At 45.0% G+C, this 144,179-nt stretch overlaps 1 protein-coding gene and 1 pseudogene across 4 annotated transcripts; one reads left to right on the top strand and one right to left on the bottom strand.

Moving 5' to 3' along the window:
- Positions 1–45,979: 45,979 nt before the first annotated feature.
- Positions 45,980–46,148, bottom strand: LOC130292150 (U2 spliceosomal RNA; annotated as a pseudogene).
- Positions 46,149–50,958: 4,810 nt separating this feature from the next.
- On the top strand, positions 50,959–142,785 carry OCRL (OCRL inositol polyphosphate-5-phosphatase). 4 transcript variants are annotated; one of them, XM_056538221.1, is made up of 23 exons: positions 50,959–51,119; positions 55,711–55,790; positions 63,114–63,152; positions 78,075–78,188; positions 81,365–81,478; positions 83,118–83,244; positions 84,117–84,278; positions 85,416–85,517; positions 92,694–92,808; positions 94,102–94,218; positions 94,415–94,602; positions 97,663–97,774; positions 97,939–98,048; positions 106,097–106,232; positions 111,865–111,975; positions 112,127–112,292; positions 113,315–113,550; positions 115,229–115,252; positions 117,745–117,861; positions 119,883–119,967; positions 126,423–126,550; positions 126,634–126,745; positions 138,507–142,785. In XM_056538221.1, the coding sequence occupies exons 4-23, from the start codon at positions 78,170–78,172 to the stop codon at positions 138,629–138,631; spliced, it is 2,406 nt and encodes an 801-aa protein (XP_056394196.1). In that variant the 5' UTR covers positions 50,959–51,119; positions 55,711–55,790; positions 63,114–63,152; positions 78,075–78,169; the 3' UTR covers positions 138,632–142,785. The 4 variants fall into 4 exon arrangements, with proteins under 4 accessions (XP_056394196.1, XP_056394193.1, XP_056394195.1 ...); XM_056538218.1 differs by lacking the exon at positions 50,959–51,119 and adding an exon at positions 53,808–53,942; XM_056538220.1 differs by lacking the exons at positions 50,959–51,119; positions 63,114–63,152 and adding an exon at positions 53,808–53,942.
- Positions 142,786–144,179: the final 1,394 nt, after the last annotated feature.

The following is a 144,179-nucleotide window of genomic DNA, read 5'->3' as shown; positions in this document are numbered from 1 at the left end:
CTATATCTTTGTGCTGGCAGTGTGCTGTTGTATTCTCCTGTTGCTGTATATTTAGCCCAGCAGCTTGCACCTGCAGGCCAGGTTTTTACAATAGTTTGGATCAATAGTGCTGGCCAATTTATCCTTTGGTTGTATTACACATACGGGGGAGTGGCTACCTCCATGTTGGCTCCTGCACCCCACCCACCTCCATTAGGTGTATATAAGGTGCCTTGGATGTTTCAGACCTTGCATGCCTGCTGTACTGTTCACACAGAGGCATATTCACAGTGTAGGGTCCGTCCCAGAATGAGGTCACCTTACCGTGGTGGGACGGTCCACGCTATTTGGCCGCCAAATTTGCAAGCTAAGTATTCTCATAGTTTCATATTTTCATTTATTGCATTACAGCTGTATAGCTGTTCATGTTCTATCTATATACTCATGTTTTACCTATATACTCATGTTTCATCTATATATTTGTGCTAGCAGTGTGCTGCTGTATTCTCCTGTTGCTAGATAGATAGATAGATAGATTAGACATACAAGATGTGAGGCTGATAAATTACGGAGATAAAGAGCTGCACACATGATCCAGCCTTCAGTTTTGCCTTTACAATAAGTGAGCTGTGTCTGGTTGTATCTATTGTGATTTTTCACCATTTATTAATTGGTGAAAAATAGCAGAAATAGCAAAATAGCAGAAAACCCACAGTGTGCACGCAGGCTTATATGCTCTTTATAGGAGCGTTGATCTATTAGGGGTAATTGGGCCGTTAGATCCTGACCGGTGGCCCCAGAGGTGTAGCAGTGCTACCTCGGTGATGTGGAGACTCCTCCGTCAGACGGACGCACAGCGCAGAGACATTACTACACCGGGCACGCAGACAGGAACTATTTTAGGAATCACGATCATTTCTAATTTGGTTATAAAAAAAATTTCTTGATTAGATTTCCGGATACTTCACCAAAATGGTCGTCGCTCCAGGAACAATTAATTCCCTCTACATTTGTATAGTAATAAAGGAAATTAATAGCCGCTAGGAAATGTTGTTGTGTCAGCAGGAGCCCAATTTATAACCTCCAACCATGATGTCACTCTTCTGGTACCAAAGAAAGAACCGGAACAAGAACCAATGCATGGACCAATATAAGGACCAACTCCAGGACCAACAGGAGAAGCACCATATCAACTCAAGATCTAGAGTAAGAACCGCAACAAGAACCATTGCATGGACCAATATAAGGACCAACTCCAGGACCAACAGGAGAAGCACCATGCACCATACCAACTTAAGAACTAGAGTAAGAACCGTAACAAGAACCAAGGCATGGACCAATATAAGGACCAACTCCAGGACCAAAAGGAGAAGCACCATATCAACTCAAGAACTAGAGTAAGAACCGCAACAAGAACCAAAGCATGGACCAATATAAGGACCAACTTCAGGACCAACAGGAGAAACACCATATCAACTTAAGAACTAGAGTAAGAACCGGAACAAGAACCATTGCATGGACCAATATAAGGACCAACTTCAGGACCAACAGGAGAAGCACCATATCAACTCAAGAACTAGAGTAAGAACCGGAACAAGAACCAACCCATGGACCAATATAAGGACCAACTCCAGGACCAACAGGAGAAACACCATATCAACTTAAGAACTAGAGTAAGAACCGGAACAAGAACCAAGGCATGGACCAATATAAGAACCAACTCCAGGACCAACAGGAGAAACACCATATCAACTCAAGAACTAGAGTAAGAACCGGAACAAGAACCAAGGCTTGGACCAATATAAGGACCAACTCCAGGACCAACAGGAGAAGCACCATATCAACTTAAGAACTAGAGTAAGAACCGGAACAAGAACCAAGGCCTGGACCAATATAAGGACTAAATCCACGACCAACAGGAGAAACACCATATCAACTCAAGAACTAGAGTAAGAACCGGAACAAGAACCAAGGCATGGACCAATATAAGGACCAACTCCAGGACCAACAGGAGAAGCACCATATCAACTTAAGAACTAGAGTAAGAACCGGAACAAGAACCAACACATGGACCAATATAAGGACCAACTTCAGGACCAACAGGAGAAGCACCATATCAACTCAAGAACTAGAGTAAGAACCGGAACAAGAACCAACACATGGACCAATATAAGGACCAACTCCAGGACCAACAGGAGAAACACCATATCAACTTAAGAACTAGAGTAAGAACCGGAACAAGAACCAAGGCATGGACCAATATAAGAACCAACTCCAGGACCAACAGGAGAAACACCATATCAACTCAAGAACTAGAGTAAGAACCGGAACAAGAACCAAGGCTTGGACCAATATAAGGACCAACTCCAGGACCAACAGGAGACGCACCATATCAACTTAAGAACTAGAGTAAGAACCGGAACAAGAACCAATGCATGGACCAATATAATGACTAACTCCAGGACCAACAGGAGAAGCACCATATCAACTTAAAGGAGTACTCTGGTGCAGACTACTCCTGCTCCGTCCTGCCGGGGCTGCAAAATATGAAAATAAACCATCCCTCACCTTCCTGGGTTCCCGCAGAGCGCCACTACAGCTGATCGGTCCTCCGGTCCATATTCTTCATACTTCCGTGTGAACAAAGCGTCACATGGCGCCCAGCCTATCACCGGCCGCTGCGATGTTCTGCCTCAGCCCATAATAGGCTGAGCACCATGTGACGCTTCGTTACACACGGAGGTAGGAAGAAGATGGACCTGAGGACCGATCAGCTGTAGTGGCACTCTGCGGGAACCCAGGAAGGTGAGGGATGGTTTATTTTCATTTTTTTTTTTGCAGCCCAGGCCGGACGGAGCAGGAGTAGTCTGCACCAGAGTACTCCTTTAAGAACTAGAGTAAGAACCGGAACAAGAACCAAGGCTTGGACCAATATAAGGACCAACTCCAGGACCAACAGGAGAAGCACCATATCAACTTAAGAACTAGAGTAAGAACCGGAACAAGAACCAAGGCCTGGACCAATATAAGGACTAACTCCACGACCAACAGGAGAAACACCATATCAACTCAAGAACTAGAGTAAGAACCGGAACAAGAACCAAGGCATGGACCAATATAAGGACCAACTCCAGGACCAACAGGAGAAGCACCATATCAACTTAAGAACTAGAGTAAGAACCGGAACAAGAACCAACACATGGACCAATATAAGGACCAACTTCAGGACCAACAGGAGAAGCACCATATCAACTCAAGAACTAGAGTAAGAACCGGAACAAGAACCAACACATGGACCAATATAAGGACCAACTCCAGGACCAACAGGAGAAACACCATATCAACTTAAGAACTAGAGTAAGAACCGGAACAAGAACCAAGGCATGGACCAATATAAGAACCAACTCCAGGACCAACAGGAGAAACACCATATCAACTCAAGAACTAGAGTAAGAACCGGAACAAGAACCAAGGCTTGGACCAATATAAGGACCAACTCCAGGACCAACAGGAGACGCACCATATCAACTTAAGAACTAGAGTAAGAACCGGAACAAGAACCAATGCATGGACCAATATAATGACTAACTCCAGGACCAACAGGAGAAGCACCATATCAACTTAAAGGAGTACTCTGGTGCAGACTACTCCTGCTCCGTCCTGCCGGGGCTGCAAAATATGAACATAAACCATCCCTCACCTTCCTGGGTTCCCGCAGAGCGCCACTACAGCTGATCGGTCCTCCGGTCCATATTCTTCATACTTCCGTGTGAACAAAGCGTCACATGGCGCCCAGCCTATCACCGGCCGCTGCGATGTTCTGCCTCAGCCCATAATAGGCTGAGCACCATGTGACGCTTCGTTACACACGGAGGTAGGAAGAAGATGGACCTGAGGACCGATCAGCTGTAGTGGCGCTCTGCGGGAACCCAGGAAGGTGAGGGATGGTTTATTTTCTTTTTTTTTTTTTGCAGCCCAGCCTGGACGGAGCAGGAGTAGTCTGCACCAGAGTACTCCTTTAAGAACTAGAGTAAGAACCGGAACAAGAACCAATGCATGGGCCAATATAAGGACTAACTCTAGGACCAACAGGAGAAGCACCATATCAACTTAAGAACTAGAGTAATAACCGGAACAAGAACCAAAGCATGGACCAATATAAGGACCAACTCCAGGACCAACAGGAGAAGCACCATATCAACCAAAGAACTAGAGTAAAAACCGGAACAAGAACCAATATAAGGATGAAGTCCAGGACCAAAAGTGGAGAAGCACCATATCAACTTAGGGACTAGATTAGTAATCGGAACAAGAACCAACTTAAATACCATAATGACAAATGCAAGGACCAACAGGATAAGCAAAACATTATCAAATTAAGAACTAGAGAGTTTAAGGACAAACACAAGGACCAACAGGAAAAGCACCACATGCATCAACTGAAGAACGAGATAAGAACTAAATCATGGACCATTATATGGAGAAACTCCAGGACTAAGGCGAAGCACCATATTTATTATCTTACAGTGTCTGAGTGTTTAGACCCCAACAATTGGTAGAGAGAGAAGAGAAGAATGCGCTAAGCTCTGTGCAGGTAACCGGAAGACTAAGGGACCATCTTAAAGCTGCAGGAACACTTTAGGAACTAGAGATGGAACCAGTACAAGAAGTAACTCAATAACCATAATAAGGACAAAGTGAGGACCAACACCAAGGACACCACAAGGAGCATCGTAAGTAACAACAGAACTAGAGTAAGAACCAACACATGAACTATACAAGAATCATAGCAAAGACAAGCGCCAAGATGTGATGCGCTGAATGTTTACAATGTAAGAACCTCAATTACAGTGGTCTTCAACCTGCGGACCTCCAGATGTTGCAAAACTACAATTCCCAGCATGCCCGGACAGCCAACGGCTGTCCGGGCATGCTGGGGGTTGTAGTTTTGCAACATCTGGAGGTCTGCAGGTTGGAGACCACTGCTCTATAAGATCCAATCTAAGAACCAGCACGAGGACCAAAATGATGAGACCTCATATGTAACAAGAACCAGATCACAAAACAATGACTAGACCTGAATGATAGACGCTAGAGATGAGCGAACTTACAGTAAATTTGATTTGTCACGAACTTCTCGGCTCGGCAGTTGATGACTTTTCCTGCATAAATTAGTTCAGCTTTCCGGTGCTCCTGTGTGCTGGAAAAGGTGGATACAGTCCTAGGAGACTCTTTCCTAGGACTACAACCGCCGAGCTGAGAAGTTCGTGACGAATCGAATTTACTGTAAGTTCGCTCATCTCTAATAGACGCCATATATAACAAGAACCAATACACAAGGCCGTAACTAGGGTCATGGGCCTAAGGCAAATTCTGGACCCCCTTCTACAATTAGTGGTTCTGTTAAAAAATACTATACATACATATATATATATATATATATATATATATATATAGACAAAGAATAGAGATCCTGCCATGCTTACTGAACTGTTCACACAGAGGCATATACACAGTGTAGGGTCCGTCCCAGGAGGCCACCTTATCGCGGTGGGACGGTCCAAGCTATTTGACCGCCGGCGGAGACAAATTTGCGAGCTAAGTGCCTCACTATTTCATAGTTTCACATTTGCATCTATTACACCATAGCTGTATAGTCTCCATGTTTTATCTGCATGTTCATGTTTCACCTATATCCTTGTGCTGGCAGTGTGCTGCTGCTGCATTCTTCTGTTGCTATATATATATATATATATATATATATATATATATATATATATATTATTATATATATTATTATTATTATTATTATTATTATTATTATTATTATTATTGTATTTTTTTTATATATCCACTAATTGTAGAAGAGGGTCCAGAATTTATAGTACTAAAAATACAATATATATATATATATATATATATATATATATATATATATATAAATACATGTATCTGTGTGGTATGTATCCACTAGTTATCACTCCGAGCCGAATTCACCTGGTTCTTTTAGTCTATCACATAAAGAGCCGTGCTTCATCTTATTCAGTGGTCTCAAACTGTGGCCCTCCAGATGTTGCAAAACTTCAACTCCCAGCATGCCCGGACAGCCAAAAGCCTGTCTGCCTTCTCCAAAGGATCCACACTGTCCCTGAAAGGTATATCAAAGCTTCCTTCTCATGTCATCCCTTTTTGCAGTAGCCTCAAACTGTGGCCCTCCAGATGTTGCAAAACTTCAACTCCCAGGATGCAAGTGATTACCAGCTCACTGCGGCCTCTAGACCTTTACCAGCGGAGTCCAAACTGAGTTGCTACAATGTAACTAGAAAAGTTCTGTAAATTCTGACAGATATCTCTGGTTGCTCTGTGTGCGGCTCGGACGCCGTTAGCACCGACATGATTACAGTGGTCTGAAGAACTGAAGGAGTGCGCCCAGTGTATGAAACAGCTGTAGCCAAATCTGTGTCAATGGCGTCCAGACTCCCCCATTATAATGTATTTGTTACTCATAGGAACAGGAATCATTTTGTATCATGATATAGTGAGTGTGATCCTTGTATTTTCTATATATGGGGTTTTTATAAGTCCAGTGTTTTTAATGTCAGTCTTCGACCACATTCACACACTGTAAGATCATCAGTTTTTTCTGATGATGCTGTATAAATGCGATTTTAGCAAATCCCCCCATTGTCTTCCCTTATACCAGTGGTCTCAAACTGTGCCCCCCCCCCCAGCTGTTGCAAAACTTCAACTCCCAGCATACCCGAACAGCCAAAAGCCTGTCTGCCTTCTCCAAAGGATCCACACTGTCCCTGAAAGGTAAATCAAAGCTTTCCTCTTATGTCATCCCTTTTTCCCGTGGCCTCAAACTGTGACCCTCCAGATGCTGCAAAACTTAAACTCCCAGCATGCCCGGACAGCCAAAAGCCTATCTGCCTTCTCTAAAGGATCTACACTGTCCCTGAAAGGTAAATCAAGGCTTCCTTCTCATGTCATCCCTTTTTACAGTGGTCTCAAACTGTGGCCCTCCAGATGCTGCAAAACTTCAACTCCCAGCATGCTCGAACAGCCGTATGCTGTGAGTTGAAGTTTTGCAACATCTGGAGGTCCGCAGTTTGAGACCACTGACTACTGTATCAGACGAAATTCATTATTATGTGGTTCATATTATGTATAACGTTTCAATGTAACATGTTTACATCTGTTTTTTTAGACTTCATTCACTGTTCCTACATGAACACTAAATAATTCGTAATTGTACAACATTCATCGCGGTTCAGTACGTTCTGTCCCTTAGGTAGAGGTGTCAGGTGGATGCCACAAAAGCCACGTTCTTAGTAGGTTATTTAGTTGCCAAAAAGTCCCTTAGTAACAATGGTGAATCCACTAGTTGCTCATTCACAGTCATTTCATGTTAGTTCCAATGTAAAGAACCATATTAGTGGTGGAGTAAAAAATAAATAAATAAATTACTAAATAAATAAAAATAAAAAAAGGTTTAAAAAAGTGTCAAGTCTCCACCCTTGGGCGATTACACAAATAAAGACGAATTTGTTTAAGAGGTGGCGAAAACGCTTACATCCCTGGAAGAAAGCAGACTTAGGCTATGTTCACACCACAGAATGTCCGCGCGGACATTCCACAGGCACAATATGCCGGCACTAGGACCGCATGGGAATGCACGGATGGAATGGACATGTTCATTCTATCCGCAGACACGGAAATCGGAATTTCCGTGCCAGAAAAAATGTGCGCCGTGTGCACAGAGCAGGAGAATCGCGCTGAATTCAACGGGACTCTGCTGCAGCGGAATCTCCATGCAGAATTCTAATGTGGAATTTCTCATGGAAATTCCGAGGTGTGAACATAGCATTAGATATCAAAACCTTAAAGGGGTACTCAACTGGTGACAGAAAGTTATACGGATTAGTAAATTATTTCTATATAAAAATCTTAATCCATCCAGTACTTATCAGCTGCTGTAGGCTCCACAGGAAGATGTGTAGTTCTTTCCAGTCTGACCACAGTGCTCTCTGCTGACACCTGTCCAGAGCAGGAGAGGTTTGCTATGTAGATTTGTTCCTACTCTGGACAGTTCCTGACATGGACAGAGGTGTCAGCAGAGAGCACTGTGGACAGACTGGAAAGAACTACACAACTTCCTGTGGAGCATACAGCAGCTGATAAGTACAATGTATTTATCTGTATTTGTAACTTTATATCAAAAGAAAAGAACCAGATGAATTCAGCCCAGAATGTGAAAAAAAAACACATAATAGAAGATTATCCTGCCACACCATGACCACTACTATTACTACTGACTAAAGACCAATATCCCCCCATACAGTAACCACATAGTGGGAGATACCATCTGTACACGAGCGCTCTGCAGACTGTATAAGTGATTGCAGTTACATCCAGTGACTCACAGGGGGCGTCTTCTCTGATCAGAGTCATATATGGCTTAGGTCATCAAGAAGACTTCTAAGACTCTGCAGAATATGCCAAACAAATATTTTAGGTCCACTCCAGCACAATCCTCATCTCTATACAAATTCCCCATCTGTTTTGTCCCACACAGTAATAGTGCCCACTTTTTGCTCCATTATATTAGTTAGGCTTCTATCTTATGTGCCCCATATAGTAAATAGGCCCCTTTTGTGTCCCATATAATATCATAAACCTTCTGAGCCCCATATAGTAATTGGACCCCACTTTTGCTCCCATTTAGTAGTAGGCCCCCTCTGTGCCCCTATATAGTAGTATGACCCTTTTGTGCCCCCATATAGTAGTTAGGCCCCTCTGTGTCCCCATATAGTAGAAGGCCCCTTCCCTCATATAGTAGTAGGACTCTTAAGTGTCCCCATATAGTAGTAGGCCCCTCTGTGTCCCCATATAGTAGAAGGCCCCCTCCCCCATTTAGTAGTAGGCCTCTTATGTGTCCCCATATAGTAGTAGGCCCCTTCTGTGCCCTCATATAGTAGAAGGCCCCCTCCCCCATTTAGTAGTAGGCCTCTTATGTGTCCCCATATAGTAGTAGGCACCTTCTGTGCCCTCATATAGTAGAATGCCCCCTCCCCCATTTAGTAGTAGGCCTCTTATGTGTCCCCATATAGTAGTAGGCCCCTTATGTGCCCTCATATAGTAGAAGGCCCCCTCCCCATATAGTAGTAAGCCTCTTATGTGTACCCATATAGTAGTAGGCCCCTTATGTACCCTCATATAGTAGAAGGTCCCCTCCCCCATTTAGTAGTAGGCCTCTTATGTGTACCCATATAGTAGTAGGCCCCTTATGTGCCCTCATATAGTAGAAGGCCCCCTCCCCCATTTAGTAGTAGGCCTCTTATGTGTCCCCATATAGTAGTAGGCCCCTTATGTGTCCCCATATAGTAGTAGGCCTCTTATGTGTCCCCATATAGTAGTAGGCCCCTTATGTACCCTCATATAGTAGAAGGTCCCCTCCCCCATTTAGTAGTAGGCCTCTTATGTGTACCCATATAGTAGTAGGCCCCTTATGTGCCCTCATATAGTAGAAGGCCCCCTCCCCCATTTAGTAGTAGGCCTCTTATGTGTCCCCCATATAGTAGTAGGCCCCTTATGTGTCCCCATATAGTAGTAGGCCTCTTATGTGTCCCCATATAGTAGTATGCCCCTTATGTACCCTCATATAGTAGAAGGTCCCCTCCCCCATTTAGTAGTAGGCCTCTTATGTGTACCCATATAGTAGTAGGCCCCTTATGTGCCCTCATATCGTAGAAGGCTCCCTCCCCCATTTAGTAGTAGGCCCCTTCTGTGCCCCCTCCATTCTGTGCCTCCCTGGGCACCTCCCCTATGGGCCCGGTCTTCCTCGCACCAGATGATAAATGCCCAGTAATAATGTAAGTACAAGAACCATTGGAAAAAAAAAAATGAGAAATGCCAAATATATGTCTGTGAGACCCAGAACAAGAAACAATTCTGAGACTAATGTGAAATATTTCATCAGTAACAATGTAAGAACCAGTTTAGGAACCAGTGTCAGGAACAAGGGGACAAGAACCATATATAACAATGTAAGGACCACTACAGGGACCATATGTGATGTGTGCGATGACCTTGATAATATCTCTAGAGCACCATATTAAATAATTAAATAAAAATATTAATAAAAATAATAATAAAATACATAAAATAAATAAATAAAATACACAGATAAAGGGTTAAAATTAAGAAAATGCAGGAACCAGCAGAATCAATGTAAGAAACAACATAATAGCCCAAAAATACCTAATACCAAGGTGTCTGATGATGTCATCACACTCGGCGCGACGTAACTTCACCTCTGGCCAAAAACTGCTTAAAAGTGCAACCCAGAACAATGACCTCTCCCCCGCGCCCCCCACATAACAAACATTTTCACAGAATCTGACTCCACATTAGATTGGGGATGATCTGTTCACGGGTGATTAATGTGCAGGGAGCAGCGTCCGCCAATGCGCCAGATTCCCAGCTGAATGTTGCATTTTTTCGGAGGGGTAAAGGTGAGAGCAGTAATGATAAGTAATAGATTCAGAATATGGCCTTGCTGTTTCCAAATCAATTTACATATGGTTGAATATATCAAAAAATATTTACACCGTATATTGTATGATAAGTAAAAAAAATAAAAATCTGATGACGTTAAAATCCTGGAGCAACAGTGACATCTAGTGGCCATTCTAGAGAACTGAAAAATAAAATCTGATAGAAATGACAAGACAAAGAAAGGCTGAGCTGGTGGAGATGAACTATTAATACAGACCCGTCCATATGATGAATGAACCTATAGATATCACAGAGGAGCTGTCCTATTACTACAGACCCGTCCATATGATGAATGAACCTATAGATATCACAGAGGAGCTGTCCTATTACTACAGACCCGTCCATTTGATGAATGAACCTATAGATATCACAGAGGAGATGTCCTATTACTATAGACCCGTCCATTTGATGAATGAACCTATAGATATCACAGAGGAGCTGTCATATTACTATAGACCCGTCCATATGATGAATGAACCTAAAGATATCACAGAGGAGCTGTCCTATTACTATAGACGCATCCATATGATGAATGAACCTATAGATATCACAGAGGAGATGTCCTATTACTACAGACCCGTCCATATGATGAATGAACCTATAGATATCACAGAGGAGCTGTCCTATTACTACAGACCCGTCCATTTGATGAATGAACCTATAGATATCACAGAGGAGATGTCCTATTACTATAGACCCGTCCATATGATGAATGAACCTAAAGATATCACAGAGAAGCTGTCCTATTACTATAGACGCATCCATATGATGAATGAACCTATAGATATCACAGAGGAGATGTCCTATTACTACAGACCCATCCATATGATGAAGGGAACCTATAGATATCACAGAGGAGCTGTCCTATTACTATAGACCAATCCATATGATGAATGAACCTATAGATATCACAGAGGAGATGTCCTATTACTACAGACCCATCCATATGATGAAGGGAACCTATAGATATCACAGAGGAGCTGTCCTATTACTATAGACCCATCCATATGATGAAGGGAACCTATAGATATCACAGAGGAGCTTTCCTATTACTATAGACCCATCCATATGATGAATGAACCTATAGATATCACAGAGGAGATGTCCTATTACTACAGACCCGTCCATATGATGAATGAACCTATAGATATCACAGAGGAGCTGTCCTATTACTATAGACCAATCCATATGATGAATGAACCTATAGATATCACAGAGGAGATGTCCTATTACTACAGACCCATCCATATGATGAAGGGAACCTATAGATATCACAGAGGAGCTGTCCTATTACTATAGACCAATCCATATGATGAATGAACCTATAGATATCACAGAGGAGATGTCCTATTACTACAGACCCATCCATATGATGAAGGGAACCTATAGATATCACAGAGGAGATGTCCTATTACTACAGACCCCTCCATATGATGAAGGGAACCTATAGATATCACAGAGGAGCTTTCCTATTACTATAGACCCATCCATATGATGAATGAACCTATAGATATCACAGAGGAGATGTCCTATTACTATAGACCCGTCCATATGATGAAGGGAACCTATAGATATCACAGAGGAGATGTCCTATTACTACAGACCCATCCATATGATGAAGGGAACCTATAGATATCACAGAGGAGATGTCCTATTACTATAGACCCGTCCATATGATGAATGAACCTATAGATATCACAGAGGAGATGTCCTATTACTACAGACCCGTCCATATGATGAATGAACCTATAGATATCACAGAGGAGCTGTCCTATTACTATAGACCAATCCATATGATGAATGAACCTATAGATATCACAGAGGAGATGTCCTATTACTACAGACCCATCCATATGATGAAGGGAACCTATAGATATCACAGAGGAGCTGTCCTATTACTATAGACCAATCCATATGATGAATGAACCTATAGATATCACAGAGGAGATGTCCTATTACTACAGACCCATCCATATGATGAAGGGAACCTATAGATATCACAGAGGAGATGTCCTATTACTACAGACCCATTCATATGATGAAGGGAACCTATAGATATCACAGAGGAGCTTTCCTATTACTATAGACCCATCCATATGATGAATGAACCTATAGATATCACAGAGGAGATGTCCTATTACTATAGACCCGTCCATATGATGAAGGGAACCTATAGATATCACAGAGGAGATGTCCTATTACTACAGACCCATCCATATGATGAAGGGAACCTATAGATATCACAGAGGAGATGTCCTATTACTATAGACCCGTCCATATGATGAATGAACATATAGATATCACAGAGGAGCTGTCCAATTACTACAGACCCGTCCATATGATGAATGAACCTATAGATATCACAGAGGAGCTGTCCTATTACTATAGACCCGACCATATGATGAAGGGAACCTATATATATCACAGAGGTGATGTCCTATTACTATAGACCCGTCCATATGATGAAGGGAACCTATAGATATCACAGAGGAGCTGTCCTATTACTACAGACCCGTCCATATGATGAAGGGAACCTATAGATATCACAGAGGAGCTGTCCTATTACTACAGACCCATCCATATGATGAAGGGAACCTATAGATATCACAGAGGAGATGTCCTATTACTACAGACCCATCCATATGATGAAGGGAACCTATAGATATCACAGAGGAGATGTCCTATTACTACAGACCCATCCATATGATGAAGGGAACCTATAGATATCACAGAGGAGCTTTCCTATTACTATAGACCCATCCATATGATGAAGGGAACCTATAGATATCACAGAGGAGATGTCCTATTACTATAGACCCGTCCATATGATGAATGAACATATAGATATCACAGAGGAGCTGTCCAATTACTACAGACCCGTCCATATGATGAATGAACCTATAGATATCACAGAGGAGCTGTCCTATTACTATAGACCCGACCATATGATGCAGGGAACCTATAGATATCACAGAGGTGATGTCCTATTACTATAGACCCGTCCATATGATGAAGGGAACCTATAGATATCACAGAGGAGCTGTCCTATTACTACAGACCCGTCCATATGATGAATGAACCTATAGATATCACAGAGGAGATGTCCTATTACTACAGACCCATCCATATGATGAAGGGAACCTATAGATATCACAGAGGAGATGTCCTATTACTACAGACCCATCCATATGATGAAGGGAACCTATAGATATTACAGAGGAGATGTCCTATTACTACAGACCCATCCATATGATGAAGGGAACCTATAGATATCACAGAGGAGATGTCCTATTACTATAGACCCGTCCATATGATGAAGGGAACCTATAGATATCACAGAGGAGATGTCCTATTACTACAGACCCATCCATATGATGAAGGGAACCTATAGATATCACAGAGGAGATGTCCTATTACTATAGACCCGTCCATATGATGAATGAACATATAGATATCACAGAGGAGCTGTCCTATTACTATAGACCCGTCCATATGATGAATGAACCTATAGATATCACAGAGGAGCTGTCCTATTACTATAGACCCGACCATATGATGAAGGGAACCTATAGATATCACAGAGGTGATGTCCTATTACTATAGACCCGTCCATATGATGAAGGGAACCTATAGATATCACAGAGGAGCTGTCCTATTACTACAGACCCGTCCATATGATGAAGGGAACCTATAGATATCACAGAGGAGCTGTCCTATTACTACAGACCCATCCATATGATGAAGGGAACCTATAGATATGACAGAGGAGATGTCCTATTACTACAGACCCATCCATATGATGAAGGGAACCTATAGATATCACAGAGGAGATGTCCTATTACTACAGACCCATCCATATGATGAATGAACCCATAGATATCACAGAGGAGATGTCCTATTACTATAGACCCGTCCATATGATGAATGAACCTATAGATATCACAGAGGAGCTGTCCTATTACTATAGACCCGTCCATATGAGGAATGAACCTATAGATATCACAGAGGAGCTGTCCTATTACTATAGACCCGTCCATATGATGAATGAACATATAGATATCACAGAGGAGCTGTCCAATTACTACAGACCCGTCCATATGATGAATGAACCTATAGATATCACAGAGGAGCTGTCCTATTACTATAGACCCGACCATATGATGAAGGGAACCTATAGATATCACAGAGGTGATGTCCTATTACTATAGACCCGTCCATATGATGAAGGGAACCTATAGATATCACAGAGGAGCTGTCCTATTACTACAGACCCGTCCATATGATGAAGGGAACCTATAGATATCACAGAGGAGCTGTCCTATTACTACAGACCCATCCATATGATGAATGAACCCATAGATATCACAGAGGAGATGTCCTATTACTATAGACCCGTCCATATGATGAATGAACCTATAGATATCACAGAGGAGCTGTCCTATTACTATAGACCCGTCCATATGAGGAATGAACCTATAGATATCACAGAGGAGCTGTCCTATTACTATAGACCCATCCATATGATGAAGGGAACCTATAGATATCACATAGGAGCTGTCCTATTACTATAGACCAATCCATATGATGAAGGGAACCTATAAATATAACAGAGGAGCTGTCCTATTACTACAGACCCATCCATATGATGAAGGGGACCTATAGACATCACAGAGGAGCTGTCCTATTACTACAGACCCATCCATATGATGAATGAACCTATAGATATCACAGAGGAGCTGTCCTATTACTACAGACCCATCCATATGATGAATGAACCTATATATATCACAGAGGAGCTGTCCTATTACTATAGACCCATCCATATGATGAAGGGAACCTATAGATATCACAGAGGAGCTGTCCTATTACTATAGACCCGTCCATATGATGAATGAACTTATAGATATCACAGAGGAGCTGTCCTATTACTATAGACCCATCCATATGATGAATGAACCTATAGATATCACAGAGGAGCTGTCCTATTACTACAGACCCATCCATATGATGAATGAACCTATAGATATCACAGAGGAGCTGTCCTATTACTATAGACCCATCCATATGATGAAGGGAACCTATAGATATCACAGAGGAGCTGTCCTATTACTATAGACCCGTCCATATGATGAATGAACCTATAGATATCACAGAGGAGCTGTCCTATTACTATAGACCCGTCCATATGATGAATGAACCTATAGATATCACAGAGGAGCTGTCCTATTACTATAGACCCGTCCATATGATGAATGAACCTAAAGATATCACAGGGGAGCTGTCCTATTACTATAGACCCGTCCATATGATGAATGAACCTAAAGATATCACAGAGGAGCTGTCCTATTACTATAGACCCGTCCATATGATGAAGGGAACCTATAGATATCACAGAGGAGCTGTCCTATTACTATAGACCCGTCCATATGATGAATGAACCTATAGATATCACAGAGGAGCTGTCCTATTACTATAGACCCGTCCATATGATGAATGAACCTATAGATATCACAGAGGAGCTGTCCTATTACTATAGACCAATCCATATGATGAATGAACCTATAGATATCACAGAGGAGCTGTCCTATTACTATAGACCTGTCCATATGATGAAGGGAACCTATAAATATAACAGAGGAGCTGTCCTATTACTATAGACCGTCCATATGATGAATGAACCTATAGATATCACAGAGGAGCTGTCCTATTACTATAGATCCCTCCATATGATGAATGAACCTTTAGATATCACAGAGGAGCTGTCCTATTACTATAGACCCCTCCATATGATGAGGTGAACCTATAGATATCACAGAAGAGCTGTCCTATTACTATAAATCCATCCATATGATGAATGAACCCATAGATATCACAGAGGAGCTGTCCTATTACTATAGACCCGTCCATATGATGAATGAACCTATAGATATCACAGAGGAGCTGTCCTATTACTATAGACCCCTCCATATGATGAATGAACCTGTAGATATCACAGAGGAGCTGTCCTATTACTATAAACCCCTCCATATGATGAATGAACCTATAGATATCACAGAGGAGCTGTCCTATTACTATAGACGCATCCATATGATGAATGAACCTATAGATATCACAGAGGAGCTGTCCTATTACTATAGACCCCTCCATATGATGAAGGGAACCTATAGATATCACAGAGGATCTGTCCTATTACTATAGACCCCTCCATATGATGAATAAACCTATAGATGTCACAGAGGAGCTGTCCTATTACTATAGACCCGTCCATATGATAAAGGGAACCTATAGATATCACAGAGGAGCTGTCCTATTACTGTAGACCCGTCCATATGATGAAGGGATCCTATAGATACCACAGAGGGGCTGTCCTATTACTATAGACCCGACCATATGATGAAGGGATCCTATAGATATCACAGAGGAGCTGTCCTATTACTATAGACCCGACCATATGATGAAGGGAACCTATAGATATCACAGAGGAGCTGACCTATTACTATAGACCCGGCTATATGATGAAGGGAACCTATAGATATCACAGAGGAGCTGTCCTATTACTATAGACCCAACCATATGATGAAGGGAACCTATAGATATCACAGAGGAGCTGTCCTATTACTATAGACCCATCCATATGATGAATGAACCTATAGATATCACAGAGGAGCTGTCCTATTACTATAGACGAGTCCATATGATGAATGAACCTATAGATATCACAGAGGAGCTGTCCTATTACTATAGACCCGTCCATATGATGAATGAACCTATAGATATCACAGAGGAGCTGTCCTATTACTATAGACCCGTCCATATGATGAATGAACCTATAGATATCACAGAGAAGCTGTCCTATTACTATAGACCGTCCATATGATGAATGAACCTATAGAGATCACAGAGGAGGGGTCCTATTACTATAGACCCCTCCATATGATGAATGAACCTATAGATATCACAGAGGAGCTGTCCTATTACTATAGACCCGTCCATATGATGAATGAACCTATAGAGATCACAGAGGAGGGGTCCTATTACTATAGACCCCTCCATATGATGAATGAACCTATAGATATCACAGAGGAGCTGTCCTATTACTATAGACCCATCCATATGATGAATGAACCTATAGAGATCACAGAGGAGTTGTCCTATTACTATAGACCCGTCCATATGATGAATGAACCTATAGAGATCACAGAGGAGGGGTCCTATTACTATAGACCCCTCCATATGATGAATGAACCTATAGATATCACAGAGGAGCTGTCCTATTACTATAGACCCATCCATATGATGAATGAACCTATAGAGATCACAGAGGAGGGGTCCTATTACTATAGACCCCTCCATATGATGAATGAACCTATAGATATCACAGAGGAGCTGTCCTATTACTATAGACCCGTCTATATGATGAATGAACCTATAGATATCACAGAGGAGCTGTCCTATTACTATAGACCCGTCCATATGATGAAGGGAACCTATAGATATCACAGAGGAGCTGTCCTATTACTATAGACCCGTCCATATAATGAATGAACCCATAGAGATCACAGAGGAGCTGTCCTATTACTATAGACCCATCCATATAATGAATGAACCCATAGAGATCACAGAGGAGCTGTCCTATTTCTATAGACCCCTCCATTTGATGAATGAACCTATAGATATCCCAGAGGAGCTGTCCTATTACTATAGACCCCTCCATATGATGAAGGGAACCTATAGATATCACAGAGGAGCTGTCCTATTACTATAGACCTGTCCATATAATGAAGGGAACCTATAGACATCACAGATGAGCTGTCCTATTACTATAGACCTGTCCATATAATGAAGGGAACCTATAGACATCACAGAGGAGCTGTCCTATTACTATAGACCCGACCATATGATGAAGGGAACCTATAGATATCACAGAGGAGCTGTCCTATTACTATAGACCTGTCCATATAATGAAGGGAACCTATAGACATCACAGAGGAGCTGTCCTATTACTACAGACCCTTTCCATATAATGAATGAACCTATAGAGATCACAGAGGAGCTGTCCTATTACTATAGACCCGTCCATATGATGAATGAACCTATAGATATCACAGAGGAGTTATCCTATTACTATAGACCCGACCATATGATGAATGAACCTATAGACATCACAGAGGAGCTGTCCTATTACTATAGACCCGTCAATATGATGAATGAACCTATAGATATCACAGAGGAGCTGTCCTATTACTATAGACCCGTCTATATGATGAATGAACCTATAGATATCACATAGGAGCTGTCCTATTACTATAGACCCGTCCATATGATGAATGAACCTATAGATATCCCAGAGGAGTTGTCCTATTACTATAGACCCGTCCATATGATGAATGAACCTATAGATATCACAGAGGAGCTGTCCTATTACTATAGACCCGTCCATATGATGAATGAACCTATAGATATCACAGAGGAGCTGTCCTATTACTATAGACCCATCCATATGATGAAGGGAACCTATAGACATCACAGAGGAGCTGTCCTATTACTATAGACCTGTCCATATAATGAAGGGAACCTATAGACATCACAGATGAGCTGTCCTATTACTATAGACCCGTCCATATAATGAATGAAACTATAGAGATCACAGAGGAGCTGTCCTATTACTACAGACCCTTTCCATATAATGAATGAACCTATAGAGATCACAGAGGAGCTGTCCTATTACTATAGACCTGTCTTTATGATGATGGGAACCTATAGATATCACAGAGGAGCTGTCCTATTACTATAGACCCCTCCATATGATGAAGGGAACCTATAGATATCACAGAGGAGCTGTCCTATTACTATAGACCCGTCCATATGATGAATGAACCTATAGATATCACAGAGGAGCTGTCCTATTACTATAGATCCGTCCATATGATGAATGAACCTATAGATATCACAGAGGAGCTGTCCTATTACTATAGACCCGTCCATATGATGAATGAACCTATAGATATCACAGAGGAGCTGTCCTATTACTACAGACCCGTCCATATGATGAAGGGAACCTATAGATATCACAGAGGAGCTGTCCTATTACTATAGACCCATCCATATGATGAAGGGAACCTATAGATATCACAGAGGAGGGGTCCGCTGCTCATGAACCCCACCGTTACACACAGCTGAGGGTCTCAGTAGATCAGTAGGATGATGTTCAGTCCTATGTGAATTGACAGAGAACATCCCATTGTCATACAATGAAGTGATTTATCTCTAAGGCTCCTTTCACACTATAAGTTGCTCCGTTTTAAAGACCCTTTACAATGTCCCATTAAGAAAACCCTTAAAACCGTCCATTACAAAATCCCATTCATGTCTATGGGATTTTTTTGATTATCCTTTATCACCCGTTGTAGCTCGTTATGAATAATATACGTTATTTGTGACGGGAGATAAAACGTTACATGCTCTAATTTTTCTCCCGTCACAAATAACGTCCGGGTGATAACGGATAAACAAAAAATCCCATAGACATGAATGAGATTTTGTAATGGACGGTTTTAAGGGTTTTCTTAATGGGACATTGTAACTGGTCTTTAAAACGGAGCAACATATAGTGTGAAAGGAGTTTATAGAGACGGAAAAGAGGAATAGAGTGTAAATAACTGCAAATCATAGCAATACACATATAAGTTACAACAACAGCCCTGCAGAAGGACAGCCACACAGTGCCCCATAATAGTGACAGCCACAGTGCCCACATAATAGTGACAGCAACACAGTGCCCCCATAATAGTGACATCCACAGTGCCCCATAATAGTTACAGCCATACAGTGCCCCATAATAGTGACAGCCACAGTGCCCCATAATAGTGACAGCCACAGTGCCCCATAATAGTGACAGCCACAGTGCCCTCATAATAGTGACAGCCACAGTGCCCCCATAATAGTGACAGCCACACAGTGCCCCTATAATAGTGACAGCCACAGTTCCCCATAATAGTGACAGCCACATAATAGTGACAGCCACAGTGCCCCATAATAGTGACAGCCACACAGTGCCCCCATAATAGTGACAGCCACAGTGCCCCATAATAGTGACAGCCACACAGTGCCCCATAATAGTGACAGCCACATTGCCCCATAATAGTGACAGCCACAGTGCCCCCATAATAGTGACAGCCACAGTGTCCATATAATAGTGACAGCCACACAGTGCCCCATAATAGTGACAGCCACATTGCCCCCATAATAGTGACAGCCACAATGCCCCCATAATAGTGACAGCCACAGTGCCCACATAATAGTGACAGCCACAGTGCCCCCATAATAGTGACAGCCACAGCGCCCCCATAATAATTACAGCCACAGTGCCCCCATAATAGTGACAGCCACAGTGCCCACATAATAGTGACAGCCACAGTGCCCCATAATAGTGACAGCCACACAGTGCCCCATAATAGTGACAGCCACATTGCCCCCATAATAGTGACAGCCACAGTGCCCCATAATAGTGACAGCCACAGTGCCCATATAATAGTGACAGCCACACAGTGCCCCATAATAGTGACAGCCACAGTGCCCACATCATAGTGACAGCCACAGTGCCCCCCTAATAGTGACAGCCACAGTGCCCCCATAATAATGACAGCCACAGTGCCCCCATAATAGTGACAACCACAGTGCCCACATAATAGTGACAGCCACAGTGCCCCCATAATAGTGACAGCCACAGTGCCCCCATAATAATGACAGCCACAGTGCCCCCATAATAGTGACAGCCACAGTGCCCACATAATAGTGACAGCCACAGTGCCCCATAATAGTGACAGCCACAGTGCCCCCATAATAGTGACAGCCACAGTACCCCCATAATAATGACAGCCACAGTGCCCCCATAAAAGTGACAGCCACATTGCCCCCATAATAGTGACAGCTACATTTCCACCATAATAGTGACAGCCACAGTGCCCCCATAATAGTGACATCCACACAGTTCCCCCATAATAGTGACAGCCACAGTGCCCCCATAATAGTGACAACCACACAGTGCCCCCATAATAGTGACAGCCACAGTGCCCCCACAGCGCTCCAACAATTGGACCCGATAATAATTACAACCCCAGTGACCTATAGCAATGACAACCTCTATAACAGAAATAGCCACAGTGCCCCCCTCCAATAACAACCACAGTAAGTCACATTAATGGCAACCCACAACCCAATGACAAAGCCACAGTGCCTCCACAACACTCTTACTGGGCCCCATAACAGTGACAACCACAGGGACCTATGGCAGTGACAACCTCTATAACAGAAACAGCCACAGTATCCCCACATTAGGGACAGCCACAGTGCCCCCCCCCCCCCCCAATAGTGACAGCCACAGTGCCCCACAATAGTGATAGCCACAGTGCCCCCCAATAGTGATAGCCACAGTGCCCCCACGATAGTGATAGGAACAGTGCCCCCACAATAGTGACAGCCACAGTGCCCCCACAATAGTGACAGCCACTCTTCCTGCTTTATAGGACATTTTGGCTAGAGATACGGTTCATCACCTTCTGCAGTCCCCCACACCCCTGAGACTTCTGGTCCCACAAGGGACCTCAAAGGACCACCCAGTCCTGAACCTTTACTATATTAGCTCCCCCTCTCAATTGGCAGGAAAGCTATATGGAGGTCACGGCTCTGCACGTGCTCAGTCACCCTCTGGTCTCACCACAGTCTGTTGTTAATCCCCCTCAACAGCTGCCTGAGTCTTATCATCACACCGTCACTCCTGCACTCGCCTCACACACTCACCAGGCGCTCACTTCTTTTACTTGATTCATCTTCCTGAGGCCCACAGTCTCCTGACAGAGCAACACAGATTCCCCAGGCAATCCCTGTGGTCTCAGCCACACCTAGACTCACTTCCTGAATTTACTGTACATTGCCTGTGGTGCCATAGTGACATCTAGTGGTTATAATTGACATTGCAGGCAAACATTTATTGCTTTGGATTACACACAGCCAGTGAAGAACACAACACAGCAATAAGCAAAACATAACAAAATAACTTTCTAGGGGGCACTGTGGACCCCCTGTATCTCACCCCTCTTTTATCTCCATACTTACCTTCCAGTGCTTCTCCGCTGAATAATGGAAAACTGGGAAACAAGAGCTGAAGTAGCAGCTTCATGAGTTATCGCCCACCTTTACCTCAGAATCTCTGATGAGACGTAGACCCTTCATATTTATAGCATTCGAGCCCCTGTCATGGCGGACCCCCCCCCCCCTACATTATGTATGATGAACAGGAGGTAAAGGTTTGCACTTGCGAATGTTAAAGCGTCCTCTCCGCTTCCCTTCTGGGAGCAGCCATCCCTGCCTTGTCTTTTGCAAAACAAAAAGCTGCATTATTTTATGGCCCCCCGAGTGCTGTACAGCAGCCGCCCGCCGCCTGTCAGCGCATTCAGCACTTTTAAAGTTACAGCCGCTCTGATGACTATGGGAAAAAACAATGAAGTTTGAAGACACCGATCACAATAACATTACTCGTCACTGGCACCGAGCCTAAAAACTGCAGAGAGAGAAAAACTGTATCACAGATAGGAGACATCGGAAAAAGCAGCCGAACAGCAGAGACAACAAGTCTTAAAGGGGTACCCCGGCTAGAAAACTAATTTGGTGGTGCCAGAAAGTTAAACAGATGTGTAAATTACTTCCATTTAAAAAACGTAATCCTTCCCGTATTTATCAGCTGCTGTATGCTCCACAGGAAGTTGTTTAGTTCTTTCCAGTCTGACCACAGTGCTCTCTGCTGACACCTCTGTCCATGTCAAGAACTGTCCAGAGCAGGAGAGGTTTGCTTTTGGGATATGCTTCTACTCTGGACACTTCCTGACATGGACAGAGGTGTCAGCAGAGAGCACTGTGGTCAGACTGGAAAGAACTAAACAACTTTCTGTGGAGCATACAGCAGCTGATAAGTACTGGAAGGATTAAGATTTTTAAATGGAAGTAATTTACAAATCTGTAGAACTTTTAGGCAACGGTTGATCTGTTGGTCTGTTCACACTGATTTTCTGCAGGGGATTTTGTTACTTATTGAAGTCAATAGGTAGCAAAATCAACTGCAGAAAATCAGCAGCAAAATGTGCCTTAGTGAACAGACCCTTAAAGCAATGTTTCCCAACCAGTGTGCCTTCAAATGTTGCAAAACTACAACTCCCATCATCCCCTGAGAGACTGTTGTGGTCACTGTTCCCAAAGTGCGTCCCCCCATACGGTTGTAAAACTACAAGTTCAAACACGCTGGGTGTTGTAGTTTTTTAACAGCTGGAGGCACACTTGACCACTCGCATTATGCCCTAACAGCCTATGATGTTTATTGTTTCCAAAACTGCGTCTCTCCAGCTGTTGCAAAACTACAACTCCCAGCATGCCTGGACAGCCTTTGGCCTTTGGCTGTCCGAGCATGATGGGAGTTGTAGTTTTGTAACAGCTGGAGGAACACTGGTGCAACTTCCATTATTGTACAACTCCCATTATGCCCTGATAACCTATGGTGTTCAGTGTTCCCTAAACCGCATCTCTCGCTGCTTTTGCATAGCTACAACTTCGAGCATGCTGAGAATTGTAGTTTTGTAACAGCTGGAGGCACATTGTTTATGCTTACGTATGTTACTAACTAGGTCAGGCAGGTTCCTTTAATGTCTAGCTTCTGTATTTTGCTCAAAAATCCCTCTGCTCTGCTGTTCAATCATTCTGACATTCACTGCTCAGGAAGCGGTATATCCGAGGCAATTAATGAGCCCGCCCTCACTCACCATGTATTCACTTCCTCCCTGAATCTGCTGTGCTGTGCTGTGTCTCTTCATCCAATCACTGCAGGCTGCTCTGTAACCCCCTCCTTTGATAGGACAGGAGTGAGTACAGAAGAGTGCTAGTTCGCGCAGGTACGGCAGCTGGGACCCCCGCCATCTCCGGTGGGGCTCCCCAGGCATCTGGTGCACGGAGCAATCTCTGCTCCATGCCGGATGACAGGTGACCACAGCCGCCACGCCTCCTACATTCATGTCTATGAGAGAAGGCGTGACAGTTATGGATTAGCCATTACACCACCTCCCATAGACATGAATGGAGGAGGAGTGACGTGACGTCATAAACGCAGAAGCTCCAGGCTTCCGTGTTCAGAATGCTGCGGTGCTGGGCTGGAGATTGCGCGGGTCCCAGCGGCCTGAAACCCCGCAATCAAACATTTTATTCCGCTATCCTTTAAATGTGGATAGGGGATAAGTAGCTGACTACAGGGGGTCTGACTGCTGGGACCCCTACGATCTCCGGAATGGTGAGGAGCACATGCGGTAGACGGCACGCGCTCCGAAGTGACCCGAGACCAGCACTCACTCGTCACTGAGCGAGACAGGGTCCTGTCCTGGAGATCGTGCGGGGTCCCAGCTGTCGGTCCCACAAGAAGTAGTAACACAACTAAACCAGTGTGTACATTTTTGCCTCAAAGGGGCAAAACCAAGGTAAAAAAGCGTGCACTGTACTGCAATTAACATCATTAGGATAATCGCGGTAAAATGTGGTATTTTTACTGTGATTTCCGTCACTTGCGTAAAAAAAAACTTACACATAATTAGTGTGCAAAATACTGCATGCCTATTTTGCTACAAATCACCAAAGTTTGTATAATAAGCATAATTGCTGTAAAATGCAACTATTGAAAACTTAGAATATGTGTCACTTCACAATGTAAAAATATTGAAACATATTTAAAATAGCGCCACCAGGAGGGCATTGTGGATTGTGCTCTGATGTGTGGATCCAACAAATTTCCAATATTTTTCATGTGTGTGTATATATACATATATATATATATATATATATATATATATATATATATATATATATATAAACTTTATTATACATCAAGAGACTTTGAGGTCCCCGTGTAAACTTTGTCGGACCCTCAACAACAGTGTTTCCCAACCAGGGTGCCTCCAGCTGTTGCAAAACTACAACTCCCAGCATGCCCGGACAGCCAAAGGCTGTCCGGGCATGCTGGGAGTTGTAGTTTTGCAACAGCTGGAGGCACCCTGGTTGGGAAACACTGCTCTACAACCCTCCTCACTATCAGACAGAACGTTCCTGCAGAAACCTCAAAGCATTTTGCATAAATTTTCTCTAACCAAATCTGTCTCCCCAGCTGGCCCTCGCAGGTCTGGCGCCAAAGACGTGTTCATCAGATCATCTCCAATCAGGTCCTTTGTCTGCGCCGTACGCTGCGCTGGTGCCGAGCCCAACACTATAATGTAATTATTATCTTATGCGAGGACGGAACCATCTGCCGGATCCAGTCCCCAATGGGTTACTCCCTGCAACTTCCTGCACCTCAGGATCAGATCTATAGCGTCCATCACAATCCGCCGCCGCTCTCCAGAAGGGATTGATAAAATATAGGATTAAAGGGGTACTCCACTGGAAATAAAAAATATATATATATATATAATTTGTGGTGTCCCGGTACCGGATTGTATCCGTTACCTTGTGGTGAGGTCCCCAAAGTCAGAGTCCCTAGGTACCGGTGGGGTCCTCACCCCTTTAATAGTTAAAGTTATTCAAATTAAATGTGTAAATATGTAAATAAAGTGTATTTACCTTGTTGTAGTGTCGCAGGACCTGCGGGTCACTTGATGCGTTCCAAAACTCTATGGTTTCTGGTTCAAGGACCTTTGGAGGAAGTCAGGTGATCGCCCACCATGCATTGCAACGGTGAGTGACAGCTGACTCGGACCAATCCAAAACGGCCCTGCCCATATAAGGGAGCGGCGGCCATTAATCGCGCTCTTGTTCCTGTGCTGTGGATGAGGACGGATCTGCGCAGCTGTCATCAGCAGTGACTAGGCCCAAGCCTTGCGGCAACGGCCATCTTACAAAACTGTGAGTTATCTCAATCCCTGTTAACTCCGCAAGATCACCGGACCTAAACAGACCCCTAAATCCGGACAGATCTCTGCATCAATCCTAATTCTAATAATTTCTGGATAAGCTAATGGTCCTCAGCATCTGCCAATCACTGCCGTGCCGTATAGAGACTGTATTACTGAGACTGTTACTGTTAATTGGATGTACCGCAAGTACCTCAGTAAAGTTTATACAAGTTCAAGTTCATCTCTATTGTGGACCTTCATTCATTTAAGCACGCACCTATCCTTTCTGGGAAGGGTGGTGATAGGCCGAAGATTTACCTCAGCGTATTAACCCTCACCCTGGCGTCACGAGTGACAGGGGTCAAGTTAACCCCTCATATACCGAAACAACACCCCAACTACACTACACCCCCAAGGCCTTACCACAAATTTCAATCAACTGGTGCCAGAAAGTTAAACAGATTTGCAAATTACTTCTATAAAAAAATTGTAATCCTTCCAGTACTTATCAGCTGCTGTATGCTCACAAGGAAGTTTTTTTTCTTTTTGAATTTCCTTTCTGTCTGACCACAGTGCTCTCTGCTGACACCTCTGTCCATGTAAGGAACTGTCCAGAGCAGGAGAGGTTTGCTATGGGGATTTGCTCCTGCTCTGGACTTTAATAGAAGTAATATACAAATCTGTTTAACTTTCTGGCACCAGTTGATTTAAAGGGGTAGTCTATATATATATATATATATATATATGCTTTCCCAGGTGCTGAGGTTTATATATCTCATGTTCTTGGCAAGATACAAATGGCTTCTCATTTGATTAAGACCTAATTTCATGATGTGGATTAAATCATATAATTTAATTTTGGTTAGTGGTCTTTTATTAATGATTAAAGGGGTATTCCAGGAAAAACCTTTTATATATATATAAATATAAATATATATATATATATATATATATATATATATATATATATATATATTTTTTTTTTTTTTTTTTTTTTTTTATATATTTTTTTTTTTTTTTACTGGCTCCAGAAAGTTAAACAGATTTGTTAATTACTTCTATTAAAAAAAAATCTAAATCCTTCCAATAATTATCAGCTGCTGAAGTTAAGTTTTTATTTTCTGTCTGGCAACAGTGCTCTCTGCTGACATCTCTGCTTGTCTTGGGAACTGCACAGAGTAGAAGAGGTTTGCTATGGGGATTTGCTTCTACTCTGGACAGTTCCCGAGACAGGAGTCATCAGCGAGCACTTAGACAGAAAAGAACAACTCAACTTCAGCAGCTGATAAATACTGAAAGGATTAAGATTTTTAATAGAAGCAATTTACATATCTGTTTAACTCTCTGGAGCCAGTTGATATATAAACAAAAAGTTTTTTCCTGGATAACCCCCTTAGGGAAAAAAATAATAATGTTTTCCAGCGGAGTACCACTTTAAAAGGTGGAAACGAAAAGGAGAATTACTGGTCCATAAGAAAAAAACAAATACATTTAGGGGGGGGGGGGGGCATTTACTAAGATGTGTGTAATTTAGTTCATTTTTTTTTTTTTTTTATTGTGGAGGATACGCATCTTCTGAAATTTCATTTACACCAAAAAGCTACGCTAGATCTGGGCTGGTGTAGAATTGTGCCTTAATGGTGGGTGGATTAATATATAAATACCGGCCAGGTGGCAACACTACATGCAGCTTTAAGAAAATGTAATATTAAAACAGTCCCACTCCAAACTCCACTATGGCCAAGACCAAAGAGCTGTCGAAGGACACCAGAAACAAATTTGTAGACCTGCACCAGGCTGGGAAGACTGAATCTGCAATAGGCAAGCAGCTTGATGTGAAGAAATCAACTGTGGGAGCAATTATTAGAAAATGGAAGACATACAAGATCACTGATAATCTCCCTCCATCTGGGGCTCCACACAGGATCTCACCCCGTGGTGTCAAAATGATTGTCACGATGCCGGCTGGCAGGTAGTGGATCCTCTGTGCCAGAGAGGGATTGGCGTGGACCGTGCTAGTGGACCGGTTCTAAGCCACTACTGGTTTTCACCAGAGCCCGCCGCAAAGCGGGATGGTCTTGCTGCGGCGGTAGTGACCAGGTCGTATCCACTAGCAACGGCTCACCTCTCTGGCTGCTGAAGATAGGCGCGGTACAAGGGAGTAGGCAGAAGCAAGGTCGGACGTAGCAGAAGGTCGGGGCAGGCAGCAAGGATCGTAGTCAGGGGCAACGGCAGAAGGTCTGGAACACAGGCTAGGAACACACAAGGAACGCTTTCACTGGCACAATGGCAACAAGATCCGGCAAGGGAGTGCAGGGGAAGTGAGGTGATATAGGGAAGTGCACAGGTGAACACACTAATTGGAACCACTGCGCCAATCAGCGGCGCAGTGGCCCTTTAAATCGCAGAGACCCGGCGCGCGCGCGCCCTAGGGAGCGGGGCCGCGCGCGCCGGGACAGGACAGACGGAGAGCGAGTCAGGTACGGGAGCCGGGGTGCGCATCGCGAGCGGGCGCTACCCGCATCGCGAATCGCATCCCGGCTGGCAGCGGAATCGCAGCGCCCCGGGTCAGAGGATGTGACCGGAGCGCTGCAGCGGGGAGAGTGAAGCGAGCGCTCCGGGGAGGAGCGGGGACCCGGAGCGCTCGGCGTAACAGTACCCCCCCCCTTGGGTCTCCCCCTCTTCTTAGAGCCTGAGAACCTGAGGAGCAGACTTTTGTCTAGGATGTTGTCCTCAGGTTCCCAGGATCTCTCTTCAGGACCACAACCCTCCCAGTCCACTAAAAAAAAAGTTTTCCCTCTGACCTTTTTGGAAGCTAAGATTTCTTTGACAGAGAAGATGTCCGAGGAGCCGGAAACAGGAGTGGGAGGAACAGATTTGGGAGAAAAACGGTTGAGGATGAGTGGTTTGAGAAGAGAGACGTGAAAGGCATTAGGGATACGAAGAGAAGGAGGAAGAAGAAGTTTATAAGAGACAGGATTAATTTGACACAAAATTTTGAAAGGACCAAGATAGCGTGGTCCCAACTTGTAGCTAGGGACACGGAAGCGGACATATTTAGCGGAGAGCCATACCTTGTCTCCAGGGGAAAAAACGGGAGGAGCTCTTCTTTTCTTATCCGCGAACTTCTTCATGCGTGATGAAGCCTGTAAGAGAGAATTTTGGGTCTCTCTCCATATGATGGAAAGGTCACGAGAAATTTCATCCACAGCGGGCAGACCAGAGGGCAAGGGAGTAGGGAGGGGGGGAAGAGGGTGACGGCCGTACACCACGAAAAATGGGGATTTGGAGGAAGATTCAGAGACCCTAAAGTTATACGAGAATTCGGCCCATGGGAGGAGATCTGCCCAGTCATCCTGGCGGGAGGAAACAAAATGTCGCAAATAATCACCCAAAATCTGGTTAATTCTTTCTACTTGTCCATTGGACTGGGGATGATATGCAGAAGAAAAATTTAATTTAATCTTGAGTTGTTTACAGAGAGCCCTCCAGAATTTAGACACGAATTGGACGCCTCTATCCGAGACAATCTGCGTAGGCAACCCGTGAAGACGAAAAATGTGTACAAAAAATTGTTTAGCCAACTGAGGCGCAGAAGGAAGACCAGGAAGAGGGATGAAATGTGCCATTTTGGAGAATCGATCAACGACCACCCAAATAACAGTGTTGCCACGGGAAGGGGGTAAATCAGTAATAAAATCCATACCAATCAGAGACCAAGGCTGTTCGGGGACAGGCAGAGGATGAAGAAAACCAGCGGGCTTCTGGCGAGGAGTCTTATCCCGGGCACAGATAGTGCAGGCTCGCACAAAGTCCACAACATCCGTCTCCAGAGTCGGCCACCAATAGAAGCGGGAGATGAGTTGCACAGATTTCTTGATGCCCGCATGACCTGCGAGATGGGAGGAGTGACCCCATTTGAGGATTCCGAGGCGTTGGCGTGGAGAAACAAAGGTCTTTCCTGGAGGAGTCTGCCTGATGGAGGCAGGAGAAGTGGAGATCAGGCAGTCCGGTGGAATGATGTGTTGCGGAGAGAGTTCAACTTCTGAGGCATCCGAGGAACGAGAGAGAGCATCGGCCCTAATGTTCTTATCGGCAGGACGAAAGTGAATCTCAAAATTAAATCGGGCAAAGAACAGAGACCACCGGGCCTGGCGAGGATTCAGCCGTTGGGCAGACTGGAGGTAGGAGAGGTTCTTGTGGTCGGTGTAGATAATAACAGGAAAACTTGATCCCTCCAGCAGATGCCTCCATTCCTCAAGTGCTAATTTAATGGCTAGAAGCTCTCGATCCCCGATGGAGTAGTTCCTCTCCGCTGGAGAGAAGGTCCTAGAGAAAAAACCACAAGTGACAGCATGCCCGGAAGAATTTTTTTGTAGAAGAACAGCTCCAGCTCCCACTGAGGAGGCATCAACCTCCAATAGGAAGGGTTTGGAAGGGTCAGGTCTGGAGAGGACGGGAGCCGAAGAAAAGGCAGACTTGAGTCGTTTAAAGGCGTCTTCTGCTTGAGGAGGCCAGGACTTGGGATCAGCATTTTTTTTGGTTAAAGCCACGATAGGAGCCACAATGGTAGAAAAATGTGGAATAAATTGCCTGTAATAATTGGCGAACCCCAAAAAGCGTTGGATAGCACGGAGTCCGGAGGGGCGTGGCCAATCTAAGACGGCAGAGAGTTTGTCTGGATCCATCTGTAGTCCCTGGCCAGAGACCAAATATCCTAGAAAAGGAAGAGATTGGCATTCAAACAGACATTTCTCAATTTTGGCATAGAGTTGATTGTCACGAAGTCTCTGAAGAACCATACGGACATGCTGGCGGTGTTCTTCTAGATTGGCAGAAAAAATTAGGATATCGTCCAGATATACAACAACACAGGAGTATAACAGATCACGAAAAATTTCATTGACAAAGTCTTGGAAGACGGCAGGGGCGTTGCACAGGCCAAAGGGCATGACCAGATACTCAAAGTGTCCATCTCTGGTGTTAAATGCCGTTTTCCACTCATCCCCCTCTCTGATGCGGATGAGGTTATAGGCGCCTCTTAAGTCCAATTTAGTAAAGATGTGGGCACCTTGGAGGCGATCAAAGAGTTCAGAGATGAGGGGTAAGGGGTAGCGGTTCTTAACCGTGATTTTATTAAGACCGCGGTAGTCAATGCAAGGACGTAGGGAGCCATCTTTTTTGGACACAAAGAAAAATCCGGCTCCGGCAGGAGAGGAGGATTTACGGATAAAGCCCTTTTTTAGATTCTCCTGGACGTATTCAGACATGGCAAGAGTCTCTGGGGCAGAGAGAGGATAAATTCTGCCCCGGGGTGGAGTAGTGCCCGGGAGGAGGTCGATAGGACAATCATAAGGCCTGTGAGGAGGTAGAGTCTCAGCTTGTTTTTTGCAGAAAACATCCGCGAAGTCCATATAGGCCTTAGGAAGACCGGTTACTGGAGGAACCACAGAGTTACGGCAAGGGTTACTGGGAACCGGTTTTAGACAGTTCTTGGAACAAGAGGACCCCCAACTCTTGATCTCCCCAGTGGACCAATCCAGGGTTGGGGAATGAAGTTGAAGCCAGGGAAGTCCAAGGAGAATTTCCGAGGTGCAATTGGGGAGGACCAAAAGTTCAATCCTCTCGTGATGAGATCCGATGCTCATAAGAAGGGGCTCCGTGCGGAAACGTATGGTACAGTCCAATCTTTCATTATTTACACAATTGATGTAGAGGGGTCTGGCGAGACTGGTCACCGGGATGTTGAACCTGTTGACGAGAGAGGCCAAAATAAAATTTCCTGCAGATCCAGAGTCCAAGAAGGCCACAGTAGAGAAGGAGAAGGCAGAGGCAGACATCCGCACAGGCACAGTAAGACGTGGAGAAGCAGAGTAGACATCAAGGACTGTCTCACTTTTGTGCGGAGTCAGCGTACGTCTTTCCAGGCGGGGAGGACGGATAGGACAATCCCTCAGGAAGTGTTCGGTACTAGCACAGTACAGGCAGAGGTTCTCCATACGGCGTCGTGTCCTCTCTTGAGGTGTCAGGCGAGACCGGTCGACCTGCATAGCCTCCACGGCGGGAGGCACAGGAACAGATTGCAGGGGACCAGAGGAGAGAGGAGCCGAGGAGAAGAAACGCCTCGTGCGAACAGAGTCCATATCTTGGCGGAGTTCCTGACGCCTTTCGGAAAAACGCATGTCAATGCGAGTGGCTAGGTGAATAAGTTCATGTAGATTAGCAGGAATTTCTCGTGCGGCCAGAACATCTTTAATGTTGCTGGATAGGCCTTTTTTGAAGGTCGCGCAGAGGGCCTCATTATTCCAGGACAATTCTGAAGCAAGAGTACGGAATTGTACGGCATACTCGCCAACGGAAGAATTACCCTGGACCAGGTTCAACAGGGCAGTCTCAGCAGAAGAGGCTCGGGCAGGTTCCTCAAAGACACTTCGGATTTCCGAGAAGAAGGAGTGTACAGAGGCAGTGACGGGGTCGTTGCGGTCCCAGAGCGGTGTGGCCCATGACAGGGCTTTTCCGGACAGAAGGCTGACTACGAAAGCCACCTTAGACCTTTCAGTGGGAAACAGGTCCGACATCATCTCCAGATGCAGGGAACATTGGGAAAGAAAGCCACGGCAAAACTTAGAGTCCCCATCAAATTTATCCGGCAAGGATAGGCGTAGCCCAGGAGCGGCCACTCGCTGCGGAGGAGGTGCAGGAGCTGGCGGAGGAGATGACTGCTGAAGCTGTGGTAGTAACTGTTGTAGCATAACGGTCAGTTGAGACAGCTGTTGGCCTTGTTGCGCTATCTGTTGTGACTGCTGGGCGACCACCGTGGTGAGGTCAGCGACAACTGGCAGAGGAACTTCAGCGGGATCCATGGCCGGATCTACTGTCACGATGCCGGCTGGCAGGTAGTGGATCCTCTGTGCCAGAGAGGGATTGGCGTGGACCGTGCTAGTGGACCGGTTCTAAGCCACTACTGGTTTTCACCAGAGCCCGCCGCAAAGCGGGATGGTCTTGCTGCGGCGGTAGTGACCAGGTCGTATCCACTAGCAACGGCTCAACCTCTCTGGCTGCTGAAGATAGGCGCGGTACAAGGGAGTAGGCAGAAGCAAGGTCGGACGTAGCAGAAGGTCGGGGCAGGCAGCAAGGATCGTAGTCAGGGGCAACGGCAGAAGGTCTGGAACACAGGCTAGGAACACACAAGGAACGCTTTCACTGGCACAATGGCAACAAGATCCGGCAAGGGAGTGCAGGGGAAGTGAGGTGATATAGGGAAGTGCACAGGTGAACACACTAATTGGAACCACTGCGCCAATCAGCGGCGCAGTGGCCCTTTAAATCGCAGAGACCCGGCGCGCGCGCGCCCTAGGGAGCGGGGCCGCGCGCGCCGGGACAGGACAGACGGAGAGCGAGTCAGGTACGGGAGCCGGGGTGCGCATCGCGAGCGGGCGCTACCCGCATCGCGAATCGCATCCCGGCTGGCAGCGGAATCGCAGCGCCCCGGGTCAGAGGATGTGACCGGAGCGCTGCAGCGGGGAGAGTGAAGCGAGCGCTCCGGGGAGGAGCGGGGACCCGGAGCGCTCGGCGTAACAATGATCACATGGATGGTGAGCAAAAATCCCAGAACCACATGTGGGACATGTAACAAAGGCTACCATCAGTAACACACTATGCCGCCAAGGAATCAAATCATGCAGTGCCAGACATGTCCCCCTACTTAACCCAGTACATGTCCGGGCCCGTCTGAAGTTTGCTAGAGAGCATTTGGATGATCCAGAATAGTATTGGGAGAATGTCATATGGTCAGATGAAACCAAAGTAGAACTTTTTGATAAAAACTCAACTTGTGTTTGGAGGAGAAAGGATGCTGAGTTACATCCAAAGAACACCATACCTACTATGAAGCATGGGGTTGGAAACATCTTGCTTTGAGGCTGTTATTCTGCTAAGGGACCAGGACGACTGATCAGTGTAAAGGAAAGAATGAATGGGGCCATGTATCGTGATATTTTGAGTGAAAACCTCCTTCCATCAGCAAGGGCATTGAAGATGAAATGTGGCTGGGTCTTTCAGCATGACAATGATTCCAAACACAAACCCCGGGCAATGAAGGAGTGGCTTTGTAAGAAGTATTTCAAGGTCCTGGAGTAGCCTAGCCAGTCTCCAGATCTCAACCCCATAGAAACAATTTGGAGGGAGTTAAAAGTCTGTGTTGCCCAGCGATAGCCCCAAAACATCACTGCTCTAGAGGAGATCTGCATGGAGGAATGGGCCAAAATACCAGCAACAGTGTGTGAGAACCTTGTGAAGACAGAAAACATTTGACCTCTGTCATTACCAACAAAGGGATATAACAAAGTATTGGGATGAACTTTTGTTATTGATCAAATACTTATTTTCCACCATAATTTGCAAAAAAAATCTTTAAAAATCAGACAATGTGATTTTATGGATTATTACAGATTACAGATTATGTCTGTAAGGAACCAAAGGATTAACTTGCACTGAGAGCTTTTGTATTGTTTTGTTGCTTTGGTTACGCCTGTCTGCTGAGAATGGTCAGCTGACCTTGATTGAGGGTCTGGACCTATTTAAGCTGGCAGTCTACTCCCAATTTGCCTGCTAAAGAGCTCAGTTTTGTACTCCTAACTAGCTTTCTACTGTATCTGTTGTATTTGGCATTTTGACCCTTTGGCTCCGCTCTCTGACTCTTCTCTCTGGTATTAGTGATTTTTTTTACTCTGACAAACTCCTGGCTTTTGACACGGATAGTGGACTTATCGTGTGGTAAGTTTTGCTTTGTTAGTCTGTCTGTACCCTACTGTTCCTTGACCTGAGTCTGTATTAATGTATTTTATTAATTTGACAATTAGGTCCCTCACTTGTCTAGGGAGGGACGGTCACCGTGGTTATGGATCTGTTGCCTAGGGCAGGTACGTAAGTTGGCAGGGATAGGGGAGTGGGTGAGAATAGTGTGCACTCCTTCCCTGCCCATATGTGACAATGTCTCTAATAGTTGAGCTTATAACCTATGATGAAAATGATAGCCTCTCATCGTTTTAAGTGGGAGAACTTGCACAATTGGTGGCTGACTAAATACTTTTTTGCCCCGCTGTATGTGTATGTATGTTTTGGGGGGCTGTAGGCTGCGCTCCGCTGCGCTGTAGACAGATCTTCTAAATAAAGGCTGAGCAGAGTAAATATAATAATTCCCTAGAACGCTCCCCGGAGACCCCATCACCGCGCTGTCAGGTATTGCTGCTAATGTTTTTTAATGCCCCAGGGACATAGAAATAATCTCACGATACGTGGAGTGTAGGAGTCTGCAGGAATCTATCCAGGAGGAGCTGATGGATCTCCATATGAGCACAAGCTGCCGGCGATAAGGAATTCTTTAATCCTGCACAAGATGTTTATTTGTCCCAGACTGGAGACTCTACATATAGAAATAAGAGCATCAGCATCTCCCTGTACCTTCTCCATACATCACCTCCACAATGCATCTTCTCCACGCACCTCCTCCACGCACCTCCTCCACGCACCTCCACCACGCATCTCCACCACGCACCTCCACCACGCATCTCCACCATGCACCACGCACCTCCACCACGCACCTCCACCACGCATCTCCACCACGCACCTCCACCACGCATCTCCACCATGCACCACGCACCTCCACCACGCACCTCCACCACGCATCTCCACCACGCACCTCCACCACGCACCTCCTCCACGCACCTCCTCCACGCACCTCCACCACGCATCTCCACCACGCACTTCCACCACGCATCTCCTCCACGCACCTCCTCCACACATCTCCACCATGCACCTCCACAACGCACCACGCACCTCCACCACGCATCTCCTCCACGCATCTCCTCCACGCATCTCCTCCACCCACCTCCACCACGCATCTCCTCCACGCATCTCCACCACGCACCTCCACCAAGCATCTCCTCCACCCACCTCCACCACGCACCTCCACCACGCATCTCCTCCACGCATCTCCTCTACGCATCACTTCCACGCATCTCCTCCCTACATCTCCTCCACGCATCTCCTCCACGCATCTCCTCCACACATCTCCTCCCTACATCTCCTTGTTACGCCTAGCGCTCCGGGTCCCCGCTCCTCCCCGGAGCGCTCACGGCGTCTTTCTCCCTGCAGCTCCCCGGTCAGCGCTGACCGGGAGCGCTGCTCTGCCATGGCCGTTGGGGATGCGATTCGCACAGCGGGACGCGCCCGCTCGCGAATCGCATCCCAGGTCACTTACCCGTTCCCGTCTCCTGCGGTCATGTGCTGGCGCGCGCGGCTCCGCTCTCTAGGGCGCGCGCGCGCCAGCTCCCTGAGACTTAAAGGGCCAGTGCACCAATGATTGGTGCCTGGCCCAATTAGCTTAATTGGTTCCCACCTGTTCCCTGGCTATATCTAGTCTCCTCCCTTGCACTCCCTTGCCGGATCTTGTTGCCTTAGTGCCAGTGAAAGCGTTCTTTGCGTGTTTATACCCTGTGTACCAGAACTTCTGCTATCTCCCCTGACTACGAACCTTGCCGCCTGCCCCCGACCTTCTGCTACGTCCGACTTTGCTTCTGCCTACTCCCTTGTACCTCGCCTATCTTCAGCAGCCAGAGAGGTGAGCCGTTGCTAGTGGATACGACCTGGTCACTACCGCCGCAGCAAGACCATCCCGCTTTGCGGCGGGCTCTGGTGAAAACCTGTAGTGTCTTAGAACCGGTCCACTAGCACGGTCCTCGCTATCCCTCTCTGGCACAGAGGATCCACCTCCTGCCAGCCGGCATCGTGACAGTAGATCCGGCCATGGATCCCGCTGAGGTTCCCCTGCCAGTTGCCTCTGATATCACCACGGTGGTCGCCCAGCAAGCCCGACAGATCGCCCATCTAACCCACCAGATGTCGGAAATGTCCACCATTGTGCACCAACTTCAGTCGCAACTTCATCAGCAATCATCTCCTCCGCCAGCTCCTGCACCTCCTCCGCAGCGAGTGGCCACTCCTAGCCTCCGCCTGTCCTTGCCGGACAAATTTAATGGGGACTCTAAGTTTTGCCGTGGCTTTCTTTCGCAATGTTCCCTGCACTTGGAGATGATGTCGGACCAGTTTCCTACTGAAAGGTCTAAGGTGGCTTTCGTAGTCAGCCTTCTGTCTGGAAAAGCCCTGTCATGGGCCACACCGCTCTGGGACCGCAATGACCCCGTCACTGCCTCTGTACACTCCTTCTTCTCGGAAATTCGAAGTGTCTTTGAGGAACCTGCCCGAGCCTCTTCTGCTGAGACTGCCCTGCTGAACCTGGTCCAGGGTAATTCCTCCGTTGGCGAGTACGCCATACAATTCCGTACTCTTGCTTCTGAACTATCCTGGAATAATGAGGCTCTCTGCGCGACCTTTAAAAAAGGCCTATCCAGCAACATTAAAGATGTTCTGGCCGCACGAGAGACTCCTGCTAACCTGCATGAACTCATTCATCTAGCCACTCGCATTGACATGCGTTTTTCTGAGAGGCATCAAGAGCTCCGCCAGGAAAAAGACTTAGATCTCTGGACACCTCTCCCACAGTCTCCACTGCAATCTGCGCCTAGGCCTCCCGCCGAGGAGGCCATGCAAGTGGATCGGTCTCGCCTGACCCTGGAAGAGAGGAATCGCCGTAAGGAAGAGAATCTTTGTCTGTACTGTGCCAGTACTGAACATTTTTTGGTGGATTGCCCAATCCGTCCTCCACGTCTGGGAAACGCACGCTCGCACTCAGCTCTCGTGGGTGTGGCGTCTCTTGATGCCAAGTCGGCTTCTCCACGTCTCACGGTACCTGTTCGGATTTCCACTTCTGCCAGCTCTCCCCTCTCAGCCGTGGCCTGCCTGGACTCTGGAGCTTCTGGCAATTTTATTCGGGAGTCCTTTGCGAATAAATTCCGCATTCCGGTGACCCGTCTTGTCAAGCCTCTCCACATTTCCGCGGTCAACGGAGCCAGGTTGGATTGCACCGTGCGTTACCGCACGGAGCCCCTCCTAATGTGCATCAGACCTCATCACGAGGAGATTATATTTTTTGTCCTTCCTAATTGCTCTTCTGAAGTTCTCCTTGGACTACCCTGGCTTCAACACCATTCCCCAACCCTGGATTGGTCCACTGGGGAGATCAAGAGTTGGGGCCCCTCTTGTTCCAAGGACTGCCTTCAACCGGTTCCCAGTACTCCCTGCCGTGACCCTGTGGTTCCTCCTGTATCCGGTCCCCCTAAGGTCATTAAGGACTCTGCCTGCCACAGGAAATGCCCCTCCCCCCCTCCCAGTTCCATCAGGCAAGCTTCTGTGTCCCCTCATGGCCCTCGTCCTGGTGTCACACTGCCCCGTGCCAGGTCTCGCCCTCTGCCCTCTCTCCCCATTCCTACTCCTGCGGTTCTGCCTGCCGTTGAGGAATCCCTCCATCCTTTCCCGGTGTCCTCATCCCAGGGGAGGCAGTTACCCGATAAAGAGAAGGGGAGACCTAAGGGGGGGGGTACTGTTACGCCTAGCGCTCCGGGTCCCCGCTCCTCCCCGGAGCGCTCACGGCGTCTTTCTCCCTGCAGCTCCCCGGTCAGCGCTGACCGGGAGCGCTGCTCTGCCATCGCCGTTGGGGATGCGATTCGCACAGCGGGACGCGCCCGCTCGCGAATCGCATCCCAGGTCACTTACCCGTTCCCGTCTCCTGCGGTCATGTGCTGGCGCGCGCGGCTCTGCTCTCTAGGGCGCGCGCGCGCCAGCTCCCTGAGACTTAAAGGGCCAGTGCACCAATGATTGGTGCCTGGCCCAATTAGCTTAATTGGTTCCCACCTGTTCCCTGGCTATATCTAGTCTCCTCCCTTGCACTCCCTTGCCGGATCTTGTTGCCTTAGTGCCAGTGAAAGCGTTCTTTGCGTGTTTATACCCTGTGTACCAGAACTTCTGCTATCTCCCCTGACTACGAACCTTGCCGCCTGCCCCCGACCTTCTGCTACGTCCGACTTTGCTTCTGCCTACTCCCTTGTACCTCGCCTATCTTCAGCAGCCAGAGAGGTGAGCCGTTGCTAGTGGATACGACCTGGTCACTACCGCCGCAGCAAGACCATCCCGCTTTGCGGCGGGCTCTGGTGAAAACCTGTAGTGTCTTAGAACCGGTCCACTAGCACGGTCCTCGCTATCCCTCTCTGGCACAGAGGATCCACCTCCTGCCAGCCGGCATCGTGACACTCCTCCACACATTTGCTCCCTACATCTCCTCCACACATCTCGTCCACACATCTCCCCCACCCATCTCCCCCACCCATCTCCTCCACCCATCTCCTCCACCCATCTCCCCCACACATCTCCTCTCTACATCTCCTCCCTACATCTCCTCCACGCATCTCCTCCCTACATCTCCTCCACGCATCTCCTCCCTACATCTCCTCCACGCATCTCCTCCCTGCATCTCCTCCCTACATCTCCTCCCTACATCTCCTCCACACATCTCCTCCCTACATCTCCTCCCTACATCTCCTCCACACATCTCCTCCCTACATCTCCTCCACACATCTCCTCCCTACATCTCCTCCCTACATCTCCTCCACACATCTCCTCCCTACATCTCCTCCCTACATCTCCTCCCTACATCTCCTCCACACATCTCCTCCCTGCATCTCCTCCCTACATCTCCTCCCTACATCTCCTCCACACATCTCCTCCCTACATCTCCTCCCTACATCTCCTCCCTACATCTCCTCCACACATCTCCTCCACACATCTCCTCCACACATCTCCTCCATACATCTCCTCCACACATCTCCTCCACACATCTCCTCCCTACATCTCCTACACACATCTCCTCCACACATCTCCTCCACACATCTCCTCCACACATCTCCTCCATACATCTCCTCCACACATCTCCTCCACACATCTCCTCCATACATCTCCTCCACACATCTTCTCCCTACATCTCCTCCACACATCTCCTCCCTACATCTCCTCCACACATCTCCTCCCTACATCTCCTCCGCACATCTCTTCCACACATCTCCTCCACACATCTCCTCCATACATCTCCTCCACACATCTCCTCCACACATCTCCTCCACTCATCTCCTCCATACATCTCCTCCCTACATCTCCTCCACACATCTCCTCTATACATCTCCTCCACACATCTGCTCCCTAAATTTCCTGGATTAACCCCTTGCTTTCTGATTTGGAATATCTCTAATTCTCTTGGTTCTGTCTTGCTGATTGATCTGTTGGTTTGTTTGCCTCTCTGTATTGTTAGTGAGCATTTATTTTTTGTATTACTGACAAATTCCCTGACCTGTGACAGAGTATTTTCATAGTTTGTTATTTTGAAGTCCCATCACGTAGATAGGCAGGGACTGTCTTGGTGGTTGTGGATCCGCCAGTTAGGGAGGATAGCCAATAGAAAGGGGACAGGGGTTGTGGGTGAGTGCAGGACTTCACCTTTTCCCTGCCCATTCATGACAGTAGGTATATTACTCTGTATATTAATACATACATAAAAATAGAAGTGATAAGTAAACACTCCGCCCACATCTAACTACAACACATAACTCTGGTAAATATTTCTTTTTTTTAATTAGCTTAGGCGAAGCAATAAAAGTCTATAAATCTATAAGCAGAAATAGGAATGGTGAAGAAAAACTTGCTTCCCTAGATGAAGGTGCTTGCTCCAGAAGATGTATTGAACAGTTTTATTATGTTGGCAACATGTTTCAATTCTGAACTAGGATCATACAAACCACAATAAAATATATACATGTCGTAGTAAACACTTCCAGGTGACAGGTAAAAACGTGTGCAAAAACATCAAATGAATGAGAAAGTGCTGTGTGCAAACCACATGTAAACATATTGAACTTAAATGCAAGGTAATTAATAAAATCAGAGAATAAATATCACTATATCACCATCTATTGGCCACTTTGTAAAGTTTCCCTGCAAATGCAACAGGGATCTTCACTGCCATCTACTGACCATTCTTATAATAGCTGTAATTTTTCTATGCCAAATTTTAGCGATATATATACTGTATCTAGTAATTGCCATATTATTTATTTGTGCCTTTTATATTTTATTAATTACCTTGGATTTGAGTGCAATACGTTTTCATGTGGTTTGCACACAGCACTTTCTCATGCATTGGATTTTTTTGCACATGTTTTTACCTGTCACCCGGAAGTGTTTACTACAACATGAATATATTTTTATTGTGGTTTGTAAGTTATGTATGCCTGACGGAGATCCTAGATCAGGATTGAAACGTGTTGCCAATGTGGTATAGCGGGGTTCAATGCAGGGCAGATGCTATTAACCCCTTCTTGTCGTGACACCAGGCCATGGTTTAGCCTTAACCACCCAAAGGTAATACCACTGGATCCTGGGCTAGGCATGGGGGCAATGAAAACAGCGATGCCAAGTTACTGACAATGGTAGCTTTACTGAGGGTAGACAGGTGATACAGTCTATACAGGAAAGCCAATATCCCAAGGATCTGACCAGTGACACATGGACAGGCTTTCTGGGACTTGCAGTATGTAGAGACGCTTTAGTGCAGGCCACGGTGACTAGATAGAAGACTTGACTTGACAATTGACTTGAGCTGACTTTGTGGCTGACTTTAGGCATGAGGCCTCCAATGCTCCTGACGACTGCACTGGATCTCAGGAACAAGAGCTAAGAGCTCCAAGAGAGAGATTGAAGCGCCCCCCCTGGTTTTATAGAGGAGCTAAGCAAGGATCCCATGGGTCACTTGGGGGGGGGGGTCACCTGGTCACTAGTGCCTCCTGGGTAACAAGCACATGGAATAATATTTAAAGCAGCAGTACACTAGTAATACAAACATATATACAATAGGGGGTCACACTGTAAGGGGGGGCCTAGGGACATGGAGGGACTCTGCCTGACAGAGCAGAAGAAATGTACAGGGACACACCATCCCGTACTGGGTCACCACACCAACATAATTAAACGGTCCAATACATCTTTGGAAGCAAGCACCTTGATCTAGGGAAGCAGGTTTTTCTGCACCTGTCCTATTACCATTTACATACTGGACTGATGGTCGTCATCTCCGGCACTTTCCTGTGGCGGCTTCCCTGGACTTTGACCTTCCCAACACTACTGTAGGTGCTCTGAGCGCAACACCTAAGGGTAAGGAGCCTAATTTGATCACTGCCTCATTATACCCTAGCGGTCCTCACGAGGGGCGCTCCCTGCTGTCTTTTTTCTCTTTTCATTTTAGCTTTAATAAATCTATAAATGACATTTTGTTGTTTTAGGGTGCGTTCCCACCTGGCGTATACGCAGCATATTTCACACTGCACAAAATTACAGCAGCAGCTGGATATACGCTGCGTATTCCTCGCTCACTATACACACAGGGCATTCCGACTGCAGCCTTATGTGTGTAGTGAGTTTTGAAGGAGGAGCCGCGCATCACAGTCACGTCGGCACATGGCCCCGCCTCCAAAACTCACAACACACATAGGGCTGCCGCCAGAAAGCCCTGTGTGTATAGTGAGCGAGGGATATGCAGCGTATTTCCCGCTGCTGCCGTAAATTTTGCGCAGCGTGAAATATGCTGCGTATACGCCAGGTGGGAACACACGCTTAATATGGATCCAAATCACAGATTCTTCTGAGGGTAGAATGTGGGATTCAAAGCATCCTAAGACTACAATCTCCATATAGAAATTAAAGGGATTATCCAGGAAAAAAAAACTTTTTTATATATTTAGATAGATAGATATTTACTGGCTCCAGAAAGTTAAACAGATTTGTAAATTACTTCTATTAAAACATCTTAATCCCTTCAGTACTTATGAGCTGCTGAAGTTGAGTTGTTCTCTTCTGTCTAAGCGCTCTCTGATGACGCTTGTCTCTGGAACTGTTCAGAGTAGAAGCAAATCCCTATAGCAAACCTCTTCTACTCTGTGCAGTTCTCGAGACAAGCAGAGATGTCAGCAGAGAGCACTGTTGCCAGACAGAAAATAAAAACTTAACTTCAGCAGCTGATAATTATTGGAAGGATTTAGATTTTTTTTAATAGAAGTAATTTACAAATCTGTTTAACTTTCTGGAGCCAGTAAAAAAAAAAAAAAATATTTGAAGTAGGAGGACCGACCAAGCATCTTTTTCCCTCTCCTGGTTCCTAAAATCGATGCCATATACATGTCCCACAGATGCCCATGTTCTCTCCCTCTGAGGGCAGTCCTTGCAGCTGTGGGCCGCAGTCTGCAGAGGTTGCAGGTCTTGCTCTTCCTTACAGTCCTTGCCCTCGTGGCCCATCTTGCCACATCTCCTGCAGGTCTGCGGCATGTCTGGGTAGAAGATAAGTCCTGTGGAGTTGCCCAAGGGGAATGTTGGTGGCAGGTGCTGTAGTCCATCTGGAGAGGCAGGGTTCTTGTTAAGGCAGGGTCCAGTATCCAAGAGAGTTCAGGATGTGTGTGGGTTCCCTCACCACAGTGCAGAAGTGCTTCAGGAATGTCGAGATGTCCTTGCCTGGGGTGTGTGGGTTCTGCATTGAGACCGTCACCCACCTCTCCTTTCTTTGAATAGGGCAGATAAAGGGGATACGGGACTCGCCGCTTTTACCACCTCCCAGTATCTTCTACAGGTGCTGATGGTAGCGAAGGTAATGTACAAAATCCCGGACATGAAGGTCTGAATGCCGACGGTGTCCACAGAGGAGAAGCCTTGATCCACCAGCATCTTCTTGCAGAACAAGTCATGGGACATGTCCGGCACCCTTCCATACACTGGCTTCAGCTTCAAGGCAACAGTCTGCCTCATCCAGGGCTCCAGGGTTGGAGCTTCTTGGTTGGGGGTTCTGCTGCCCTTCTGCCTTGCTGTGGTTGGACCTCCAGGCCTTGCCCTGAGCTTCCTGGGTTGACTTGCTGGTTGAGGCCATGGCTTCTTCCAGCAAGCTCTTTCCTCTTCCTTTCCTGCTTATGGAGAGTCTTCACAAAGTCTTATTTTCTGGGTGGGAGGAGCTATGCAAATCCGCAGATGCAGTCTATCGCTAAGCCCTTCTCCAACAGGAGAGAGGCCCCCCAACAAACCTACCCTTCACATCCGGGCCAAAGGGCACCTGCAAGGATCCAGGTTCGATGCCCCTTTTTGCCTAAGCTACTAAGGGGCCGAAAATGCTCCTGGCTTCAACCCAGGCGTTAACCAAGGTATCAGCCATGGAGCCGTATACTGATGGCATCTTGACCGAAGCCAGGATGCCCAGGGGTTGAAGGGAGGTGAGGAACCTAATGGACACACACATTTCCCCTAGACCGCCAGGAGGGACACCCAGAAGGGCTACTGCATCCTGTCAATCCTGTGTACAAAGAAAAACACAAAACCTGGCACAGAGACATACAAAAAAATAAAATAAGTGAATGAAGTGCAGATATACTGCCCGGTCATCCAGCCGGATCTATAAAAATTTCCCCAATCTTAGCTAGAAGGCCGGGATACCAAGGGTGAGTGCCAAAGGTGAAGAGTAAGGGTGCAGAGCTTTCTTTTTATTGAAAGCCTAGGTATGTGCTCTCAAATCACCCAAGTGCAAGTAAAAAGTACAAGTGTTCACACAAAAAAACGTGCACGAGGATGCGGTCTATCGCAAACCCTTCTCTGAAAGGAGAGAGGCCCCCCAACAAACCAAAACCTTCGCCTTCGGGCCAAAAGGCACCTGCGAGGTTCCAGGTACGATGTCCCCTTTCGCCGAAGCTACTCAGGGACCGAAAGTGTTCCCAGCAAACAACTAGGCGTTAACCAGGTTGTCACCAAGGAACCAGTAAAACCGGTTTGGCATCCTGCCAAAACAGGATGCCACGGGGTATAACAGGGAGGTGAGGAACCTAATGGCCACACACACCTCCCCTAGACCGGCAGGAGGGACACCCAGAAGGGCTACCGCACCCTACCAAATCCTAGTGAACAAACAAACACAAAAAGTGGACACAGTGACAAAAAATAAATAAATAAATAAGTGGATGTGCGCAGTGTGCAATACTGCCCGGATATCCGACCGGATCTATAAAAATTCCCCGATCCTAGCCGGAAGGCCGGGATACTAAGGGTGAGTGCCCAAAAGAGTTAGAGAAAAAGTGCGTGCTATGTGCTTTCATTCAAGTGGGGTTGCCAATCCCAAGTGAATTCTGGCACCCTGGGGTCACCACTCCCAGGGCACTTGTGCACCTCGGCCTTCACTCTACCCAGACCTTAAGACCAGATCCAGCAGGGAACAGGTCTCATCGGGGATGACTGCTGTGCTATACAGCCATCCCTGGTACACCCGTCCTACTGTGTGGTTCCCCATCCTGCCTTGGTGGTCTTCCACACCGCCAACTAACAGGAAAGGTACTACACTTGATCTTAGCCAAAAGGCCGAGAAGCGGCCTTTCACTCAGGCCGCTTTCACTCATTGAGTTATAACACCCAGTGAGTTTTGGCACCTCAGGATCACCACTCACCGAGGCACAGACGTAGCTCGGCTCCACACCACCCAACCTCATACGAGACCCGGAGGAAACAGGTCACATCAGGACAGCTGTTGAGCTGGTTATGTGGCACCAGCCCCGGAACGCCCCAGTACACCTGCTCCTCCATGCAGCATCCATCCTACATCAATGGCAAAGACTAAACCACTGATAAGAACAGATACTACACTTGATCTTAGCCAAAAGGCCGAGAAGACTCTGCATCAACTATGTCATTTTCCATGGGAGTTTTGCCATGGATCCCCCTCCAGCACGCCACAGTCCAGGTGTTAGTCCCCTTGAAACAACTTTTCCATCACTTTTGTGGCCAGAAAGAGTCCCTGTGGGTTTTAAAATTGAAGTCTATGTCGGTTCGCACGATCGTGAACATTTGCGGAAATACGCGTTCGTCGTTCGCAAATGGAAAATTTTATGTTCGCGACATCACTACTGAAGATAACCGATAGCCCCTGAAGATAGCCGATTGCTCATAAAGACAGCCGTTAGACCCTGAAGATAACCGATAGTTCCTGAAGATAGCCGATAGCCCCTGTAGATAGCCGATAGCCCCTGAAGATAGCCGATAGCCCCTTTAGATAGCCGATAGCTCCTGAAGATAGCCGATAGCCCCTGTAGATAGCCGATAGCCCCTGTAGATAGCCGATAGTGCCTGTAGATAGCTGCTAGCTGCTGTACATAGCCCCTGAAGATACCTCATAGCTCCTGTAGATAGTGCCTGTAGATAGCTTATAGCTCCGATAGATAGCCAATAGCCCCTGAAAATATCCAATAGCTCCGGTACATAGCCGATAGCCCCTGAAGACAATTGATAGCTCCTGAAGATAGCCGATAGCAACTGAAGATGATAGCTCCTGAATATAGATGATAGCTCCTGAAGATAGCCGATAGCAACTGAAGATAGCTGATAGCTCCTGAAGATAACCAATAGACCCTGAAGATAGCCGATAGCTCCTGAATATAACTGATAGCTCCTAAAGATAGCCAATAGCTCCTGAAGATAGCCGATAGCCCCTGAAGATAGCTGATAGCCCCTGAAGATAGCTGATAGCTCCGGAAGATAACTCATAGCTCCTAAAGATAGCCCCTGAAGATAGCCGATAGCCCCTGAAGATAGCTGATAGCCCCTGAAGATAGCTGATATCCCCTGAAGATAGCTCATAGCTCCTGTTGATAGCCCCTGAAGATAGCCGGTAGCTCCTGAAGATAGCCGATAGCCCCTGAAGATAGCCGATAGCCCCTGAAGATAGCCGATAGCCCCTGAAGATAGCCGATAGCCCCTGAAGATAGCCGATAGCCCCTGAAGATAGTCGATAGCCCCTGAAGATAGTCGATAGCCCCTGAAGATAGCCGATAGCCCCTGAAGAGAGCCGATAGCCCCTGAAGATAGCTGATAGCCCCTGAAGATAGCTTATAGCTCTTGTTGTTAGCTGATAGCCCCTGAAGATAGCTGATAGACCCTGAAGATAGGGAATAGCCCCTAAAAATAGCCGATAGCCCCTGAAGATAGCCTATATCCCCTGAAGATAGCCGAAAGCCCCTGAAGATAGCCGATAGCTTCTGAAGATAGCCGATAGCCCCTGAAGATAACCGATAGCTCATGAAGATAGCCGATAGCCCCTGAAGATAACCGATAGCTCATGAAGATAGACGATAGCCCCTGAAGATAACCGATAGCTCATGAAGATAACCGATAGCTCCTGAAGATAGACGATAGCCCCTGAAGATAGCCCATGAAGATAGCTGATAGCCCCTGAAGATAGCTTATAGCTCTTGTTGTTAGCTGATAGACCCTGAAGATAGCTGATAGACCCTGAAGATAGGGAATAGCCCCTAAAAATAGCCGATAGCCCCTGAAGATAACTGATAACTCCAGAAGATAGCCTATAGCCCCTGAAGATAGCCGAAAGCCCCTGAAGATAGCCGATAGCTCCTGAAGATAGCTGATAGCCCCTGAAGATAACCGATAGCTCATGAAGATAGCCGATAGCCCCTGAAGATAACCGATAGCTCATGAAGATAACCGATAGCCCCTGAAGATAACCGATAGCTCATGAAGATAACCGATAGCCCCTGAAGATAATCGATAGCTCATGAAGATAACCGATAGCTCCTGAAGATAATCGATAGCTCATGAAGATAACCGATAGCTCCTGAAGATAGCCGATAGCTCATGAAGATAACCGATAGCTCATGAAGATAGCCGATAGCCCCTGAAGATAGCCGATAGCCCCTGAAGATAACCGATAGCTCATGAAGATAGCCTATAGCCCCTGAAGATAGCCGATAGCTCCTGAAGATAGCTGATAGCCCCTGAAGATAACCGATAGCTCATGAAGATAGCCGATAGCCCCTGAAGATAACCGATAGCTCATGAAGATAGCTGATAGCCCCTGAAGATAACCGATAGCTCATGAAGATAGCCGATAGCCCCTGAAGATAACCGATAGCTCATGAAGATAACCGATAGCCCCTGAAGATAATCGATAGCTCATGAAGATAACCGATAGCTCATGAAGATAACCGATAGCTCATGAAGATAACCGATAGCTCCTGAAGATAACCGATAGCTCATGAAGATAACCGATAGCTCCTGAAGATAACCGATAGCTCATGAAGATAACCGATAGCCCCTGAAGATAACCGATAGCTCATGAAGATAATCGATAGCCCCTGAAGATAACCGATAGCTCATGAAGATAATCGATAGCTCATGAAGATAGCCGATAGCTCATGAAGATAGCCGATAGCTCCTGAAGATAGCCGATAGCTCCTGAAGATAACCGATAGCTCATGAAGATAACCGATAGCCCCTGAAGATAATCGATAGCTCATGAAGATAATCGATAGCCCCTGAAGATAACCGATAGCTCATGAAGATAATCGATAGCTCATGAAGATAGCCGATAGCTCCTGAAGATAGCCGATAGCTCCTGAAGATAACCGATAGCTCATGAAGATAACCGATAGCCCCTGAAGATAACCGATAGCTCATGAAGATAATCGATAGCCCCTGAAGATAATCGATAGCTCATGAAGATAACCGATAGCTCATGAAGATAGCCGATAGCTCCTGAAGATAGCCGATAGCTCCTGAAGATAACCGATAGCTCATGAAGATAACCGATAGCCCCTGAAGATAATCGATAGCTCCTGAAGATAACCAATAGCTCCTGAAGATAATCGATAGCTCCTGAAGATAACCGATAGCTCCTGAAGATAACCGATAGCTCCTGAAGATAACCGATAGCTCCTGAAGATAACCGATAGCTCATGAAGATAACCGATAGCCCCTGAAGATAACCGATAGCTCATGAAGATAATCGATAGCCCCTGAAGATAACCGATAGCTCATGAAGATAATCGATAGCTCATGAAGATAGCCGATAGCTCCTGAAGATAGCCGATAGCTCCTGAAGATAACCGATAGCTCATGAAGATAACCGATAGCCCCTGAAGATAACCGATAGCTCATGAAGATAACCGATAGCTCATGAAGATAGCCGATAGCTCCTGAAGATAGCCGATAGCTCCTGAAGATAACCGATAGCTCATGAAGATAACCGATAGCCCCTGAAGATAATCGATAGCTCCTGAAGATAACCGATAGCTCCTGAAGATAATCGATAGCTCCTGAAGATAACCGATAGCTCCTGAAGATAACCGATAGCTCATGAAGATAACCGATAGCTCCTGAAGATAACCGATAGCTCATGAAGATAACCGATAGCTCATGAAGATAACCGATAGCTCATGAAGATAGCCGATAGCCCCTGAAGATAACCGATAGCTCATGAAGATAGCCGATAGCTCCTGAAGATAATCGATAGCTCATGAAGATAATCGATAGCCCCTGAAGATAGCCGATAGCTCCTGAAGATAATCGATAGCTCATGAAGATAGCCGATAGCCCCTGAAGAGAGCCGATAGCCCCTGAAGATAGCCGATAGCTCCTGAAGATAGCCGATAGCTCCTGAAGATTGATGATAGCCCCTGAAGATTAATGATAGCTCTTGAAGATAGATGATAGCATGCTGGGTGTTGTAGCATGAGCATGCTGGGAGTTGTAGTATGAGCATGCTGGGAGTTGTAGTATGAGCATGCTGGGAGTTGTAGTATGAGCATGCTGGGAGTTGTAGTATGAGCATGCTGGGAGTTGTAGTATGAGCATGCTGGGAGTTGTAGTATGATTATGCTGGGAGTTGTAGTATTAGTATGCTGGGAGTTGTAGTATGAGCATGCTGGGAGTTGTAGTATGAGCATGCTGGGAGTTGTAGTATGATTATGCTGGGAGTTGTAGTATTAGTATTCTGGGAGTTGTAGTATGAGCATGCTGGGAGTTGTAGTATGATTATGCTGGGAGTTGTAGTATGGGCATGCTGGGAGTTGTAGTATGATTATGCTGGGAGTTGTAGTATGGGCATGCTGGGAGTTGTAGTTTGATTATGCTGGTAGTTGTAGTATGAGCATGCTGGTAGTTGTAGTATGATTATGCTGGGAGTTGTAGTATTAGTATGCTGGTAGTTGTAGTATGAGCATGCTGGGAGTTGTAGTATTAGTATGCTGGGAGTTGTAGTATGAGCATGCTGGGAGTTGTAGTATAAAAAAGCTGGGAGTTGTAGAATGAGCATGCTGGGAGTCGTAGTATGATTATGCTGGGAGTTGTAGTATTAGTATGCTGGTAGTTGTAGTATGAGCATGCTGGGAGTTGTAGTATTAGTATGCTGGGAGTTGTAGTATGAGCATGCTGGGAGTTGTAGTATAAAAAAGCTGGGAGTTGTAGAATGAGCATGCTGGGAGTTGTAGTATGAGCATGCTGGGAGTTGTAGTATGAGAATGCTGGGAGTTGTAGTTTGCCAGCAGTTGCCGCCAGCAGTTTCAGGATAAGAGGCTTAATGGACCACGTGACAAATGTTCCTGGAGTTGCGCGATTATTAGAAGGTGATCATGTGATAAGAGTCAGGTCACATGACAGCTTGACGCCAGGTAAGGAGGCTGCAGTAAGCGCCTGTCACCACACGGTGGAAGCACCAGTAGCTTCAGCAGACAGGCGCACGTAATGACGTCACGGGTAAGAGGCGGGGCTGGCAGGCCGGGAGCGGAGACCTGACGGGAGCGGTGGAGCCGCCGGATTGAGGCCTGTGTGACCGGAGACATGGAGCGGGGAGAACCGGTATCCTTTATCATAACGGACATGACACCGGACCGGAGCTCAGCCTCATACATGTACAGGACAGGATCTATAGATCATATACAGGACAGGATCTATAGATCATATACAGGACAGGATCTATAGATCATATACAGGACAGGATCTATAGATCATACATATATACAGGACAGGATCTATAGATCATACATGTACAGGACAGGATCTATAGATCATACATATATACAGGACAGGATCTATAGATCATACATATATACAGGACAGGATCTATAGATCATACATATATACAGGACAGGATCTATAGATCATATACAGGACAGGATCTATAGATCATATACAGGACAGGATCTATAGATCATATACAGGACAGGATCTATAGATCATATACAGGACAGGATCTATAGATCATACATATATACAGGACAGAATCTATAGATCATACATATATACAGGACAGGATCTATAGATCATACATATATACAGGACAGGATCTATAGATCATACATATATACAGGACAGGATCTATAGATCATACATGTACAGGACAGGATCTATAGATCATACATGTACAGGACAGGATCTATAGATCATACATATATACAGGACAGGATCTATAGATCATATACAGGACATGATCTATAGATCATATACAGGACAGGATCTATAGATCATATACAGGACAGGATCTATAGATCATATACAGGACTGGACAGGATCTATAGATCATATACAGGACAGGATCTATAGATCATATACAGAACATGACAGGATCTATAGATCATACATATATACAGGACAGGATCTATAGATCATACATATATACAGGACAGGATCTATAGATCATACATATATACAGGACAGGATCTATAGATCATACATGTACAGGACAGGATCTATAGATCATACATATATACAGGACAGGATCTATAGATCATATACAGGACATGATCTATAGATCATATACAGGACAGGATCTATAGATCATATACAGGACAGGATCTATAGATCATATACAGGACTGGACAGGATCTATAGATCATATACAGGACAGGATCTATAGATCATATACAGAACATGACAGGATCTATAGATCATACATATATACAGGACAGGATCTATAGATCATACATATATACAGGACAGGATCTATAGATCATACATATATACAGGACAGGATCTATAGATCATACATATATACAGGACAGGATCTATAGATCATACATATATACAGGACAGGATCTATAGATCATACATATATACAGGACAGGATCTATAGATCATACATATATACAGGACAGGATCTATAGATCATACATATATACAGGACAGGATCTATAGATCATACATATATACAGGACAGGATCTATAGATCATACATATATACAGGACAGGATCTATAGATCATACATATATACAGGACAGGATCTATAGATCATATACAGGACAGGATCTATAGATCATACATGTACACGGGACAGGATCTATAGATCATACATGTACACGGGACAGGATCTATAGATCATACATGTACACGGGACAGGATCTATAGATCATACATGTACACGGGACAGGATCTATAGATCATACATGTATACGGGACAGGATCTATAGATCATGCATATATACAGCACAGGTTCTATAGATCATGCATATATACAGGACAGGATCTATAGATCATACATGTACACGGGACAGGATCTATAGATCATACATATATACGGGACAGGATCTATAGATCATGCATATATACGGCACAGGTTCTATAGATCATACATATATACAGGACAGGATCTATGAATCATACATATATACAGCACAGGATCTATACATATACAGGACAGGATCTATAGATCATATATATATATATATATACAGCACAGGTTCTATAGATCATACATATATACAGGACAGGATCTATAGATCATACATATATACGGGACAGGATCTATAGATCATACATATATACGGGACAGGATCTATAGATCATATACAGGACAGGATCTATAGATCATATACAGGACAGGATCTATAGATCATATACAGGACAGGATCTGTAGATCATACATATATACAGGACAGGATCTATAGATCATACATGTACACGGGACAGGATCTATAGATCATACATATATACAGGACAGGATCTATAGATCATACATATATACAGGACAGGATCTATAGATCATACATATATACAGGACAGGATCTATAGATCATATACAGGACAGGATCTATAGATCATATACAGGACAGGATCTATAGATCATATACAGGACAGGATCTATAGATCATATACAGGACAGGATCTATAGATCATATACAGGACAGGATCTATAGATCATATACAGGACAGGATCTATAGATCATATACAGGACAGGATCTATAGATTATATACGGGACAGGATCTATAGATCATATACGGGACAGGATCTATAGATCATATACGGGACAGGATCTATAGATCATATACGGGACAGGATCTATAGATCATATACGGGATAGGATCTATAGATCATACACGGGACAGGATCTATAGATCATACACGGGACAGGATCTATAGATCATACATGTACACGGGACAGGATCTATAGATCATACATGTACACGGGACAGGATCTATAGATCATACATGTACGCGGGACCCTCACTAATAGGACCCTGATATTGATCCTGTAGTACTGCCCCTTTAAGAATCCTCTGGCAGATGTTACATGTGAAGATCATTTCCTTGACTGATTGCACATATGGTGGAGGGAACGGAGGTCACCCAGGGGAAGAGGGTGCCGTGTATACTGATCCTGAACCAGCACGACGGACAGTATGTGTGAGTACATCTGCTATATATCATGCCAGCAGAATAGTGAGTGCAGCTCTGGAGTATAATACAGGATATAACTCAGGGTCAGTACAGGATAAGTAATGTAATGTATGTACACAGTGACCTCACCAGCAGAATAGTGAGTGCAGCTCTGGGGTATAATACAGGATATAACTCAGGGTCAGTACAGGATAAGTAATGTAATGTATGTACATAGTGACCTCACCAGCATAATAGTGAGTGCAACTCTGGAGTATAATACAGGATATAACTCAGGATCAGTACAGGATAAGTAATGTAATGTATGTACACAGTGACCTCACCAGCAGAATAGTGAGTACAGCTCTGGAGTATAATACAGGATATAACTCAGGATCAGTACAGGATAAGTAATGTAATGTATGTACACAGTGACCTCACCAGCAGAATAGTGAGTACAGCTCTGGAGTATAATACAGGATATAACTCAGGATCAGTACAGGATAAGTAATGTAATGTATGTACACAGTGACCTCACCAGCAGAATAGTGAGTACAGCTCTGGAGTATAATACAGGATATAACTCAGGATCAGTACAGGATAAGTAATGTAATGTATGTACACAGTGACCTCACCAGCAGAATAGTGAGTACAGCTCTGGAGTATAATACAGGATATAACTCAGGATCAGTACAGGATAAGTAATGTAATATATGTACACAGTGACCTCACCAGCAGAATAGTGAGTACAGCTCTGGAGTATAATACAGGATATAACTCTTGATCAGTACAGGATAAGTAATGTAATGTATGTACACAGTGACCTCAACAGCAGAATAGTGAGTACAGCTCTGGAGTATAATACAGGATATAACTCAGGATCAGTACAGGATAAGTAATGTAATGTATGTACACAGTGACCTCACCAGCAGAATAGTGAGTACAGCTCTGGAGTATAATCCCGGATATAACTCAGGATCAGTACAGGATCAGTAATGTATGTACACAGTGATCTCACCAGCAGAATAGTGTGTACAGCTCTGGAGTATTACACAGGATATAACTCAGGATCAGTACAGGATAAGTAATGTATGTACACAGTGATCTCACCAGCAGAATAGTGTGTACAGCTCTGGAGTATTACACAGGATATAACTCAGGATCAGTACAGGATCAGTAATGTATGTACACAGTGACCTCACCAGCAGAATAGTGAGTACAGCTCTGGGGTATAATACAGAATATAACTCAGGATCAGTACAGGATAAGTAATGTAATGTATGTACACAGTGATCTCACCAGCAGAATAGTGAGTACAGCTCTGGGGTATAATACAGGATATAACTCAGGATCAGTAATGTAAGCACTGTTCAGGACGTCCAGTGCTCTGTACACTGAGGCTCTATAACACGTCCCCGGCTCTCACAGCAGGCTGCCCCCTCTTTCTTTACTTAGTCCCTGCACACACAGGCAATAGCCTTTTTTTTAACCCAAAATCAATTATACATTAGAAATATAGAAATATACATATAATGTTAATATCAACGTATAAAACGTTTTTGGAAATGACAGTTTCACTTTAAGGATTCTGGATAGATCTATAGATACAGATAGAAAGTAACACACGACAGGTCAGATCAGACAGTTTGTAGTCTGTTACCATGGAGACGCATCGTCCTTTTCAGGAGCTGTATACACAGAATAGAAGTAGGGGGAGTAGGTTGTATTTTCCTGCTGTGACACTATATGACGGCTGTATTTATCTCATGGTGTCGGTGTTTTTCTCTCCGCTCAGGCTGACCGTCCGCACGGCCCGTAAAGCAGCAGCCAATGAAGAGACCTTCCCCATAACCAGCAGCTTCAAATGTGTCCAAGGTAACGACCGTCATCCTCATTCATCCGCTCGCGTCCGATCACACGATGCCGCAGATTTTATTACCATTTAATGGGGTTTTCCTGGCTCCAATAAGTTTTAACAGATTTGTAAATTACTTCTATTAAAAAAAAAATTATCCTTCCAATAGTTATCAGCTGCTGAAGTTGAGTTGTTCTTTTCTGTCTGCTGGCAGTGCTCTCTGCTGACATCTCTGCTTGTCTCGGGAACTGCACAGAGTAGAAGAGGTTTGCTATGGGCATTTGCTTCTTCTCTGGACAGTTCCCGAGACAGGTGTCATCAGAGAGCACTTAGACAGGAAAGAACAACTCAACTTCAGCCGCTTATAACTACTGAAAGGATTAAGATTTTTTAATAGAAGTAATTTACAAATCTCTGTAACTTTCTGGAGCCAGTTAAGATATATATAAAAAAAGTTTTTTTTCCTGGATAAACAGCAGAAAGTGATGTGTGAATGGAAGCTAAGTCTGTTGAGTTCTTAAAGGGGTACTCCGCCCCTAGACATTTTATCCCCTATCCAAAGGATGGTCCCCATCTCCCCACTGCACTTTGCGTTTGTTTTGAGCAGTGGTCTTCAACCTCTGGACCTCCAGATGTTGCAAAACTACAACTCCCAGCATGCCCGGACAGCCAACAGCTGTCTGGGCATGCTGGGAGTTGTAGTTTGCAACATCTGGAGAACCACAGGTTGAAGACCACTGGTTTAGAGCATCAGGTGCAGAGCCGGAGGCTTGTGATGCCACGCCCCCTCCCATAGACTTGCATTGAAGGGGCGTTGCCGTGACGTCACAAGCGGGGTGTGGCTGTGATGTCACGAGCCTCCGCCCCCCGCATCGGCAGTCATCCGTCATGGAGTGAAGTTCGCTCCATGCACTGGATATCTGGGGTGCCGCCGCCGCTGGGGACCCCCGCGATCCGACATCTTATCCCCCATCCTCTGCATAAGAGATAAGATGTCTAGGGGCGAAAAAAAAGAAAAAAAGGCCCCAAACAAAAGTTATTTGGGCCAAAATTGTGATGTTTTTTTTTCCGCTCTTTAGTTTCGTTTTTAGGCTTAGCAGCAATATTTTAAAGGGGTACTCCAGTGGAAAACTTAAAAAAAAAAAAAAAAAATTTAATCAACTGGTGCCAGAAAGTTAAACAGATTTGTAAATTACTTCTATAAAAAATTCTTAATCCTTCCAGTACTTATTAGCTGCTGAACACTACAGAGGAAATAATTTTCTTTTTGAATTTCTTTTGTCACAACCACAGTGCTCTCTGCTGACATCTCTGTCCATTTTAGAAACTGTCCAGAGCAGCATAGGTTTGCTATGGGGAATTTCTCCTGCTCTGGACAGTTCCTGATATGGACAGCAGAGAGCACTGTGGTTGTGACAAAAAAAAAAAATCCAAAAAGAAAAGAATTTCCTCTGTAGTATACAGCCGCTAATAAGTACTGGAAGGATTAAGATAAATCTGTTTTAATCTGTTGTGGCACCAGTTGATTTCTGGCACTGGAGTACCCCTTTAAAGTGGCCCTATGCTTTGGGTATGGCTTTTATTTTTTTCTCTTAGGGGAGGTTCACACTACGGAATTTCCAAGTGAAGTTCCGATGCAGCAGAATCTCCGGATGTGGCAATGGGTTTCCGCTGCTGAGATTCCACCGCCAAAATGAGGAGCGAGCGGATTCCTTGCAGACGTTGCAGCTAGAGATGAGCGAACTTACAGTAAATTTGGTTCGTCACGAACCTCTCGGCTCGGCAGTTGATGACTTATCCTGCGTAAATTAGTTCAGCTTTCCGGTGCGCCGGTGGGCTGGAAAAGGTGGATACAGTCCTAGGAAAGAGTCTACTAGGAATGTATCCACTTTTTCCAACCACCGGAGCACCTGAAAGCTGAACTAATTTACGCAGGATAAGTCATCAACTGCCGAGCAGAGAAGTTCGTGACGAATTGAATTTACTGTAAGTTCGCTCATCTCTAATTGCAGCCTGTGGGGAGGGAAATGTCCGCATCGTCCCGGCTCTGACTCCAGGGATGTGGAATTCCTATCGCCCGACGCCCAGGACATGCAGTTCTGGGCAGGTGAATTTTTTCGGCCCTTAGCCCGCATGACCAGACCTGACAAGCACGGCGGCGCTCAGGAGTCTGTATGGAGCGAGCTCCCCACTCGTGCCCGCTCCAGCCTGTTCTCAGTAGTCGGGGGGGCCGCTGTGAGGTGGAAATTCGCAACCCTTGCAGACTTGCGACAGCTCCCCCCCCCAAATTTCCACCTCACACCGCCGCTAATAGCCGGAATGCAGCGATCGCCGCGGCTGGCTATTATCCCTTTAGGTCGCCGCTGACAGCGGCATCTAAAGGGACATGTGAATGCTCCCTGGTGGGCTAGTGTGGTGGATCGCCCCCCTGCAGCGAGATCGCAGGAGGGATAGATCCACTATAGAGGTGGCCGGAGGACTTACCTCTGCTTCCTGCTGTCCCGGCTCTGTCATTGATGGGTCACTGGCTGGACCAGGCTTTATCAATGGATCGCAGAGCACACAGATCAATGGAGTTCAATAAAACTCTATTGATCTGTCTGAGGAATCTAATGATTCCTCCTAAATGTCTAATAAAGTGTAAAAAAAAATAAATAAAAATAAATAAATAAATAAATTACTTTTTAGAAAAGTTTAAAAGACACACAGTAACCCCTTCCATGTGAAAAGTTCAAATCCCCCTTTTCCTATATAAAAACATAATAATAAACATATTTAGTATTGCTGCGTGTGTAATTGTACAAACTATTAAAATATAAAATTATGTATCCCGTACAGTAAATGTAAAAAAAAAAAAAAAAAACACAGAATTGCAATTTTTATAATATCCCAGAAAAAAAATTCTTTAAAAAGCTTTAAAAAAAAGTCAGAATAATACCAAAATGGCACCGATACAGAAAACAGATTATGGCACAAAACAACACAGCCTCATGCAATTTTACAGGGGTCAAAAAAATGGCTATTAAAAAAATTCTAAAAAGTTCAGAATTATTATTTTTTTTTTTAAATTAGTAAAACATGATAGAAACTACACAAATCTGATATACCGTATTTTTCGCCCTATAGGACTCATCGGCGTATAAGACGCACCCAATTTATAGGTGCAAAATCTAAAAAAAATTAAGATTTTGAACCCAATTGTGGTCTTCAACCTGCGGACTTCCAGATGTTGCAAAACTACAACTCCCAGCATGCCCGGACAGCCGTTGGCTGTCCGGGCATGCTGGGAGTTGTAGTTTTGCAACATCTGGAGGTCCGCAGATTGAAGACCACTGCACAGGAGGTAATACTCACGCTGCCCTGGATGTCGCTCCATCGCTGTCGCCGCGTCCCCGTCGCTCCGGAACGTTTCTGCTGCCGGCCGGGTATCCTCGCTCTCCGTCGCCGCCATCACGTCGTTACGCACGCCGACGCACGTACTTATTTATTTATTTTTTTTGTTCGGAGATTATATTATTGAAAAATCTAAAGGTCTCATTATAGTAGGTAATTATGGTTATTATAGGGCGCGGAGGAAAAAACGAGAGCGTAGAAGCGGGACATGAGGGACAAGTAGATCTCGCTCCGTTTTAAGTCGTTTTTAATTACATTTCCGCCCCCCTGGACTCATTGACTCCTGTTTGGATTTTCTCCGTATTGTGAATCCGGCCTTAAAGACAAGAAATGGCGCCAAAGAAAAGATGTGTCCGTAACCATAGAAGCGAGAGGCTGCCGCACAGATCGCAGCGACCGTCTCACCCTTATAATATTTGGGATTTTTATCCTTTTTCGGCTCATCTCTTTCATCTTCCGGCCCCCAATAATCTGATACATAAATCCCCTCGAATACAACAATGATATCGGGATTTAATGATTTTTTTAGCCTTTTATAAAGGTTTTGACAATCTGATAATCCGGATTAAAGGCCTTGAACTGTATGTGATATTTGGCGCGGGCCGCACTGCGCTCTGAGTTCACCCATAATCTTGTTTTGCTCTTGATGAAGACGAAAACTTTTATATGGTCACTGTTGGTAGAGACAGATTCTTCTGTACGCCATGCCACCACACCCCGCCATACAGTGCACCCCGCCATACAGTGCACCCCGCCATACAGTGCACCCCGCCATACAGTGCACCCCGCCATACAGTGCACCCCGCCATACAGTGCACCCCGCCATACAGTGCACCCCGCCATACAGTGCACCCCGCCATACAGTGCACCCCGCCATAAAGTGCACCCCGCCATGCCACCACACCCCGCCATACAGTGCACCCCGCCATACAGTGCACCCCGCCATGCCACCACACCCCGCCATACAGTGCACCCCGCCATACAGTGCACCCCGCCATGCCACCACACCCCGCCATACAGTGCACCCCGCCATGCCACCACACCCCGCCATGCCACCACACCCCGCCATACAGTGCACCCCGCCATACAGTGCACCCCGCCATACAGTGCACCCCGCCATGCCACCACACCCCGCCATACAGTGCACCCCGCCATACAGTTCACCTCACCATACAGTGCACCCGCCATGCCACCACACCCCGCCATACAGTGCACCCCGCCATACAGTGCACCCCGCCATGCCACCACACCCCGCCATACAGTGCACCCCGCCATGCCACCACACCCCGCCATACAGTGCACCCCGCCATACAGTGCACCCTGCTATGCCACCACACCCCGCCATACAGTGCACCCCGCCATGCCACCACACCCCGCCATACAGTGCACCCCGCCATGCCACCACACCCCGCCATACAGTGCACCCCGCCATACAGTGCACCCCGCCATGCCACCACACCTCGCCATACAGTGCACCCCGCCATGCCACCACACCCCGCCATACAGTGCACCCCGCCATACAGTGCACCCCGCCATGCCACCACACCCCGCCATACAGTGCACCCCGCCATGCCACCACACCCCGCCATACAGTGCACCCCGCCATGCCACCACACCCCGCCATACAGTGCACCCCGCCATACAGTGCACCCCGCCATGCCACCACACCTCGCCATACAGTGCACCCCGCCATGCCACCACACCCCACCATACAGCGCACCCCGCCATGCCACCACACCCCACCATACACAGTGCACCCCGCCATACGCAGCACCCAGCCATACCATACACTGGGCACCCAGCCATACCATACACTGGGCACCCAGCCATACCATACACTGGGCACCCCGCCATACCATACACTGGGCACCCCGCCATACCATACACTGGGCACCCCGCCATACCATACACTGGGCACCCCGCCATACCATACACTGGGCACCCAGCCATACCATACACTGGGCACCCAGCCATACCATACACTGGGCACCCAGCCATACCATACACTGGGCACCCAGCCATACCATACACTGGGCACCCAGCCATACCATACACTGGGCACCCAGCCATACCATACACTGGGCACCCAGCCATACCATACACTGGGCACCCCGCCATACCATACACTGGGCACCCCGCCATACCATACACTGGGCACCCCGCCATACCATACACTGGGCACCCAGCCATACCATACACTGGGAACCCCGCCATACCATACACTGGGCACCCCGCCATACCATACACTGGGCACCCCGCCATACCATACACTGGGCACCCCGCCATACCATACACTGGGAACCCCGCCATACCATACACTGGGCACCCCGCCATACCATACACTGGGCACCCCGCCATACCATACACTGGGCACCCCGCCATACCATACACTGGGCACCCCGCCATACCATACACTGGGCACCCCGCCATACCATACACTGGGCACCCAGCCATACCATACACTGGGCACCCAGCCATACCATACACTGGGCACCCAGCCATACCATACACTGGGCACCCAGCCATACCATACACTGGGCACCCAGCCATACCATACACTGGGCACCCAGCCATACCATACACTGGGCACCCAGCCATACCATACACTGGATACCCAGCCATACCATACACTGGGCACCCAGCCATACCATACACTGGGCACCCAGCCATACCATACACTGGGCACCCAGCCATACCATACACTGGGCACCCAGCCATACCATACACTGGGCACCCAGCCATACCATACACTGGGCACCCAGCCATACCATACACTGGGCACCCAGCCATACCATACACTGGGCACCCAGCCATACCATACACTGGGCACCCAGCCATACCATACACTGGGCACCCAGCCATACCATACACTGGGCACCCAGCCATACCATACACTGGGCACCCAGCCATACCATACACTGGGCACCCAGCCATACCATACACTGGGCACCCAGCCATACCATACACTGGGCACCCCGCCATACCATACACTGGGCACCCCGCCATACCATACACTGGGAACCCCGCCATACCATACACTGGGCACCCCGCCATACCATACACTGGGCACCCCGCCATACCATACACTGGGAACCCCGCCATACCATACACTGGGCACCCAGCCATACCATACACTGGGAACCCCGCCATACCATACACTGGGCACCCCGCCATACCATACACTGGGCACCCCGCCATACCATACACTGGGCACCCCGCCATACCATACACTGGGCACCCCGCCATACCATACACTGGGCACCCAGCCATACCATACACTGGGCACCCAGCCATACCATACACTGGGCACCCAGCCATACCATACACTGGGCACCCAGCCATACCATACACTGGGCACCCAGCCATACCATACACTGGGCACCCAGCCATACCATACACTGGGCACCCAGCCATACCATACACTGGGCACCCAGCCATACCATACACTGGGCACCCAGCCATACCATACACTGGGCACCCAGCCATACCATACACTGGGCACCCAGCCATACCATACACTGGGCACCCAGCCATACCATACACTGGGCACCCAGCCATACCATACACAGCCCACCCCGCCATACCATACACTGGGCACCCCGCCATACCATACACAGCCCACCCCGCCATACCATACACAGCCCACCCCGCCATATACAGACACAATGCGCAGTGTGAACCAAGCCTGATGTATATGAGGGTGCACAGGGCGCCCGGTCTCTTTGAGTCAGTGTGTCCCAACCAGGGGGCCTCCAGCTGTCGCAAAATTACAACTCCCAGCCAAAGGCTGTCTGGTCATGCTAGGAGCTGTAGTTTTGTAACAGCTGGAGGCACCCTGGTTGGGAAACATTTCTGACCTAATGATAAATCTTCCATCACACTCGCCGGCTCTGCCTTTTCCCTCTGATCTCCTCATCACATAACCCGTTCTTCTCTCTTGTGTCTTCCAGAAGCGGAGGAGACTCTTCTCATTGACATTCCTACTAACAGTACGTACCGTCTGATTGTTACCTTATTACCGCCTCTATTTACCTGGGGGGGGGGGGGGGTCTGAAGGGGCCGCTGGTGGACAGATCTGCAGTATGGGTCCCTGGCAGTCCAGGCGCATCTTGCTATTTACTGATTTCTTTCAAAAACAGCGCCACACCTGTCCTCAGGTTGTGTGCGGTATTGCAACTCCGTTTCATTGAAGTGAATGGAGCCCAGTTGTAATACCACACACGACCTGAGCACAGGGATGGCGCTGTTTTTGGAAGTAATTCATTCCGTTTTTCTAATCTCTGTATGCTGCCTGGTTTTATAGCAGTGTTTCCCGACCAGGCTGTTGCAAAACTACAACTCCCAGCATGCCTGGATAGCCGTTGGCTGTCCAGGCATTCTGGAAGTTGTAGTTTTGCAACAGCTGAAGGCACCCTGGTTTGTTAACACTGCCCTACGGTGTACTTCTACTTTGTTCCAGTTCCTCGTTGCTTTCAAGATCACTGCTTGCAGTCAGTAAACGGAATCTTTCCTGTTTATACGCAGAGGCTGAAGACTCGTCCTGTTCAGGTGCCGGGTTCGTCGCAGTGTTTTTGCCTATCCCGGCCTGGTCCTGCTCACACAGCTGCACAACCGGGCGCCTATGGATGAGATCGGGACAGGTCCTCGGTCTCTGGATGGGCATAAAGGTTTCCATTCACTGACAGGAAGGCGGTGAAGGAATTTTAATGGAAAGTATTTAAAGGGGTACTCCACTGGAAAACATTTATTTATTTATTTATATTTTTTTTTTTCAACTGTCCAGAGCAGGAGAGGTTTGCTATGGGGATTTGCTCCTACTCTGGACTTTTCCTAAAATGCACAGAGGTGTCAGCAGAGAGCACTGTGGTCAGACAGAAAGGAAATTCTAAAAGAAAAGAACCTTCCTGTGGATCATAACAGCAGCTGATAAGTACTGGAAGGATTAAGATTTTTTTAATAGAAGTAATTTGCAAATCTGTTTAACTTTCTGGCACCAGTTGATTTAAATTTTTTTTTCTTTCCAGTGGAGTACCCCTTTAAGAAACTAAAGAACTCTTTACTATAAAATGGTTAAAGGGGTTATCCAGGAATAAAAAAAAAACAAGCCTAATTTCTTTCAAAGACCACTCCCAGTCTGTCTCCAGATTGGGTGCGGTATAACAACTTGGCTCCATTCATTTCAATGGGATTGAGCTGCAGAACCGCACCCAACCTGGAGACAGAAGGGGAACAGTCTGAAAGAAATTATCTCTGTTTTTTGATTCCTGGATAAAGGGGTACTCCAGGGAACACAACTTATCTCCAATCCACAGGATAAGTGTCCCAGCAGTCGGACCCCCCACAATTTCCTGGACACTTGCACTGAATTTACCAAACCCCCGATGTGCAGTAGTGATGGCCGGGCCGGGACCCCGGGGTTGGATATGGGATACGTTGTGTCTTTGGGTGTTCTGGCCCCCGTATGACCATTGGTTCTCCAGGGCGCCTCCTAGTGTTTTCCGGCCTCGTCATGGTTTTGGTCTCCTCCATTAATTCCCCCCCCCCCCCCGCTCCCTCCATTGTTGTCTTGATCCTTTGTCATTGTTCATTCCTGTTCTTACACGTCTCTGCCTCTCTACAAATGGTGGAATATGAGGAATGTGAAGATGATTTGTTTCTTTATAATCCAGTATCATGTGTGGATAGAGATTATTTAGTAATACATCATTACATACCCAGCCCCCCCCTCCAGCAGTCTGTGGCCCCCCCATCCTCTGCTCTGGGCCTACAGACCTGCTCAGTCCACAAAAAAACCATCTTGAGTAATACAGTAAGTAGCCGGGGAGAAGGGGTGCAGCTGCAAATTCTTTATTTTTCTCATGCTGTGAGATGGGAAGAGGGAGGTGCAGCTAGAGTTGTTCTTTCATGCTGTGAGAGGGGAGGAGGGGGGGTGCAGCTGCAGTTGTTCTCTTTCATGCTGTGAGATGGGAAGAGGGAGGTGCAGCTGCATTTTCTCTCTTATGCTGTGAGAGGGGAGGAGGAGGGTGCAGCTACAGTTTATCTCTCATGCTGTGAAAGGGGCGGAATCAGGTACAGCTGCAGTTTCTATCATGCTGTGAGTGGGGAGGAGGGGGTGCAGCTGCAGTTCTCTTTTATGCTGTCAGAGGGGAGGAGGGGGTGCAGCTGCAGTTGTTCTCTTTCATGCCGTGAGAGGGGAGGAAGAGAGGCAGCTGCAGTTGTTCTCTTTCATGCTGTGAGTGGGGAGGAGGGTGGTGCAGCTGAAGTTTCTTTCTCTGTTATGCTGAGAGAGGCGAGGAGGGGGGGTGCAGCTGCAGTTGTTCTCTTTCATGCTGTGAGTGGGGGGGAGGAGGGGGTGCAGCTGCAGTTGTTCTCTTTCATGCTGTGAGTGAGGAGGAGGGGGTGCAGTTGCAGTTGTTTCTATTTCATGCTGTGAGTGGGGAGGAGGGGGTGCAGCTGCAGTTGTTCTCTTTCATGCTGTGAGTGGGGAGGAGGGGGTGCAGCTGCAGTTGTTCTCTTTCATGCTGTGAGTGGGGAGGAGGGGGTGCAGCTGCAGTTGTTCTCTTTCATGCTGTGAGTGGGGAGGAGGGGGTGCAGCTGCAGTTGTTTCTATTTCATGCTGTGAGTGGGGAGGAGGGGGTGCAGCTGCAGTTGTTCTCTTTCATGCTGTGAGTGGGGAGGAGGGGGTGCAGCTGCAGTTGTTCTCTTTCATGCTGTGAGTGGGGAGGAGGGGGTGCAGCTGCAGTTGTTCTCTTTCATGCTGTGAGTGGGGAGGAGGGGGTGCAGCTGCAGTTGTTCTCTTTCATGCTGTGAGTGGGGAGGAGGGGGTGCAGCTGCAGTTGTTCTCTTTCATGCTGTGAGTGGGGAGGAGGGGGTGCAGCTGCAGTTGTTCTCTTTCATGCTGTGAGTGAGGAGGAGGGGGTGCAGCTGCAGTTGTTCTTTCATGCTGTGAGTGAGGAGGAGGGGATGCAGCTGCAGTTGTTCTTTCATGCTGTGAGTGGGGAGGAGGGGGTGCAGCTGCAGTTGTTCTCTTTCATGCTGTGAGTGGGGAGGAGGGTGGTGCAGCTGAAGTTTCTTTCTCTGTTATGCTGAGAGAGGGGAGGAGGGGGGTGCAGCTGCAGTTGTTCTCTTTCATGCTGTGAGTGAGGAGGAGGGGGTGCAGTTGCAGTTGTTTCTCTTTCATGCTGTGAGTGGGGAGGAGGGGGTGCAGCTGCAGTTGTTCTCTTTCATGCTGTGAGTGGGGAGGAGGGGGTGCAGCTGCAGTTGTTCTCTTTCATGCTGTGAGTGGGGAGGAGGGGGTGCAGCTGCAGTTGTTCTCTTTCATGCTGTGAGTGGGGAGGAGGGGGTGCAGCTGCAGTTGTTCTCTTTCATGCTGTGAGTGGGGAGGAGGGGGTGCAGCTGCAGTTGTTCTCTTTCATGCTGTGAGTGAGGAGGAGGGGGTGCAGCTGCAGTTGTTCTTTCTTGCTGTGAGAGGGGAGGAGGGGGTGCAGCTGCAGTTGTTCTTTCATGCTGTGAGAGGGGAGGAGGGGGTGCAGCTGCAGTTGTTCTTTCATGCTGTGAGAGGGGAGGAGGGGGGTGCAATCCTTAGTTGGGGAGACTGTATATTAGGTCACAGTTGATTAGGTGAGAGACCCCACAGGAGAGGATCCCTGCTCCGTTGCCTTTGAGTCTTGATCCCTTGCTGCTCCTCCTGGAGATCTGCCGCCCGCGCCGCTTATCTTCTTCTACCAGTTTCCTAGATGTTTTGCGGTTTTCCTCAGGACTATTATTACACCGCGCTGTAGATTGTGACACACGACGACTGTTTCGCTTTTTCTCTATGTGGTTTTTGGATTTTCACGGTTCAGTGTAGAAGGATTCCTTCAGTTCTTACAGTGGATTCGGGTTCACTCCGGGGTTTTGTTTTTTATACTCGAAAAGGATAAAAACTTGTTTGGAAACAGAGTCTGGGGGGGTAGTTTGGAAAACATTGTAACAAACCCTCAGCTGTCAGCGAGGAGGCTCTTCCCTCGCGCTGTAGTTGCGGTGAGTGATTTGTCATCTGGGGACGTTCGGCTTCTGTCGTCTGAACCTCATGTTAAGGAAATTCATTGTTCTATGGAAATCTGAGTCATATTCTTCTGTATTCAGTGACTGTTCCTGATCTGACCTCATGGTCCCTACAGGACTGATCAGGGGTCCTAGTCCATTAATGTAAACTGTAGATGTAGAAGTAGCCGGGTGCCACGTCTATGTCCAGCCCCCGGTGCACAGTGACAGGAATGTGATCCAGCTGGGGGGAGGAGTGTCGGCTGCTGCGGGGAGGAGTGTCGGCTGTTGCGGGGAGGAGTGTCGGCTGCAGGGATGACTCCCGCTCTCCAGGCTGCAACTCCCGGGTTATCTCCTCCGATATCCATCTTTAGGATTAATCTATGGCATTTTACCTGCTTAGGGCTTTGCATAATTAGTGGTCCCTATCTGATCACATGGGGTCATGTGACACACCTACTATAGATGTGAGGAATACACCTACAGCATGTATAGAGTTCCCTTTTAAAGGGGTACTCCGGCGCTAAGACATCTTTTCCCTTATCCAAAGCATAGGGGATAAGATGCATGATCAAGGGGGTCCCACCGCTGGGGACCCCCATGATTTTGCACGCACCACCCCCTTACAATCAGTCCCCGGAGCACATTCGCTCCGGATCTGATTACTGGCGATCACGGGGGCCGGAGCATTGTGACGACACGGCCCCGCCCCCGCGTGCCAACACACTCCGCCCCCTCAATGCAAGCCTATGGGAGGGGGCGTGGCAGCGTGCTCCGGGGACTGATTCTAACAGGATGCTGCGTGCAAGATCACAGGGGTCTCCAGCGGCGGGACCCCCGTGATCAGGTATCTTATACCCTAGGGGATAAGATGTCTTAGCGCCGGAGTAGCCCCCCCCCCCCCCACCTACGGGAATACATTTTTGCCAATGTAGCCTCTTATTGCATAGATATACACCAAAAAGAACTGGAGCTACTCAAGAAAATATACAAAATGAGAATCTTTATTGAAAATACAAAATATATATAAAATCACATTAAAAAAAGGAGGAAATAGACACCAACAGAATAGCGGGATACACGGGACTATAATGTGATACAAAGCAACAGAGATAATATGTAATCCACACTGTATAGATCTGATACATTCTAATAGCAGGCAATACATTCTAATAGCAGGCAATACATTCTAATAGCAGGCAACATACAGAGACCCCCGGACGAAGGTCGTAAGACCAAAACACGTGTTGGGGTGGCGGCATCCCGGGAATCTTGATTCTCCATTTCTGCTACTGTGGTCTGTATTTGCTGCTACAATCTGGTATCACGCACTGTAAAATCCAGACCCTGCACTCAATCTTCTTTACTGGTTCTGATTTTCAGTTAACTGATCAGTGACTGCATATTGCCTGCTAGTAGAATGTATTGCCTGCTAGTAGAATGTATTGCCTGCTAGTAGAATGTATTGCCTGCTAGTAGAATGTATTGCCTGCTAGTAGAATGTATTGCCTGCTAGTAGAATGTATTGCCTGCTAGTAGAATGTATTGCCTGCTAGTAGAATGTATTGCCTGCTAGTAGAATGTATTGCCTGCTAGTAGAATGTATTGCCTGCTAGTAGAATGTATTGCCTGCTAGTAGAATGTATTGCTTGCTATTAGAATGTATTGCCTGCTAGTAGAATGTATCAGATCTATACAGTGTGGATTACATATTATCTCTGTTGCTTAGTATCACATTATAGTCCCGTGTATCCCGCTATTCTGTTGGTGTCTATTTCCTCCTTTTTTTAATGTGATTTTATATATATTATGTATTTTCAATAAAGATTCTCATTTTGAATATTTTCTTGAGTGGCTCCAGTTCTTTTTGGTGAATATCTATAGATGTGAGGAATAGATACAATGTTGCTGTTTCTTCTGTGCTGTAGAGAAAGAATTAAGGGAAACCGGCTCCATTATCCAGGGGGTCTCAGCGCCATCTATGATTGTGACCCGCCCGGCTCCAGTATCCAGGGGATCTCGGCGCCATCTATGATTGTGACCCGCCCGGCTCCATTATCCAGGGGGTCTCGGCGCCATCTATGATTGTGACCCGCCCGGCTCCATTATCCAGGGGGTCTCAGCGCCATCCATGATTGTGACCCGCCCGACTCCATTATCCAGGGGATCTCGGCGCCATCTATGATTGTGACCCGCCCGGCTCCATTATCCAGGGGGTCTCGGCGCCATCTATGATTGTGACCCGCCCGGCTCCATTATCCAGGGGGTCTCAGCCCCATCTATGATTGTGACCCGCCCGGCTCCAGTATCCAGGGGGTCTCAGCACCATCTATGATTGTGACTCGCCCGGCTCCAGTATCCAGGGGGTCTCAGCACCATCTATGATTGTGACCTGCCCGGCTCCATTATCCAGGGGGTCTCAGCGCCATCTATGATTGTGACCCGCCCGGCTCCAGTATCCAGGGGATCTCGGCGCCATCTATGATTGTGACCCGCCCGGCTCCAGTATCCAGGGGGTCTCAGTGCCATTTATGATTGTGACCCGCCCGGCTCCACTATCCAGGGGGTCTCGGCGCCATCTATGATTGTGACCCGCCCGGCTCCAGTATCCAGGGGATCTCGGCGCCATCTATGATTGTGACCCGCCCGGCTCCATTATCCAGGGGGTCTCGGCGCCATCTATGATTGTGACCCGCCCGGCTCCATTATCCAGGGGGTCTCAGCGCCATCCATGATTGTGACCCGCCCGACTCCATTATCCAGGGGATCTCGGCGCCATCTATGATTGTGACCCGCCCGGCTCCATTATCCAGAGGGTCTCGGCGCCATCTATGATTGTGACCCGCCCGGCTCCATTATCCAGGGGGTCTCAGCCCCATCTATGATTGTGACCCGCCCGGCTCCAGTATCCAGGGGGTCTCAGCACCATCTATGATTGTGACTCGCCCGGCTCCAGTATCCAGGGGGTCTCAGCACCATCTATGATTGTGACCCGCCCGGCTCCATTATCCAGGGGGTCTCAGCGCCATCTATGATTGTGACCCGCCCGGCTCCAGTATCCAGGGGATCTCGGCGCCATCTATGATTGTGACCCGCCCGGCTCCAGTATCCAGGGGGTCTCAGTGCCATTTATGATTGTGACCCGCCCGGCTCCACTATCCAGGGGGTCTCGGCGCCATCTATGATTGTGACCCGCCCGGCTCCAGTATCCAGGGGATCTCGGCGCCATCTATGATTGTGACCCGCCCGGCTCCATTATCCAGGGGGTCTCGGCGCCATCTATGATTGTGACCCGCCCGGCTCCATTATCCAGGGGGTCTCGGCGCCATCTATGATTGTGACCCACCCGGCTCCATTATCCAGGGGGTCTCAGCGCCATCTATGATTGTGACCCGCCCGACTCCATTATCCAGGGGATCTCGGCGCCATCTATGATTGTGACCCGCCCGGCTCCATTATCCAGGGGGTCTCAGCGCCATCTATGATTGTGACCTGCCCGACTCCATTATCCAGGGGATCTTGGCGCCATCTATGATTGTGACCCGCCCGGCTCCATTATCCAGAGGGTCTCAGCCCCATCTATGATTGTGACCCGCCCGGCTCCAGTATCCAGGGGATCTCGGCGCCATCTATGATTGTGACCCGCCCGGCTCCATTATCCAGGGGGTCTCAGCGCCATCTATGATTGTGACCCGCCCGACTCCATTATCCAGGGGGTCTCAGCGCCATCTATGATTGTGACCCGCCCGACTCCATTATCCAGGGGATCTCGGCGCCATCTATGATTGTGACCCGCCCGGCTCCATTATCCAGGGGGTCTCAGCGCCATCTATGATTGTGACCCGCCCGACTCCATTATCCAGGGGATCTCGGCGCCATCTATGATTGTGACCCGCCCGGCGCCATTATCCAGAGGGTCTCAGCGCCATCTATGATTGTGACCCGCCCTGCTCCATTATCCAGGGGGTCTCGGCGCCATCTATGATTGTGACCCGCCCGGCTCCATTATTCAGGGGGTCTCGGTGCCATCTATGATTGTGACCCGCCCGGCTCCATTATCCAGAGGGTCTCAGCGCCATCTATGATTGTGACCCGCCCGACTCCATTATCCAGGGGATCTCGGCGCCATCTATGATTGTGACCCGCCCGGCGCCATTATCCAGAGGGTCTCAGCGCCATCTATGATTGTGACCCGCCCGGCTCCATTATCCAGGGGGTCTCTCCCCGGGGGGCTGCGCGTCATGATCTATGAGAAGTTTTTCACTAGTTGTTTGACATGCTAGAAGCTCGACCCTTGGGGTCTTCCTGGGTGGGCAGCCCCTCTAAATGTCCTGATTGTAGTCTGGACCGGCTGACATACAGGGTGCCCTTTCTATTGGCCGCGCTGAACTTTGATCCCTGGGCACAGCGTCTCTTATCTTCACCTGTTGTGATAAAACATTATCACCCGGCGTATCCTGATCACTCTATAATGGTGTTTTCCAAACAGTGTGTCTCCAGCTGTTGCAAAACTACAACTCCCAGCATGCCTGGACAGCCAAAGGCTGTCCAGGCTTGCTGGGAGTTGTAGTTTTGCAACAGCTGGAGGCACGCTGTTTGGGAAACACTGCTCTATAAGATCACACAGACGTCCGTCAGGTATAGGATGAGCAATCTGGTGAGTGTTACATTCAGTGACATGAAGCAGAGATCTTGGATAAGTTCATGGATTAGGATACAGAGTATTAAATGGAAAAACCCTGTAACCAGCAGCGAACGGCATCAACCTGAGGAATGTGAATCCAGCTCCGTCCTTCCTGTGTCCTTCACCGGAACGTTCAGCTCCCGACCCGCTGTGTAATCCGTCCCCGGGGGCCGCACCGCCGTATCCTCCCCCATAATGTGCTGGGATTTTCCTTCAAAATAATTCACTTATATTCATTGCTTCAGTAAACGGAGGATCCACAGCAGCACAGAGGATTTATCAGTCCCTACTGTTCTCTCCCATCTACGTGTGATGACTTAATAGTCCCATAGAATTATAGAAATCATATGAACACAGTGACCCCATCTGCAGAATAGTGAGTGCAGGATATAACTCAGGATCAGTACAGGATCAGTAATGTAATGTATGTACACAGTGACCTCACCAGCAGAATAGTGAGTGCAGGATATAAATCAGGATCAGTACAGGATAAGTAATGTAATGTATGTACACAGTGACCTCACCAGCAGAATAGTGAGTACAGCTCTGGAGTATAATACAGGATATAACTCATGATCAGTACAGGATAAGTAATGTAATGTATGTACACAGTGACCTCACCAGCAGAATAGTGAGTACAGCTCTGGGGTATAATACAGGATATAACTCAGGATCAGTACAGGATAAGTAATGTAATGTGTGTACACAGTGACCTCACCAGCAGAATAGTGAGTACAGCTCTGAGGTATAATACAGGATATAACTCAGGATCAGTACAGGATAAGTAATGTAATGTATGTACACAGTGACCTCACCAGCAGAATAGTGAGTACAGCTCTGGAGTATAATACAGGATATAACTCAGGATCAGTACAGGATAAGTAATGTAATGTATGTACACAGTGACCTCACCAGCAGAATAGTGAGTGCAGCTCTGGAGTATAATACAGGATATAACTCAGGATCAGTACAGGATAAGTAATGTAATGTATGTACACAGTGACCTCACCAGCAGAATAGTGAATACAGCTCGGGTATAATACAGGATATAACTCAGGATCAGTACAGGATAAGTAATGTAATGTATGTACACAGTGACCTCACCAGCAGAATAGTGAGTACAGCTCTGGGGTATAATACAGGATATAACTCAGGATCAGTACAGGATAAGTAATGTAATGTATGTACACAGTGACCTCATCAGCAGAATAGTGAGTACAGCTCTGGAGTATAATACAGGATATAACTCAGGATCAGTACAGGATAAGTAATGTAATGTATGTACACAGTGATCTCACCAGCAGAATAGTGAGTACAGCTCTGGAGTATAATACAGGATATAACTCAGGATCAGTACAGGATAAGTAATGTAATGTATGTACACAGTGACCTCACCAGCAGAATAGTGAGTACAGCTCTGGAGTATAATACAGGATATAACTCAGGATCAGTACAGGATAAGTAATGTATGTACACAGTGATCTCACCAGCAGAATAGTGAGTACAGCTCTGGAGTATAATACAGGATATAACTCAGGATCAGTACAGGATAAGTAATGTAATGTATATACACAGTGATCTCACCAGCAGAATAGTGAGTACAGCTCTGGAGTATAATACAGGATATAACTCAGGATCAGTACAGGATAAGTAATGTAATGTATATACACAGTGACCTCACCAGCAGAATAGTGAGTACAGCTCTGGAGTATAATACAGGATATAACTCGGGATCAGTACAGGATAAGTAATGTAATGTATGTACACAGTGACCTCACCAGCAGAATAGTGAGTGCAGCTCTGGAGTATAATACAGGATATAACTCAGGATCAGTACAGGATAAGTAATGTAATGTACACAGTGACCTCACCAGCAGAATAGTGAGTACAGCTCTGTAGTATAATACAGGATATAACTCAGGATCAGTACAGGATAAGTAATGTAATGTATGTACACAGTGACCTCACCAGCAGAATAGTGAGTACAGCTCTGGAGTATAATACAGGATATAACTCAGGATCAGTACAGGATAAGTAATGTAATGTATGTACACAGTGACCTCACCAGCAGAATAGTGAGTACAGCTCTGGGGTATAATACAGGATATAACTCAGGATCAGTACAGGATAAGTAATGTAATGTATGTACACAGTGACCTCACCAGCAGAATAGTGAGTACAGCTCTGGAGTATAATACAGGATATAACTCAGGATCAGTACAGGATAAGTAATGTATTGTATGTACACAGTGACCTCACCAGCAGAATAGCGAGTACAGGATATAACTCAGGATCAGTACAGGATAAGTAATGTAATGTATATACACAGTGACCTCACCAGCAGAATAGCGAGTACAGCTCTGGAGTATAATACAGGATATAACACAGGATCAGTACAGGATAAGTAATGTAATGTATGTACACAGTGACGTCACCAGCAGAATAGTGAGTGCAGGAAAATGAATGTACATGCTGGAATTGACCCTATTGCAGTCGCTCCATCTTCCTACATTCGGCCTTTGTCCCTCCATACAGGTATGTGATTATGACAGGTTAGTTTTGTGCACACATATGGGGTGTGATGACCTCTGGGGGGTCAGGACTTCGCTCTGGGTGTGGAGTGTATTCGTGGATCTGTCAGGGATCAGGTTGCTGCGGCGCTCGTGTTGTTCTCGGGAACCTGTTTGTTCAGTCTTTGCTGCTGTAAATCACTTTCATGGATCATTATGGGACGTCCCGGTTCACTTTAAGGACAAAAGGGAAAAGGAAAGAAACAAGATGATGCCATAAACCAGTGTTTCCCGGACACGGTGCCTCCAGCTGTTGCAAAACTACAACTCCCAGCATGCCTGGACAGCCTTTGGCTGTCCGGGCATGCTGGGAGTTGTAGTTTTGCAACAGCTGGAGGCACCCTGATTGGAAAACACTGCTATAAACGATAGTACAACAGTCTAAAGAACACAACAAGCCAGAAGTCCTTGCTGGGATCGGTCGTCCTCTTTACGTCATTATTCCTGTTTGTTGCTATGACAACATATACCCCGAGGGTACACGGAGCCAGGTGTGAATGGGCCCTATGGAGGGTCATGACTTTTCATATCCGAGAGCGGGAAATGCCCCCATAGGGTCACTACCAGCAGAAAAATGAAGTTTCAAGCAGCCACGTAAAATCTGAGCGACTTTAAGTCCACAGGTGGTCCGCAGCAAAATCCAGAATTAAAGGGGTACTCCGGTGGAAAACTTTTTTTTTTTTTTTTTTTTAAATCAACTGGTGCCAGAAAGTTAAACAGATTTGTAAATTACTTCTATTAAAAAAATCTTAATCCTTCCAGTACTTATCAGCTGCTGAATACTACAGAGGAAATTATTTACTTTTTGGAGCACAGAGCTCTCTGCTGACATCATGACCACAGTGCTCTCTGCTGACACCTCTGTTCATTTTAAGAACTGTCCAGAGTAGGAGAAAATCCCGATAGAAAACATATGCTGCTCTGGACAGTTCCTAAAATGGGCAGAGATCAGCAGAGAGCACTGTGGTCATGATGTCAGCAGAGAGCTCTGTGTTCCAAAAAGAAAATAATTTCTGCTGTAGTATTCAGCAGCTAATTAGTACTATAAGGATTAAGATTTTTTTTAAATAGAAGTAATTTACAAATGTTTAACTTTCTGGCACCAGTTGATTTAAAAAAAGAAAAGGTTTTCCACCGGAGTACCCCTTTAAACATTAGCGTGTTCATCTCCCAATCAACAGGGGCAAATCTGCATTGTGTGGCCGCACCCTGAAACGTAAAGGAGTACTCCGGGGAACTCTACTACATATTGGGGATAAGGGACAGATCGCATGGGGTCAAACCTCTGAGACCAGCAGTGGTGACTGTCTGAGGGTGGGACGGGGGTCCTGATTGACTGAACGGCGTGTCACTATCATGGGGGGGGGGGGAGCGGAGTGCTCTGTGGACAGTTAAAGGGGTACTCCGGTGAAAAACATGTTTGTTTATTTATTTTTATTTTTTTTGCTATTGGTGCCAGAAAGTTAAACAGATTTGTAAATGACGTCTATTTAAAAATCTTAACCCTTCCAGTACTTATCAGCTGCTGTATGCTCCACAGCAAGTAGTGTAGTTCTATCCTGTCTGACCACAGTGCTCTCTGCTGACACCTCTGTCTGTTTCAGGAACTGTCCAGAGCAGGATAGGATTGTGATTTTCTCCTGCTCTGGACAGTTCCTGATAGGGACAGAGGTGTCAGCAGAGAGCACTGTGGTCAGACTTGAAAGAACTACACAACTTTCTCTGGAGCATACAGCAGCTGATAAGTAGGAATTTCTTCTCTTTTTAATTTTTTTCCTTTTCAGTCTGACCACAGTGCTCTCTGCTGACACCTTTGTCCGTGTCAGGAACTGTCCAGAGTAGGTCTGGACAGTTCCTGACATGGACAGAGGTGTCAGCAGAGAGCACTGTGGTCAGACTGGAAAGAACTGCACAACTTCCTGGGGAGCAGACAGCAGCTGATAAGTACTGGAAGGATTAACATTTTTTAAATAGAAGTAATTTACAAATCTGTATAGCTTTCTGGCACCAGTTGAGTACCCCTTTAAGTAATGGGTCCCCATACAGGAGCCTGAGTGCCCACAGTACACCTCCCCCCCCCACGTACTGACCTACAGATGTGGGATGACGACTCTCGTTACACTGATCTCTACTGTATCTTCGTTGGGTTGTTCCATTGCGCTATTTTTAAGAAATCATTATTAAAGGGGTACTCCGGTGAAAACCTTTTTTTCTTTTAAATCAACTGGTGCCAGAAAGTTAAACATATTTGTAAATTACTTCTATTAAAAAATCTTATTCCTTCCTGTACTTATTAGCTGCTGAATACTACAGAGGAAATTATTTTCTTTTTTGAATTCTCTCTGATGACATCACGAGTACAGTGCTCTTTGCTGACGTCATTATGATAATAATAATAATAACTCTCTATTTATTGTTGTCCTTAGTGGGATTTGAACCCAAGGCCCTAGCACTGCAAGGCAGTAGTGCTAACCACTGAGCCACCATGCTGCCCTTAGCATACATCTGCTTTGCACGGAATGGACAGAGATGTCAGCAGAGAGCACTGTGCTTGTGATGTCATCAGTGTTCCAAAAAGAAAGGAATTTCCTCTGTAGCATTTAGCAGCTAATAAGTACTGGAAGGATTAAGATTTTTTAAGATTTTCTGCCACCAGTTGATTTAAAAGAAAAAAGGTTTTCACCGGAGTACCCCTTTAATTACTATGTGAGTTATGGTCTGTGGCGCACTGAGGGTGTTACCTCCCCCAAGTGTAGCATTAGACCTGCCCACCAGCTCCTGTAACTCCTCCTCATTATTAATAGGCCACCCCTACAGGGATCACGCTTAGAAACCCCGCACTTGCGCACGGACACTGCGATTGCGCTAAAGATGTTGGTGCAGAACAAAGGTTATAGGATATATCACAATTATAACTGTGATTGCGTCGATTATGTCCCCCGGCAAAATTCTGTGATTATTTCCTCCTGGTAGCTTTAATGACCAACACGCAACGCGTTTCGCTGCGCATGCGCAGCGAAACGCATTGCTTGTTGGTCATTAAAACTGCCCGTTATTTCATCTTGCTGCAAGTCATATGATTCCTTGTTCCTCTTGAAGTGTGTTTCATTATGAAATGGGAGGAACGGAGGTGAAGGGGGAGGATTTCAACGTTTATTTATAACGCAATCGCTAAATTTACCTCCATAGTCGCATTATAACGTTTTCCCTAAGTCATGAATTTTTTAGCGGATTTGTGCTGCAGGGGAGGTCTATAAGTAGTGACAGTACCTGGCGGGGGGGATATTGATGCACTAGGGGGGAGGTAACACCCTTACTGCCCCATACATCATCATTTGCGTATTTAATGTTCAGATTTCTCAAAAATGGCGCAATGGAGCGACATAAGGTACCATATTGATCAGCATGACGAGAGCCATTACCCCATCCCCGCCGGTCAGAACGGCGATCCTGATGACCCTATTTAAAGGGGTTGCGCTGTTCGTCCTTGTGACATCAGGCGCGGCTTCTCCATACAGGATTGTAATTTCATAGCCGTGTGGGTGGAGCCGGCGGTGGACGCCTCGCTGTAATACCGGATTGATGCCCTTGTTGACACCTGATCCTTCATTTTGTTCTGTTTTTTTTTCCAGGTGGCTGTAAGGTGAGAATCCAGGCCGATCCCTGGTCCGCCGAGCGGTTATTCGAGATCCCGGATGAGGAGCGGTGTATAGAGCTGCTGAGCGAAATGCGTCTCATCCAGGAAGGTAAAAGCATAAACTCCGCGGGATAAGTCTGCGGCGGGATAAGTCTGCGGCGGGATAAGTCTGCGGCGGGATAAGTCTGCGGCGGGATAAGTCTGCGGCGGGATAAGTCTGCGGCGGGATAAGTCTGCCGCTCTCTGACTGTGTAAGAAATGATTACCTTCTCACCATTATAATGTACAGGGGAGAGAAATCTGTGTAATGTACAGGGGAGAGGAGGAGATATAATGTACAGGGGAGAGGAGGAGATATATATATTGTACAGGGGAGAGGAGGAGATATAATGTACAGGGGAGAGGAGGAGATATAATGTACAGGGGAGAGGAGGAGATATAATGTACAGGGGAGAGGAGGAGATATATATATTGTACAGGGGAGAGGAGGAGATATAATGTACAGGGGAGAGGAGGAGATATAATGTACAGGGGAGAGGAGGAGATATAATGTACAGGGGAGAGGAGGAGATATAATGTACAGGGGAGAGGAGGAGATATAATGTACAGGGGAGAGGAGGAGATATAATGTACAGGGGAGAGGAGGAGATATATATATATAATGTACAGGGGAGAGGAGATATATATATATATATATATAATGTACAGGGGAGAGGAGGAGATATATATATATATATATATAATGTACAGGGGAGAGGAGGAGATATATATATATAATGTACAGGGGAGAGGAGGAGATATATATATATAATGTACAGGGGAGAGGAGGAGATATATATATATATATATAATGTACAGGGGAGAGGAGGAGATATATATATATATATATATAATGTACAGGGGAGAGGAGGAGATATATATATATATATATATATAATGTACAGGGGAGAGGAGGAGATATATATATATATATATATAATGTACAGGGGAGAGGAGGAGATATATATATATAATGTACAGGGGAGAGGAGGAGATATATATATATAATGTACAGGGGAGAGGAGGAGATTTATATATAATGTACAGGGGAGAGGAGGAGATATATATATATATATATATATATATATATATATAATGTACAGGGGAGAGGAGGAGATATATATATATAATGTACAGGGGAGAGGAGGAGATATATATATATAATGTACAGGGGAGAGGAGGAGATATATATATATAATGTACAGGGGAGAGGAGGAGATATATATATATAATGTACAGGGGAGAGGAGGAGATATATATATAATGTACAGGGGAGAGGAGGAAATATATATATATAATGTACAGGGGAGAGGAGGAGATATATATAATGTACAGGGGAGAGGAGGAGATATATATAATGTACAGGGGAGAGGAGGAGAGATATATATAATGTACAGGGGAGAGGAGGAGAGATATATATATAATGTACAGGGGAGAGGAGGAGAGATATATATAATGTACAGGGGAGAGGAGGAGATATATATATATAATGTACGGGGGAGAGGAGGAGAGATATATTTAATGTACGGGGGAGAGGAGGAGAGATATATTTAATGTACGGGGGAGAGGAGGAGAGATATATATAATGTACAGGGGAGAGGAGGAGATATATATATAATGTACAGAGGAGAGGAGGATATATATATAATGTACAGGGGAGAGGAGGAGATATATATTTAATGTACGGGGGAGAGGAGGAGATATATATATATAATGTACAGAGGAGAGGAGGAGATATATATAATGTACAGGGGAGAGGAGGAGATATATATAATGTACAGGGGAGAGGAGGAGAGAGATATATAATGTACAGGGGAGAGGAGGAGAGAGATATATAATGTACAGGGGAGAGGAGGAGAGAGATATATAATGTACAGGGGAGAGGAGGAGAGAGATATATAATGTACAGGGGAGAGGAGGAGATATATATATAATGTACAGAGGAGAGGAGGATATATATATAATGTACAGGGGAGAGGAGGAGATATATATTTAATGTACGGGGGAGAGGAGGAGATATATATATATAATGTACAGAGGAGAGGAGGAGATATATATAATGTACAGGGGAGAGGAGGAGAGAGATATATAATGTACAGGGGAGAGGAGGAGAGAGATATATAATGTACAGGGGAGAGGAGGAGAGAGATATATATATATATATATATATAATGTACAGGGGAGAGGAGGAGATATATATATATATAATGTACAGGGGAGAGGAGGAGATATATATATATATATTGGACAGGGGAGAGGAGGATATATAATCTACAGCAGAGACTGTTATATCCCAGAATCCTCCGTTATAGGGAATCTGTAAATCTGGGAAACATAAGTAAATAACTTTCAGCACTAACAGAACCTGTTTACATGTCCATGGTTTTGTTCTCCTATAAAAATAATAATGCTCTTTTTCTCACTGTGAAGTGTCAAGGAGGCGTGGTCAGTGTCCTGAGGTGCCCCGTGCTGTAGTGCGTCATTATTTGATTGACAGGCAGAGCTCTCCAGGTCCTTCTGAATTCTTGTGCACACGTAGTGATCTTCAGAGGTGACGTTACCATCTCTCCACATGTGCGACATCGCTGCCTGGTCCAACCCCGCTCGAGCCTCCTAATGCCTCTCAAACTGAGCGTGACTGCGCATGCGCGGTGAGGCCACTGCTGACATCTGCTAACTCACTGTGCATGCGCCGGAGCTCTGTAGGGCCTGGGGAGCTCGGCCTTTTCAATCAAAGAGGAGGAGGGCGGGATTGGAAAGCGGAGAGTGGCGTTACAGCGTGGGGCCCTTCAGGGCATTGGCCACACCTCCTTGACACTTACCAGTAGAAATAAAAATTTTATTAAATTAAATTTTTTTTATGGAAATGCAGCTCCGGCCGTGTAAACAGGTTCTGTTAGTCTTATTGTACAAATATTTACTCCCCTTAGCAAGGGCAGAGGCTCATGATGTCACAGTCACGCCCCCTCAATGCAAGTCTATGGGAGGGGGCGTGGCGGCTGTCACGCCCCCTCCCATAGACTTGCATTGAGGGGGCGTGGCTGTGACATCACAAACCTCTGCCCCACATCGCTAGTCATCCGGCACCGACTGAAGTTCACTCCGTGCTCCGGATGTCTGGGGTGCCGCAGCAGAGATCGTGGGGGTTCCGATCAGACATCTTATCCCCTATCCTTTGGATAGGTGATAAGATTTCTAGGGGCGGAATACCCCTTTAACTCCCCCTTCATTGCTCATCTGTTTCAGGCGCAGTTCGTGCTAAGCCCGTCCGACCAGATAAAAGGGAATCCTCGAATTGGTACCAACCGGCAGAGAAGATAAAGAGCGCCCCCGGACCACCGCTGCAGCCCGCCGGCTCAGGTGAAGCCTCCATCATGTTCAGGGACTCGCGTGCGCGATATTCTTCTCTCCTCTACGACATAAACCACACGAGCCGTTATACCGAACCTCTCTACACATAAGCTGCTTCCTTAGGTTTGGCGCCATTTTCCTGTCCCGTGGATGCAGCCTGCAGTGTAAAGAATGGAGGGTTGTCCATAGCTATGTGGACTAGATGAGAGGCGGAGTTATACCGACGCTGATCTCCATTCTTTACACCGACGCTGATCTCCATTCTTTACACCGACGCTGATCTCCATTCTTTACACCGACGCTGATCTCCATTCTTTACACCGACGCTGATCTCCATTCTTTACACCGACGCTGATCTCCATTCTTTACACCGACGCTGATCTCCATTCTTTACACCGACGCTGATCTCCATTCTTTACACCGACGCTGATCTCCATTCTTTACACCGACGCTGATCTCCATTCTTTACACCGACGCTGATCTCCATTCTTTACACCGACGCTGATCTCCATTCTTTACACCGACGCTGATCTCCATTCTTTACACCGACGCTGATCTCCATTCTTTACACCGACGCTGATCTCCATTCTTTACACCGACGCTGATCTCCATTCTTTACACAGACGCTGATCTCCATTCTTTACACAGACGCTGATCTCCATTCTTTACACAGACGCTGATCTCCATTCTTTACACCGACGCTGATCTCCATTCTTTACACCGACGCTGATCTCCATTCTTTACACCGACGCTGATCTCCATTCTTTACACCGACGCTGATCTCCATTCTTTACACCGACGCTGATCTCCATTCTTTACACCGACGCTGATCTCCATTCTTTACACCGACGCTGATCTCCATTCTTTACACCGACGCTGATCTCCATTCTTTACACCGACGCTGATCTCCATTCTTTACACTGCTGGCGGTTTTCAGAGAGATAAGCAGGATAAAAAGGGCACATTTAACCCCTTTCATTTCACTTCTCCCCACACAGCGCCACTCTTGTTCATGTGGCTGTGTCTGGTACTGCAGCTCATCTATCGAACACAGCCACATGAATGGCACCAACACTGTTCATAAGGGATCCTGGGCGTTGTACCCGGCTGATCACACATTGGAGCCCATAAGGGGCAGTAGACTGGCCAGAGCTAAGTTTCCCAACCAGTGTGCCTCCAGCAGTTGCAAAAATACAACTCCTATTATGCCCGGACAACCTACGGTGTTAAGTGTTCACTAAAGTGCGTCTCTCCTGCTGTTGCAAAACTACAACTCCCAACATGCCCAGACAGCCTACAGTGTTGTGTTTCCTAAACTGTGTCTCTCCTGCTGTTGCAAAACTACAACTGCCAGCATGCCCGGAGTTGTAGTTTTGTAGCAGCAGGAGAGACACAGTTTAGGGGCATGCTGGGAGTTGTAGTTTTGCTGCAGCTGTAGACACATTGGTACAACTCCCATTATTCCCTGACGGCCTACAGCGTGCACAGTCTTTCCCGAACGTCATCTCTCCAGCTGTTGCAAAACTACAACTCCCAGCATGCCCGGACAGCCATTGGCTGTCCGGGCATGCTGGGAGTTGTAGTTTTGCATCAACAGGAGTCTTCCTGACTTGTCCTTGGAACGTGTCCAACTTTCCTTCTCTTTCAGGGCAAATGGGGTTCGACGATAACTTCAGCAACTCCAATCACGTGAAGAGGATAAATCTACAAAACCAACAGCAGGGATTCCGGAGAGAACCGCCGCCGCCGCCTCCCCCGCCCCCTCCGGAGAGGCCGTAAGTTGTCGCTGGGTAGAAGTCTCCGATATATTGACTGTACGGCCCAGATGGGAAGGGGCAGGCAATGCAGTATGGGCAGATTCTGTACGGGGCAACGATAAAAAAAACCAAAAACCTCGGTCCTGAAAGGGTTAATGCGGCGGCCGGTGCAGTTTTGTTGTAACTCATGAGCCGTAAAGTTTTTTTATACAGCGTTACTCATCGGCGCGCAAATCGACTTCAAAGGACGTGGGGGGGGATGTAGGGTGGATTATGGGCGATGATAACTACCAGAACCGCGGCGAACACATCGGAACTGGTTAAAACCTGTCAAATGAAAAGAGTTTATTGTGAGATCAGGAAGCGCGAAATACGAGAACATCCTCCTCGCTGTCCGTCAGATCGGTCACCGGGAATACAGGAAGGTTCCGGAACGTGTAAAAAAGTGAAGGAAGATTAATGGAAAGAAGAATTCCTTGTATGACTGATCTGCTAAGAGCGCCCCCCTGTGGTGACTGCTGGTCCTGGGGGGGGGGGGGGGGGGTGATTCCAGGTCCCTAAAGGAGGGGCGACTCCTGGTCTCAGAAAGGGGGGGTTGGGGTTATTCCTAGTCCCGGAAAAGGGGGGGGGGGGGAACTCCTGGTCCTTGTCCCGTGAAGGGGATGAGACTTCTGGTCCTTGTTCTTGTCCCAGGAGGGATTGTGACCTCTAGTCCTGGTCCCGTGAGGCCTCTGTCCTGGTCCCAGCAGAGTTACGTTACATAAGATTTTGAATATGTTAATTTTGCTTTATTTCGAGAGCCGATAATAGCCGAATTTTGTTGTGGAAAGTAATAGCGCCCTCTGCATGGTTGGAGGACTAGGGGTCACCGTACTGTCCCGTTTCTGCAGGCCGCCTCGAGACAGGGACCCTGACGGATGGGGTCGGCCCAAGATGAGCAACAGCATGAGGAAGCTCCTGGTCCCCGCCAGCCAGTCCGGGCAGAGGGAAGGGTTAATAAAGCACATACTGGCGAAGAGAGAGACCGACTACGTCAACATAGAGAACTACAGGTACGTGCAGGTGTCTGCATCATTAGAGGCCCGACACCCCCATTAGAGGCCCGACACCCCCATTAGAGGCCCGACACCCCCATTAGAGGCCCGACACCCCCATTAGAGGCCCGACACCCCCATTAGAGGCCGGACGCCCCCATTAGAGGCCGGACGCCCCCATTAGAGGCCGGACGCCCCCATTAGAGGCCGGACGCCCCCATTAGAGGCCGGACGCCCCCATTAGAGGCCGGACGCCCCCATTAGAGGCCCGACGCCCCCATTAGAGGCCGGACACCCCCATTAGAGGCCCGACACCCCCATTAGAGGCCCGATGCCCCCATTAGAGGCCCGACGCCCCCATTAGAGGCCCGACGCCCCCATTAGAGGCCCGACGCCCCCATTAGAGGCCCGACGCCCCCATTAGAGGCCCGACGCCCCCATTAGAGGCCCGACGCCCCCATTAGAGGCCCGACGCCCCCATTAGAGGCCCGACGCCCCCATTAGAGGCCCGACGCCCCCATTAGAGGCCCGACGCCCCCATTAGAGGCCCGACGCCCCCATTAGAGGCCCGACGCCCCCATTAGAGGCCGGACGCCCCCATTAGAGGCCGGACGCCCCCATTAGAGGCCGGACGCCCCCATTAGAGGCCGGACGCCCCCATTAGAGGCCGGACGCCCCCATTAGAGGCCGGACGCCCCCATTAGAGGCCCGACGCCCCCATTAGAGGCCGGACGCCCCCATTAGAGGCCGGACGCCCCCATTAGAGGCCGGACGCCCCCATTAGAGGCCGGACGCCCCCATTAGAGGCCGGACGCCCCCATTAGAGGTCCGCCACCTCCTGCTTAGAGCAGTTTGTTCCATCATGTGAACTCATAAATACATGAAAGTTCCCATTAATCTTCACTGAACAGTGTGCCTCCAGCTGTTGGAAAACTACAACTCCCAGCATGCCCGGACATGCTGGGAGTTGTAGTTTTGCAACAGCTGGAGGGCCACCGTTCAGTGAAGATTAATGGGAACTTTCATGTATTTATGAGTTCTTCCACTTTCTTCCTGACTCTTCGGGTATTTTATGGCCGCACTTGGTGTTGACGCTGCCAGGTATCTCAGATGTGGCTGTCAGGAATGTAAAGGATGTTTCCTCTTATCCTGCAGATTCTTTGTAGGAACCTGGAATGTGAACGGCCAATCCCCGGACGGAGGGCTGGAGCCCTGGCTGCACGCTGACCCCGACCCCCCGGACGTCTATGTCATCGGGTAAGAACATGGAAACTATATGGACATATATGGAAGGTCCCCGGAGGGAAGCAAATGAGGAATGTTATGGAAGAAGCTGCTCATTCCTAACATTAACCGTTCAGGAGCCTGGACGAGTACAGAATGTCCCCCCTCAAGGATAGAAACTAAACAAATGAGGTTACAGGACGAGCTCTCCAACCAGATAAAGGTTCTTCTAACATATTATGGCGAAACAAATCTACACATAGACGTATTTCATCTCTTGTCTATTCAGCTTCTTGCTGAGTAATAAACTTTGTCATGGAGGACGGGAAATGATTACGGAACCACAGATTCCTGTCATATAGTCTTATTACTAAGAGGAAACCGCTTTACTGCAAGTATTGATAACTACTATAATACTGCCACTATATACAAGTATATAACTACTATAATACTGCTCCTATATACAAGTATATAACTACTATAATACTGCTCCTATATACAAGAATATAACTACTATAATACTGCCCCTATATACAAGTATATAACTACTATAATACTTCCTCCTATATACAGGAATATAACTACTATAATACTGCTCCTATATACAAGAATATAACTACTATAATACTGCTTCTATATACAAGAATATCACTACTATAATACTGCTCCTATATACAGGAATATAACTACTATAATACTGCTCCTATATACAAGAATATAACTACTATAATACTGCCCCTATATACAAGTATATAACTACTATAATACTGTCTCCTATATACAGGAATATAACTACTATAATACTGCTCCTATATACAAGAATATAACTACTATAATACTGTCTCCTATATACAAGAATATAACTACTATAATACTGCTCCTATATACAAGAATATAGCTACTATAATACTGCTCCTATATACAAGAATATAACTACTATAATACTGCTCCTATATACAAGAATATAACTACTATAATACTGCTCCTATATACAAGAATATAACTACTTTAATACTGCTCCTATATACAAGAATATAACTACTACAATACTGATCCTATATACAAGAATATAACTACTATAATACTGTCTCCTATATACAAGTATATAACTACTATAATACTGCTCCTATATACAAGAATATAACTACTATAATACTGCTCCTATATACAAGAATATAACTACTATAATACTGCACCTATATATACAAGAATATAACTACTATAATACTGCTCCTATATACAAGAATATAACTACTATAATACTGCTCCTATATACAAGAATATAGCTACTATAATACTGCCCCTATATACAAGTATATAACTACTATAATACTGCCCCTATATACAAGTATATAACTACTATAATACTGCCCCTATATACAAGAATATAACTACTATAATACTGCTCCTATATACAGGAATATAACTACTATAATACTGCTCCTATATACAAGAATATAACTACTATAATACTGCTCCTATATACAAGAATATAACTACTATAATACTGCTCCTATATACAAGAATATAACTACTATAATACTGCTCCTATATACAAGAATATAACTACTATAATACTGCTCTCTATATACAAGTATATAACTACTATAATACTGCTCCTATATACAATAATATAACTACTATAATACTGCTCCTATATACAAGAATATAACTACTATAATACTGCCTCCTATATACAAGAATATAACTACTATAATAATGCCTCCTATATACAAGAATATAACTACTATAATACTGCTCCTATATACAAGGATATAACTACTATAATACTGCTCCTATATACAAGAATATAACTACTATAATACTGCCTCCTATATACAAGAATATAACTACTATAATACTGCCTCCTATATACAAGGATATAACTACTAGAATACTGCTCCTATATACAAGAATATAACTACTAGAATACTGCTCCTATATACAAGAATATAACTACTAGAATACTGTTCCTACATACAAGAATATAACTACTATAATACTGCTCCTATATACAAGAATATAACTACTATAATGCTGCTCCTATATACAAGAATATAACTACTATAATGCTGCTCCTATATACAAGAATATAACTACTATAATACTGCTCCTATATACAAGAATATAACTACTATAATACTTCTCCTATATACAAGAATATAACTACTATGATACTGCCTTCTATATACAAGAATATAACTACTATAATACTGCTCCTATATACAAGAATATAACTACTATAATACTGTCTCCTATATACAAGAATATAACTACTATAATACCGTACTGCTCCTATATACAAGAATATAGCTACTATAATACTGCTCCTATATACAAGAATATAACTACTATAATACTGCTCCTATAAACAAGAATATAACTACTATAATACTGCTCCTATATACAAGAATATAACTACTATAATACTGCTCCTATAAACAAGAATATAACTACTATAATACTGCTCCTATATACAAGAATATAACTACTACAATACTGATCCTATATACAAGAATATAACTACTATAATACTGTCTCCTATATACAAGTATATAACTACTATAATACTGCTCCTATATACAAGAATATAACTACTATAATACTGCTCCTATATACAAGAATATAACTACTATAATACTGCTCCTATATACAAGAATATATAACTACTATAATACTGCTCCTATATACAAGAATATAACTACTATAATACTGCTTCTATATACAAGAATATAACTACTATAACACTGCTCCTATATGCAAGAATATAACTACTATAATACTGCTCCTATATACAAGAATATAACTACTATAATACTGCTCCTATATACAAGAATATAACTACTATAATACTGCTCCTATATACAAGAATATAACTACTATAATACTGCTCCTATATACAGGAATATAACTACTATAATACTGCTCCTATATACAAGAATATAACTACTATAATACTGCTCCTATATACAAGAATATAACTACTATAATACTGCCTCCTATATACAAGAATATAACTGCTATAATACTGCTCCTATATACAAGAATATAATTACTATAATACTGCTCCTATATACAAGAATATAACTACTATAATACTGCTCCTATATACTAGAATATAACTACTATAATACTGCCCCTATATACAAGAATATAACTACTATAATACTGCTCCTATATACAAGAATATAACTACTATAATACTGCTCCTATATAGAAGAATATAACTACTATAATACTGCTCCTATATACAAGAATATAACTACTATAATACTGCTCCTATATACAATAATATAACTGTTGTAATACTGTAGTGTGATATGTTCGCAGGGTATGTAGATCTCGGCTCGGTTTGGCATCATTATGTTCAGGTTGTTACATCAGTGTCTTGTAACCTCCTGTAGACGGTTTTAGTTGTATATAACAGGATGTGTATGATTTTGCAGTCGTCTCCGGTTTGCGCTGGTTGTTCAGAAGTTCATTGGAGATGATGTCCAGGGCGGTAGAATAATCCTTACTATTCGCAACGTTTTTTCTTTGACGCTGCTTCATGTGTCATCCTTACGTCATCTCCGGGGAAAGTTATTAAAGTGAACCGGTCATCAACAAAACGTTTTATACAATGTAGATAATACCATTATGTTTATATTTTTGTCCCTACAGCTATTGCCTGTGTCTCTATGAGGAGTCCAAATACAGGAAGTGAGGGTGGACAAGCAGGGATCTGTACACTAACAAGCGGGGCTCTGTACACTGACAACAAGCGGGGCTCTGTACACTGAGGACAAGCAGGTTCTGTACACTGAGGACAAGCCGGGCTCTGTATACTGAGGACAAGCAGGGCTCTGTACACTGAGGACAAGCAGGGCTCTGTACACTGAGGACAAGCGGGGCTCTGTACACTGAGGACAAGCGGGGCTCTGTACACTGAGGACAAGCGGGGCTCTGTACACTGAGGACAAGCAGGTTCTGTACACTGAGGACAAGCCGGGCTCTGTATACTGAGGACAAGCGGGGCTCTGTACACTGAGGACAAGCAGGGCTCTGTACACTGAGGACAAGCGGGGCCCTGTACACTGAGGACAAGCGGGGCCCTGTACACTGAGGACAAGCGGGGCTCTGTACACTGAGGACAAGCGGGACTCTGTACACTGAGGACAAGCGGGGCCCTGTACACTGAGGACAAGCGGGCCCTGTACACTGAGGACAAGCGGGGCCCTGTACACTGAGGACAAGCGGGGCCCTGTACACTGAGGACAAGCGGGGCCCTGTACACTGAGGACAAGCGGGGCCCTGTACACTGAGGACAAGCGGGGCCCTGTACACTGAGGACAAGCGGGGCCCTGTACACTGAGGACAAGCGGGGCCCTGTACACTGAGGACAAGCGGGGCCCTGTACACTGAGGACAAGCGGGGCCCTGTACACTGAGGACAAGCGGGGCCCAGTACACTGAGGACAAGCGGGGCCCTGTACACTGAGGACAAGCGGGGCCCTGTACACTGAGGACAAGCGGGGCCCTGTACACTGAGGAAAGGGGGGCCCTGTACACTGAGGACAAGGAGGGCCCTGTACACTGAGGACAAGCGGGGTTCTGTACACTGAGGACAAGCGGGGTTCTGTACACTGAGGACAAGCGGGGCTCTGTACACTGAGGACAAGCGGGGCCCTGTACACTGAGGACAAGCGGGGCCCTGTACACTGAGGACAAGCGGGGCCCTGTACACTGAGGACAAGCGGGGCCCTGTACACTGAGGACAAGCGGGACCCTGTACACTGAGGACAAGCGGGGCCCTGTACACTGAGGACAAGCGGGGCCCTGTACACTGAGGACAAGCGGGGCCCTGTACACTGAGGACAAGCGGGGTTCTGTACACTGAGGACAAGCGGGGTTCTGTACACGGAGGACAAGCGGGGCCCTGTACACTGAGGACAAGCGGGGCCCTGTACACTGAGGACAAGCGGGGCCCTGTACACTGAGGACAAGCGGGGCTCTGTACACTGAGGACAAGCGGGGACAGCATTTTTCACCCATAAATATAGACATTTTATAAGCAATGTATATTACAGATAGAATATAATGGTATTATCCACACTGTATAATTAGTTTTTGTTCACTTTAATGCTTTTGTGCCACTTTTTGCTCTATATGTTGGTAAGCGGTGTTTTCCTTCCATTAGAGGAGGCGGCTGAACTCCTGCAGAGACTCCTCCTCCGGGGGGCGCTCATGCTGGGATTTTTCTGGTAGGTAGTAGGGCTGCACGATATATCGCAATGAAATTGCGATAATTGCATATTGTGATGCCCTTCCCAAATTGTGCGATTATTTACTTAAACTAGGTTGAGGACTCGCGGCGGAGGGGCTGCGCCGCTCTGCACGGGAGTCGATTTTCAGGTGATGCACTGGAGCCGCTGATCCTGGCTCAGGTCTCGGTGGCGGCTGTATGCTCCGCCTCCATGCAACGCGGCCCGGCCCCTCCGGTGTGAGTCTCGCTATCTTTCCTCCTAGCAGTGCCCAGCGCTGGGAGGGGGTGACCGAACCCCACCACTGAATAACACCAAAAGAACCAAAATGCAATAATGCGGTCCTGCGCTAAATAATAGCTAATTCAAAAGGAAGAGAATATGTAGACCAAAGTATCAAAAAACTCATCAAGCTTTATTAGTACAAAATGCACAAAAATAGGACAAACACTTAAAAGCACATAAAATTAGAGATACAACTCCAGATCCACAAGGGCAGGAAGGGGGGGGGGGACTGGTCAGTGTACATCAGATTCATGTATACAATGCCGCAGGTACAAAGATAGATGGATAATGGGGAAATACAGCAAAATGTCCAAAGTAAATAAATCAATAAGCCGGGAAGGGGTTAAATCCTGATTAATTGCCCCAGAACAAGGTGCATAGAAACTTCTGTTTTTTTTCGCCCTATAGGACGCATCGGCGTATAAGACGCACCCAATTTATAGGTGCAAAATCAAAAAAATTAGATTTTGAACCCAATAGTGGTCTTCAACCTGCGGACCTCCAGATGTTGCAAAACTACACATCCCAGTATGCCCGGAGAGCCAACGGCGTCTTATACGCCGGTGCGTCCTATAGGGCGAAAAATATGGAAGTTTCTATGCACCTTGTTCTGGGGCAATTAATCGGAATTTAACACCTTCCCGGCTTATTGATTTATTTACTTTGGGCATTTTGCTGTATTTCCCCATTATCCATCTATCTTTGTACCTGCGGCATTGTATACATGAATCTGATGTACACTGACCAGTCCCCCCCCCCCCCCCCCCTTCCTGCCCTTGTGGATCTGGAGTTGTATCTCTAATTTTATGTGCTTTTAAGTGTTTGTCCTATTTTTGTGCCTTTTGTACTAATAAAGCTTGATGAGTTTTTGATACTTTTGGTCTACATATTCTCTTCCTTTTGAATTAACCCCACCACTGCTGGTTGCTGTTTATATACATTGCAGCCTTGTGGTGAGTGTATGAAGTGAGTTCAGGAGCTTAACTCGCTTCTTGCTGATTAAAGGGGTACTCTGGTGGAAAACCTTTATTTATTTTTTTATTTTTTTATCAACTGGTGCCAGAAAGTTGAACAGATTTGTAAATGACTTCTATTAAAAATCTTAATCCTTCCAGTACTTATCAGTTGCTGTATAATACAGAGGAAGTTCTTTTCTTTTTGAATTTCTTTCCAGTCTGACCACAGTGCTCTCTGCTGACACCTCTGTCCATGTCAGGAACTTTCCAGACTAGGAGAGGTTTGCTATGGGGATTTGCTCCTACTCTGGACAGTTCCTGACATGGACAGAGGGGTCAGCAGAGAGCACTGTGGTCAGAGAGAACTACTCAACTTTCTGTGGAGCATACAGCAGCTGGAAGGATTAAGATTTTTTTTTTAAAGAAGTGATTTACAAATCTGTTTAACTTTCTGAAGCCAGTTGATATAAAAAAAAAAAAATCTGTTTTCCACCGGAGTTCCCCTTTAATTCCTATAACATGCGCTGTCAGTTATATTAGGTTTAACTCTACTGCCCCATCTAGTGGTAGTTCAGTGTAATAACTAGCTTCAAATGTTATGAAGTTATTGATTATATCAAATGTTAAGGAAATTATTGATTTGTTTTGATATGTGACACGGCGCCCCCTGATGGATGGGAGGGGACAGGGCAGTCGGGGTCTTTCTCATTTGACCTTTTCCTCCAGTTTCCAGGAGTTGGATCTCAGCACTGAGGCTTTTTTCTATTTTGATTCGGGGAAGGAGCAGGAATGGCTGGAGGCCGTGGAGAAGAGTCTGCACCCCAAAGCCAAGTACAAGAAAGTGAGTTACCTGCTGGTCATGTGACCCTGCGTCATTGTACACACCGGAAAGTTCCTTTAATCCAGAAATTCTGATAGTCCGGGATCTGATTCACCAAATAAATAGAACAATAACAGAAAAAACGATTGTGCCGCAACCCCGCATCTCTCAGGCTCCATAGATCCCATAGATTAACCCCTTAATGACCGGGATATTTTTATTGCCTTCCATTAAGAAAAGAGAGAAAAAATCTAATCTGCAGCATTTTTTCTCTGTTCTATGCTTGCTAATTTTACAGATTAAGTATAGTTTGCTTATACTGATCAGTTATTTGTGATTGCTTATATTGATCAGTGCTGTGCTATTGCTTATACTGATCAGTGCTGTGCTATTGCTTATACTGATCAGTTATTTGTTATTGCTTATATTGATCAGTGCTGTGCTATTGCTTATACTGATCAGTTATTTGTGATTGCTTATATTGATCAGTGCTGTGCTATTGCTTATACTGATCAGTTATTTGTTATTGCTTATGTTGATCAGTGCTGTGCTATTGCTTATACTGATCAGTTATTTGTGATTGCTTATATTGATCAGTTCTGTGCTATTGCTTATACTTATCAGTGCTGTGCTATTGCTTATATTAGTCAGTACTGTACTATTGCTTATACTGGTCAGTGCTGTGCTATTGCTTATACTGACCAGTGCTGTGCTATTGCTTATTTTGATCAGTTATTTGTAATTACTTATACTGATAAGTACTGTACTATTGCTTATACTGATCAGTGCTGTTATTGCTTATACTGATCAGTGCTGTGCTATTGTTTTATACTGAGCAGTTATTTTGTTATTGCATATACTGATCAGTGCTGTACTATTGCTTATACTGATCAGTTATTTGTTATTGCTTATACTGATCAGTTATTTGTTATTGCTTATACTGATCAGTTATTTGTTTATTGCTTATACTGATCAGTTATTTGTTTATTGCTTATACTGATCAGTTATTTGTTATTGCTTATACTGATCAGTTATTTGTTTATTGATTATACTGATCAGTTATTTGTTATTGCTTATATTGATCAGTGTTATGCTATTGCTTATACTGATGAGTTATTTGTTGTTGATTATACTGATCAGTTATTTGTTATTGCTTATACTGATCAGTGCTGTACCATTGCTTATGGGGTGACTGGAGGATGAGGCCGATCTGTTACAGTGTCACTATGTAGTTGCCGCCATTTTTCTGTATTGGGGGCAGTCCTCACTGTTTCCGGCTTTCTCTCTACTCTTCGCTCTCCTTGTGTCTTCCAGATCCGGCTGATCAGACTCGTGGGGATGATGATGTTGGTTTTTGCCAAGAAGGAACATTTCCGTCACATCCAGGAGGTGGTGGCTGAGTCTCTGGGGACCGGGATTATGGGCAAAATGGTAAATGAGACTCTGCGTCTGACGTGATATCTACAACATCCGAAAGTACAAAGATGACGCGTTTTATTTCCCATCTCTCTGCTTGCTGGCAGTGGATGGATTGTTAGAAGATTTTTGTCATTCATTTAATACAAATAAAATAGAAAAACTCCTGCGCTGGGAAGTAGACTGATATATTTGTATGTCGCCCCTTTAGGGTAATAAGGGCGGAGTGGCCGTGCGATTCGTCTTCCACAACACGTCCTTCTGCTTTGTGAACTCTCATTTGGCCGCCCACGTGGAGGATTTCGAGAGGCGGAACCAGGACTATAAGGACATCTGTGCGCGGCTGAATTTCTATCTCCCAGAGCAGAACATCCCCTCACTAAACATCATGAAGCACGAGTATGTAGAAACATGGCGGAGGCCTTCTGTGTGCCCCATGACTGGCGTTCTGGACATCCCCTATATGACTGGCCTTCTAGACATCCCCTATAACTGGCCTTCTAGACATCCCCTATATGACTGGCCTTCTAGACATCCCCTATATGACTGGCGTTCTGGACATCCCCTATAACTGGCCTTCTAGACATCCCCTATATGACTGGCCTTCTGTGTGCCCCATGACTGGCCTTCTGGACATCCCCTATATGACTGGCCTTCTGGACATCCCCTATATGACTGGCCTTCTGGACATCCCCTATATGACTGGCCTTCTGGACATCTCCTATATGACTGGCCTTCTGGACATCTCCTATATGACTGGCCTTCTGGACATCTCCTATATGACTGGCCTTCTGGACATCCCCTATATGACTGGCCTTCTGGACATCCCCTATATGACTGGCCTTCTAGACATCCCCTATATGACTGGCCTTCTGGACATCTCCTATATGACTGGCCTTCTGGACATCTCCTATATGAGTGGCCTTCTAGACATCCCCTATATGACTGGCCTTCTGGACATCCCCTATATGACTGGCCTTCTGGACATCCCCTATATGACTGGCCTTCTGGACATCCCCTATATGACTGGCCTTCTGGACATCCCTTATATGACTGGCCTTCTGGACATCTCCTATATGACTGGCCTTCTGGACATCCCCTATATGACTGGCCTTCTGGACATCTCCTATATGACTGACCTTCTGGACATCTATATGACTGGCCTTCTGGACATCCCCTATATGACTGGCCTTCTGGACATCCCCTATATGACTGGCCTTCTGGACATCCCCTATATGACTGGCCTTCTGGACATCTCCTATATGACTGACCTTCTGGACATCTATATGACTGGCCTTCTGGACATCCCCTATATGACTGGCCTTCTGGACATCCCCTATATGACTGGCCTTCTGGACATCCCCTATATGACTGGCCTTCTGGACATCCCCTATATGACTGGCCTTCTGGACATCCCCTATATGACTGGCCTTCTGGACATCCCCTATATGACTGGCCTTCTGGACATCCCCTATATGACTGGCCTTCTGGACATCCCCTATATGACTGGCCTTCTGGACATCCCCTATATGACTGGCCTTCTGGACATCCCCTATATGACTGGCCTTCTGGACATCCCCTATATGACTGGCCTTCTGGACATCCCATATATGACTGGCCTTCTGGACATCTCCTATATGACTGGCCTTCTGGACATCTCCTATATGACTGGCCTTCTGGACATCCCCTATATGACTGGCCTTCTGGACATCCCCTATATGACTGGCCTTCTGGACATCTCCTATATGACTGGCCTTCTGGACATCCCCCTATATGACTGACCTTCTGGACATCCCCTATATGACTGACCTTCTGGACATCCCCTATATGACTGGCCTTCTGGACATCCCCTATATGACTGGCCTTCTGGACATCCCCTATATGACTGGCCTTCTGGACATCCCCTATATGACTGACCTTCTGGACATCTCCTATATGACTGGCCTTGTGGACATCCCCTATATGACTGGCCTTGTGGACATCCCCTATATGACTGGCCTTCTGGACATCCCCTATATGACTGGCCTTCTTGACATCCCCTATATGACTGGCCTTCTGGACATCCCCTATATGACTGGCCTTCTGGACATCCCCTATATGACTGGCCTTCTGGACATCTCCTATATGACTGGCCTTCTGGACATCCCCTATATGACTGGCCTTCTGGACATCCCCTATATGACTGGCCTTGTGGACATCTCCTATATGACTGGCCTTCTGGACATCCCCTATATGACTGGCCTTCTGGACATCCCCTATATGACTGACCTTCTGGACATCCCCTATATGACTGACCTTCTGGACATCTCCTATATGACTGGCCTTCTGGACATCCCCTATATGACTTGCCTTCTGGACATCCCCTATATGACTGGCCTTCTGGACATCCCCTATATGACTGACCTTCTGGACATCTCCTATATGACTGGCCTTCTGGACATCCCCTATATGACTGACCTTCTGGACATCCCCTATATGACTGACCTTCTGGACATCCCCTATATGACTGGCCTTCTGGACATCCCCTATATGACTGGCCTTCTGGACATCCCCTATATGACTGGCCTTCTGGACATCCCCTATATGACTGACCTTCTGGACATCTCCTATATGACTGGCCTTGTGTACATCCCCTATATGACTGGCCTTGTGGACATCCCCTATATGACTGGCCTTGTGGACATCCCCTATATGACTGGCCTTCTGGACATCCCCTATATGACTGGCCTTCTGGACATCCCCTATATGACTGGCCTTCTGGACATCCCCTATATGACTGGCCTTCTGGACATCTCCTATATGATTGGCCTTCTGGACATCTCCTATATGACTGGCCTTGTGGACATCCCCTATATGACTGGCCTTGTGGACATCCCCTATATGACTGGCCTTCTGGACATCCCCTACATGACTGGCCTTCTGGACATCCCCTATATGACTGTCCTTCTGGACATCCCCATATGACTGGCCTTCTGGACATCCCCTATATGCCTGGCGTTCTGGACATCTCCTATATGACTGGCCTTCTGGACACCCCGAACCCCCCCCCTCCTTCTGTATGACTGGCCTTCTGGACACCCCCAACCCCCCCCCCCCCCCCCCTTCTGTATGACTAGCCTTCTGGACACCCCCCCCATATGACTGTCCTTCTTGACAGACACCCCCCCCCCCCCCCATGACTAGCCTTCTGGGCCTTCCCAATGGGACCCCCCTCCCCAGCCTTCTCCTTCTGAAGTGTCTAAGCTTTTCCTTCCTACCAGGACAAGTCATCTCCTCCAATGTATTTGGGCCATGTGGTTGTTCACTCCGGCCCCTGTATCCTGATAGTCCAGAGGCGGCTCTGGGGTCGTCCATGTTTATTGGGCCTCAGACGTCACCACCCGGGATCTTCTCTCTCTTCTTCGGCGCCGTCCCGTATTATTGAGTTTGTCTCATTTTGCTCCTGTATTATCTCCGCAGCGTTGTCATCTGGTTGGGAGACCTGAACTACCGACTGTGCAAGTACGACGCCACCGAGGTGAAGGGCCTGATCACCAGGAACGACATTAACACGCTGCTGAAGTTTGATCAGGTAACGGAGTTCTGCCCCCCCGAATCCTCCCTCCTTAATAGGGACACAATGTGTTATCTGGGGAGCGTTCAGTTTACTGCCAGGCCCATTAATGCCCCTCCCCCTTGTGCCCCGCCCCCATGTATTGTCGTCATCATCATTTGTTTCTTCCTTGATCCCTGCAGCTGAACATCCAGCGGGAGCTGAAAAACGTCTTCGCTGATTTCACAGAAGGCGCCATCGGATTTATCCCAACATATAAGTACGACCCCAAAACTGACCGATGGGATTCAAGGTAAATGTGAGGATGAAAATATTAGAGGGGTCCGACTCCTGAGACCCCCCCCCCCCACACACACACTATGTGCATGACCCCGTGTGATGTAAATAAATGTAACAATTTCTTCACTTCTCATTTTAATACATTTACATAACGTCCATCTCATTACATTCAGCAACTTCCCATTCTACCAATTATTTCAGTTTATCACCAGTTTCAAGACCTCTGCTTGCTGTCAGTAAAGCGGATACCTCGAGAGATGTCCGATACTTTATGAACCTTTCTCACAGATGAGGGTTTGTTACATATGTTTCCAGTCCAAACAATTCTCTGTGAGCTAAATAGCCTAAACTCCAAATTTCTGTAAATAAATGGGGTATTCCGGCCAAATACATCTTATCCCCTATCCAAAAGATATTTGGCCGGAATACCCCTTTAACCTGCACCGATACATTGTGACAAAAACTGTCAGAGATTTGTGCTACATCCTATTACAACACACTGAGACAATATTATGCAAAAGTGTATAATCTTTAAGTAAAAAAAACATATATATATAAAAACAATTAAGATGGAACAGTAGCAGACACTGTCTGCTACTGTTCCATTTTAATAGTTTTTATATTTTTTTTTACTTAAATAAAGATTATACACTTTTGCATAATATTGTCTCAGTGTGTTGTAATAGGATGTAGCACAAATCTCTGACAGTTTTTGTCACAATATATCGGTGCAGGTTAAAGGGGTATTCCGGCCAAATATCCTTTGGATAGGGGATAAGATGTATTTGGCCGGAATACCCCATTTAATTACAGAAATTTCCGGCCTTAAGGACCAGAGCGTTTTTTGTAATTCTGACCACTGTCACTTTAAACATTAATAACTCTGATGCTTTTAGTTATCATTCTGATTCCGAAATTGTTTTTTCGTGACATATTCTACTTTAACATGGTAGTAAATTTTTGTGGTAACTTGCATCCTTTCCTTGTGAAAAATCCTAAAATTTGATGAGAAATTAGAAAATTTTGCATTTTTCTAACTTTGAAGCTCTCTGCTTGTAAGGAAAATGTATATTCCAAATATTATTTTATTTTATTCACATATACAATATATCTACTTTATGTTTGCATCATAAAAGTGATGAGTTTTTACTTTTGGAAGACACCAGAGGCTTCAAAGTTCAGCAGCAATTTTCCAATTTTTCACAAAATTTTCAAACTCACTATTTTTCAGGGACCAGTTCAGGTTTGAAGTGGATTTGAAGGGTCTTCATATTAGAAATACCCAACAAAAGACCCCATTATAAAAACTGCACCCCCCAAAGTATTCAAAATGACATTCAGTCATCATTTTAACCCTTTAGGTGTTTCACAGGAATAGAAACAAAGTGAAGGAGAAAATTCACATTCTTCATTTTTTACACTCGCATGTTCTTGTAGACCCAATTTTTTAATTTTTACAAGAGGTAAAAGGAGAAAATTTATACTTAGATTTGTAGCCCAATTTCTCTTGAGTAAGGACATACCTGATATGTCTATGTAAAGTGTTCGGCGGGCGCAGTAGAGGGCTCAGAAGGGAAAGAGCGACAAGGGGATTTTGGAGAGTACGTTTTTCTGAAATGGTTTTTGGGGGGCATGTTGCATTTAAGAAGCCCCTATGGTGCCAGAACAGGAAAAAAAAAACACATGGCATACCATTTTGGAAACTAGACCCCTTGGGGAACGTAACAAGGAATAAAGTGAGGCTTTGTGATTTTTTTTTTTCACTAAAATTTGCGTTTCCCCCCAAATTTAACATTTTTCCAAGGGTTAATAGCAGGAAATACCCCCCAATATTTGTAACCCCTTCTCTTCTGAGTATGGAGGTACCCCATAAGTTGACCTGAAGTACACTACGGGCGAATTACAATGCTCAGAAGAGAAGGAGTCATATTTGGCTTTTTGAGAGCAAATTTTGCTCGGGGGGCATGTCGCATTTAGGAAGCCCCTAAGGTGCCAGAACAGCAAAAAAAAAAAACTTGGCATACGATTTTGGAAACTAGACCCCTTGAGGAACGTAATAAGGAATAAAGTGAGCCTTAATACCCCACAGATGTTTCACGACTTTTGCATATGTAAAAAAAAAAATATTTTTTTCCACTAAAATGTGTGTTTCCCCCCAAATTTCAAATTTTTGCAAGGGTTAATAGCAGAAAATACCCCCCAAAATTTGTAACCCCATCTCTTCTGAGTATGGAGGTACCCCATAAGTAGACCTGAAGTGCACTATGGGCGAACTACAATGCTCAGAAGAGGAGTCATATTTGGCTTTTTGAGAGCAAATTTTGCTCGGGGGGCATGTCGCATTTAGGAAGCCCCTAAGGTGCCAGAACAGCAAAAAAAATAAACACATGGCATATTTTTTGGGAAACTAGACCCCTTGAGGTACGTAACAAGGGGTACAGTGAGCATTTGCCCCCCACTGGTGTCTGACAGATCTTTGGAACAGTGGGCTGTACAAGTTTTCATTTTCACGGACCACTGTTCCAAAGATCCGTCAGACACCTGTGGGGGTAAATTCTCACTGGACCCCTCATTACATTCCGTGAGGGGTGTCGTTTCCGAAATGGGGTCACATGTGGGGTTTTGTTTTTTTTGCGTTTGTCAAAACCGCTGTAACAATCAGCCACCCCTTTGCAAATCACCTCAAATGTACATGGTGCGCTCTCCCTTCTGGGCCTTGTGCGCCCCCAGAGCCCTTTGTGCTCACATATGGGGTATCTCTGTAGTCGGGAGAAATTGCGTTACAAATTTTGGGGGGCTTTTTTCCCTTTTACCTCTTGTGGAAATGTAAAGTATAGGGCAACATCAGCATGTTAGTGTAAAAAATTAAAACATTTTTCACTAACATTCTGGTGTAGACCCCAACATTACCTTTTCATGAAGGGTTAAAGAAGAAAAAGCCCCCCAAACCTTGTAACGCAATTTCTCCCGAGTACGGCGATACCCCATATGTGGCCCTAAACTGTTGCCTTGAAATACGACAGGGCTCCAAAGTGAGAGCGCCATGTGCATTTGAGGCCTAAATTAGGGATTTGCATAGGGGTGGACATAGGGGTATTCTACACCAGTGATTCCCAAACAGGGTGCCTCCAGCTGTTGCAAAACTCCCAGCATGCCTGGACAGTCAACGGCCTGCTGATCCCGTCGCTGCTCGTCCACGTGGCTGGTCCCGCGCTGCTCCTCGGTCCCGCCGCTGGTTCGGGTAAGGCTGCCGGTCCCCGCGTGTGCCCCCACCTATGCCGCGAGCCCCCGCAGCCATCGTCCCCCGTTCTGCCCGACTTCCAGGGGCAGGCAGTGTGGGGGATCTGAACTTTCACCCCAGGTCACTGTGATTGGTCCAAAGGGACCAATCACAGTGATCGCTGACCAGGACCATCAATGGATGGTCCTGGGGGGTGAAGCAGAAGTTGTCCCCTGCTGGAAACAGCAGGATTTCTGCTGGTTAACCCGTGCGATGCTGCGCATCACCGGGTTAACTGAATGTCATTTATAAACGTCGGGATGCGCGAACGCACTGCACAACCCGGCGTTTATATATTACATTCTGCGGGAAGGGGTTAAAGGGTACCTTTCATAAAAAATAAAAGTGAAAAAAAACTTTTGATATATTATAGATTAATGTATGCAGAATAACTTTCCAATAGCATGTTATTAAAAAATATGCTTCTTTCTATTTAATTTTCCACTTTGAGAAAATGACCACTAGGGGTCTCCCTACCAGTCCTGGCTGCAAGCCTTTTTTTTATTTTATTTTATAGATTTCCGAGTCATGCTGGAGTCCTAAATCTCAGACAGCAGCCGGGACACAGACAAGCTCAGCACTGCTCTCTGCATGTCAATCAGACCGGCAGGAGCCAGCACTGTGCTCATAGCACAGCAGGCCATACTCCTGACTCTGCCTTACTGCAGGCCCTCATTCATTTTACTATCTGAGCTCCGATCTTTCTTCTCTCTGCACATGCAGTTGTAAACAGAGAGGAGAAGATTCAGAGCTGCCAGCTGCTGTGTTCATAGCCTCTATGTTAGGCCACGCCCCCTTCCTCCCTCACACTAAGACAGCTGAATGAGCAGCCAAGAAGACAATAAATCAGGAAGAAAGAGGGTTTTTTGAATGAAAAGAAACACAGGTATAGTGTTAGTGAGAATCAGGGACAGATGGGGTGTTGGGATTAGGGAGAGTGTAGATCATGATAGGTACTCTTTTAATGGGCACTGTCAGATACAAAAACGTTTGATATGTTGTAAAGCATGCACCGATAGCTGCTGTGTCCATGAGTCATCACCTATGTCATGGACACACTTCCTTGATTGACAGCTGTGAGCGCAGAGCTCAGAGCTGGAGGAAAAATCCTCTCACTGTCATCTTGTGTCCCGCTACTGTCAGTGAGGACATGCTGGGAGTTGTAGTTTTGCTAATGCTAGGGGAGATGTGAGCAGACAGCATACTGAGGGAGGGGGCGGAGACCTGCACAGTGAGGCCACACCCCCTCCCATTGAGAGGAATTCAGACTAGTGAGCTAAAGTGTAATAAAAAATAAATAAAGGCGCTAGACACATAAAAATAAGATGTACAAGGTCAGGATTAGGCACTGAGTGATTTATATAAAAAAAATATAAAAAAACATTTTGTTGGATCTGACGGGTACACTTAAACATTGTTGATATCTGAGCGCCCCTTTATGTTTGGCTTACATTAGCAAAACCTCAGCTATGAGACCTTTGTTTTGGACTGGGTGTCAGCCTCTCGTGGTAAATAAGAATGGTTCCACTCATATACAGCAAGCAGAGATCCCGATTGTATCTTTTATGAAGTCTAGAGACTTGCAGAACCACAACTCCTGTTATGTCCTGACGACTTTATGGGAATTGCAATAGCTGAAGAACCACAAGGTGCAGAGCATGATGGGAGTTGTAGTTTTGTTACAGCTGGAGGGCCCCAGGTTGGGGATCACTACCTCTTATGTGACTCCCTTTAGGATTGAGGTCTCTTCTTGTATAACGTTCCATGTTCTCGCCGCTCATTGGGAGCAGAACTAATCCGGATTTCCGGCTCCTGAGATCAATGCGCCCCTTGTCCCCGCAGCCTCAGATCTTATCATCCGGGCGGTTTTAGTTTTGTTTGTGGTCTGATTCAATCCTTAATGAGAAAACAACAAACTGTCCTGTACTTACAGATGTAGCAGAGCCGGGCGGGTTTCATGCACTTGTTTAGTGAGACGTCAAAGCTTTTTCTATTCCTATAATCTTATAATCCGTGAGATCCGTTTGGTGGTAAATGGAGACATTTTGCCTATTTCTGTAGTGTTATCTGAATCGTTGCTCCCCCTCATCTCATCATCACCGTCCTCCCATCCTGCCCCCCCCCCCCCCCCCCAAACACTTCTGCCATTTCCCCTGAGCTGCTGCAGAACATTTCATTTCGCAGCAGATTATCACACAATCAGTGAGGTTGAACCGAGAGCAAGGCAGGTGGTTTTGGCTCCGCGACCTGGAAAGAATGCGTACGCTGTGGTCACGTTTTAAGAAAATTGCATTTACTATAGATTAAAGGGGTGCTCCGGTGGAAAACTTATTTATTTATTTTTTTTTTTTAAATGAACTGGTACCAGAAAATTAAACAGATTTGTAAATTACTTCTAATAAAAAAATCTTTACCCTTCCAGTACTTTTTAGCAGCTGCATGCTACAGAGGAAATTCTTTTTCTTTTTGAATTTCTTTTTTGTGCTCTCTGCTGACCCCTGATGCCCGTATCAGGAACTGTCATTGAAAAATCTGTTTTAACTTTCTGGCACCAGTTGATTTAAAAAGAAAAAAAAAAAAAAAGTTTTCCACCGGAGTACCCCTTTAATAATGGCAGGTTAATGGTAAAGACAACCAAAACCTTCAGAATAGCATAAAACAATTCAAGTCAAATCGCACAACAATTTTCACCTCTTCCACTTCCGTATTTGCAGTGAGGACACTCGAAAAACAATAGTCCCATAAACTGTCCCTGACTGACCCTAATCTTCACAATTGGGTGCGCACCCCCCATATCCCGGTGGTTCAAGTAGGACCCCTTACAGTTCATATAAGTACACGGTGGAGCCCGATGTCATCCTTCTCTGTCAGTAACGCAAGATCCGCAACAATGAAGTCTTCCCCTGAAGGCTTGTCTGAAATTTAAAGGGGTACTCTGCTGCTCAGCGTTTGGAACAAACTGTTCCGAACGCTGGCGCCGGAAGCTCGTGACGTCATAACCCCGCCCCCTGATGACATCACTCCGCACTCCCTCAATGCGTCTATTGGAGGGGGCGTGACGCTGTCACGCCCCCTCCCATAGACTTGCATTGAGGGGGTGCGGAGTGATGTCATCAGGGGGCGGGGCTATGATGTCACGAGCTCCCGGCCTTCAGAACAGTTTGTTCCAAACGCTGAGCAGCGGAGTACCCCTTTAAGAACTGAGGCACTCCATTTGGAGGATCATACGTGCAAGATGAGAGTCTCGGAGAAGGATACAGATGGTCTCTTACCGATTCTGGTTGTGTACCGACCTACACAACAATGCGCAGCACGAAATATACTGTGGGGGCGACTCGTCTGCAGCCTTCCTGATGAATGCCGGGATGCGAAAATCGGGCTTCAGGGATAACAGGAATTTCGTGGCGCTGACCAGGACCCGACATAAACCGGTGCAGTAGCTTGAGGGTAGCCACTTTATTTTACCAAGATGCAACGCGTTTCACTGCGCAAGCGCACATTACTAAAGCAGCTGCGCTTGCGCAGTGAAACGCGTTGCATCTTGGTAAAATAAAGTGGTTACCCTCACGCCACTGCACCGGTTTATGTCGGGTCCTGGTCAGCGCCACGAAATTCCTGTTATCCCTTGAAGCCGGATTTTTTTGCTCCCCAGCAGGCGGGAAAACCAGTTGGATATAATGGAGTCCAATGGCAGATGTTCCTTGGCTCTGTTGGTCCTGCAGAGTATATACTGGAGTGGGATGTCATCCGGGGTGTTACAGTTCTATGAGGGTCACTTCAGCGAGATTAAGGGAGGCCATCTTGAGATTGGCAGTTGAGCCTGCGGCCTTAAAGGAACAGTGTCAGAGTAATAAAGAAATGCATATACATTGAATTTTAACACAGTTTACACAGAGTTATGCAACTTGGGGACATTACATGACTGTTTCTTACAGCAGCACCTGCTGTTATCATTCCCTGTCTGCTCCTCTGCCTGTGAGATTTTTCAGCACAAGGCAGCTTGCTGTAACCACACCTCATTCTCCCTAAATATCCCAATAAAGGTGTGTGTATATATATATATATATATATATATATATATATATATCAGGGAGATGATGATGTAGGCTGTAGGGGCCGGTCAGAAGTGATGACATCATTCTGAGGACGTGAGCTAAGAGACCAGATCCATCCAGAGAGAGGAGGAGCGAGGGAGCTGGAGACAACACCACACTGACAATAAAAGGACTACACAACTTCCAATCAGGAGAGAGGGAGGAGCCAGAAGCTAGAGACAACACCCCACTGACAGTGAGAGGACTACACAACTTCCTGTCAAGAGAAGGAGGCAGGAATCTGCTGAGACACCACCACACTGACGATGAGATCACTATATTGGTCATTAATATTTTATAGTTTTAGGTAATTACAAATTATACCGGAATACCCCTTAAACCTTAACGGGGATGTCCACAGGGAAGAAGTGTATGAATTCAGGGGCTGGCTGCTTATATGGGGGTCCTCAGTCTCCCATCTATATGGAACGGCTGTGATGCTGTTGGTGTGTCAGCCCCGTTAAGACTATTGTCAGCTTTCAGCCCAGAACACGTGAGACCCCCGCCTCCCCCTGAGGCACATAGCTCCTGTACAGTGTCGCCACCTTGTGCATGTTCCCCTTGAAGACGTTATGACCCCGGCCGGCGAGGTCTGTTATTCCTGTATTATTTTCGCTCCCCGGGATATGTCTGGTTTGCGATGTTTCTGGAGATCCCCTTTAACCTGTTTACCCTTTGTTTACCCAGTGGGAAGTGTCGAGTCCCCGCCTGGTGCGACCGCGTCCTGTGGAGAGGAAGCAGCGTCCGGCAGCTTAAGTACCGCAGCCACATGGAGCTGAAAACCAGCGATCACAAGCCGGTCAGCGCGCTCTTCAGCATCGGGGTGAGTGTCTGATACTCCGACATCGCTTATAGAACCTTCCGGATCATCAGATGATAGCAAAGAAGCTTCAGGAGAATAATGGGGGGGTTGTTATAGGATTATTCCTCATCCCTTCTCTCCTTCCCTCTTTATAAAACTTTATCTAAGGCCGAGTTTTGGTGTTTGACATCACTGGTATTGTATTAGATTAACCTGTTGGGGATGAAGGGCGTATGCATACGCCCGTGGGAGTTTCGTCCCCGCTACGCGGGGACCGGACCGGGGTGACTGCTGATATCTATCAGCAGGCCCCCCCGTGCAAATGCCCAGACCCCCCCATGTCGGCGATCGGCACAAATCGCAAGTGAATTCACACTTGCGATTTGCGCCGATTCCAGGTCATTACGGGTCTATGGTGACCCGGAATATAAGGGGGATCGCGGTTGTCTAAGACACCCACGATCCCCTAAAGCGATAGGAGTGAGTTGGCAGCGGTGCCACCCCTCCGATCCCTCCTATTGGTGGTCTAGACGCGACCACCAATAGCAGATCGGGGGCGGGGGGGCTTTGCTTTCGTTTTCCCCGTCCTGCCCCACCCACAATAGGTGGGCCAGAACGGGGAAAATGAAGAGGAGTAGCGCCGAAGATCACTTCCCCGTCCGGAGGCAGCAGAGCGACGGTGATTAGCGGGCGGCAACGGAGATCTACGGGCAGCGTGCGGCAGAAGAGGACGGCTCCCTGGATTTGACGGCAGCCGGTGAGTTGCCTAGCAACATCTAGAGGGCTACAGTCTGAGACCACTATAGTGGTCTCTAGACTGTAGTCCTCCAAATGTTGCAAAACTACAACTCCCAGCATGCCCAGACAGCTGTTTGCTGTCTAGGCTTGCTGGGAGTTGTAGTTTTGCAACATCTGGAGGTCCACAGTTTGGAGATCACTGTTCAGTGGTCTCTAAATGGTTGCACTCCAGATGTTGCAAAACTGCAAATCCCAGCATGCCCAAAGAGCAAACAGCTGTCTTGGCATGCTGGGAGTTGTAGTTGCATACCTCCAGCTGTTGCATAACTACATCTCCCAGCTTGCCCTTCTGTGATCAGTACATGCTGGGAATTGTAGTTTTGCAACAGCTGGAGGCACACTGGTTGTAAAATACTGAGTTAGGTAACAGAACCTAACTGAAGGTTTTCCAACCAGTGTGCCTCCAGCTGTTGCAAAACTACAACTCGCAGCATGCACGTTCTATCAGTACATGCTGGGAGTTGTAGTTTTGAAACAGCTGGAGGTTTGCCCCTCCCCCCCCCCCCCCCCCCCCATGTGAACGTACAGGCTACATTCACACGGACAGGTTTACAGTAAGTTTCCTGCTTCAAGTATGAGCTGTGGCAAATTTTTCGCCACAGCGTAAATTCCTAGCGGGAAACTCACCGTAACCCGCCAGTGCGAATGTACCCTAAAAACACTACACTACACTACACTAACACATAATAAGGGGTAAAACGCTACATATACACCCCCTTACACTGCCCCCCCCCCCCCCCCCCCCAATAAAAATGAAAAAACGTATCGTACGTCAGGGTTTCCAAAACGGAGCCTCCAGCTGTTGCAAAACAACTCCCAGCATTTCTGGACAGCAACTGACTGTCCAGGCATTCTAGAAGTTTTACAACAGCTGGAGGCACCCTGTTTGGGAATCACTGGCATAGAATACCCCTATGTCCACCCCTAAGCAAATCCCTAATTTAGTCCTCAAATGCACATGGCGCTCTCTCACTTTGGAGCCCTGTCGTATTTCAAGGAAACAGTTTAGGGCCACATATGGGGTATCTCCGTACTCGAGAGAAATTACACTACAAATTTTGGGGGGCTTTTCTCCTTTTACCCCTTATGAAAAGAAAAAGTTGGGGTCTACACCAGCCTGTCAGTTAAAAAAAAAAAAAAAAAATGTTTACACTAACTTGCTGGTGTTGTCCTTTACTTTTTATTTTCACAAGAGGTAAAAGGAAAAAAAGACCCCCAAAATTTGTAACGCAATTTCTCCTGAGTACGGAAATACCCCATATGTGGCGTAAAATGCTCTGCGGGCGCACAACAAGGCTCAGGAGTGAGAGCGCACCGGGTACATTTGAGGCCTAAATTGGTGATTTGCACAGGGGTGGCTGATTTTACAGCGGTTCTGACATAAACCCAAAAAAATAAATACCCACATGTGACTCCATTTTGGAAACTACACCCCTCACGGAATGTAACAAGGGGTACAGTGAGCATTTACGCCCCACAAGTGTCTGACAGATTTTTGGAACAGTGGTCAGTGAAAATGAAAAATTTAATTTTTTTGTTTGCACAACCCACTGTTCCAAAGATCTGTCAAACGCCAGTGGGGTGTAAATGCTCACTGTACCCCTTATTACATTCCGTGAGGTGTGTAGTTTCCAAAATGGGGTCACATGTGGGGGGGTCCACTGTTCTGGCACCACGGGGGGCTTTGTAAATGCACATGGCCCCCGACTTCCATTCCAAACAAATTATCTCCCTAAAAGCTCAATAGTGCTCCTTCTCTTCTGAGCATTGTAGTTCGCCTGCAGAGCACTTAACATCCAAACATGGGGTATTTCCATACTCAGGAGAAAATGCCCCCAAAATTTGTAACCCCATTTCTTCTATTACCCCTTGTAAAAAAGTAAAATTTGGGGAAAAAACTGCATTTTAGTGAAAATTTTTTTTTTTTTCATTTACACGTCCAACTTTAACAAAAAGTTCTCAAACACCTGTGGGGTGTTAAGGCTCACCGTACCCGTTGTTACGTTCCTTGAGTGGTGTAGTTTCCATAATAGTGTGCGATGTGGGGGGGGGGGGGGGGGGGTTGCTGTCCTGGCACCATAGGGGCTTCCTAAATGTCCCAGAAACCATTTCAGAAAAACTCACTCTCCAAAATCCCATTGTCACTCCTTCCCTTCTGAGCCCTCTACTGCGCCCGCCGAACACTTGACATACACATATGAGGTATTTCCTTACTCGAGAGAAATTGGGTTACAAATTTTGAGAGGATTTTTCTCCTTTTACCCCTTGTAAAAATTCAAAAACTGGGTCTACAAGAACATGCGAGTGTAAAAAATGAAGATTTTGAATTTTCTCCTTCACTTTGCTGCTATTCCTGTGAAACACCTAAAGGGTTAAAACACGGACTGACTCATTTTGAATACTTTGAGGGGTGCAGTTTTTATAATGGGGTCATTTATGGGGTATTTCTAATATGAAGACCCTTCAAATCCACTTCAAACCTGAACTGGTCCCTGAAAAATTCTGATTTTGAAAATTTTGCGAAAAATTGCTGCTGAACTTTGAAGCCTCTGGTGTCTTCCAAAAATAAAAACACGTCAACTTTATGATGCAAACATAAAGTAGACATATTGTATTTGTGAATCAATATATAATTTATTTGGAATGTCTGTTTTCCTTACAAGCAGAGAGCTTCAAAGTTAGAAAAATGCTAAATTTTCAAATTTTTCATCAAATTTTGGAATTTTTCACCAAGAAATGATGCAAGTATCGACAAAAATTTACCACTAACATAAAGTTGAATATGTCACGAAAAAACCATCTCGGAATCAAATTTATAAGTAAAAGTATCCCAGAGTTATTAATGCTTAAAGTGACAGTGGTCAGATGTGCAAAAAATGCTCCCGTCCTTGGGGTCATAATGGGCTCCCTCCCCAAGGCGTTAAAGTGGTACTCCACTGGAAAACATTATTATTATTATTTTTATATCAACTGGTGCCAGAAAGTTAAACAGATTTTGTAAATTACTTCTATTAAAAAAAAACTTAATCCTTCCAGTACTTATCAGCTGCTGTTATGATCCACAGAAAGTTGTTTTCTTTTTTAATTTCCTTTCTGTCTGACCACAGTGCTCTCTGCTGACACCTCTGTCCATGTCAGGAACTGTCCAGAGTAGGAACAAATCCCCATAGCAAACATATCCTGCTCTGGAGAGTTCCTGACATGGACAGAGGTGTCAGCAGAGAGCACTGTGGTCAGACAGAAAGGAAATTCAAAAAGAAAAGAACTTCCTCTGGATCATACAGCAGCTGATAAGTAATGGAAGGATTAAGATTTTTTAATAGAAATAATTTACAAATCTGTTTAACTTTCTGGCACCAGTTGATAAAAAGTAAAACATAAAAAAAAAATGTTTTCCAGTGGAGTACCCCTGGGTATTCTGGCTTTATACATCTTAAAAGTTCAGGAGAAAAGATGTATGATCGCAGGGGTCCTGTCGCTGGGACCCCCGCGATTTTGGTGCAGCCCGCCGCCCGTTTTGGCCGCTGCCTCCGAGCCCAAGACGTGATGTTGCGTCCACGCCCCCTCCGTTCATGTCTATAGGAGGGGGCGTGACGGCCGTCACGCCCCCTCCTATAGACATGAATGGAGGGGGTGTGGCCGTCACGTCTCAGAGGCAGCGCCCAGCAAAGGATGCCGACGGCTGCACCGAGATCGCGGGGGTCCCAGCGACAGGACCCCTGCGATCATACATCTTATCCCCTGTCTTTTGGCTACAGGATAAGATGTATAAAGCCGGAATACCCCTTTAAGTGAAAAAGCAATCCTGGAATTTTAGCATTTTTTGGGTGTTAGTGTTCCTTTTTCTCGGCAGTAAAACTGACCTGACAACTTTATTGTGCTGATCAGGACGATAACGGAGATGACAGATTTATAGAGGTTTTTTTTTGTTTGTTTTTTCTAACTATTATTATTATTTTTTATATATATTTAAGTTCCTATAAAAAAAACCAAAATAAAACATATCAGTTATTTAATACTTTCCCGCTTTGCTGTTCACTATGTTGTACAGGTCTGGGGGGCCTCACCCTGCCCTCTGGCTTCCATGGTAACAGCTCAACACCCCTTGATGACATTGTGGAGGGGGCGTCCCCTGTTGGGTAACCATGGAGATGCCTCAGTCACTATATTTAGGATTTGAGTTACCATGATACAATATCACATGAAATACTGGGAGCGAGTTAAAGGGATATTCCTGGGAGAAACCTTTATTTACTATCCACTGGGAAAGGGCATAAATATTCAATCTGCAGGTGGCGGGGGGGGCGTGATGGCCGCCACACCCCATCCCATAGACTTGCATTGAGGGGGCGTGGCCGACCCACCTCAGCACGCACACAGCGTTCGGAAATAAATGTTCCAAATTCTGGCCAGTGGAATACCGTCTTTAAAGGGGCACTCCAGTGTTGTTGACTGTTGGAAAAAATAAAAAAAATAATGATACTGACCTCCCTCTGATCCCCAGCGGCTCACACTCTGCTCGGTCCCCCTGATGCTCGTCTCTTCTTCCTGCTTCTGAGATGATCGTTGCAGGATCTGCCTCACCAGCCAATCACTGGTTGCGTTGATGTCCTGTCTCAATGATTGGCTGAGGCGGCAGATTTTGTTCTGAACGCTCATCCCAAAAGTAGAAAAAAGAGGAGGAGCAACAGGGGAACGGAGCCGAGTGTGAGCCGCTGGGGAGTGGGGGGAGGTCAGAAATTTTTTATAATAATGTTGAAAACCCTAGAATAAAGTGTCGCCCCCGTACAGGGTGGCGCAGTGCGCTCTCTTCTACGCCGCGCTCATTTCTCATGTTTCTCATTTTCCTGTTCAGGTGAAGGTCGTGGATGAGCGGAAATACAGGAAGGCGTTCGAGGACATTGTGCGCATGATGGATCGGATGGAGAATGACTTCCTCCCCTCCCTGAAGCTCAGCGTGACAGAGGTGAGGGACCACTCCATGTTACTTCTTTATATCCTATCAGTATAGCTTCAGATAGCGCCCCCTATAGGGTCCTGCTGATAATCACACGTCTCACCCTGTACGTTGTGCCGGCAGATCATAATTTCTTTTCATCTTTGTTTCTGTCCCACAGTTCAAGTTTGAACGAGTGCGATTCCGGCAGCTCCAGAAGGAGAAGTTCATCATCCAGAATGACGGTCAGGTGCCATGTCACTTCTCCTTCATCCCCAAACTGAACGACACCCAATACTGCAAACCCTGGCTGAGAGCCGAGCCCTGCGAGGGATACCTGGAGCCCAGTGAGTGCATCTATCTATCTATATATCTCATATCTATCTATCTCATATCTATCTATCTCATATCCATCTATCTATCTCATATCTATCTATCTCATATCTATCTATCTCATATCTATCTATCTCATATCTATCTATCTCATATCTATCTATATCTCATATCTATCTCATATCTATCTATCTATCTATCTCATATCTATCTATCTATCTCAGATCTATCTATCTATCTCATATCTATCTCTCATATCCATCTATCTATCTCAGATCTATCTATCTCATATCTATCTATCTATCTCATATCTATCTATCTATCTCATATCTATCTATCTATCTAATATCTATCTATCTATCTCATATCTATCTATCTCATATCTATCTATCTCATATCTATCTATCTCATATCTATCTCTCTATCATCTATCTATCTCATATCTATCTATCTATCTCATATCCATCTATCTATCTCATATCTATCTACCTATCTATCTATCTATCTATCTCATATCTATCTATCTATCTCATATCTATCTATCTATCTCATATCTATCTCATATCTATCTGTCTATCTATCTATCTCATATCTATCTATATATCTATCTCATATCTATCTATCTATCTATCTATCTATCTCATATCTATCTCATATCTATCTATCTATCTCATATCTATCTATCTATCTCATATCTATCTATCTATCTATCTCATATCTATCTATCTCATATCTATCTATCTATCTATCTATCTCATATCTATCTATCTCATATCTATCTCATATCTATCTATCTCATCTATCTATCTATCTATCTCATATCTATCTCTCATATCTATCTATCTATCTCATATCTATCTCATATCTATCTATCTCATATCTATCTATCTCATAGCTATCTCTCTATATCTATCTATTCTGTACAGCACTGCAGAGTATGTTGGTGCTATATACTCAGCATTATACTGCCCTCTGTATTTCCTGTTGTTATTTCTCCGGATTCCGTCACTTTACGCTTTCGCTCTTCCGGTCACAGATGAGTCGGTGGAGATCAGTCTGGACGTTTATGTCAGTAAGGACTCGGTGACGTTGCTCAACTCGGGCCAAGACCTGATCGAGGACATTCTGGTCCTTCACCTGGACCGGGGCAAGGACTACTTCCTGACCATCAGCGGCAGTTACCTGGTCAGCTCCTTCGGGACGTCTCTGGAAGCCCTGTGCCGAATGAAGCGACCGATCCGGGAGATCCCGGTCACCAAACTCATTGACCTGGTGAGGACCCGGCGTCTCCTTGTTATGTTCGGATTATTTCAGCTTCGTGTTGTCTTCTCCCTCATTGATGTTTCCTATAAATCATTCCCCCACCGGTCACCAGCTGGGGACTCGATTTTATGGTGAACCTGCGGCAGATACAAGTCAAATCTCTCTCGGCCAGTCACGTTATTTCACCAGCAATCTCCGAGCAGTGACAAAGGGGTTAAAGGGGCGCCCTTCCCATTGTCATTTAGGATACTGTATATCAATAGGGTCTGATACATTGGTGTTCCCCTCACCCACATTTTAAGGTGTCATTTATAGAAACGAGTCCGAGACCTGCGAGAACTTAAGAGCGGACGAGTCGGAACTGAACGGATTCTCCTGGTCACTGCAGGAGACGAGCAAATCCACTTAAAGGGGTACTCCACTGGAAAACATTTTTTTTATTTTTATTTATTTTTTTAAATCAACTGCCAGAAAGTTAGACAGATTTGTAAATTATTTCTATAAAAAAAATCTTAATCCCTCCAGTACTTATCAGCTGCTCTATGCTCCACAGGAAGTTCTTTTCTTTTTGAATTTTCTTTCTGTCTGACCACAGTGCTCTCTGCTGACACCTCTGACCATGTCAGGAACTGTCTGGAGTAGGAGCAAATCCCCATAGCAAACCTCTCCTGCTCTGGACAGTTCCCGACATGGACAGAGATGTCAGCAGAGAGCACTGTGGTCAGACAGAAAGGAAATTCAAAAAGAAAAGAACTTCCTGTGGATCATACAGCAGCTGATAAGTACTGGAGGGATTAAGATTTTTTTTATAGAAGTAATTTACAAATCTGTTTAACTTTCTGGCTCCAGTTGATTTAAAAGAATTTTTTTTTCCAGTGGAGTACCCCTTTAACTTATAGAGAGCTGGAAAGAGAAGTGATCAGACACCTTCTTCTCCTGGCCTCTTTTAGTGATCTCTCATCAGTTAAAGGGGTACGCCGGCCCTAAGACATCTTATCCCCTATCCTCGGAGTCTGCCAGGTCATGACTCCGCCCCCATGTGACATCAGCAAGTCTATGGGAGGGGGCGTGACGTCACACGGGGACGAGACTACTCCGGCTCCGTAGTCCTAACCCAGCAGACTCCAAGGCTGCAGCTCTGAGGTGGGTGCTGCATGTGAGATAGTGGGTCTCCCCAGTGGTGGGACCCCCGCGATCAGACATCTTATCCCCTATCCTTTGGGGCCGGAGTACCCCTTTTAACAATGAGAGATTCACACAACAGTCAGATCTGACATGTTTCAGTGATCAGTGATCTTAATCGTAGGTCTATGACTAAGGTCACTGATGACCAAAACGCGTCAAGCCATCTGTGTTGTGTGAATCCCTCAATGTTAACTGATGAAATAAAGGCTTACGTTTTTATGGGACGCTTCTGTTTTTCATATAAGTCATTCTGAGACCCCGCACCTGACTAGGAATGATGGGTATAGAGGAAATAAAGGCTTCCACTACTTATAGCAAAAAAATCACAGGGGTCTTCTCATTGTGAGACTTAGAATGAACAGAATTAAAGGTTTCCATAGCCCCCCATAGAGCACCAGGTGACCCTTCCGACCCATTCCCTCTTCTCCCCGTCTCATTGATGGTCTTATTGATCTGTGTTTTTTCTCCCCTTCTTCCTCCGCTGCTTATCCTCTGCTCATAGGGAGAAGACAGCTTCTCGGAGAAGGTAACCGGCCCAGGAGCCGACACTCACCCGCTCTGTCTCTTACTAGTTGTCACTTTGTCTTTCGTGTTCGCTTAAAGCATCTGTCATGGTGTTTCTCAACCAGTGGCCTCTTTAAGGGGCACCGTCACTTTAAAAAATATACTTCGACATGTCCTAGAAAAGTATTTTACCAACCAGGGGGTCTCCAGCTGTTGCAAAACTACAACTCCCAGCATGCCCGGACAGCCGTTGGCTGTCCGGGCATGCTGGGGGTTGTAGTTTTGCAACAGCTGGAGGCACACTGGTTGGGAAACCTGCTGGCATACTGAGAGTTGTAGTTTTGCCACAGATTGAGAAACATTGATTTAGAACTTTGGTAACAAAAAAATAAGAAAAAAAAAAGAAAAAAACTGCTTTTGACTGGATTGTCTGTAAATTCACAGGTTCAAGCCCTTCCAAGGGCGACATCTGTAAGGAGTTTGTATGTTCTCCCTGTGTCAGTGCCCATGTTTAGATATGTATATATATTTTTTTTATATTATATATATATATATATATATATATATATATATATATATATATATATATATATATATTAGAGATGAGCGAATTTACAGTAAATTTGATTCGTCACAAACTTCTCGGCTCGGCAGTTGATGACTTTTCCTGCATAAATTAGTTCAGCTTTCGGGTGCTCCGGTGGGCTGGAAAAGGTGGATACAGTCCTAGGAAAGAGTCTCCTAGGACTGTATCCACCTTTTCCAGCCCCCGGAGCACCGGAAGGCTGAACTAATTTATGCAGAATAAGTCATCAACTGCCGAGCCGAGAAGTTTGTGACGAATTAAATTTACTGTAAGTTCGCTCATCTCTAATATATATATATATATATATATATATATATATATATATATAATTATTATTATTAATATAATTAATAATATAATAATAATAAATAACAATAACTATATTATAATATATTTTAAGATATAGATATATATGTTTTTTACTTATTTTTTTAAATGCCATATTTGGCTGCTTATTAAAAATATTGTGCAGAATCAGGGAACCGTGAATGTAGACGGGGCCGGATTAAGGTTTTATACCAAGTGGTATACGCCGCAGTATCTGTCAATCACTTTTATTATCAAATACTGGTTACTGCATCTTTGAGCTGTTGTAGGACTACTACCCCCACCATGTGCATGCTAGGAGTTGTAGTCCTGGAATAGGTACACTCTGTAGATCATGCTGGGAGTTGTAGTTTTGCAACAGCTGGAGGCACACTGTTTGGAAACCCTGCTATAGATAGTAGATAAGCTGTAATTCTGGAGCACCTTGTACAGCCTCCTACTGACCTCCCCCAAAATTAGCTGCGGTCAGTGGGTGGGGTTTTATCCTAGGGCGGGGCTAAAATTAACGGGATTCTGCAAATTTACCTTAGCAGTCACTGCTTGTGGGTAATAACGGTCCCCGGAACGCTGCAGTAGCCTCTCTCCGTATTACAGATTGGGGGGGGAATACCGTAATTATTCAGTTATTTATATAACACCAACTTATTCCGCAGCGATGTACCAAATTTGTCATTATTCACGTTGCTCCCGGTCCCTATTGGGGCTCAGAATGTAAACTCTAAATTGACCCATCACTATACAAACACAGGGAGAACATACAAACTCTGAAGCTCTCATAGACTTCAATGGGAAGTTCAGCTCTAAACTGCGCAGAAAAGAAGTCGCCTGTTACTTCTTGCATCTTTCCCCACTTTATATATTTTTTATATTATTACATTTTTGCCATAAAAAAAAAAAAATTATAGTTGAGACATGTTAGTGCTGCCTCTAGAATTGTCCCTAATCGTCCTGGAAAAGATTTTTATTTTTTTATGCACCAAATTTTGCTCCTGGGTTTTTCCTTCACCTAAATAGTTTCGTTTTGTTTTTTTTACAATCTGAGCAAAATTTTGTGAAAAAATAAATAAATAAATATATATATAATATATATAATATATTATCTAAAGCATACATTTTTTTTTACCCTTTAACGATCCAGAAATTCCTTTAATCCAGCATTTGCTTTCAACACAGAAACAAGAAGACTGAGCAGAGTCCCCTGAGACTCCTGGGGCAAAACACGTCGGGTACTCGCCAAAATTACCCCTATTTTATTATCTGCAGCCGGTCTCTATCTGTTACTGCTTTTTTGGAAACATTTTGTGATAAAATGTCCATAAAATCCGCGGTCAAATTTGCGCAGCCCTCGGCTTGTGAGACCCCCATGGATTTTGTGGCAGATTTTCAGGTTTCTGCGTCCCATGAGACATCAAATGGACCTGCAGAACCAGGAGTCCCATAGGTGACGACCTCTGTTCAGTCTCTGTTTACCTCCTGTAGATGCTTCTTGGTTTGCTGGGACTTGTAGTTACTCAGCAGCTGATAGGTGTCTGTGGCGTCCTCCCCTCCGGTCGCAGAGTCTCCGATTATTTCTTTTCATCATTTTCGTGTCTCTTCCTCAGGAGAAAGCCGTGATGCAGATGTCGGAGGAGGTGGACGGTACTACTGACAAACCCCTAAAGATCCCCAAGGAGATGTGGCTCCTGGTGGATCACCTGTACAAGAACGCCTGCCGTCAGGTCCGTGGGCATCATGCGCCATTTATGTCTTTTGTAGAAAACGTTTGCCTTACAGGACATAGCCCTTTACATTCCAGGGGCAGATACCATGGGCTTGTGGGGGCAAAGTGCTGCTCAGCAGGGGCCAATCAGATGGCTCAAAAATTGAGCTTAAAGGGGTACTCCGCTGCTCAGCGTTTGGAACAAACCGTTCCGAACGCTGGAGCCCGTGCCGGGAGCTTGTGACGTCATAGCCCCGCCCATTATGATGTCATGCCCCTCCCCCTCAATGCAAGTCTATGGGAGGGGGCGTGACAGCTGTCACGCCCCCTCCCATAGACTTGCATTGAGGGGGCGGGGTGTGATGTCATGAGGGGGCGGGGCTATGATATCACAAGCTCCCAGCTCCAGCGTTTGGAACAGTTTGTTCCAAACGCTGAGCAGCGGAGTACCCCTTTTAATATCTGCCTTGGGCAAGAAAGATAAACCCTGTAAGCCCCGCCCATCTGGGAGGAGTCACATTACACTAACCCCCCCCTGTGTGTGCACTTACAGCATTTCAGCATTGAGGAGTCACGTGATACTAGCCCCTCTCCTTGCAGCCTATCAGCAGTGTGGGATCACATGAGGGGAGACAGATTGATTACATTTTATTTGCAGCACTTTCCCCAATCGACAGTGGTCTGCAGCCACTGTCAAGTACATATTACTGTGAACTCCAGATAGGAGAAGTTACACTAGTTGAGGGAATAGCCTGCTAATTTTATTCACTACAGGGGACTTTTTAATAATAGTGAAATAAAAGTGAAGTTTTATATATTATAGTTAGGGAGGGAATTTTCAATAGGGGTTTTTTACCCCGTCACTCCGGTGACTGGGGTTTGGAGGTTTTTCTTGGTTTATTTCCCCCCTGGGCACTAAAGTTTTTGGGATCACATGACACACAGCCCCTCCCCTCTATCCTTTCAGCAGAGCAGAGTGGGATCACATGACACACAGACCCTCCCCCTCTATCCTTTCAGCAGAGCAGAGTGGGATCACATGACACACAGCCCCTCCCCTCTATCCTTTCAGCAGAGCAGAGTGGGATCACATGACACACAGACCCTCCCCTCTATCCTTTCAGCAGAGCAGAGTGGGATCACATGACACACAGCCCCTCCCCCTCTATCCTTTCAGCAGAGCAGAGTGGGATCACATGACACACAGACCCTTCCCCTCTATCCTTTCAGCAGAGCAGAGTGGGATCACATGACACACAGACCCTCCCCCTCTATCCTTTCAGCAGAGCAGAGTGGGATCACATGACACACAGACCCTCCCCCTCTTTCCTTTAATCAGAGCAGAGTGGGATCACATGACACACAGACCCTCCCCCTCTATCCTTTCAGCAGAGCAGAGTGGGATCACATGACACACAGACCCTCCCCCTCTATCCTTTCAGCAGAGCAGAGTGGGATCACATGACACACAGACCCTCCCCCTCTATCCTTTCAGCAGAGCAGAGTGGGATCACATGACACACAGACCCTCCCCCTCTATCCTTTCAGCAGAGCAGAGTGGGATCACATGACACACAGACCCTCCCCCTCTATTCTTTCAGCAGAGCAGAGTGGGATCACATGACACACAGCCCCTCCCCTCTATCCTTTCAGCAGAGCAGAGTGGGATCACATGACACACAGACCCTCCCCCTCTATCCTTTCAGCAGCAGAGCAGAGTGGGATCACATGACACACAGACCCTCCCCCTCTATCCTTCCAGCAGAGCAGAGTGGGATCACATGACACACAGACCCTCCCCCTCTATCCTTTCAGCAGAGCAGAGTGGGATCACATGACACATCAGCCTCAACCTACAGATAGGTCACATGACACTATCTCCTCCCCCTCTACACATACAGCCTTTCAGTAGGGAGTGGTCATATGCCTACCAAAAAAAGGTTAAAGGCATGCAGGAGGCGGGGTTTACATCAGCCCCCCTGATTGGCCACTTTGTCATCTCTGCTTCTGATACATTGAGACACATCTGTTCTCTTGCAGGAAGATCTGTTCCAGACGCCAGGAAAACAAGAGGAGCTGCAGCAGATCATCGACTGTTTAGACACCAGCATCCCGGATAACATCCGTATCCTTCCTGCGGAAAACATTTGAGTCACCGGGTTATGTGTCTAGAATAAAATCTGATAATCCGACATCTCGTGCACTGACACTTTGCCAGAATATTGGATATATCCACATCCGATGATCATCTAACACAGACATACACATATCTAAACACATACACATATCTAAACAGACACGTACATACACATATCTAAACACATACACATATCTAAACAGACACGTACATACACATATCTAAACACATACACATATCTAAACAGACACGTACATACACATATCTAAACACATACACATATCTAAACAGACACGTACATACACATATCTAAACACATACACATATCTAAACAGACACGTACATACACATATCTAAACACATACACATATCTAAACAGACACGTACATACACATATCTAAACACATACACATGTAAACAGGCTCATACAGTGGGGATCAAAAGTTTGGGCACCCCATGTAAAAATTAGTATTAATGTGCATAAAGAAGCCAAGGAAAAAAGGTAAAAATATCCAAAAGACATCAAATTACAAATTAGACATTCTTATAATATGTCAACAAAGGTTACATTTTATTTCCATCATTTACACTTTCAAAATAACAGAAAACAAAAAAATGGCATCTGCAAAAGTTTGGGCACCCTGCAGAATTTATAGCATGCACTGCCCCCTTTGTAAAGCTGAGACCTGCCAGTGTCATGGATTGTTCTCAATCATCATCTGGGAAGACCAGGTGATGTCAATCTCAAAGTTTTAAATGCCCAGACTCATCTGACCTTGCCCCAACAATCAGCACCATGGGTTCTTCTAAGCAGTTGTCTAGAAATCTGAAACTGAAAATAGTTGATGCTCACAAAGCTGGAGAAGGCTATAAGAAGATGGCAAAATGTTTTCAGATGTCAATATCCTCTGTTCGGAATGTAATTAAGAAATGGCAGTCATCAGGAACAGTGGAAGTTAAAGCAAGATCTGGAAGACCAAGAAAAATATCAGACAGAACAGCTCGCAGGATTGTGAGAAAAACAATTCAAAACCCACGTTTGACTGCACAATCCCTCCAGAAAGATCTGTCAGACACTGGAGTTGTGGTACACTATTCCACTATAAAGAGATACTTGTACAAATATGGTCTTCATGGAAGAGTCATCAGAAGAAAACCTCTTCTACGTCCTCACCACAAAAATCAGCGTTTGAACTTTGCAAATGAACATATAGACAAGCCTGATGCATTTTGGAAACAAGTTCTGTGGACCAATGAGGTTAAAATTGAACTTTTTGGCCGAAATGAGCAAAGGTACGTTTGGAGAAGAAGGGGAAAAGAATTTAATGAAAAGAACCTCTGTCCAACTGATAAGCATGGGGGTGGATCAATCATGCTTTGGGGTTGTATTGCAGCCAGTGGCACAGGGAACATCTCACAAGTAGAAGGAAAAATGGATGCAATAAAATTTCCGCAAATTTTGGATGCTAACTTGATGCCATCTGTGAAAAAGCTGAAGTTATAGAGAGGATGGCTTCTACAAATGGATAATGATCCTAAACACACCTCAAAATCCACGGGGGATTACATCAAGAGGTGTAAACTGAAGGTTTTGCCATGGCCTTCACAATCTGCTGACCTCAACATTATTGAAAATCTATGGATAGACCTTAAAGGGTGCCTCTCATCAAATAAACTTTTGATATATTTTAGATTAATGAATGTTGAATAACTTTCCAATAGCATGTTAATGGAAAATATGCTTCTTTCTATTGTATTTTTCCCGATCAGTCCTGTCAGCAAGCATTTCTGACTCATGCTGGAGTCCTAAACACTCAGAGCTGCCAGCCTGCTTTGTTCACAGCCAAACAGGCTGTGAACAAAGCAGGCTGGCAGCTCTGAATGTTCTCCTTTGTGAACAAAGCAGACTGGCAGCTCGTAGTGTTTAGGACTCCAGCATGAGTCTGAAATGCTTGCTGCCAGGACTGGTAGGGAGACCCCTAGTGGTCATTTCTTCAAAGTGGAAAATTAAATAGAAAGAAGCATATTTTTTAATAACATGCGATTGTAAAGTTATTCTGCATACATTAATCTATAATGTATCAAAAGTTTTTTTGATGAGAGGTACCCTTTAAAAGAGCAGTGCGTGACAGACAGCCCAGAAATCTCAAAGAACTGGAAGACTTTTGTAAGGAAGAATGGGCAAAGATCCCTCAAACAAGAATTGAAAGACTCTTGGCTGCTACAAAAAGTGTTTACAAGCTGTGATACTTGCCAAAGGGGGCAGTACAAGATATTAACTCTGCAGGGTGCACAAACTTTTGCAGATGCCATTTTTTTGTTTTCTGATATTTTGAAAGTGTAAATGATGGAAATAAAATGTAACTTTTGTTGACATATTATAAGAATGTCTAATCTGTAATTTGATGCCTTTTGGAGATTTTTCCATCTTTCTTTGGCTTCTTTATGCACATTAATACACATTTTTACCTGGGGTGCCCAAACTTTTCATCCCCACTGTACATGCACATATCTAAACACACATAGGGCCGGTTCACACTATGCAGTGTATGGGTGCCGACTCCAGTTGGGAGGAGCTAAAACCGTCTGCTCTCGTACCCCAGCAGGATCCGTCCGGAAACCCATTCATTTCAAGAGCCGACCAAAATCAAACACTGACTCCGGTCGACTCGTTTTTGCCCCGTATACGGGTCTCTAACCAGTCCTATAACAATGGTATACCATGGTTTGGGTCCGTACACTACGTAGTGTGAACCCAGCCATACACATGTAACAACACACATATATGTGTGTGTGTGCATATTATATATAATATATATATATATATATATATATATATATATATATATATATATATTTATATGCTGCTATGCTGCAGTCTGACTTTTTGGACCTGGCTGCTTCCACGGACAACACATCGTGCTGCATCTACCGGCACCCGAGCAGGACTGGAGGCACTACGGGGACGCTGGAGGTAAGTAGATGTTTTTTTATTTATTTTTATATTATTTTTTATCTACAACACACAATGGGCATAGTTAGAAAAAAAAAAAAAAAACTCCCCCCGGAGTTCTCCATTAACCTCTTCAGGACATAGGGCGTATGGATACACCCTGCATTCCGAGTCCTTAAGGACCGAGGGCGTATCCATACGCCCGTGGGAATTCCGGCCCCCACCGCTAGCCGGTTGGGGACCGGAGCCGGATGCCTGCTGAAATCGTTCAGCAGGTATCCCAGCATATTGCCCAGGGGGGTCATTATGCCCCCCCATGTCGGCGATCGCCGCAGATCGCTGGACAATTCAGTCCAGCGATCTGCAGCGATTCCGGGTCAATCGGGTCTCCGGTGACCCGGAATTACTGGCTGTTCGGTGCCGTCTCTGATGGCCCCGAACAGCCAGAGCCTGCAGGGGTGAGGTGGCACTGGTGCCACCTCACGATCGCCCTGATTCGTCGGCCGGATTACTGACCGACCAATCAGGGCGCCTGCTGCGGGTGTCACTCACTCTCTTCCGGAGGGCGGGTGCGGGACGTGCACCCCGGGTGCTGGGGACCCCGATACCCGGCGTCAATGTTGGGATCGGGGCCCCAGGAGCAGCGGCGGTGACGACGAGGGACTGACTCTCCGGCGTGGATCGTTGGAGGTGAGTGACAGCTCCCAGCATGCAAAAAGGGCATGCTGGGAGCTGTAGTTATGCAACAGCAGGAGGCAGACCACCACAACTCCCAGCATTCCCTTATGGGCATGCTGGGACTTATGATTTTGCAACAGCTGGAGGCACATTTTTTCTATGGAAAAGTGTACCTTCAACTGTTGTCTAACTACAACTCCCAGCTTGCACAAACAGCTAAAGTGCATGCTGGGAGTTGTAGTGGTGCATCTGCTGGTTGCATAACTACAACTCCCAGCATGCCCGTTGGCTGTCGGTGACTGCTGAGAGTTGTAGTTTTGCAACAGCTGAAGGCACACTGGTTGTGAAACAGTTTTTTTTTACCTAACTCAGTGTTTCACGACCGGTGTGCCTCCAGCTGTTGCAAACTACAACTTTCAGCAGTCACCGTACACCATGCACCGTACATGCTGGGAGTTGTAGTTTTGCAACAGCTGGAGGCACACTGGTTGTGAAACACTGTTAGGTCACAAACTCAGTGATACATAACCAGTGTGCCTACAGTTGTTGCAAAACTACAACTCCCAGCATGTACGATGCATGGTGTACGGTAACTGCTGAGAGTTGTAATTTGCAACAGCTGGAGGCACACCAGTCGTGAAACACTGAGTTAGGTAAAAAAAAACTCTGTTTCACAACCAGTGTGCCTTCAGCTGTTGCAAAACTACAACTCTCAGCAGTCACCGACAGCCAACGGGCATGCTGGGAGTTGTAGTTATACAACAGCTGGATGTCCCCCCCAATGTGAACGTACAGGGTACACTCACATGGACAGAGGATTACAGTAAGTATCTGGCTGCAAGTTTTAGCTGCCTCAAACTTTCTGCTGCAGCTCAAACTGCCAGCGAGAAACTACTGTGAACCCCCCGCCCGTGCGACTGTACCCTAAAAACACTACACTACACTAACACAAAAAATAAAATAAAAAGTAAAAAACACTACATATACACATACCCCTACACAGCCCCCCTCCCCTCCCCAATAAAAATGAAAAACATCTGGTACGCCACTGTTTCCAGAACGGAGCCTCCCGCTGTTGCAAAACAACTCCCAGTATTGTCGGACAGCCACTGATTGTCCAGGCATGCTGGGAGTTTTGCAACAGCTGGAGGTACCCTGTTTGGGAATCACTGGCATAGAATACCCTTATGTCCACCCCTATGCAAGTCCCTAATTTAGGCCTCAAATGCGCATGGCACTCTCACTTTGGAGCCCTGTCGTATTTCAAGGCAACAGTTTAGGGTCACATATGGGGTATCGCCGTACGCGGGAGAAATTGTGTTACAAATTTTGGGGGGTATTTTCTGCTTTTACCCTTTTTAAAAATGTAAAATTTTTGGGAAAACAAGCATTTTACATATGCAAAAGTCGTGAAACACATGTGGGGTATAAAGGTTCACTTAACCCCTTGTTACGTTCCCCGAGGGGTCTAGTTTCCAAAATGATATGCCATGTGGGGTTTTTTGCTGTCGTGGCACCATAGTGGCTTCCTAAATGTGGCATGCCCCCAGAGCAAAATTTGCTTTCAAAAAGCCAAATGTGACTCCTTCTCTTCTGAGACCTGTAGTGCGCCAGCAGAGCACTTTTCACCCCCATATGGGGTGTTTTCTGAATCGGGAGAAATTGGGCTTCAAATTTTTAGGGGTGTTTTCTGCTATTACCCTTTTTAAAAATTAAAACATTTTGGGAAAACAAGCATTTTAGGTAATTTTTTTTTTTTTACATTTGCAAAAGTCGTGAAACACCTGTGGGGTATTAAGGTTCACTTTATCCCATGTTACATTCCCCGAGGGGTCTAGTTTCCAAAATGGTATGCCATGTGGTTTATTTTTGCTGTTCTGGCACCATAGGGGCTTCCTAAAGGTAACATGCCCCCAAAAACCATTTCAGAAAAACGTACTCTCCAAAATCCCCTTGTCGCTCCTTCCCTTCTGAGCCCTCTACTGCGCCCGCCGAACACTTTACATAGACATATGAGGTATGTGCTTACTCGAGAGAAATTGGGCTACAAATACAAGTAAAAATTTTGTCCTTTTACCCCTTGTAAAAATTCAAAAATTGGGTCTACAAGAACATGTGAGTGTAAAAAATGAAGATTGTGAATTTTCTCCTTCACTTTGCTGCTATTCGTGTGAAACACCTAAAGGGTTAAAACGCTGACTGAATGTCATTTTGAATACTTTGGGGGGTGTAGTTTTTATAATGGGGTCATTTATGGGGTATTTCTAATATGAAGACCCTTCAAATCCACTTCAATCCTGAACTGGTCCCTGAAAAATACTGAGTTTGAAAATGTTGTGAAAAATTTGAAAATTTCTGCTGACCGTTGAAGCCCTCTGGTGTCTTCCAAAAGTAAAAACTTGTCAATTTTATGATGCAAACATAAAGTAGACATATTGTATATGTGAACCATTTTCCTTACAAGCAGAGAGCTTCAAAGTTAGAAAAATGCAAAATGTTAAAATTTTTCATCAAATTTACGTTTTTTTTCACCAAGAAATGATGCAAGTATCGACAAAAATTTACCACTATGTTAAAGTAGAATATGTCCCGAAAAAACATTCTCAGAATCAGAATGATAACTAAAAGCATCAGAGTTATTAATGTTTAAAGTGACAGTGGTCAGATGTGGAAAAAACGCTCCGGTCCTTAAGGCCAAAATGGACTCCGTCCTGAAGGGGTTAAGGTGATTCCTTCAGAACATAGAGGGTTAAGCTGAGCGTTTCAGCCGCTGATACATTGTTACGCGTCGCCTTAACATGGTCCCCTCCAGCTGGAAGCAACCACTCTGTGGCGGAGGCGCTGCTGATCTTCCTGGAAGCGTTACCGGAGCCGGTGATCTGCTACGAGCTCTACCAGAGATGCATCGACTGCTCGCACGACACACGGCTCTGCCGCCAGGTACGCTGCCGGATAGAAGCCGTAACCACTGAGAATGGATTATGTCAGAGCTTCTCTCATCTGCTCCCCTCTGCCCCCTATAGGTGATCTCCCAACTGCCCCGATGTCACAGAAACGTGTTCCGATATTTAATGTCTTTTCTGCGAGAGCTGCTGAAGTATACGAGCGACAACAACCTGAACGCCAGCCTGATCGGTGAGGAGCGCGCGCGGCTGCAGGCTGTTACAATGTATCAGTGCTGTCTGGGGTCCCAGATATGAGGATTATTTGTGCTGCTGATGGAGCATTGTCTGTCAGTGTTTCCCAACCAGGGTGCCTCCAACTGTTGCAAAATTACAACTCCCTGCATGCCCAGACAGCCTTCAGCTGTCCGGGCATGCTGGGAGTTGTAGTTAAAGGGGTATTCCAGGATTTTTTTTTTTATTTGACTATGCTAAAGGGGCTGTAATGTTAGTGTAGTCCATAATATAGTGTCTGTACCTGTGTGTGACTGTTTTCTCAAAATTCTTCTGTGGTTTTCACCCCAATATTTATTTTTACCAGCAAACAAAATTACTGCTGTCTCAGATCTTTCCCAGGTTGCAATGCGGCCGAGACATTACATCACTAGTCAGCTGATGACAGGGAGCCTGTCTGCTTGAATGGGTGGAGGGATCAATCTGCAACGAATGCAACAGCTGGAGGCACCCTAATTGAAAACCACAGGTCTTTTGTTTCAATGGGTGGGGTGGCTCATGTGTGGGAGGGAAGAAAATGGAATTGTGGGATTTGTAGTAAAAAAAAACATAAGTCAAACAGGAGATACCAGTTCACAAAAAGCTATCCACAGTGTTATGGTAATCTCACAGCATAGCCATTTATCCCCAAGACAAGCGCAGATCCTTCCTAATCATGTCCATTACTGTCTGCCAGGTACGTACTAAAATCACCTTATGGTGGAGAACCCCTTTAACAACAGCTGGAGGCACCCTGGATAGGAAACACTGATCAGCACTAATACATTGTAACAAATATTGATGAGATTTTGTAAGACACTAGATTTTTTTTTCTTTTAACTGACCATATAAAGATTAATTATAATTAATAAATAAAAATAAATAATGATATATACACACATACATATAATTGGAAGCATTTATAGAGATATTTATAGATTTTTTGTGTGTGTATATGTATATATATATTAGGGATCGAGTGATATCGTTTTTTAGGGCCGATAATCTGTCGATCCCTAATATATATGTATGTATGTGTATATATATATAGTGTGTGTATATATTCCTATTTACTTATTTATATTAATACAAATAAATACAAACATAGATATGAACATATATATATATATATATCATTTTTATTTATTTTTCCCCCTCCTATTTTTGGAGATATACAGTCATGGCCGTAAATGTTGGCCGCCCTGATATTTTTCTATAAAATGAAGTATTTCTCACAGGAAAGGATTGTAGTAACACAGGTTTTGCTATACACATGTTTATTCCCTTTGTGTATATATATATATATAGATCTCCTCTCCTCTGTGTATATATATATATATATATATATATATATATAGAAAAAAAGATATAGCGAAAAGTAGCACTCCTTATGAAAAAGTATCTTAGGTGCAAGCAACCAAATGGACCCTGGTCACTGGTCCCCAATGTAGAAGGCAAAAAGCGGCTGCAGCACACAAAATAGGTGAAAAAATAATAGTGGCTTTAATCCATTATGAATACAAATGCAACGTTTCAGCTGCCAGTGCAGCCTTTATCAAGCATACAGAGTGACTGAACACAAGGAGTATATGTATGGTAACCAATTACAATCAATAAAAATCAGTGACAAAAATCAATAAATATAAACATAATAAAAACAAGCAATCCATAAATGTGAGTGTATAACAACATAAAGCATAGGGACAATATACAAATTGTCAAGTTAATACAGTGTTATAAAAAAGGTGTTATTAAAAACAAGTGGTAAAAACCACAAATTTGGCTTGATTACAAATGTAAAAAACATTAATATCACCTGGAGGACATGTAGTAGCGGCGGGCGCTCACCTGTACATGCTGTAAACATGGCGATAGGACGCCAGAATGGCGTGTATGTGGAATAGAGGCTGCGCGGCAGCACTAGCAGGGGAGATGAGAGTATACCAATCAGGAGGAAGAGCAGGATCACATGGGTCGCATCGCAGTTGCCAGATGGCGCGTGCGTACTGCGACGGAGTGAGTCACTGATAGACATCTCAAAAGAGGGCAATTTAAGAGATAACAACGTAGATGTGAAAAGGGCAGTTAGAGAACCGCAAAGTTAGTATATGACAGTTAGTATATATAATGTATATGTGCCAAGTGTAATAGGGCAGTTGCCCGTGGTAACTATCGATATGAATAGATAAATGAGTGGGGGATGGTGAATGTGTGAAAAGAATAAAAGGAAAAAGTGAAGTAAAAATAAAAAGAAAAAAATAAAAAGTAAAGAAAAAATAAAAAATAAATAAAAAAAATAAAAAATAAAAAAATAAAAATAGAAAAATAATAATATAATAAAAAATAAATAAAAATAAACATAAAAAAATAAGATAATAATTGTTGTTTTGTCAACGTTTCTGGTAACTTACTGATATACACTCGCAATATTTCAGACATACTGGGTGTATTAGTGACCAACTGTTAGGTGACTGTTCAGACCAGTGTCCAGCCATTCGCCGCACTGGTCCGAGTGACTGATATCTGACTAGTCGCGGTTAGCGACAAGTCAGGTAATCAGAAAGACACCCAACTTAAACGGCACTTTACATTTACCCCATGCACACGAGACAGACAGTCAAGAGAACCAGAGTGACATCTGTAGAGAGTAAAACTCTCTCAGTTCGTATAGAAAATATCAAAAATAATAAAATAATGAACGAAAGAAATAAAAATGGAGATCATTATGAAAATAATAAGGAAAAAAAATTAATAAAAAATTGTAAAAAAATAAAATAAAAAATGATAAAAATAAATAGTAAAAATTAAAAATAAAAAATAAAAATAAAAATGAAGTGGAAAATGGAATGTGTTGCGTATAATGTGAAAAATATTTAGTTATTAAGGGTTGATTATAATTGGAATATAGGAAGGTAGAAAAAAATTAGCATTGTAGTGAAGAAAAAACCTTTTGGAAGAAATCTTTTCAATTACTTATATATATGAAACTAATGGTCAATGTATAATGTCCCTCTGAGTGGTATACTCTCCCCGAAACAATATAAATCATAACCTAATGTTGTACGGTGAGGTTCCGTCCAGCTTACTACTTGTCATCCTAGGAAAAAGGGGAAGGAAAAAGGGAAGAGAAAAAGAGAAAGGAACACATTAATTATTCTCAGTCACAATGGTAATCTTATCCTAAAAACGGGAGAGGAGACACAGATAATTATCAGAATTCAGGCATTATAGATTTGGGGTGTTACTGTAAAATCAACATTCAGACCCTTAGGTCGCAAAGACTGCAGCTCAAAAATCCATTTAAGTTCTCTTCTTTTTAGGGCGCCCACTCTATCACCCCCCCGTCTTAATGGTGGAATACAATCTAATAACATAAATTTTAAGTCTCTTTCTTGATGGTGTGCCTCCACGAAATGTTTAGATACCGGAAGATCCATACGTTTTTTTCTTATGGTAAACCGATGGTGATTAAATCTCGTCTTGAAGTCCCATGTGGTCTCCCCTACATAAAGGAGACCACATGGGCAAATCAAGACGTAGATCACAAATTTTGAAAAACAAGTTAAATAATGTTTTAAGTGGTAAATTTTACCTGTTTGGGGATGTGTGAAGCAAGGACCCTTATTCATGTAACTACAGTTGACACACTGTCTACAAGGGTATGAGCCCTTGCTCGCCACAGTTAGATACATCTGAGAATCTGGCTTAGTTGACACATCTGATTTCACAAGTTTATCTTTAAGGTTTGAGTTCCTACGGTATGACATTAAAGGTCTAGAACGAAATTCAACAATATTTGGAAAACTGGCCTTCAATAAGTCCCAATGCCTATTTAAGATTTTTGATATCTGGCCTGAATGATCTCCGAAAGTTGAGACGAAGGGAATCCGAGTTAATTGGGCTCCCTTCGTGGATTTTTGCAGTAAAGTTTCTCTATTCATACAGAGAGTCCTATTCTTACATTCCTCCAACAATTTCTTGGGGTAACCCCGTTTACGAAAATTGTCAGACATTCGTGTAAGAGATGGTTCTACTTGGTCGTCCTGGCCAATGATGCGTCTCGCCCGCATCATCTGACTGGCGGGAAGAGACCGCACCATCGACCTCGGATGACAGCTGCTATAATGTAGCACTGAGTTGCAATCTGTTGGTTTCGTATACAGACTTGTCACCAACTTGTCACCCATAATGGTCACATTGGTGTCCAAAAAGTTAACCATAGTTGTAGATGATGTTAGAGAAAAACTGATGTTCGGATCAATAGAATTAAGATATTGATGAAAAAGGGTCAGTTCAGTCTCGGAGCCTGACCAAATTAAAAAAATATCGTCGATATAGCGCCACCACCCCAGCACATGGCTGGAGTGGGTGGACGCATATACCGACTTTTCCTCCAGCACCGCCATGTACACGTTGGCGTAAGTAGGCGCCACATTCGTGCCCATGGCGGTGCCGGAGGTTTGCAAGAAAAATTCATCATTGAAAGAGAAATAATTATTATGCAGGATTAATTTCAAAAGAGAAATGACAAAATCAACTTTGGCAGGTGAAAAATCTGAAACAATAGAGTCTTTGACAGCCTGTACACCTCCATCATGAGGGATGGAGGTGTACAGGCTGACCACATCAAAAGTAGCAATAGTTGTATCTGGAGGGACCCTGATAGATGAAATTTTGTTTAAGAAATCAGATGTGTCACGTAGGTATGATCTAGCTCCCGTGGCGTATGGCCGTAGGACCTGATCAACAAAAATAGATAAGTGACTTGTGGCCGAACCCCGTCCTGAAACAATCGGTCGGCCGGGGGGGTTTTCAAGTGACTTATGTATCTTGGGTAATATATACAATAAAGGGATTACTGGAAATTGTACATACAAATAATCATGCAAAGTTTTGTCAATCAAGTTGCATTGTAGAGCCTCATCCAATATATTCTTAATCTTAATATTGATCTCTCTGGTTGGATCACTTCGTAATTTTAGATATGTAGAGCTATCTTGTCAAAAACTTACTGTCAAATAGTACAACGGGAGATCTCACAACTTAGATCAGCAGAAACTCGTTTGAAACACCCAAATTTGACTAGCGTAGAAATTGAAGCTCTGAATGCCCTTGTCCGTGACCATGACCTCGTCATCAAGCCGGCCGACAAGGGTGGCGGGGTCGTGGTCATGGACAGGGACAAATACATACAGGAGGCTTATCGCCAACTACAAGATAGCTCTACATATCTAAAATTACGAAGTGATCCAACCAGAGAGATCAATATTAAGATTAAGAATATATTGGATGAGGCTCTACAATGCAACTTGATTGACAAAACTTTGCATGATTATTTGTATGTACAATTTCCAGTAATCCCTTTATTGTATCTATTACCCAAGATACATAAGTCACTTGAAAACCCCCCCGGCCGACCGATTGTTTCAGGACGGGGTTCGGCCACAAGTCACTTATCTATTTTTGTTGATCAGGTCCTACGGCCATACGCCACGGGAGCTAGATCATACCTACGTGACACATTTGATTTCTTAAACAAAATTTCATCTATCAGGGTCCCTCCAGATACAACTATTGCTACTTTTGATGTGGTCAGCCTGTACACCTCCATCCCTCATGATGGAGGTGTACAGGCTGTCAAAGACTCTATTGTTTCAGATTTTTCACCTGCCAAAGTTGATTTTGTCATTTCTCTTTTGAAATTAATCCTGCATAATAATTATTTCTCTTTCAATGATGAATTTTTCTTGCAAACCTCCGGCACCGCCATGGGCACGAATGTGGCGCCTACTTACGCCAACGTGTACATGGCGGTGCTGGAGGAAAAGTCGGTATATGCGTCCACCCACTCCAGCCATGTGCTGGGGTGGTGGCGCTATATCGACGATATTTTTTTAATTTGGTCAGGCTCCGAGACTGAACTGACCCTTTTTCATCAATATCTTAATTCTATTGATCCGAACATCAGTTTTTCTCTAACATCATCTACAACTATGGTTAACTTTTTGGACACCAATGTGACCATTATGGGTGACAAGTTGGTGACAAGTCTGTATACGAAACCAACAGATTGCAACTCAGTGCTACATTATAGCAGCTGTCATCCGAGGTCGATGGTGCGGTCTCTTCCCGCCAGTCAGATGATGCGGGCGAGACGCATCATTGGCCAGGACGACCAAGTAGAACCATCTCTTACACGAATGTCTGACAATTTTCGTAAACGGGGTTACCCCAAGAAATTGTTGGAGGAATGTAAGAATAGGACTCTCTGTATGAATAGAGAAACTTTACTGCAAAAATCCACGAAGGGAGCCCAATTAACTCGGATTCCCTTCGTCTCAACTTTCGGAGATCATTCAGGCCAGATATCAAAAATCTTAAATAGGCATTGGGACTTATTGAAGGCCAGTTTTCCAAATATTGTTGAATTTCGTTCTAGACCTTTAATGTCATACCGTAGGAACTCAAACCTTAAAGATAAACTTGTGAAATCAGATGTGTCAACTAAGCCAGATTCTCAGATGTATCTAACTGTGGCGAGCAAGGGCTCATACCCTTGTAGACAGTGTGTCAACTGTAGTTACATGAATAAGGGTCCTTGCTTCACACATCCCCAAACAGGTAAAATTTACCACTTAAAACATTATTTAACTTGTTTTTCAAAATTTGTGATCTACGTCTTGATTTGCCCATGTGGTCTCCTTTATGTAGGGGAGACCACATGGGACTTCAAGACGAGATTTAATCACCATCGGTTTACCATAAGAAAAAAACGTATGGATCTTCCGGTATCTAAACATTTCGTGGAGGCACACCATCAAGAAAGAGACTTAAAATTTATGTTATTAGATTGTATTCCACCATTAAGACGGGGGGGTGATAGAGTGGGCGCCCTAAAAAGAAGAGAACTTAAATGGATTTTTGAGCTGCAGTCTTTGCGACCTAAGGGTCTGAATGTTGATTTTACAGTAACACCCCAAATCTATAATGCCTGAATTCTGATAATTATCTGTGTCTCCTCTCCCGTTTTTAGGATAAGATTACCATTGTGACTGAGAATAATTAATGTGTTCCTTTCTCTTTTTCTCTTCCCTTTTTCCTTCCCCTTTTTCCTAGGATGACAAGTAGTAAGCTGGACGGAACCTCACCGTACAACATTAGGTTATGATTTATATTGTTTCGGGGAGAGTATACCACTCAGAGGGACATTATACATTGACCATTAGTTTCATATATATAAGTAATTGAAAAGATTTCTTCCAAAAGGTTTTTTCTTCACTACAATGCTAATTTTTTTCTACCTTCCTATATTCCAATTATAATCAACCCTTAATAACTAAATATTTTTCACATTATACGCAACACATTCCATTTTCCACTTCATTTTTATTTTTATTTTTTATTTTTAATTTTTACTATTTATTTTTATCATTTTTTATTTTATTTTTTTACAATTTTTTATTAATTTTTTTTCCTTATTATTTTCATAATGATCTCCATTTTTATTTCTTTCGTTCATTATTTTATTATTTTTGATATTTTCTATACGAACTGAGAGAGTTTTACTCTCTACAGATGTCACTCTGGTTCTCTTGACTGTCTGTCTCGTGTGCATGGGGTAAATGTAAAGTGCCGTTTAAGTTGGGTGTCTTTCTGATTACCTGACTTGTCGCTAACCGCGACTAGTCAGATATCAGTCACTCGGACCAGTGCGGCGAATGGCTGGACACTGGTCTGAACAGTCACCTAACAGTTGGTCACTAATACACCCAGTATGTCTGAAATATTGCGAGTGTATATCAGTAAGTTACCAGAAACGTTGACAAAACAACAATTATTATCTTATTTTTTTATGTTTATTTTTATTTATTTTTTATTATATTATTATTTTTCTATTTTTATTTTTTTATTTTTTATTTTTTTTATTTATTTTTTATTTTTTCTTTACTTTTTATTTTTTTCTTTTTATTTTTACTTCACTTTTTCCTTTTATTCTTTTCACACATTCACCATCCCCCACTCATTTATCTATTCATATCGATAGTTACCACGGGCAACTGCCCTATTACACTTGGCACATATACATTATATATACTAACTGTCATATACTAACTTTGCGGTTCTCTAACTGCCCTTTTCACATCTACGTTGTTATCTCTTAAATTGCCCTCTTTTGAGATGTCTATCAGTGACTCACTCCGTCGCAGTACGCACGCGCCATCTGGCAACTGCGATGCGACCCATGTGATCCTGCTCTTCCTCCTGATTGGTATACTCTCATCTCCCCTGCTAGTGCTGCCGCGCAGCCTCTATTCCACATACACGCCATTCTGGCGTCCTATCGCCATGTTTACAGCATGTACAGGTGAGCGCCCGCCGCTACTACATGTCCTCCAGGTGATATTAATGTTTTTTACATTTGTAATCAAGCCAAATTTGTGGTTTTTACCACTTGTTTTTAATAACACCTTTTTTATAACACTGTATTAACTTGACAATTTGTATATTGTCCCTATGCTTTATGTTGTTATACACTCACATTTATGGATTGCTTGTTTTTATTATGTTTATATTTATTGATTTTTGTCACTGATTTTTATTGATTGTAATTGGTTACCATACATATACTCCTTGTGTTCAGTCACTCTGTATGCTTGATAAAGGCTGCACTGGCAGCTGAAACGTTGCATTTGTATTCATAATGGATTAAAGCCACTATTATTTTTTCACCTATTTTGTGTGCTGCAGCCGCTTTTTGCCTTCTATATATATATATATATATATATATATATATATATATATATATATATATATATATATATATATATATATATATCTATCTCCTCTCCTCTGTATATATATATATAGATCTCCTCGCCTCTGTGTATATATATAATTGCAGTAACACAGGTTTTGCTATACACATGTTTATTCCCTTTGTGTGTATATATATATATAGATCTCCTCTCCTCTGTATATATATATATATAGATCTCCTCTCCTCTGTATATATATATATAGATCTCCTCTCCTGTGTATATATATATATATAGATCTCCTCTCCTCTGTATATATATATTGCAGTAACACAGGTTTTGCTATACACATGTTTATTCCCTTTGTGTATATATATATATAGATCTCCTCTCCTCTGTGTATATATATATATATATATATATATATATATATATATATATATAGATCTCCTCTCCTCTGTATATATATATATAGATCTCCTCGCCTCTGTATATATATATATAATTGCAGTAACACAGGTTTTGCTATACACATGTTTATTCCCTTTGTGTGTATATATATATATAGATCTCCTCTCCTCTGTATATATATATATATAGATCTCCTCTCCTCTGTATATATATATATAGATCTCCTCTCCTCTGTATATATATATATTGCAGTAACACAGGTTTTGCTATACACATGTTTATTCCCTTTGTGTATATATATATAGATCTCATCTCCTCTGCATATATATATATAGATCTCCTCTCCTCTGTATATATATATATATATATATATATATATATATATAGATCTCCTCTCCTCTGTATATATATATAGATCTCCTCTCCTCTGTATATATATATAGATCTCCTCTCCTCTGTATATATATATATATAGATCTCCTCTCCTCTGTATATATATATAGATCTCCTCTCCTCTGTATATATATATAGATCTCCTCTCCTCTGTATATATATATATAGATCTCCTCTCCTCTGTGTATATATATATATAGATCTCCTCTCCTCTGTATATATATTGCAGTAACACAGGTTTTGCTATACACATGTTTATTCCCTTTGTGTGTATTGGAACTAAACCAAAAAAGGAGGAAAAAAAGCAAATTGGACATAATTATGGACATTTATCAACGGGTTTAGTCAGGTTTTCTTTACTATAATTGTCGCAACTGCGACTACACGATTTTTCGTGCCACATTTTGACTGGAAAGCGAGAAAAGCAAGTTTTCCTAAAATTTACTATGTAGTAATAATTTTAAAATGGACTACGGGTAGTCAGGTATTTATTAACTGCGACAGTCGCAACTGCGCAAAAAAAAGTCGCAACAGCGTTAAAAATTGACTAAATTTACTCCAGCTCAAACATGGAGCAGAAAAAGCTACTACCAAAGTAAAAAAGGAAAAATTGCTTACGTGAAAGAAAATTATCAACAGGCTGAAACCAGTTGATAAATACGTCGCACATAAGCAAAACAAAAGTAAGGAAAAAATTACTAAAAAAAAGAATCCATAAGCAAAGATTGATAAATGTCCCTCAATGTCACCAAACTCCAAAAATGGTCTGGACAACATTAGATGAGACCAAGATAGAGCTTTTTGGTAAAGCAAATCATTCTACTGTTTACCGAAAACGGAATGAGGCCTACAAAGAAAAGAACACAGTACCTACAGTGACATATGGGGGAGGTCAGTGATGATTTGGGTTGTTTTGCTGCCTCTGGCACTGGGGGCCTTGAATGTGTACAAGACATCATGAAATCTGAGGATTACCAATGGATTTTGGGTCGCACTGTACAGCCCAGTGTCAGAAAGCTGGGTTTGTATCTGAGATCTTGGGTCTTCCAGCAGGACAATGACCCCAAACATGCGTCAAAATCCCCCAGAAATGGATGACAACAAAGCACTGGAGAGTTCTGAAGTGTCAGCAATGAGTCCAGATCTAAATCCCATTGATCACCTGTGGAGAGATCTTATAATTACTGTTGGGAAAAGGCGCCTTCCAATAAGAGACCTGGAGCAGTTTGTATAGGAAGAGTGGTCCAACATTCCGGCTGAGAGGTGTAAGAAGCTTATTGATGCTTATAGGAAGAGTGGTCCAACATTCCGGCTGAGAGGTGTAAGAAGATTATTGATGGTTATAGGAAGAGTGGTCCAACATTCCGGCTGAGAGGTGCAAGAAGCTTATTGATTGTTATAGGAAGAGTGGTCCAACATTCCGGCTGAGAGGTGTAAGAAGCTTATTGATGGTTATAGGAAGAGTGGGCTAACATTCCGGCTGAGAGGTGTAAGAAGCTTATTGATGGTTATAGGAAGACACTGATTTCACTTATTGTTTCCAAAGGGTGTGCAACCAAATATTGAGTTAAGGGGCCAATAATTGTGTCCAGACCATTTTTGGAGTTTGGTGACATTATGTCCAATTTGCTTTTTTCCTCCTTTTTTGGTTTAGTTCCAATTCACACAAAGGGAATAAACATGTGTATAGCAAAACCTGTGTTACTGCAATCCTTTTCTGTGAGAAATACTTAATTTTCTAGAAAAATTTCAGGGGGGCCGACTAGAGATGAGCGAACTTACAGTAAATTTGATTTGTCACGAACTTCTCGGCTCGGCAGTTGATGTCTTATCCTGCATAAATTAGTTCAGCTTTCAGGTGCTCCGGTGGGCTGGAAAAGGTGGATACAGTATTAGGAGACTCTTTCCTAGGACTGTATCCATCTTTTCCAGCCACCGGAGCACCTGAAAGCTGAACTAATTTATGCAGGAAAAGTCATCAACCGCCGAGCTGAGATGTTCGTGACGAATCGACTTTACTGTAAGTTCGCTCATCTCTAGTGCCAACATTTACGGCCATGACTGTATATATATGTGTATATAAATATATAATAATTGTTATTTTTTTCATATATAAATAAATGTGTGTATGTATAAATTTATTTTAATTTTCCCTTCTATTTTGTCGCCTTTTCCATCCAGCGACCGTGTTCACCACCCTTCTCCTCCGGCCTCCGCCAAACCTGGTAGGAAAGCAGACGGCGAGCGAGCGTCAGCGGGGCAGCACCTTCATCCTGGGGTTCCTGCTGGCAGGTGACGAGGAATGAGCCGCGACTTAACCCCCTGGACTCTGTAATGGAGGAGAATATACGGCACAAGACTGCGAGCTGCGGCTCTGTACGGGAATCGGGTGCACTCGCTGCGGCTCTGTACGGGAATCGGGTGCACTCGCTGCGGCTCTGTACGGGAATCGGGTGCACTCGCTGCGGCTCTGTACGGGAATCGGGTGCACTCGCTGCGGCTCTGTACGGGAATCGGGTGCACTCGCTGCGGCTCTGTACGGTAATCGGGTGCACTCGCTGCGGAGCGACCTGTGGGGGGGGGGAGGGACACGAGTCGCCTCTTAGGACATTTCCTGTGTTGTCTCTGGTGCCATAGTCCGCGTGTCGTCCGCTGTTCCCGATATAAGTGCCCTTGCTCCGCTCCCGTAGTATTTATGAAGTGACTTCGTCCGCCCCATTTCATGGTATTTATACAGCGTTTCGTATTAGAGAAAGGAAAAAATCCCTGTTAAATTACAGTTTTTTTTTTTTTTTAAATCTCTTCCAGGAAAAGCTGGGTGACAACAAATATGGCCTCCATGTCAACTCCTTACAGCAGTGTTTCACAACCAGGGTGCCTCCAGCTGTTGCGAAACTAAAATGCCAACCTGCCTGTGGGAGTAACCTATAGGGAACCATGTCTGAAGGATCGCCATTCCATTGGGCTGAGAGCAGTGTTTCCCAACCAAGGTGCCTCCAGCTGTTGCAAAACTAATTTTGCAACTGCTGGGCGCATGCTGGTTGGGAAGCACTGCCTTACAGTTTATCCTAGAACCCAGCTTTCTCAGGCTTCTGAATGGTGCATCTGAAATGTGCCTCCAGCTGTTGCAAAACTACAACTTCCAGCATGCCCGGAAAGCACCAACAGCTGGGCGCACGCTGGTTGGAAGGCACTGCCCTACAATTTATCCAAGCACCAAGCTTTCTCAGGCCTCTGAATGGTGCATCTTAAATGTGCCTCCAGCTGTTGTAAAACTACAACTTCCAGCATGCTCAGACAGCCCAACAGCTTGGCGCACACTGGTTGGGAAGCATTGGCTTAGAGTTTATTCAAGCACCCAGCTTTCTCAGGCTTCTGAATGGTGCATCTGAAAAGTGCCTCCAGCTGTTGCAAAACTACAACTTCCAACATGCCCGGACAGCCTTCGGCTGTCCGGGCATGCTGGAAGTTGTAGTTTTGTAACAGCTGGGCGCACGCTAGTTGGGAAGCACTGCCTTACAGTTTATACTATCACCCAGCTTTCTCAGGCTTCTGAATGGTGCATCTGTCTGAGTGATGCAGCCGTGCCAAGTCCCATAACAGCAGATTTGCCTTTCAGAAGTCTGGGAAAGCTGTGTGATTATCTATTTGGGAGATGTCATGGCTGCCATGTGAGTGGGGGGGGGATGGTCACCGATCTTTCTCAGAAGCAGCACATAGACTTGACAGAAGAGGGCGACTCGCGGACTTGTTATTTATTAGGGATGTTTTTCATATTTTTTGTGATTTTTCACGTTTTGTTTTTTTTCCCTCCACACTCGGAGCTCACACCCTTGAGGTACAACACTATCCGGCCCCTTAGGCCTCCCCTATCCCGAGCTCATCTTGTGCAATGATAACTAAATGTCGGCATGAACGCCATAGAGGAGCCCTGCAGGGGGCGCCAGAGTATACAAAAAAAAAGCCAAACCTATTGACTAGATTTTCCCCTTTTACAAAATGGTACAAAATTCTGGTGACCCCCTCCCCCAAACTGTTTAAGGAACATTATACCGAAACACTACATGACATTGAGGTGAAACTACACAAATTAAAAATGTATCGAATCACATGGAACCGGCAGCGCCGCGGACTACCACAAATATCGCCCGTCTCTGTTGTGCCGCTGGTCCCTGGGTTGTTGGGATTTTCTTGATTTATTTACTTGCGATGGCCCATTTTATTCTGCATTCACATCCAAAGCTGCATTTACTGTTCTACTGGATTGTCCTGAGCTCACGTCTCTATGTCGCCCCCTGCTGGTTCAGTAGCTGTACATGACATGTTCTTCTGGGTACATTGTAGTATATTTGTGACACACTCCATAACACATTTTGGTCTCTAGTCATGTCCAAAGCTGCATTTTCATCTTCTAGATTGTTAGCTTTATTCTCACTTCTCATCTCTTTGTCACCCCCTGCTGGTTCAGTGGCTGTACAGCACGTGTTACTTTGAATATATTGTGGTGTATCTGTGGCATTCACACAGTCCAAATCACAGTCACTTCCAGAGCTGCATTTACAATTTTACATTTTTTTCTTTATTCTCAGCTCACGTCTCTATACCACCCCCTGCTTGTGCAGTATCTGTACAGGACATGTTCTTCTGCTTATATTGTGGTATATTTGTGAACTCTACTTTACTCCATCCCACGTCTTATTCTTATCCTTCCAGATTTTTCTTTCTTCTTACCTCATGTCTCCATGCTACCCCCTGCTAGTTCAGTAGCTGTACAGGACATGTTCTTCCAGGTACAATGTAGTATATTTGTAACACACACATACTCCATACCACATCTTCTCCTCTGGTTATGTCCAAAGCTGCATTTTTACCTTCCAGATTTTTTTCTTAATTGTGACACATCTTCTTGTCACTTCCTGCTGGTTCAGTGGCTGTATACATTGTGGTGTGTCTGTATTGTGTCCACAGTCCATATCACATCTTACTCCCCAGTCACATCCAAAGCTGTATCTGCACGTCTCCTTTTCCTTTATTCTGACTTCACATCTCATGCCAAGTCCTGCTGGTTCAGGAGCTGTACAGAACATGTTGCTGTGGAGATATTGTGGTATATTTGTGACACACAGTCCACATCACATCTCAGTCTCCAGTCACTTCCAAAACTGCAGTTACAATTCTCATTATTTTCTGACCTTACATCTTCATGACACCTCCTTCTTGTTCATTAGCTGTACAGGACATGTTCTTCTGGGTACATTGTAGTACATTTGTGACATACACACTCCATGCCACATCTTGGTCTCTAGTCATGTCCAAAGCTGCATTTTCATCTTCTATATTGTTAGCTATATTTTTACTCACATCACCTGCTGGTTCAGTGGCTGTAAAGCACGTGTTACTTTGAATATATTGTGATGTATCTGTGACAGTCACACAGTCCAAATCACTGTCACTTCCAGAGCTGCATTTACAATTCGACTTTTTTTTTTCTTTGTTCTCAGCTCACGTCTCTATACCACCCCCTGCTGGTTCAGTAGCTGTACAGAACAAGTTGCTGTGGATACATTGTGGTATATCTCTGACATACACACAGTCCACATCACATCTCAGTCTCCAGTCACTTCCAAAGCTGCAGTGACAATTCTCCTTATTTTCTGACTAGATCTTCATGACGGCTCCTTCTGGTGCAGTGTCTGTACAGATCACTTGGTATATATTTGTGACATACGCACAGTATATAGAGACGGGACCTCAACATTGTCTATAGTGCAATACTGAACCAGCAGAGATTCCACAGCACAGGACCTGGGAACCAGCAGGCTGTCTATTGCAGCTTTGGATGTGACTGGAGTATTTGGGTTTCCCAATATAATCCCTACTTGGTGCAGGATGATTAATGCAGGGGGCCCCAAATATTTTGAACTTTATATGAAGATTATATCCAGATCTGAAAAGTGCTGCAAAGAGTAAGAACGTTGCTTTATGGTAAAAAAAAAAAACTGTCATGTGGCTAATTCTGGAGCAGAAACCATCTGAATTGTGTTGTGACTTATTTTTGTCTTACATTGTGGAGAGGGGGGAAATTCTTTAAAAAAAAAATATTTTATTTGCGTCTTTATTTATTTTTCTAGGTTTAAGAATTAAATGAGTAAAATATTTGGATTTATTTTCAATATATTTTTTTTTTTTTTTTTAGGAAATACAGATGTAAAAATGTTTATGCAATGTTTCTTTTTACAAGATCTGTTGTAAAATGCCACCCAGGCAAGATATGAATGACTCCATAGATAAACCCTTTCAATGACTTAATTTAGGAGTGCAATCAGTCAGCATGTCTGTGGGGGAGGGGCTTTTTGTAAATTTAGGGTATAAAATTGCCAAAGAGTTCACTATACACCAAAGTATAAGACACCTCATGAGAACCTTAGGACAAACCAACCAAATCCATATGGTACCGCCATGGTGTTCCCATAAAGGCATTTTAAAGGAAATCTCCAAGAACTGCTCCTTTAAAAGAAAGATGGCTGTTAATCACTGGCAACATGGCATTTGTGCCGCACAACTCCTGGCACCACCATGAAGAGTTATCTTTTGGGCAGACATTATGCTTGATCATAGGTTCTCACCTTAGAGAGCTCTTCATGGCTGAGCTCACACTTGACTCTAGTTCTCTGGCACAATTGTCAGGTTGTTGTTTCACAGTGATTGACGGCGGCCATCTTTTATTGGTGCAGTCCTTGGAGATCTCCTTTAAAATGCCTTTATGGGAACCCCATGGCGGTACCATGTGGATTTGATTGGGTTGTCCTAAAGGTTCTCATAAAATGTCTCTATTGGAACCCATGGTGGTACCATATGGTTTGTCCATGTAGGTTTCTTGGCTTGCTCTTAACAGTATGACCTTTTAAGAAATTGTTTCACCAACCAATGAGCCCCCAGCTGTTGCAAAACTACAACTTCCCACATAAAATGTCTTCCTGAGTAAGCTGGGTGACAGCCAATGTGACCACCACGTCAACTCCTTACAGCAATGCTTCCCTACCAGGGTGCCTCCAGCTTTTGGAAAACTGAAACTCAAACATGCCCGAACCCCCAACCCCACCTCTAGGGAACCAGGATTGCCCCTCCCTTCGACTTAGAGCCGTGTTTTCCAACCAGGGTGCCTCCAGCTGTTACAAAAGTGTTACCGGACGGGCATGCTGGGAGTTGTAGTTTTGCAACAGTTGGAGGCACCCTGGTTGGAAAACAGTGACTTAGAGTTAACCTAGAGAGAGGAAAAAACAGGATGCGCTCCGTAGTGTAATACCTTAGGATAAATAGTAACGCTAAATGTGAACTGCGCTTAGTAAGGCTAGTTGTACTCCGACCAAGTACAACAATGGGGTAGGGTGTGATAGGTCTCTGCAGCCGCTCCGCCAATAAACAGCATAAAACCAAGATAACTCCTCCACAAACTGCTGGATCAATCAGGCGCTGAGTCCAAGGTAGGATGAAGGAATTTTATTACCCAGAATGCAACGCATTTCGCAGAAAATCCGCTTCCTCAGGCATGCGTGAGGAAGCTGATTTTCCGCAAAACGCGTTGCATTGTGGGTAATAAAATTCCCTCATCCTACCTTGGTCTCAGCGCCTGATTGATCCAGCAGTTTGTGGAGGAGTTATCTTGGTTTTGAAGGTTACCTGTCATCAATTTCATGCTGCCTAAAGTCCTGTGAACGCCCCCTGATGGTTTGTCCCCACCCCTTCTGTTTGCATATAGGGAGAGCTTTCTAAAATAATTGGGGTGGGCAAAAAGCCACCAGGACCGCACCCATGACTCCTTCACTCAGCATGAACATGACGGGTTCCCTTTCA

The sequence above is a fragment of the Hyla sarda genome, chromosome 9 (genome assembly GCF_029499605.1).
Source record: "Hyla sarda isolate aHylSar1 chromosome 9, aHylSar1.hap1, whole genome shotgun sequence".
In the NCBI taxonomy this organism is placed as follows: domain Eukaryota; kingdom Metazoa; phylum Chordata; class Amphibia; order Anura; family Hylidae; genus Hyla; species Hyla sarda.
The sequence above is the reverse complement of the archived record's forward strand: the minus strand, read 5'-3'. Positions and strand labels throughout refer to the sequence as shown.

Bases quoted from the DNA above. Each gene is read 5' to 3' on its own strand.
- OCRL (XM_056538218.1), top strand. From the start codon at position 53,863: ATGGTGGAGGGAACGGAGGTCACCCAGGGGAAGAGGGTGCCGTGTATA. The intron at 63,153-78,074 runs GTACGTACCGTC...TTTTTTTTCCAG, and splicing joins CATTGACATTCCTACTAACA to GTGGCTGTAAGGTGAGAATC. The intron at 83,245-84,116 runs GTAAGTTGTCGC...CCGTTTCTGCAG, and splicing joins CCGCCCCCTCCGGAGAGGCC to GCCGCCTCGAGACAGGGACC.